Source organism: Panicum virgatum, chromosome 1K (assembly GCF_016808335.1).
Source record: "Panicum virgatum strain AP13 chromosome 1K, P.virgatum_v5, whole genome shotgun sequence".
In the NCBI taxonomy this organism is placed as follows: Eukaryota; Viridiplantae; Streptophyta; class Magnoliopsida; order Poales; family Poaceae; genus Panicum; species Panicum virgatum.
The window spans coordinates 54,632,993-54,769,215 of record NC_053136.1 but is presented as its reverse complement, the minus strand read 5'-3'; the positions used below and the strand labels follow the sequence as shown (position 1 = coordinate 54,769,215).

The 136,223-nt window shown below is 47.2% G+C and overlaps 18 protein-coding genes, 1 non-coding gene and 1 pseudogene across 29 annotated transcripts in view; 7 read left to right on the top strand and 13 right to left on the bottom strand.

The window, feature by feature from the left end:
• LOC120645301 overlaps positions 1-1,118 on the bottom strand; it is a 2,691-nt gene extending 1,573 nt beyond the window's left edge. The window contains exons 1-2 of the mRNA XM_039922105.1: positions 148-1,118; positions 1-24 (exon numbers count right to left, since the gene is read on the bottom strand). The exon at positions 1-24 is cut by the window's left edge and continues 88 nt beyond it. Of these exons, the coding sequence (XP_039778039.1) occupies positions 1-24; positions 148-1,056 (933 nt within the window). The 5' untranslated portion in view covers positions 1,057-1,118. The remainder of the gene's footprint in view (positions 25-147) is intronic.
• Positions 1,119-16,286: 15,168 nt separating this feature from the next.
• Positions 16,287-20,192, bottom strand: LOC120645267 (probable monogalactosyldiacylglycerol synthase 3, chloroplastic). 2 transcript variants are annotated; one of them, XM_039922078.1, is made up of 8 exons: positions 19,639-20,192; positions 19,340-19,512; positions 18,397-18,558; positions 18,177-18,318; positions 17,679-17,903; positions 17,504-17,566; positions 17,330-17,404; positions 16,287-16,880 (listed from the first exon to the last, which is right to left on the bottom strand). In XM_039922078.1, the coding sequence occupies exons 1-8, from the start codon at positions 20,014-20,016 to the stop codon at positions 16,593-16,595; spliced, it is 1,506 nt and encodes a 501-aa protein (XP_039778012.1). In that variant the 5' UTR covers positions 20,017-20,192; the 3' UTR covers positions 16,287-16,592. The 2 variants fall into 2 exon arrangements, with proteins under 2 accessions (XP_039778012.1, XP_039778018.1); XM_039922084.1 differs by having other exon boundaries at positions 16,480-16,880; positions 17,679-17,888; positions 19,639-20,166.
• A 3,482-nt stretch (positions 20,193-23,674) lies between these two features.
• On the top strand, positions 23,675-26,963 carry LOC120645252 (pyrophosphate-energized vacuolar membrane proton pump-like). Its single transcript, XM_039922060.1, has 6 exons — positions 23,675-24,060; positions 24,158-24,732; positions 24,860-25,239; positions 25,414-25,500; positions 25,602-25,932; positions 26,026-26,963. Exons 1-6 carry the CDS (start codon positions 23,823-23,825, stop codon positions 26,701-26,703), a joined length of 2,289 nt encoding a protein of 762 aa, XP_039777994.1. The 5' UTR covers positions 23,675-23,822; the 3' UTR covers positions 26,704-26,963.
• A 640-nt stretch (positions 26,964-27,603) lies between these two features.
• On the top strand, positions 27,604-30,442 carry LOC120645257 (calcineurin subunit B-like). Its single transcript, XM_039922069.1, has 6 exons — positions 27,604-27,888; positions 28,008-28,132; positions 28,640-28,736; positions 28,881-28,990; positions 29,666-29,740; positions 30,211-30,442. The coding sequence occupies exons 1-6, from the start codon at positions 27,819-27,821 to the stop codon at positions 30,259-30,261; spliced, it is 528 nt and encodes a 175-aa protein (XP_039778003.1). The 5' UTR covers positions 27,604-27,818; the 3' UTR covers positions 30,262-30,442.
• Positions 30,443-31,880: 1,438 nt separating this feature from the next.
• LOC120645233 (heparanase-like protein 3) lies at positions 31,881-35,971 on the bottom strand. Of its 4 annotated transcripts, none has more exons than XM_039922036.1 (9): positions 35,490-35,971; positions 34,502-34,538; positions 34,076-34,259; positions 33,808-33,956; positions 33,286-33,519; positions 33,010-33,199; positions 32,772-32,897; positions 32,568-32,667; positions 31,881-32,469 (listed from the first exon to the last, which is right to left on the bottom strand). In XM_039922036.1, the coding sequence occupies exons 1-9, from the start codon at positions 35,727-35,729 to the stop codon at positions 32,113-32,115; spliced, it is 1,617 nt and encodes a 538-aa protein (XP_039777970.1). In that variant the 5' UTR covers positions 35,730-35,971; the 3' UTR covers positions 31,881-32,112. The 4 variants fall into 4 exon arrangements, with proteins under 4 accessions (XP_039777970.1, XP_039777982.1, XP_039777989.1 ...); XM_039922048.1 differs by having other exon boundaries at positions 34,131-34,259; positions 35,490-35,969; XM_039922055.1 differs by lacking the exon at positions 35,490-35,971 and adding an exon at positions 34,672-35,476 and having other exon boundaries at positions 34,131-34,259.
• Positions 35,972-42,666: 6,695 nt separating this feature from the next.
• On the bottom strand, positions 42,667-45,486 carry LOC120645223 (cyclin-B1-2-like). Its single transcript, XM_039922026.1, has 4 exons — positions 45,291-45,486; positions 45,105-45,205; positions 43,977-44,074; positions 42,667-43,057 (listed from the first exon to the last, which is right to left on the bottom strand). The coding sequence occupies exons 1-4, from the start codon at positions 45,411-45,413 to the stop codon at positions 42,957-42,959; spliced, it is 423 nt and encodes a 140-aa protein (XP_039777960.1). The 5' UTR covers positions 45,414-45,486; the 3' UTR covers positions 42,667-42,956.
• A 183-nt stretch (positions 45,487-45,669) lies between these two features.
• Positions 45,670-50,211, bottom strand: LOC120645216 (P-loop guanosine triphosphatase YjiA-like). Of its 2 annotated transcripts, none has more exons than XM_039922005.1 (10): positions 49,825-50,211; positions 49,307-49,372; positions 48,876-49,056; positions 48,477-48,673; positions 48,318-48,368; positions 48,144-48,235; positions 47,357-47,490; positions 46,873-46,967; positions 46,629-46,733; positions 45,670-46,188 (listed from the first exon to the last, which is right to left on the bottom strand). In XM_039922005.1, the coding sequence occupies exons 1-10, from the start codon at positions 50,113-50,115 to the stop codon at positions 46,045-46,047; spliced, it is 1,356 nt and encodes a 451-aa protein (XP_039777939.1). In that variant the 5' UTR covers positions 50,116-50,211; the 3' UTR covers positions 45,670-46,044. The 2 variants fall into 2 exon arrangements, with proteins under 2 accessions (XP_039777939.1, XP_039777949.1); XM_039922015.1 differs by having other exon boundaries at positions 46,885-46,967; positions 49,825-50,201.
• Positions 50,212-55,871: 5,660 nt separating this feature from the next.
• LOC120645211 lies at positions 55,872-56,791 on the top strand. Its single transcript, XM_039921993.1, has one exon. The coding sequence runs from the start codon at positions 55,955-55,957 to the stop codon at positions 56,504-56,506; it is 552 nt and encodes a 183-aa protein (XP_039777927.1). The 5' UTR covers positions 55,872-55,954; the 3' UTR covers positions 56,507-56,791.
• Positions 56,792-60,342: 3,551 nt separating this feature from the next.
• On the top strand, positions 60,343-60,897 carry LOC120656491 (translation initiation factor IF-2-like). The gene has a single exon (XM_039934597.1). It carries the CDS (start codon positions 60,343-60,345, stop codon positions 60,895-60,897), a length of 555 nt encoding a protein of 184 aa, XP_039790531.1.
• A 2,821-nt stretch (positions 60,898-63,718) lies between these two features.
• LOC120656483 lies at positions 63,719-64,057 on the bottom strand. The gene has a single exon (XM_039934584.1). The coding sequence runs from the start codon at positions 64,055-64,057 to the stop codon at positions 63,719-63,721; it is 339 nt and encodes a 112-aa protein (XP_039790518.1).
• Positions 64,058-73,628: 9,571 nt separating this feature from the next.
• On the bottom strand, positions 73,629-78,386 carry LOC120645203. Its single transcript, XM_039921980.1, has 9 exons — positions 77,886-78,386; positions 76,769-76,941; positions 76,483-76,664; positions 76,104-76,388; positions 75,947-76,005; positions 75,819-75,855; positions 75,671-75,742; positions 74,418-74,751; positions 73,629-74,312 (listed from the first exon to the last, which is right to left on the bottom strand). Exons 1-9 carry the CDS (start codon positions 78,040-78,042, stop codon positions 73,908-73,910), a joined length of 1,704 nt encoding a protein of 567 aa, XP_039777914.1. The 5' UTR covers positions 78,043-78,386; the 3' UTR covers positions 73,629-73,907.
• Positions 78,387-80,598: 2,212 nt separating this feature from the next.
• On the bottom strand, positions 80,599-81,384 carry LOC120658010. The gene is made up of 2 exons (XM_039936211.1): positions 81,127-81,384; positions 80,599-81,021 (listed from the first exon to the last, which is right to left on the bottom strand). The coding sequence occupies exons 1-2, from the start codon at positions 81,256-81,258 to the stop codon at positions 80,848-80,850; spliced, it is 306 nt and encodes a 101-aa protein (XP_039792145.1). The 5' UTR covers positions 81,259-81,384; the 3' UTR covers positions 80,599-80,847.
• A 1,185-nt stretch (positions 81,385-82,569) lies between these two features.
• LOC120645194 (probable protein phosphatase 2C 27) lies at positions 82,570-87,131 on the bottom strand. The gene is made up of 4 exons (XM_039921970.1): positions 86,675-87,131; positions 84,350-84,538; positions 83,869-84,080; positions 82,570-83,470 (listed from the first exon to the last, which is right to left on the bottom strand). The coding sequence occupies exons 1-4, from the start codon at positions 86,741-86,743 to the stop codon at positions 82,900-82,902; spliced, it is 1,041 nt and encodes a 346-aa protein (XP_039777904.1). The 5' UTR covers positions 86,744-87,131; the 3' UTR covers positions 82,570-82,899.
• An 11,796-nt stretch (positions 87,132-98,927) lies between these two features.
• On the top strand, positions 98,928-100,608 carry LOC120645185 (annotated as a pseudogene). The gene has a single exon (XR_005664177.1). The product of XR_005664177.1 is annotated as an F-box/LRR-repeat protein 14-like (transcript).
• A 394-nt stretch (positions 100,609-101,002) lies between these two features.
• LOC120645164 (F-box/LRR-repeat protein 14-like) lies at positions 101,003-103,535 on the top strand. The gene is made up of 2 exons (XM_039921938.1): positions 101,003-101,268; positions 101,859-103,535. Exon 2 carries the CDS (start codon positions 101,878-101,880, stop codon positions 103,384-103,386), a length of 1,509 nt encoding a protein of 502 aa, XP_039777872.1. The 5' UTR covers positions 101,003-101,268; positions 101,859-101,877; the 3' UTR covers positions 103,387-103,535.
• A 958-nt stretch (positions 103,536-104,493) lies between these two features.
• On the bottom strand, positions 104,494-112,288 carry LOC120645170. 3 transcript variants are annotated; one of them, XR_005664164.1, is made up of 18 exons: positions 111,865-112,226; positions 111,612-111,768; positions 111,240-111,376; positions 110,811-110,914; positions 110,617-110,712; positions 110,388-110,478; positions 108,672-108,792; positions 108,391-108,587; positions 107,638-107,738; positions 107,508-107,563; positions 107,018-107,107; positions 106,828-106,927; positions 106,283-106,378; positions 106,136-106,205; positions 105,451-105,605; positions 105,283-105,337; positions 105,028-105,189; positions 104,554-104,940 (listed from the first exon to the last, which is right to left on the bottom strand). XR_005664164.1 is itself a non-coding variant. In XM_039921947.1 (17 exons), the coding sequence occupies exons 1-17, from the start codon at positions 112,043-112,045 to the stop codon at positions 105,122-105,124; spliced, it is 1,875 nt and encodes a 624-aa protein (XP_039777881.1). In that variant the 5' UTR covers positions 112,046-112,263; the 3' UTR covers positions 104,494-105,121. The 3 variants fall into 3 exon arrangements, 1 of the variants encoding a protein (XP_039777881.1); XR_005664168.1 differs by having other exon boundaries at positions 104,646-104,950; positions 111,865-112,288; XM_039921947.1 differs by having other exon boundaries at positions 104,494-105,189; positions 111,865-112,263.
• Positions 112,289-117,570: 5,282 nt separating this feature from the next.
• LOC120645137 lies at positions 117,571-121,323 on the top strand. Of its 2 annotated transcripts, none has more exons than XM_039921901.1 (6): positions 117,571-117,887; positions 118,417-119,325; positions 119,418-119,594; positions 119,946-120,088; positions 120,790-120,900; positions 120,975-121,323. In XM_039921901.1, exons 1-6 carry the CDS (start codon positions 117,732-117,734, stop codon positions 121,018-121,020), a joined length of 1,542 nt encoding a protein of 513 aa, XP_039777835.1. In that variant the 5' UTR covers positions 117,571-117,731; the 3' UTR covers positions 121,021-121,323. The 2 variants fall into 2 exon arrangements, with proteins under 2 accessions (XP_039777835.1, XP_039777842.1); XM_039921908.1 differs by having other exon boundaries at positions 117,637-117,887; positions 118,417-119,301.
• A 1,025-nt stretch (positions 121,324-122,348) lies between these two features.
• On the bottom strand, positions 122,349-122,509 carry LOC120658105. The gene has a single exon (XR_005668517.1). It is a non-coding gene; the product is annotated as a U1 spliceosomal RNA (small nuclear RNA).
• Positions 122,510-123,469: 960 nt separating this feature from the next.
• On the bottom strand, positions 123,470-125,820 carry LOC120645151 (E3 ubiquitin-protein ligase AIP2-like). 2 transcript variants are annotated; one of them, XM_039921924.1, is made up of 3 exons: positions 125,204-125,820; positions 124,936-125,063; positions 123,470-124,366 (listed from the first exon to the last, which is right to left on the bottom strand). In XM_039921924.1, exons 1-3 carry the CDS (start codon positions 125,378-125,380, stop codon positions 123,916-123,918), a joined length of 756 nt encoding a protein of 251 aa, XP_039777858.1. In that variant the 5' UTR covers positions 125,381-125,820; the 3' UTR covers positions 123,470-123,915. The 2 variants fall into 2 exon arrangements, with proteins under 2 accessions (XP_039777858.1, XP_039777852.1); XM_039921918.1 differs by having other exon boundaries at positions 123,470-124,359.
• Positions 125,821-132,835: 7,015 nt separating this feature from the next.
• Positions 132,836-134,711, bottom strand: LOC120645127 (alpha-1,6-mannosyl-glycoprotein 2-beta-N-acetylglucosaminyltransferase-like). The gene has a single exon (XM_039921892.1). The coding sequence runs from the start codon at positions 134,516-134,518 to the stop codon at positions 133,190-133,192; it is 1,329 nt and encodes a 442-aa protein (XP_039777826.1). The 5' UTR covers positions 134,519-134,711; the 3' UTR covers positions 132,836-133,189.
• Positions 134,712-136,223: the final 1,512 nt, after the last annotated feature.

Here is a 136,223-nt window from a genome sequence, read left to right as displayed (position 1 = left end):
TGACATATGGTCTGGGTGGAAATACTGAAGAAAACAGCATACATTAGCAGCAGTTGATCACATCCTAATCCTAAGACCTAAACAAGCTGTTGAATCATTTAATGAGCCGGAAAAGAAAAAAGATGGGAAAGTAAAGGGCAATCTCACCCTCTCGACCAACTCCTCCTGCGGAGGCAGTCTCGTATAATCCGGTGTCAACTGTGCCCCAAGGCCCAGTATTGTTTGCATGGGTAACCTCTGAGCTGGTTTTCCTTGTTTGGCGAGATTATAGATGTTCATCCGGATTTCAGCATACTGCCCACCAAGCCGGTCCACCTGCTTCTCCAGCTCCACAAGCTTGGCGATCCGCCCCTGCAGCTCCTCGAGCGAGAAGCCCTCCTTACCGTCCTTGACCGCACCGGCTGGCCGCAGTTCCCCTAGCCTTTTCCCAAGCTCCTCGTAGCTGTAGGACCTCGTAAGCGTAGTGCCAGAATCCTTGTCCTCTTCCTTTCCAGCCTTGACGTTTCCCTCTCGCTCGTTGTTGAAGATGTTGTGCGACGATTGGGGCATAAACTGCGTTGACCAACGAGGCTGCCTCTGCTGCGGTGGCGAGGAGCGCTTGAGGCTCTCTTGGATGGAACGGAAGCCCGGAAGCCCCTGCCCAGCATTGGGAATCTGGTTCTTGAGCATGTCCGAGAAGGAGGGGGCGGCCCCGGGAGTGGAGGAGGGGGAGGAGGTCGGGCCGCCGGATCTGAAGTTCTCGAGGGTCCGGCGGACATCTTCGAGACTCTGTTGAGGCGCGGAGTTGTGGCGGGGCGAGTTCATGGGGACCCGACGCGGAGGTGGCGGCGTGGGCGACGTGCGGAGGCGCTCTCGGATACCCTGGAAGAGTGAGGCCACCGTGTCCCGCGGAGCGCCGGGGTTTTGGTGCGGAGAGGAGGAGGGGGGGTGGGCGGCGTCGGGGCCAGGGTCGTTGGCTGGCGGCGGGGGCGGAGGGAAGGGCGGGTTCGAGGAGAAGAAGGCACGCGGGACAGGGAGGATGGGTCTCCTCCGGGGGTTGATGCGGCGGAGCGCCATGGCGGCGGCGGACGGACGGAGGTGGGGGATCGAGGAGGCCAACCTCTCCGCTCGTGCGCGGCAGCGGCCGGCAGACTGAACAAGGCCTTGCTGGGCCGCGACGAATGGGTAACCGAACTGGGCCGAACCCTGAGAGTCTCAGCCTGTTGCCTGTAGGCCGCGTCTTTTTTATTTTTATATTTTTGAAAAACATTTTTTACAGAAATATATTTTCAATTTCATAATTTACAGTTTTATACCCCTACCGCCCGGCAGGGGGCGGCAGAGACTTATATGTAAATAAAAAAAATTATTTGCGCGGAGGCCCTTGGCGGGAGCCTGCCGCCCGGCAAGGGGGCGGCAGGCTCCCCCTCCCCGCACAATGGGCCATTAGATGTGGTTTTAGATATTTTGGATACAAATAAAAAACATTAGTAAATATATGAATATGAAAGCACAATGGGCCATTAGTAAACTATTATTGGTCTCAGCAGCATTATCCAGGTAGGTGAGGATACTTACTAACTTCCTACTTTGAAGCCAACAATTAATTCTCAGTCTATACAGGTGATGCACACCCACCTTATCAACCTCACGGAGGGACTCAGTTTAGTACCATGGCACCAGCTGCAGGGATGTCATTTCAACCAACACAGGCACCACCACGACCTTTTGGTAGACATATAGTCAATATCTTAATTTCAATTAATTGTGGTATGAAGTCTAATTCCTTTTTTATTTACATATAGGATCACAACAGTTATATGATGCCGGACCTTCTTCGTATTACCCTACGGCGACAGCAGAAGGAACGCAAGGTAAATACCTAATCTGTAGCCCGAATTTATCATGTGCTTCTTATTTCTATGAATATTTTAAAAAATTTGAACGGTTTACAGGATCGCACCACCAGCTTCCTGATATGGGTCATTCTTCGTATTCACCACCACCAGGTACGTATGATGAATATGTACCCAAGTATATGATTTATAAGACGATGATTAAGATATCTTAATTGCTAGTGTATAGGGCCCACACAGGATATCTTTGAGGCAAACTTCGAATATTGGAGTCGGTTATTTTCTACACCTAACCAGCAGGCCGATCCTACCTTCCAGACACCTATGGCCACCGGACGTCCAGGTAGAGACGTAGGGCCTCTAGAGCGGCACACCTACTCTACAGACCACGTCCACGCTCAGCGTAAAAGAGGTCGACATGGCCGGGGTGGCCGGGGTGGTTAGGAGGTGCTTCTAGCTGTTTCCGTATTTTTGTTATGGACATGTCGTCATGTTATACTTATTTCGTTCTCATGCATCACCTATTTCGTTCTCATTTGCGTATGTGTATGAATTGCTAACTTATACTTTTCATATTCATATACTTTACTAATACTTTTTATTTGTATCCAAAATATCTAAAACCACATCTAATGGCCCATTGTGCTTTCATATTCATATACTTTACTAATGCTTTTTATTTGTATCCAAAATATCTAAAACCACATCTAATGGCCCATTGTGCGGGGAGGGGGAGCCTGCCGCCCCCCCTGCCGGGCGGCAGACCCCCTGCCGCCCAGTGGAGTGGCGGTAGGGGGCCTGCCGCCCGGCAGGGGGGGCGGCAGGCTCCCGCCAAGGGCCTCCGTACAAATAAATTTTTTTATTTACATATAAGTCCCTGTCGCCCCCCTGCCGGGGCGGCCGCCCCCCTGCCGGGCGGTAGGGGTATAAAACTGTAAATTGTGAAATTGAAAATATATTTCTGTAAAAAATGTTTTTCAAAAATATAAAAATAAAAAAGACGCCCTGTAGGCCTGCCTCATGGCCCATCTCATGATCGCCGGCAGCGGTTTGCCCGATGATAATCGGATTGGCGATGGCCCCAGCTGCATTTGTCAAAGCCCGAGGCACAAAGCTAGGACATATTCCGTGATTCCGTCGATCCATCGCTGGGTTGGAGATCCGGATATACCATGGAACGTAGTACTGTACACGGGTGGCACTTTTTTTTAACGAACCAGACAGGAGAGCTGCCGATTATATTAAAAAAGAAGATGAAAGTCCAGATTAGACAATACAACAATAGAGAAATAAAACAACCACCCTGCATCAAGCAACTCGACAACCACATGACGCATCACTCAAGACAAACCACATGACCCATCACTCAAATACTCAAAGCAACAAACCACCACTCCAACACTCAGCTACCTCAAACTCCACTACTCAAATATCTCTGTCTGTGGCCGCTTAACTGTTACATCAATGGTATGGGTAGCATGAGCTTAGATCAGCACAGGCCTCAAACAGCTTCATGTGCCACCACCTCTAGTAATTCATCGATGCCCTCTCCAACCATGCCGATTAGGGCATTTTCCATCGCTTCGGCCCCATCATCATTGAGGTTGAACATCTCATTCAGAGCATCACTCACATCTAGTGGTAGGGGGCCATTGAACATGCCAATATACTCATGGAGTGCGGCTTCAATTGGCTCAGGCACGTCATTATGAAGCCCCAAGCTTGCGACAAAGGTTACGTTGCGCTTGCTGCATTTGAGTCATCGGACGTCTGGTGGAGAGACGTGCATTGCGCCATACTGATGACATGTCGAAAGTGCGTCGCCGGCGTTGGCGAGGAGCTGGTGTTGGTGCTAGAGCTCTCTGTGGTGCTGGGGGCTGAAGCACTGGCTGTGGCGGGGTGGTGAAGAGGCTAGCCACACCCAAAGCATCATGATGGCTTGCCAACTCGTCAGCAGGTACTGCCGCCACACCATCCAATTGATTGTTGTTGTTGTTAGCATTCTGGAGCAGCATGTTAATTGGTGTTGGTGTCCTTGGTAGAGAAGGTGGCTGCAGCACCGGAAGAGGTGGAGTGGCGTAGAGGCTTGCAGTCCCCGACGTGGTCAGGCTGCACTCGAAGTTGCCATCAGTTGAAACAATTGTGACTGAATTTTCAGCGGTGTGGACGGTCGATGTTGGCATGTTGATGTCAGTTGGCTCGTCATGTTTTGGCTTCCCACCCTATGAACTCGTAAACGCAAAAAAAAAGCATCACATCGAATATTTCGACACATGCACGAAGTACTAAATGAAGTCTATTTACAAAACTTTTTGTATGGATGGGTTGTAAATCGCGAGAAGAATCTAATGAGCCTACTTAATACATGATTTGCAACAGTGATGCTACAGTAACTATCTGCTAATTATTAATTCGTCATGAATTAATTAGCATCATTATATTAGTCTCGCGATTTATAACCCATCTGTGCAAAAAAATTTGTAAATAGACTTCATTTAGTACTTCAAATTAGTAGGATTCCAACGCAAAAAAATTTTGCGCCGGAACTAAACACGGTCTTAGACTCCGCACTAGTGAGCACTGCATCACTAGTGGCCACGACATGTTGTCCATTAGCTCTTTAGTGGAATGTGGCATCAGCCTGCTAGTGTTGTCCTGCTCGATGGTTGCAGCCACGCCGCCCTTGGCATAGATATTAGTAACCATCTCAATCCTCTAAAGCGCGTCCTCCACGTCTTGGTGAGAGATGGGGCTTGAAGAGAAGTTTGTTTCAGCCGATGGCATGTCCTGTAGCAGTCTGTTGAACACCTGATGAACCGGCACCGCAGGTAGAAGGCCAGACGCCGCTTGGCTGATGTCGACCACATCATGCTCTCGCGAGAATCGTTCACTCTCTCGAAAAGCTGCACAAGTGCCATGAATCTCACGCTGCTCAGGTTGGAGTTCACGGTCAAGGACGTAGTTCTCGGTGTTCTTCAACCAATCATGAATTTTGTTCTGTAGTTCAGACAATCGAGCATGGAGAGGCAAGGTGGCACTAGCAACAATCTGTTGTATTTCATCACGGAGACTCGGAGAGTGGCAACTTGCGTTACAAAGAATGCTTGTAGACTCAATAACTCCTTGGACTTGATTATCTCTGATAGTGGAGAAACCGGTGGAGGTTCTTGATTCTCGGTGTTGCGTCTGACAAGTGTGAGGAATGACGGGCGGTGGCTTCGCGGCCACAATCACGGGCCCGGTGGCCGGAGTGGAAGCAGTTGAAGCAACGAACAGGTTCATGGCAGGTTGCGTCGCGATGGTCGTAGGCGAGGCAAACGAAGCAGCGTCCTTTGGTTTTGTCACGGAAGGCACGAAGTCCCGGCGAGATGTACTGCTGGTATTGCGGACGAGATGTCGACGAGGCACGTCCGGAACTGCATTTTCCTTCTCCACACAGTTTTGAGTAGCGGTCTCGTCGACATCGTGGACTGGGTGATATGAGATGTCTTGATTGCGTTCTGCGCCCCCGATTGCTCTCTGACTGTCGCGGCACCGGGATCGGTTGCACGCGGTGTGCCTGCCTCTGCGCAATTGGATCATTCTTAGCATTAGGCGGTGCGGGAGGCGTGTCCAGGTTGAAGCAGCTCTCCTGGTTCTTGGAAGGTGCAGGCTCCCCTGACGAAACGAAGAGGTTTGGGAAGAGCTGACGAAGAAGCATGGGCGACGCCAACTGGGGAGGTTGCGCCGGCGGAGTTGGGAGGGGGGGCGGCGGGGGGGGGGGGCGGTATAGGAGAGGATGGAGCAGGGGAGGTCGCCGGAGCTGAGCCCGCATCCTGGGCTGGCCTGGTGAGTGGAGGAGGTGGATCCACCATCAGCACTTCATCAACATCCTCGTCGTCGGAGTCAATCTCGAGAGCGTTGCTGGGGGTACGGAGGAGCGTGGGGGCTGGAGCGAGGGGCGGCGACGGGTCGGCCATCTCCATCAAAGCAGCATCTGCTGGGAAGGAGCAGCAATGGTCGACAACGCAGCATCCCGAGAGTCGCCGGCTGCCGCTGCAGGCGGCTGCAGGCGACGGCCCGCGCGACGGACGACCCCCTGCTCACATGGAGGCGGAGGAAGCCAAGCCGAGGAGATGCAGTGGAGTGGAGGGCCTCGACTGATCACGCGCGGCAAGGCTGAACCTGTGGGATGCGATGGTGAAGGTTGGGTAGTGGCTGATGGCGGGGGTGACCGGCGGACGGAGCTTGTAGTAGCAACGGTGAAGTCCTCCCTGATCTCCTCACACGTGCAACCAGAGTAGCTGCAGGTGGGATGCAAGGAGAGAGCAGGTGGAGGAGTTCGACGATCTGTGACTAGATGAGGCAGAGGAGGCTGGAGCTGGGAGATCAAAGCGGCGGCGGCGCTGGAGGTCTGGCGGCGGCGGCTCTCTCTCTCTCTCCTCAAGTCCGGGTGGCACCTTTGACACTGACTTGTCCGCACCATCCAAAATATATCGCCCTCTAGCCGTCAGTCGACATCCCGCTCGCTGGCTGGCCAAGTATCTTAGTCAACAAAAAGAAAACACTTAGTTTAACCAAACTTAAGTGCATCTCCAGCAGTTTGACAAATCGAGTTGCCATCTTTGTTTTTTGTCAAAAACGTTAAAAATACTCTTCCAATAGTTTGGCAAAAGACTTGGCAATTTTTGGCAACTTAGAAAAAACCAGTCTCAGTGCGCAAATATACGCGCGCGGCGCACGGTTGTCATCGTGGTTTCTAGTCAGGTGAGAGGGTGAAAAAAGAAATAAATAATAGAGAAGGGTTCCTGATTTAAGTTTTCAAAAAGATGGAAGGACATAAATATAATTTTGTTTCACTCTCAGAGTTCCTGATGTAAGTTAGATCTGGATTTGGCAAGGTTTGGCAAGTGAATTATGGCAAATTCTTGGAGATAAGCTTTTTTTTATTTGGTATATTTTTTTAGAAGTTGGCAAAACACAAAATATGCCAAATAAAATATGGCAAACTCTCGAAGATGCTCTAACTTGGTTTAAAACAAAAGGGAACCCGGCACGGCAAACCGGTTGGAAGTTTCTGGCTTCGAAACTCCGGCCTAGAGTATTCCGAGAAAATTATACGTGCGCGAATGGGGCAGGGATGAGTGCCAAACCAATCGTCAGATTGCATAGTCGTATCAAACTATACAAGCACATAGGTCCTGTTTGTTTTGACGCGCAATCAAGCAATGCGTTTTCGCGAACGCGGCACGCAGGTCCTGGTTGTTTTCACGACACACAATCGCGCGATATGCACTTTCGCGAACGCGGCTCAGAGGTCGTTTTTTTGGAATCACGGGTGGACAGTTCATTTATTCAAACTTCACACCGCGGGCGACTGACAGTGGCAGCTAGAGAAACGTGAGAATAGCGCCCAGGCAAAATGCTACAGGAAGAGAAGGCCTGCACATTGAATACCAAGAAGAAGAGCATGCAGCTCGCCCAGGAGCACTGAAGACACTCTTGTTGCTACACCGATCTGAACACAGCCACCATGGCGAGTTGTCCTGAGAGATCCAGGCAAACTCCCAAACCTGCAAACCAGGTTGCGCTATTCCAAATGGAGGAACACATCCTTACAGCTATTCAAACTTGTGTTATATATAAAAATGCAAACTCAACTAAACTATTTTAAACCGGAATTTCCACTGGATGGCCGATCCGATTTTCGGGATTTTACTTGTAACACCACTTTTAATTACTATATACAGACCAGGCTCATTTAAGGCACGTGGATGCATAGAAAACGTGCGATCAAGGCAAAACACCCACAGCACCGCCGCACCAGCGATCACGCTAGAAGCTCCGGTTCCCTGCCGCGCGCGGGGAATTTACATATTTACCATTATAAGAAAGGTCACTCGCTGGATTAGCACTCTTAAACGGGCTCCTACAGATTTAGCACTACTGTAGCTGGAAATCTTACATTTTTACCACTTTTGCCTACGTGGCGGGACACGGCGACAGGCCACGTTGACGCCCGGTCAGCAAGGCGAGGCGAAATGTCCTTTGTGCCCCGCCTTTGTTCATGTGCCCGTGACACCCCGTCCAGCCCGTTGACCGCCCCTTTGTCGAATTCAAGCGAAGATTCAGTAATTTTTAATTCCCAATCTGCTCCACGGAGAAGAAAGCATGGGAGCCCCGCTGCCTTCTCTGCTCCCCTTGTCGCTCTGCTCTGCTCTGTGTAACAGATAATGAACAATCTAGTAACAGATATAGATCTTGATGGTTAACACTAAAACTAGAAATAACGAAAATGACTGAACTGCATCAAAGCAAAACAAGCGGAGAAAAGTTAGAACGTGAGTAGTAGCTCAATTACTAATCTCGAAGTTCAATGATGGTTCAGTAATTCCAATCACCAATTTGCTGGTTCAGTAATTTCAATCACCAATTCTCCACGAGACCAAAATTAGAACAAAATTAGATGGGGGTAGAGAGCTGTGGGAGATCAGAGAACTGAATTACTGAGGCAAAATATCAATTACTTCATAATCAAAACAAAATCAGAGAGATTAGGTGAATGGCGGAGAGCTGCTTGATTCGTAGCACACATCTTTTTTTTCTTGTAATTTTGATCCTCGTCGCAGCAGCATGGGCGGCCGCGCTGGCCTTGTACGGCCAGCCGGCCACGTCCCCCGTGCAGCAGCAGCCTGGCAGGTAGCCTCCGCCGCCGGCATGCTCCTAGCACGCGCCCGCGCCGTGCGGCCACAAACCCTGCGAAGCAGCACCCCCGCCCCGTGCCTGCACCTCGCACGCGCGAGCCTGGCCTGTGCGGCCACCTCCGACGCGGCGCGGTACACGCCGCCTACCTGCTTCTCGCGCGGGACGCCGCCGGCCCATGCGGCTGCCTCCCCTGCTCCGAAGCACCCACGCGCCGCCGCCGTCTCCGGCCCCCCGCAACCAAGCCCCGCGCTCTGCCGCCCTCGCGCGGCCTTGCGCCCCGCCGCTCTCGCTGCCCTCGCCGGCCTTGCGCGCCGCCGCTCTCGCTGCCCCTACACGCCGTCGATCCGGAGAGGTGCGCCCTTGGGGCTTGCTGCGCCGCTGGCCTGCTGGCCCCGTGCGCCGCCTCTCCCGCCGGCCTGCATGCCGTCGATCCGCGGAGGCCTCGCGCGCAGCCGCGGATTCCGCTCCCTTCGGCCATCACTAGCGCCGCGGCCTCCGGCCCCGCCGCAGCCTCTGGCCCCTGCTCGCTCGCTCAACCCCGGATAGCGATAGCGAGAGGGGGTGAGGAGAGTGGGAGCGGTCAACGGGCTGGACGGGGTCACGGGCACATGAACAAAGAGGCAACAAAGAGGGCATAAAGGACATTTCGCCTCGCCTTGCGGACCGGGCGCCAACGTGGCCTGCCGCCGTGTCCTGCCACGTAGGCAAAAGTGGTAAAAACGTAAGATTTACGACTACAGTTGTGCTAAATCTGTAGGAGCCCGTTTAAGAGTGCTAATCCAGCGAGTGACCTTTCCTTGTAATGTTAAATATGTAAATATGCCGCCGCGCGCCATTGGCCGGCGACCGGTAAAACGAAAGGATTCTGACCTCGCGACCTGGGTGGTGTAAGCACAGTGGTTTACTGTGCCCGTCGGCAGTCGAGACAAGGCGGGATAAAACGAAGCCTCGCGTGCCCTGCCTCCCCCCCTTCTCCTCCATCTCCATGGAGGAGGGGGAGGGCTTCCTCAATGTTCTGCGAGCGCTGCGCGACGCCGCTCGGAGGGTGGAGGCCGGCGACGGCCGCGGGCCGGCGCTGCAGGCGCTCCTCGCGCTCGAGGCAGGCGCCGACGACCTCCTCGCCGGTGACCCCAATCTCTCCGCGCTGCGCCGGCTCCTCTACCGGCTCAGAGCCCTCTCGTGCTCCGTTGACCTGTGCGGGACCGGGGAGGAGGGGAGCGGGGTGATTGGGTCCCTGCGCGCGCGGTGCCGCCGGTGCGGAGCGCGGAGGGGGATCGCGCGGGTGGCCGGCGCCGTCGCCGGGGAGATCCAGGCGTGGATCGACCGCGAGACCATCGCGCGCCTCGTGGCCGCGCTGCGGCAGCCCGACGGCGGCGGGGCGGGCGCCGCCCGCGCGCTCCTCGGAGAGCTCGAGGCGCGGCTGCTGTCCGTCGGCAGGTTCGACCCGCGGCTCCAGCGCGCGCTGCTGCAGCACGGCGTGTTCTCCGCCGTCGAGGCGAAGCTCGGGGACCCGGACGTGGGCGACGGCTGCGCGGCCGCGGTGCTCGCGCTGGTGCGCTTCAACAAGGACGTGTTCGTGGGGCCGGTCCTGATGGGCCCAGCCGTCGGCGCGCTGGTGGCGTCCGCGTCCGACTCGCCCGCGCCGCTGCGCGCGCTCAACGGGCTCGTGGCCACCATCCGCAGCCCGCTGGTGGACGAGCTCCACGCGCGCGGCGAGCTCCCGCGGCTCGTCGCGCTGCTCTGCGTGCCCGACCCCCGCGTCCGCATCCTCGCGCTCGAGTTCGCGCTCCGCGTCGGCTACTACGGCCGCAAGGAGGTCGTGGACGCGCTGCTCGCCGAGGGCCTCGTCAAGCGCCTCCTCTGCCTGCAGCGCTCCGACGACCTCGGCGGCTCGCTCGCGGACATAAACGACTCCTACTGCTTCCTAGAAGAGAAGCCCGACGCCAAAGGCATCTCTCTCCTGGCCTGCCTCCTGGGGTGGCGCTGCGAGGACGACGGCGCCGCGGCGCTGGCCTCGGAGCGGCCGTTCGCGAGCGCGGTGGCGCGGTTCGCGGTGCAGGTGGAGGTGGGCGAGGGGCTGAGCCCGCGGGAGAAGCGCGAGGCGAAGCTGGCGATCCTGCGGCGGGCGCGGGAGGCGGCCGTGTCACAGGCGGAGGAGGCCACCGTGCTCACCGAGGTGCTCTGGGGCGCCACGCCGTAGCCGAGATCTCCTGCCTTGACCGCTGACCTGCGGGCCCGCGTGCCGCGTACGCTGAGTCGCTGACGACTCGCGGTTGGTGTGCGCCTTTTTCTTAGTTTTTTTTTTTCGTTTTGTTTTTGTTCAAAAATCTTGTTGTGAAAACTGAATAGTAGATCTTCCTGTGTACATAGGACTCGTTAGTAGAGACGACTCCGATCCATGTACGTATGGATGCTGTACAGGAGAGTCAAGAGGTGACAATTTTTTAACCCGTGGAAAGAAACTGTAGAAATGATTAGCGATGCAATGACAGTGATAGACTGTACTGTAATCCGCTGTCCTTTTAAGACACTGGAGCAGTTGAAGTTGGTGCAGGTAACCGAACTAAAAAGCAGTGATCTGAACATTCTGGGGTATACTAGTTGTATTCAGTAACAAACATTTCCAGACGGTGTTGCTGCATTTGTCGCGAGTCAAGTGGTCGCGAGCGGAGTTGGGATAAGACGTGAAGCTGACCTGGCACAATTCAATTTGGATACGCCAGATGTTGTGACGGTGTTGCTGCATTCGTCGCGTGGATGTGGCAGTTTCCAGAGGCTGCCAGATGTCCAGGGAGGCGTGGAGCACCGGAACCTGGCACCGCTACTTGCAACTACAAGCTCTCGTAGGCTCGTGGCGACCACTAGCACCCATGTGACTCATTTGGCTGATCTAATTCTCTCTATTCTACTGCGTCTTGAGTCAGATCCACATCTAGACAGAGGACTAGGCGCGGACTAGCCAAGCCAAGCGGAGCGCATCTGATCCTCGCTCGTGTACAGTGGCCGCAACGCATCTGCGGCTTGCTGCGACGTTCTTTCTGCTCGGGAAGGAGACAAGCAATTGCGACGGAGCAGACTGGTGGTGGATCGGTGAAGCCGTGCCTGACGATGGCGCCATGCTGAACGGCCGAAGTGCGGAGGAGAAGAACGCACCCGCAATCTTTAAAAAGAAAAAAAGAAAAAAAGAATACTCCCGCTCCCGCGCGGCCATCCAATCCAAGTGATGCAATCGCCCTTGGCATCATCATCCATGGCCTTTTTGTCTTTTAAAGGGTGGGCTTCATCATTGTCTGGACGAACCCCGGCTGCCCATCGCACTCACGCTGGTCGCCCGCCCTGGACCTGAAACCTATCTTCTCTACCTACGATATTTGGCCAATTCTGAGAATTTTTATTGCGCCACGTCACGCAAAATCCATACCATCAATCCGGCGACCAATGGCCGGCGATTGGCCAAGCCCCCTTCCCCGCGGCCCGCTCCTCGCGGCCGCTGGCCAAGGCCACCGCTCGCCAGATCCTCGCGCCGCCGAGCCATCCGGAGATGAACGGCCATCCGAGCGGCCCCTGCGACCGGCTCGTTGCAGCGGCGGCCGAGGGTCCTCACGCCCAAAAACCGCACCCCGGCCCCAGTCGCCGGCCACCACTAGGCATGGAGGGGAGGGGGAGGGGGAGGGGGAGGCGGTGGCGTCGGCCAACCGCGCCAGCGCACGGAAGGGAGGGGACGAACCGGGCCGCCAGCGCGCCACGGAGGGGAGGGACGGAGCAGCGCACGCCGAGTCGAACCCCTAGCCCCGGCGGCCAAGCCATGGAGTCCAAAGAGCCGGCCGCCGCCAGTCCAAAGAGCCGGCCACCGCCACTCCACGGAAGGGAGGGGGAGGAGGGCGCGCGTGCCGGGCCACACCCCCGGCCCCGGCCGCCGGCCATCCCCGCGTCACGGAGAGGGGGAGGGGGGCCAGCCCTGCCAGCGCACCGAGGGAAGGGGAGGGACCGGGCCGCTGCCGCGCCACGCCCGCCGGGGAATGCAGCCAACGGCGGCCGCGAGCTCCTCCCTTGGGGCCAGCGGCGGAGGTGGCCCCAGGCTTCTCGCGCACGCGCCCGCCTGGGGAAGGAGCCGTCGGCGGCCGTGAGCCCCGCCGCAGCCTGCTCCCGCATGCGCCCACTGCTCTTCGGACTTGCGGCGCTCGCCGTTTCGTCCGCCGCCAAGTGCCTTGGTCAGAGCCTCGCTGCTCCCCTACCCTGCTGCGTTTCCTCGCCGCTTCCCCGCATGCGCGTGCGAAAGTCACCTCTATTCCTGCAGCCCGTGAGCTCCCTCACACGGAGCCACATGCTCCTCGGTCCTCACAGAGGACGCCACCAATTTGATGGATTTGGAAAAGAAAGAGAAACGGGAGACACGGGAAAAAACAGAAGCAAAGGCCGTGTTTAAAGAATCTTACCAATTTTAAGTACTAAATGAAGTCTATTTAAAAAACTTTTTGCACAGATGGGTTGTAAATCGCGAGACGAATCTAATGATGCTAATTAATAATTAGCGGATGGTTACTGTAGCACCACTATTGCAAAATCATGGATTAAGTGGGCTCATTAGATTCGTCTCGCGATTTATAGCCCACCCATGCAAAAAGTTTTGTAAATAAACTTCATTTAGTACTTCAAATTAGCAAGATTCTTTCACAAAATTTTGCGTTTTTGCGTTTACGGGGTGGGAACTAAACATGGCCAAAATGGTATGGGCTCTGTTCACTTCCCCTAAACTCCTCCAAACTTTCCATTACATCGAAATCACATCGAAACATTAAATATAGCAAATGACCCATGCATGTAGTACTAAATGTAAGTAAATAAAAAAATTAATTGCATAGTTTTGATGTACGTTGCGAGACGAATCTTTTGAGCCTAGTTAGCCTATAATAGAACAATATTTATCACAAACAAACGAAATGTGCTACAATGTACTACAGTGTCCGATGTGACCCTTTCTACCAGATTTTCGTGGATCTAAACACACCCATGCTGGTGATAAGGTTGAGCGGGCCCCTCCTGTGCGGATGAAAAAAGAGCGAAGCTTCCAGGCTTCTTCAGGCAAATAATAAAATTTCTTGAGAGTACATAGTAGTATTGGTTAACACAGAGCAAACAACCTCAAATTTCTTGAGGTACAAAAGCCCAAGGTTATCAGTATCAAGTAGTATTGTTTTATTTTTTGCCTGGGAACATTGTAGTATCGGAATTTTATCGTAGTATCAGAATACTATTAAAATTTTAGATGGATATTTAATATAGCATTCGCGATCTGTTGTACAAATTAATGCAAACAGCATTGATTATGATAAGTTTAAGTAACATTTTTGAAAATTTGAGTCAACTTATTCATACTATTTTCAATCCACCTTATTTTAAATAAGATCTTCATAACATCGTAGTATGGAGAGACTATGATTCATCCAATAGAATTGTATAGAAGTAAACAGTAGGATGAAGACACTACCAAAATTAAAATACTATGTGCGATCGGTATCATTTTGGCTTGGTAGGATCGTACTATCGTAATATAGTAAGATACATATTGATATACTGACAACCTTGCAAAAGTATCGTTGCGGCATGGCGACCGGATCCAGCCAACCATGCGTCGGCCAGGGACCACGCGCCGCTCCCTCGCCAACCCCCCCCCCCCAACCGGTGCGCTGAAGTAGCAGCGCCACCGCCAGTTGGGCACGTCTCGCCGGGCCACATCAATATGTGTGGATGGGGAGTCTAAGACGGACCTGTGGAACGAAGAATGGAGAGGATCTTTACGAAACGAAGGTTGGATACCCGATGGGGGAGGGGGGTAGGGACGAGAACGAGATAAGGAAGAGAGAGAGGTGCTCCAGCGCTACTGCCCGCACTTTTGTGAAATCAACTCGTATCCTGAACTCCTCAGATGTTATGAAAATTACTACGCAATTTGGACCTCTGGTAACTTTTCCTACAACCCCTTGATCTTCGTTGAAATTAATCCGCGCTCCACCCAATAACCTCTTAGTTAATTTCGCAAAAAAAAGAATTTTACCAAATTCAATCCACGATCCAGCCTTTCTCTCATCCATTTTTACAAAAGCAATCTGAAAGTGTCCTAAAATCTAGGCCCACCATATTACATCAATTATTTCATATAAGATGTGTTAAACTTCCAATTCAAACACACAAACGTCTTGAAACTCAAAAAGTGTACAATGTAAAAGTTCTTCAACATTTCAAAACCTACAACTTTGTTACATATCAAATTTTAAAATTCAAAACACTTTTGTAATTTCTTTGTACAAATGTGTACATTTTAACAAAAGATACACTTGAAAAAAAAGTTGCTCAATAATTCAAAATCTAAAACATTTTTATAGAGAAAAATTCAAATTTAAGGTACTTTTACAGTTTGTTTACAAAAGTATTTATATGATCGCATGAGGAAAAAACACGTTACTACAAAATTATCCAATGTATGGTTAGTAGTCTACAAGTTTATGTGCCTTTTAAATTGAATTTTGTACAACATATCCTGTTCATGCCGATCATCATAAAGGCTATCAAAAAAACTTCTCTATCTATGCTTTTGTTCCTATCGAATACCACTGGTGCATCAACTGGCCAACCGCAGCAACGCTGCGGCGTTTTCTAGTTTTTGCCATGGTTGGTCCTATGACGGCACCAAGAATAATGGTTCATGCTCCAGCCGCAGTCGGTACGAAAGAGGCGAAGCAGGAGCATCAGGGCCTTGTTTGGGAATGCTAGTTTTCTAGCACGCACATTTCCCGAAAAAAGAATCTCATATGCATGAAGCACTAAATAAAGTCAAATTGCAAAACCCTTTTAGAGATGAGTGTAACTTTTCGCGACGAATCTAATGACGGTAATTAATCGATGATTTGCTACAGTGATACTACAGTAACCATCCTCTAATCGCGCGGTCAAAGGCCTCATTAGATTCTTCAGGGTCACTAGCACGGGGGTTCTGAAGTTGGTTTTGTAAACTGACTTTGTTTGACACCATAATTAACAGTCAAAATTGTTTACTATTCATTGGTGCTAGAAATCTAGCACCAACCAAACAAGGCCCAGAAAACGCCACCAACTACTAGTAGCTCCCAAATACTGAAACAAGTGCCTCTCAGGAAGTCAGGATCAGGAGAATTCCTGAACATCAAACTCGTCTACCAACAGAAGCAGTGACCCTGTGGCGCCCGGGGGCTCATTTTAATTCCCCCCCTGTGGTAGTTATCCGACGCCACATGTCAGAGCACAGCAGTCAGTAGAAAGGAGCACAGCAGTCACCCGTGACACCTCATATATCTCCGCAGACAAAATTTCCGCTCAAACAATCTGTCATCATATCTTACATGAACGGATCACATGGGTTAGCACATGACAAAGTTGACTTTTCCATGCACAAAACTGAGGCCATGTTTAGTTCCCACCCGTAAACGCAAAATTTTACGAAAAAATCTTGCTAATTTGAAATACTAAATAAAGTCTATTTACAAAACTTTTTTCATAGATAGCCGTAAATCGCGAAACGAATCTAATGAGCCTACTTAATCCATGATTTGTAACAGTGATGCTACAGTAGCCATCCACTAATTATTGATTAATCATAGATTAATTAGCATCATTAGATTCGTCTCACGATTTACAACACATCTGTGCAAAAAAGTTTTATAAATAAAATTCATTTAGTACTTCAAATTAGCAAGATTCCGTCGCAAAAAAAATTTGTGTTTACACGCCAGGGAACTAAACACGGCCTGAGTGTATCTTACAAGCCGCCACCACCACCAAATCTCCCCCCCATTGATGATGAAGGGAGCAAACATGATATGAATGAATGATTTCTGCAAAGTTAACATGAAGCCAACAATAGACACGACCTTTTAGTCAAACCAGCCCCGCCCATATCTACCACGGGAGCGCATGAACTGAAAAGTTGTGAAATGCAGTACAACATCTGGCTCCCTGAAGTTCCATTTCCATGTAGGGGGCAATGCCAAGTTCACAAGGTCAGAGATTGCAGTTCTAGCTATACACAGCTTGATGGCTTCAGATAAGTTGGAGAGGTGTGGTTTCAGGTGATGATATGAAGAAAGATGACGTCAAGGAACTAGAGATCTGTGACATCACGCCTTGCTCCCGAGAGAGCTCATGTATGTCTCTGACAATGTCAAAGACAGCTTCTGGCTGAGCCAATTTCAGTGCATTTTCTGACATTTTTTTCAATTCCTCCGAGTCTGGACCAAACCAACGGGCAACAAGACTAGCAATTTCCTTGGGGCTTTTGGAGAACACGCCTGCACCATTGTCCACAACATAAGGGACATTGCCAACTTCCTGTCATGTAAAGCGCAAGCGTATGTGAGAACATATTGATGAAAATAATTCCTTAGGGCTTCATTTTTAATATATTGCACTCAATCAAAATATAATTATTTCTATGAATAAACGCTTTATTAAGAAAGGTATGTGCAAGCCAATAAAGCCAGCAGGAGTGAAGACAAAGTTTATGTTTTCACAAGATTAAACTTTTCTTAAAATGTAGAAATGGCACATTGAAAAAAAAAGCTTTAGATGGAATGACCAGATAACAAAACAATACCCATAAAAAAAAGCAATCTTACACAGCATCAAAACAAGGTAGCATCCATGCAAGCTTGTAACAAGTAACAACACTGATTCAGACAAATTACGCAGGCTAGATCCTTTCTTAAGGAGATCGTAAATGCAGCATGCTCATTGTGACAATATAAATCCATGACTGCAGAAAGATAGTAGGCACAAACCTGTCCAGGAATGAAATCATTAAGGATTATAGGAAGACCCCTTATCAAGGCTTCAGCAATGGTACCTGGTCCAGCCTAAGGAACCAAACAACAGAAGGGAAGCAAAATAAGAAACAAACCAAAGTCTTCAAAGGGAACAATATTATAAGAATCCAGAACAGTAAGAAGATATACCTTTGTTATAATACAATCACAAGCACCCATCCACTTCTCCATTTGGGTCTCAAATCCTCTAATCTGTTGGTAAAAGAAACCGACAGTGCATGAAGAACACTGTTGTTCTCTGGGCTATGGACAAAACTATTTGGATCCTTCAGAAAGAAGAATAAAAAGAAGCTCTGAGATATACCTTTACTGGTATTTTCCATTCAAGTGCCTGTAGGGAGGAGCTTAGTGTTTTGTTCCGACCACAAATTACAATAAGCTGCCCAATTGGTTTTCCTTGTTCTTTGTCAAACAATGATTCTCCAAGAGCTTTTGCAGTCTTCTTGACAGGACCCATGCCCTCTCCACCTCCCATGAGCAGCACTGCAGGAAGCTCGGGATCCAATTCAAGTTCCTTTCTCAATTCATCCTGGTGAGTAATTGGTTTCACACACGCACACAAAAAGAAATCTTCTGAGTTTCAAAGAAAATTGATGACAACAAATATTTGTATCTAGACATGTCAATGCACAGACAAATATTGCTCTGTTTTCTTGAAACTTGAACAGTGATGCTTATTCATTAAACACAACAGGCCAGAACATTGTAAAATAGATTTTTCTCAGCCTTTTTGAAAGATTACATATGATTCCAATTAAAATGAGCCAGAATAGAAAAATTATAATTAGGGTGAACTAGATACCTTTACAAGAACTGCACGGCAAAATGATGGTCGAATCGGAAGACCGAACACACGGATTTGAGAAGGTTGTAGGTCATCCAATGCTGCCCTCTTGGCAACTTCTTCTGAGGGGCAGTAACATCTATTCACATTGGCATGGAACCTGTATTCTTTTTACTGTCATATCAGGTCAACAAAATGCTTAACAACTTCAGGTTTTCCTTATGATACCTGAACATACCATGTAGGGTGGCAAGTGTTGAGGTCTGTGATGACGGTTACAAAGACTACCCTGTTTTGCAGGCCTTGCCATTTGAGCACCCACAGAGGAATGTGTTGCATGAGGGGGTGGACACTAATTATGATGTCTGGCTTGTACTTCTTCAGTCCAGCCTCCACCTTCCTTCATCCATAAACAGGAAGCCATTCAGAAAAACAAAAGTATAAGCAACAGTACATTTGGCGAGCCATCAGATCATGGTAATACAAAAATGAAACAATTGTATACAAGATGGACAGTTCTGAAAGCACGTATGTTAAGTTAGTGTTGCACAAGGAATGGCAGAACTGCCATGAATTGCAAATTTACAGTAACCCCCAAGAACGAAAAAGTAACCACAGCCAATATGGTGCCAGAGTGGCCAATTTGGTGGCTTCATGCAGATGGCACCACTTGAATTTGTAGAGACCCTTCATGATACTGTCCTACACCCTGCCAAGTGCCAACTCATAGCACCAAGTTGCTAAATATCTCATCTCACTAGCAATTTATCTGTAACTGCATTTAAATTGCAAATTCCATACAATATATGGCAGTGACTTCAGCACCCATATTTTAGCATCTATAGACATGGTCCAACCTCGCAATTTGATGATTGCACTCAAGAGAGTGGACTGGGGACTATAAAATTACTGTCCCAGAATCACGCGTTTCGATCCGACATTATAATAGAAGCATGTGCGATAATGACAAAACTGTTGGGCCATTAGAAAAAAAAACAGTGTTTAGGTGTGCAATGTGCAGTATGCCACCAACAACAGCAACATGGATACAAACCAGAATTGATTTTATATATATACAATCCCGAAGCAGAGAGTGAAACAAGGAAAACGTTCCAAGCACGAATCAACCTCCCAAAAGCAAAGTTATTGGATTGTACAAGAGAGAGACAAAAAATCCTTACTTGGCATAGAATGAGGCGAGAGCAGCGAGGTAGAAGCAATGGACCCATCTAGGAGAGGTGCTGTGGAAGGCCACTTTCCAGAGCTGCACATGCTTCACCATGAACTTGTATGAGCTCTCCATGTTGTTGAGCGGCCAGCCGGCGTGATCCTTGCACAGATCCTGGACGAAGACCTGGCATGCACAAATAATTACAAAATCGTGAGTGCCAGTTGACAGATTCCAGCTCACCAAGTGGCGTATTATTTCAATTCGAAAATATTTACTGCGATGGAACTTGAAATTCTGCAAAGAGCGCACCCGGTACTCGTCGCCGAACTCGATCCGGAAGGCGTCCTTGATGGCCTCCGCGGATGCGCGGTGGCCGCCGCCGGTGTCGCTCATGAGGATGAGGACGTTCTTGGCGCGGTTGGCCCCGAGCTGGACGAGCTCGACGGTGCCCTCCTCCTCCTCCCAGAAGGGCTCGTCGTCGTCCTCGGCCCCGCAAAGCGAGGATACCGAGGCGGACGAGGAGGCGCCGTCCCCGCGTGGCCGGCCCGCGGAGGAGAGCTCGCCGGCGTAGGTGAGGCTCTTGCGCAGCTTGCGCCTCATCCGCTGCTGGTTGTGGTACGCCGCGACGGTCTCCAGCACCGCCTCCCGGATCGACCGCCCCCGCGGCGACGCCATGGACGCCGCCATCGCGGGACAGGAGAGGGGGAGCCGGGGCAGCGAGCCGTCCGGATTCGCTCGCGGCGTGGGAGGAGGTGGGGAGGGAGGGGGGCCGCAAGAGAGAGAAGAAGAAGAAGGGGGCGTTTAAAATTGGGGATCGGAGGGAGGCCTCGGCGGGGCGGGGAAGACAACTGGAATTGGAGGTTGGGGAGGGTGGTGGTTGCTGTCGCGTGTTTTATGTGAGGAGCTCGCCTGGCCTCCGCGTGCGCTTGTTTGTTGCTTGCTTGGGGGGAGGGGATCTCATGATTTGGAGATCGGGAATTTGAAGGAGCTACTGCGCCTCGTGATTGACCGAATTCGCGGGGTTCTACGTGAAAAGAAAGTAGCCTATTAGTTGTAGAACGCACCGGGTTCGGTCAGAAAAAAAAAATGGTTTGGATATATGTATAAAAGTCAGCCTCTAGTAGAAAAATTAGCGGTTCAAGCATCGGCAGAAAATTAGCCTACAGTAAGTACATGCTGACCATGGATTGGTTGAGCAAACATGTGTTTTCAGACTGACCACAATTAAAGTCATGTTTGTGATCTCAACTCAACATCTGTACAGGCAGACCAATCGCGACACAATTCCCTGGCGACTGATTCTCCAAGCCCAAGGTGCGCGCACAAGGCAAGCAATTATGCCAACGAACAAGCCAATTATGCGCATCAAAACACAACGAGATCTTTCAATTGTGCGATCCACGCCCACGCTACCGCGTCACTACCGTCATTTGCTTCCGTCCCTTTTTTTTTTGATTTAGGGCACCCTTACTTTCAGATAAAAGGAGCCGTCATCTTCTCCCTTTGAAGACGTCAATTCCGAAAAAGAAAAAAAAAAGAAACCGGAAGAACTGATGCCGCCACTGGCCTGTTCAACGGAGGTGCGGAAAATAGCTGATGGTGACCGGGTGCAAATACTGGTATTCTCGAGGGCGTCCGTGCGAAAGCAGCCGAATCGTGGCGGCATCAGGAAAAGATCCGGCGGGACGGGAACGTGGTGGGGTGCCATTGCCCTGGATGGCTGCGCGTCCGGATTCCGGAATAATTCCACCCCACCCAGACAGCTGTGTGCCCCCGTGCGCGGCTGTGAGACGAGACGACGCTGTCCCGCTACGTCCGTGCCGCGGGCAATTTTGGGCACGCCGTTTTCCGGCGGAACAGAACAGAACAGGGGCCAAGGAAAACCAAACGGGGTTGAGTTGAGTCGGGTCCAAGTAAGTCTTGCCCAACATAACATAGATGGGGGGCAGTGGCGGACCTAGGATTTCTAAGTAGGGTATTCCTTAAAAAAAAAGACCAGCTACAATGGTCTAAATGAAGTATTTTGGTTCAAGCGTACTGAGTATACATATCAAATTATCTATACATATATTTAATTTGTTTTTCTGGCAGCAGGGTATTCTTAGGAATATAGGGGCATCAATACTAGGTCCGCCCCTGATGGGGGGTGTTGACGGGACGGCCTCTGCTCTGCTTGGATCGGATGGATTACGTGCAAGACTGGTGCCTGGTGCGCTCGAGGCATAACATGGCTTGGAAGCTTGGAGAACGTTCCTCCTCTCGGTGTTCATTCCCGTTGCCGTTTGAAAGGGTCCGTTCATGGCTTGCTTGACGCTTGAGCCATTCAGATTCAGCCATCGCAAAACGAGCTGAAAAGGGTAAAAAGACAAGGAAATGAGGTGACAACTCTTTTCTTGCCTTCGGACGTCATGGAATGTTTTGCCTTATCCCTCTCCGCAGATCTTAAACCGATCCCTCATCGACGTCGTCAGTGTCGGCAAAGAGCCGGTTCCGTGAAGTTTCGAACAGACCTGCCGGAACCGAATTGGCCGATCGGTACGCGGAATAGTTTTTCTGTCGCACGCTGCAGTGTTATCCGTTGTTGTCGCGCGGTCAATCAGCGTCACGTCACACAGCGACTCCTGAGCGCTTAATTTTGTTTTGCCAGACTGATTGACTGGTGTAATCAGGGCGGGGGAGTGTGGAGATCAAGCCGAGGACGTACAACTATCACCACGAGACACCCTCAGCCCGATTCTGACACGGGCCTCATGGGTCTCCCTACTGAACTCTAGAGATCTTCGGCAGGATACGGGCCTCTGGGCCTCATCGACTTTTGTATCCGTGGTCGGTCCGTGTTGTATGGCGCAGCGCACATGCAAAAATGTAACCCTTTGCAGGTGTTTCCGCAAGTGTTTCCGGAACTCGGCCCCTGGATTAGCAATTATCAGATACTTAAAAAATGGGGTGCCTTTTCGTATGATATTGAATCGTCAACCTTATACAATGGCGTGTCACCCTTTGCAGGTCCAGGATGATGACATGGGTCGTCCTAGGGCCAACAGTTTTTCACGAAACATGGAGCAGCAATTCATACAATTCTCCTGCAGAATTTAAAAACAGTTCAGATCATAGAAAGAGATCTTGATGTTGTAGAGAGCTGTTGCGAGGCCGCATCAGTTTTTTGTGTTTCTTGTTCGTTAATAGAGCCATTACTACTCTACTGGTGCGGGGGCATGCATTGGCTTCGTTGAGTCGTCGGTGCAGTTCAGAGTGGAGCGAAGATTCAGTTCAAGTGTTCCTCAGTTTTGAATTTTGATTACCATGGAGATCATAGGAAAAGAACCGAAGCATTGGTCCTCAGTCCAATTCAGCCGTGTCTTTTTCTCGAACACGAATACATGTAGCTGTACAGTAGGATCAAGTTAGCTGCATTGCACTTAAACACTGTCAGACCTTCTTCAGCAAGCGCACAGCCAAGTAACTACCAAGGTGCGAAGCAGCCGCTCCGCACTTCAAGCCCCAGTGCAGTGCACACTTCGACGTCTGATGTTCAATTTCAATCACTCTGACGGTAACGCTGTCGTCTGTCGATCGGCCGGCCCCTGCGCTGAAACAACAAACTGCTGTGGCCGCGGGAACGGAAACAGCTGACGCCGAGTGCAGTGACCTCTGCCTGCGCTGCGACCCCGGCCGCGAAGGCGCCGCCTCAGTTTAGTTAATTTACCCGGCGCGCAGAGGCGAAAACGGCTACCGCTCCTGCCGTCGCCGGTCGCCGTCGGAGGAAAACCGGTGGCGTCGCCGAGGATTCAACGCGACACCGGCGGCGCCGCGCTATCCGTCTGCTGCTGACCGCAGGCAGGCCGGAGGAAAACTACAGGCGACGGATAAGGACGGCCGCTATCCAAGAAACCGCGAGCACGCGACGTCAGCCCCCGCGGCCTTGTCTTTCCACAAATTTCACCCTTCCCACTTGGCATTCCCGTTGGACCAATCCTCCTGGACCTGGTTTTCTTTCATTTTTTTTCTTTGGCGCGATGGGACTGGATCACAAGTTCACAACCATCTTAGCTTGGATTTTTTTTTGAAAAAAAAAATATCTTACCTTGGTGACGACAATCAACACAGCTTGATTACGTGACAATGCTGTCTCAAAAATATAATAATAATGAGGAATGAGCGCACTCAGCAGCGAAGGCAAAACCAAAATCCAATTCATTTTCCTTTTGAAAATTTTAAATTCAATTCACTTTTATTGCCCTCAATTTGCTCCATTCGGGTGTCACCTGCTGCCCTCCGTGCACACCAGAGACCCGACAGCTCCGACGCAGCTATATAAACTCGGCACCTCCGATCCGAAGACCGCCAGAAAGAAAGAAAGAGTACACTGCACCACCGCACACAGCGCACCAGAGGCACACGCTGACACGCATCATATCTGCACAAGCTCCAGCTTCCTTCCGGCTCCTCAAGTGCTAAGCGCGCTTCGATCGGCCGCGGCGTTTCGTTCGACAATGGCGATCCTGTCGGACGCCGCCACCCAGGTGCTCGTCCCGCTCGCCGCGGTCGTCGGCATCGCCTTCGCCGTCGCGCAGTGGGTGCTCGTCTCGCGCGTCAAACTCTCGCCGTCCGCGCGCGGCGGCGCCAGGGACAAGGACGTGCTCGGCGAGTCGCTCATCGAGGAGGAGGAGGGCCTCAACGACCACAACGTCGTCGTCAGGTGCGCCGAGATCCAGAACGCCATCGCCCAAGGTGAGCGCGCGCGCTGCCGGTGCCGGCCTCAATTGATCATCATCCGAGACTTGCTTGCTTCACACGTGCGCCGCCTGACGTCTCTGATGGTGCGCAGGAGCCACATCGTTCCTCTTCACCGAGTACCAATACGTCGGCATCTTCATGTCCATCTTCGCCGTCGTCATCTTCGTCTTCCTCGGCTCCGTCGAGGGGTTCAGCACGAGGGGCCACCCCTGCACGTACAGCAAGGACAGGGAGTGCAAGCCCGCTCTCTTCAACGCCCTCTTCAGCACCGTCTCCTTCCTGCTCGGGGCCGTCACCTCCGTGGTGTCTGGCTTCCTCGGGATGAAGATCGCCACGTACGCCAACGCCCGGACCACTCTGGAGGCCAGGAAAGGCGTCGGCAAGGCCTTCATCACCGCGTTCCGCTCCGGCGCGGTGATGGGGTTCTTGCTGGCGTCGAACGGCCTCCTGGTGCTCTACATCGCCATTAACCTGTTTAAGCTGTATTACGGCGACGATTGGGAGGGTCTGTTCGAGTCCATCACCGGGTATGGCCTTGGTGGATCTTCGATGGCGCTGTTTGGAAGGGTGGGAGGCGGGATCTACACCAAGGCGGCCGACGTGGGCGCTGATCTTGTTGGCAAAGTTGAGAGGAACATTCCTGAAGATGATCCCAGGAACCCCGCAGTAAGTTTCTTGATTTTGTCTACCTACTAATAATGCATCTCTTCATCGATTTGATCTGATTGATGCACAGCTTTTTCATTTTTCATCGTTCCTTTTACTTGCTGAACTTGCAACTTCTGTTTCTCAGGTGATTGCTGACAACGTCGGAGATAACGTTGGTGACATCGCTGGAATGGGCTCGGATCTGTTTGGGTCATATGCTGAATCTTCCTGCGCTGCCCTTGTCGTGGCATCCATTTCCTCGTTCGGGGTCAACCACGATTTCACTGGGATGTGCTACCCGCTGCTAGTCAGCTCCGTTGGCATCATTGTCTGCCTGATCACCACGCTCTTTGCAACCGACATCTTTGAGATAAAGGCTGTAAAAGAGATTGAGCCTGCACTGAAGAAGCAGCTCATCATTTCGACAGCCCTGATGACTGTCGGCATCGCGCTGATCAGTTGGTTGGCACTCCCAGCTAAATTCACAATCTTCAATTTTGGTGAACAGAAAGAAGTTAGCAACTGGTAAGACATACAGTAGTTTGATGATTGGGGAGTTGGCAAACAACAAGTTTTGAGGAGAAAATATTAGAAACTCTTGGAGATGCTCTTAGTGATGCTTGTTTGTTACTCCCATCCCAGCTAGTTTGATGAAATGCGCTGTCTTCTTCTGATAATTGCAACGGCACCACTTTGCAGGGGCTTGTTCTTATGTGTTGCAATTGGTCTCTGGGCTGGCTTGATCATTGGCTATGTGACAGAATACTATACTAGCAATGCATACAGGCAAGAAATTCTGCAGTTCATTTATTTATAGAAAAAAAATTCATCAGTAAGATGGTAGTGTTCTAATCCATGGTGCTAACTGCTCACTTGCTACGCTGCAGTCCTGTGCAAGATGTCGCCGATGCCTGCAGAACTGGTGCCGCCACCAATGTCATATTCGGCCTTGCTCTGGGCTACAAATCCGTCATAATCCCCATCTTCGCCATTGCTGTTGGCATCTACGTCAGTTTCACCATTGCCGCGATGTACGGAATTGCCATGGCTGCTCTCGGCATGCTGAGCACAATTGCGACGGGTCTTTCCATCGATGCTTACGGTCCTATCAGTGACAATGCCGGTGGCATTGCTGAGATGGCAGGGATGAGCCACAGGATTCGTGAGAGGACTGATGCGCTCGACGCTGCTGGGAACACGACTGCTGCCATTGGAAAGGTAATTCAGATGGATGTATTTCAGCTACTACCCGTTTGTTCCAAGAACAATTATAATGTTTGGGAGGGAAAAAAAATGATTTTTCCGTTGCAGGGATTCGCCATCGGATCAGCTGCTCTGGTATCGCTGGCCCTGTTCGGGGCGTTCGTGAGCAGGGCCGGGGTGAAGGTGGTGGACGTGCTGTCCCCGAAGGTGATCATCGGCCTGGTGGTGGGCGCCATGCTCCCCTACTGGTTCTCGGCCATGACGATGAAGAGCGTGGGCAAGGCGGCGCTGGAGATGGTGGAGGAGGTCCGGCGGCAGTTCAACACCATCCCGGGGCTGATGGAGGGCACGGCCAAGCCGGACTACGCCAACTGCGTCAAGATCTCCACCGACGCCTCCATCAGGCAGATGATCCCGCCGGGGGCGCTGGTGATGCTGACGCCCCTGGTGGTGGGCACCTTGTTCGGCGTGCAGACGCTCTCCGGCGTCCTCGCCGGCGCCCTGGTCTCCGGCGTGCAGGTGGCCATCTCCGCCTCCAACACCGGCGGCGCCTGGGACAACGCGAAGAAGTACATCGAGGCGGGGGCGAGCGAGCACGCGCGGGCGCTGGGGCCCAAGGGCTCCGACTGCCACAAGGCGGCGGTGATCGGGGACACCATCGGGGACCCGCTCAAGGACACGTCCGGCCCCTCGCTCAACATCCTCATCAAGCTCATGGCCGTCGAGTCCCTCGTCTTCGCGCCCTTCTTCGCCACCCACGGCGGCATCCTCTTCAAGCTCTTCTAGCAGCAGCAGAGCTCAGCTACCTATACCGCGGATGATTTTGGTTTTGGATTACTCTGATTCTGATCCGGCGCGTGTCAATAAAGCCAACCCCTGCAGCAGAGGACGACGGTGCTAGTAGTTGGTCTCCTTGTATAGAAAATAGTAGCTCAAAGTTTGCCGTGTGTGTGTCGTGTCAACCTTTCTACCTGCGGGTGTTGGAATGTAGCATACTAACATGTGTGTGTGCATATTTTGCTTGGTGAATGTAACATTGATCAGAATCTTCTGAAGAAAAAGAAAGAACAGGGACCCCTCCCAAAGTAGGATATCGACTTGGGTTGGGCCTGATACAAGGCATCCTCAGTCTGGCCCAGTCCATCCAATAAAGCCGCGAGGTCCATGACACGTAGGCTCATCAATGCTCGGTCCCTCAAAAAAAAAAATCAATGCTCGGTCGCATTGGCTCTCGGGCAATCAGAATTTCGGCACCACCTGGAGCAGCAGCAGAGCCGCCGGGGCGGGACCAGAATATGCGGGCGATGGCCTTGTTTGGCAACGCTAGGATTCTAGCGCGCACAAATCCCGAAAAAAAAATTTCGCATGCATGAAGCACTAAATGAAGTCTATTTGCAAAATCTTTTTAGGGATGGGTGTAACTTTTCGCGACAAATCTAATGATGGTAATTAATCGATGATTTGCTACAGTGGTGCTACAGTAACCATCCTCTAACCGCGCGGTCAAAGACCTCATTAGATTCTTCAGGGTCACTAGCGCGGGGGTTCTGAAGTTGGTTTTGTAAACTGACTTTATTTGACACTATAATTAACAATCAAAGTGACACTATTCACTAGCGCTAGAATCCTAGCGCGCATCCAAACAAGGCCGATATACTCCTACCTGGCGTCGTCGCCTGGTGCGATCGCGCGGCTCCTCCCAGGCTCTCCTGCTGCTAACGGGCGCGGCCTGCCTGGCCCACTTCTCGTCTCCATCGACGCCGCCGCCCATTTCATTTCAGAGCGATAGGGAGGATCAGGTTAAATAACCGACCCATCCGCCGGGGAGCGCTCTTCCTTCGGTTCCAATTCCAACGGCAACAACAGCGGCGGGAAAGGAGGAGAGGGCAAGGGGAGGAGCCATGGGTAACGCGTCGTCGATGCTGACCCAGTACGACATCGAGGAGGTCCAGGAGCACTGCAACTACCTCTGTGAGCAGCCTTCTGTCTCCCCGGATTTGATGCCCTTTCTTCTACTGTTGTACTGTTTGGTTCGGTGATTGCGGTTTTTTTTTGTGATGATGAAACGACGCTGATGGGTTCTTCAACAGTCTCTCAGCAGGAGATCGTGTCCCTGTACGAGCGGTTCTGCCAGCTCGACCGCAGCGCCAAGGGCTTCATCTCCGAGGACGAGTTCCTCTCCATCCCCGAGTTCTCCCTCAACCCGCTCTCCAAGGTCCGATCCACTTCCTTTCTCCTGGCCCCACCTGTTTCGTCCCGAATAAGTTTCATGTCATCAATATTTGCAGTCCTATTTTTGCAATTATTTCCAAGAGAGGAATGTTGTGATTTTGTCCCATTCTTTTTCGTGGCAAATCCGTCAATTGGGCTGTACTGCAGATTTGCTGAAGAACATTTTCAGCTATGCTCACAAGAGCAACTTCACCGAGAGGATGCACAGCTAGAGCACTATACATAAAACCTGAGTGTACGTCTAAGCTTTTGTGGCAGAGTATGCCATCACACTCTGAATTAGTACCGTGCAATGTAAAGAAGTCACTTCCAACAAGAAGTTAACTAGCTCGAGATTTAAAAAATAGATACTTCAGTTTCCCTTTTGCTACTCTACTAATTTGTGGATATAAAAAGTTAGATGACAAAGTTCAACCAGGACAAACACTGTACTGATTCGAATTATGTTGCTCTCGATTGCCATTTTGAGTTTCTCTTTATTTGTTTTCAGAGGTTGCTACGTATGGTTGATGGATTGAACTTTAAGGATTTTGTTGCCTTTCTTTCTACTTTCAGTGCAAAGGCCAGTCTTCGGCAGAAGATCGAACGTAATCCCTAACTATCATGTTTGTATTTCGTTATTTCCTTTCCGTTTGAGTATTTGATCTTTAATTAAAAGCAACGGGATCTTGAACGAGGAAGTCCTCAGTCCTAGTGATCATTCACTCAAATTTTCCTTTTCCGTGAAGCAGTAATATTTAAGGTTTACGACATCGATGGCAAGGGAAAAGTAACCTTCAAGGACCTGCTAGAAGTTTTACTTGACCTAACAGGGTCGTTCATGTCTGATGAACAAAGAGAGGTACTCACATGTCATTTCACAAAATTTTGTATTTTGTTACCGATGTAAAGAAACACTGACATTAAACTGCAGGTTTTTTTAGAGTCGCATAAAGTGGAAATAACATGGTTTGCAGTCCATTTATGTGCACTGTATAAAGATAGTTTGCACATATTTTGGAATGTGATTAAAATAAGAGTTTACGAGGCCATATTGTATTCCTAAGAGATGAAAATCCAGAAATATACTCTTTCTATGCATTCTTAACCTGCAACAAGTATTCTCTCTTGCCATTTTCCTAGTAAACAGAGGAGTCATTTTGATATTTCCCCCATTCTTATCCAATTTTTGTTCAGAAGAGTACATCTTCGATGGCTTCTTTATTTAAAATGTTAGTAAGACATGGTACTCAATTAAATTGTGTTTGCATATAGCATACCTTTTGTATTTTCTTCAAAGGTGTTTATGTGTTCGGAACTGACTAGCATACTAGCTCAAATTTTCTTTTCACGAAAAGATAAAAGAGGTACCGCTAGGTATATGAATTGTGAGGTACCAAAATTTCGTACCTAATGTACCTAATTAATATTTTTTGGTACATTTTCAAGGACCGTAAAAAGGCTATTGTGTGTTTTTTTTTGAATATATGGAAGTAGAATATCAATGTGAGACAAATCATATTATGATGCCTTGCAGCAAGTAGTAACTAAGGTACTAGAAGAAGCGGGGTACACCAAGGATTGCTCATTTTCAGTAGAAGACTTTATCCAGGTACAGGAACCCTTTTCTGTCTCCTCAGCATAGCTTCTATATATCTACTATTCTCCAATATGCTTACTATACTACTGTGCTCTGTAAATTTTGTGACCTTGTTATATACTCGCAGGTACTCCCTCCGTTCCAAATTATAAGTCATTCCAAGAATTTTGGAGAGTCAAACCATCTGAAAGTTTGACCAAAATTATAGAGAGAAATATAAAGATTTATGGCATCAAATAGGTGCACTATGAAAATATAGCTAACAAAGAATCTAATGATACTTAATTGATATCATAAATATTATTATCTTGTCATATAAATTTGGTCAGACTTGAAAAACTTTGACTCTCCAAGATTCTTGGAATGACTTATAATTTGAAACGGAGGGAGTAGCACTTATCAGAATATATCTTTTTGGTCAATAAGTCTTTTGTATGTACTTCTAGACCTTGTCTGAAAACATCTTGGTGCTGCTGTTTCAGATTATCGACCATCCTGGGCTAAAGATGGAGGTGGAAGTGCCAATTGATTAGTGAAAACACTGCAGATTTCAGAAAATTAGTTTAATCTGCAAGGACATAGTGTCCATACTCGATGACATGTAACAGGATAATGGCACCAGCATTAGTTGTCCTATTTGTGACCAGTTCACGTGCCTAAATTTTCGTTTACTCTGATGAAACAACTAGCTTTCGTCTTTGTTTAGCCCTTGTAGATGCAGTAATCCTTGTTTAAGCAATCTACCCTCACGGGTATAGCTAATTTCATGCATAGCATAGCAGGCCCATGGGAGGCTTCGGCACGATAACCATTGGGCCGGGAAACGCGGGTTCCCTAGTCGATTTAGCCATTGGGCCGTTTCAATGTAGCGCGGCTTGCGCCGGAGGCGGTTCGTGCGAACGGCGAAAGATGAGCTGGTTGGTGTATCTGAGTCGTCTGTTCGCAATGGTGCTAGGGCTTCGAGGCCATATCAGTAGAGGCTGCGAACATCTCGCCCAAAAGTCCGCCCTCGCGCCGACATCGCCGAGATCTCGAGAGCTCATTAGCCGAGCGACGCGACGATGTCTGGGGGTGGGGGTGAGAAGGTGAAGCAGTCGGTCATGAGAGAGGAAAGGGGTGAGAAGGTGAAGCAGTCGGTCATGAGAGAGGAAAGGCTCCTAAGCTGTACATGCCTGCCTGCAATTGCTCAGCCCTTGTCTGCTTCGACTGCCGTGAACAAGTGAACATTTATCACTGTTATGCACATCACCGTTTTGAGAAATTTCCTCTCTTGGGTCTTTGTGTGGCTATTCCGGGTTTTAAATTGGACTCTCGAGAGCTTTGCTAAGTTGTTGATGTTGCGACTTGAGAATTGAGTTTTGAATTGCTTAGTTCAGAATGGGGGCTTTTTGCTTCATGTCAGAAACACAATTCCTTTGCTGTGGGGAGCATAACTTTTGCTTGGCCAAGCACTGTGATCGCCTATGCCGTGCCGAGGTGCGCAGCTCGTGACCTTAATCTTTGTAGGTACGCCTATGAATTGGCGATGTGCAGATAGTACAATTGAAGTGCAGAATTCTGAACTGCTTGCAGTTGCAGAGCCGACGACCTCCATTTTTTTTTCTTTTTGAAAAGGACATGAACTTCATTGGCAAACAATGGTCAGACCGTCAGAGTTGGAGATCATGGGGGACGATGCTTGGTTGATGTCGGCTGTCGGCAATAATTGGCGCCTCCAAAATTTTGGCGCAAAACAATCAGACCTTAAATACCGCAGGATCGATGGGCAGTCACCGAGGACCCCGGTGTCTGCACAAGTTGGGCCGAAAGCGAATTAGAGCTCGCTGTCGGTGAGGGACAGGGTCGACATGGACTCCCCCATACCAGCAAGAGTTCTTCTGTAGTTACTACAGTGACAAATAGTGCTAGCAATGAAGCAATGGATACGTGAAGAAATTCTAAAATATCTCACCCTCTTTTCCCCATGTTGAAGATAATAAAAACACAACTTTGTTTGCAGAGAAGAAACAACTTTCTGGGATTCGCCAATCGCCTCAAACAAGTGTGTTTGGTCTTTTCTCTCATATTCCTTTCCTGTCTCTTCCAACCGTGACATGATTCCTAGCCCAACTTGTCGCCTTTTAATGATTTCTCAAACAAAATGAGAGATATGGACCAAAACTGAAAATCTTCTCTTTTACTTTATTTATTATCATTTTCCTTTCCTTTTGCTCAACCATTATCTGGACAATTCTTTTCTTAAATGAATGACAAATCACAAATCTTTCAGCCTTACAGCTTACTTCATGTGCAGGTGAACAGGCTTCGCCGATCACCCAGACATCATCTAATCTATGACAATAGCAGCATTCACACCGAGAAGGTGAAAAAATCATATAAAATATCTACCTACAGGCAGGAGCATAGAAGCTGGGGATGTGAGCAAACACAATGGAGTAAGGACCCACGGTTATGGGCTTTGTTCCCTCCACTTGCATTGGCTCCAGCTTTGGGATGTCTCCATTGGCGTCAGTTGCCAACACTTTGCCATTCAGTAACACTTGTTGGCTCTGCAAGTTCCCGTCTTTCGGAGTGAGATGGTACTCTTCTCTTGTAAGTTCGGCTGCTTCACCAAGACCAGGAATGTGACTAAACCTTCTGCCCTCCTTCCTTGCACTCTGGGTCTGGGCGCCATTGCTCGTCACGTAAATGCTGTTTGTATTGTTGCCACTGAGATTGATCAGGAGCAGAGTAATCCCTTCCTGAAAATTTGAAGGAAATAAGTTAAGCATGGTCCAGATGGTTGTTATGAGGTGCTGCCCGAAAGAAGCAAAATCTTGAATTGTGTGTGGACCCCTACCGAATTTTTCGCGCAATGTGCATAAGTACGGATCTTATTTGTGCCATTGAATGTCGCCGAGAGGACCGTGGTTCCCATGAGGCGATGCCATAATAATGCACTGCAGACAAAACAGAAAAATGCTAATTAAGATGGTGGGATTCACAGCTTGTTTGGTTTTACTCCTACATTTACTGAAGCTTTAGAAAAGTTATGTATGTCTACCTGTAATAGTCAGGATTTGGTTCAAATGTAGTTGTGTTGAGCAGGCCATAGTTCCCACCAACCAAGGTCTGTCTACAGTAACTTTTTGTGTCATACTTTGATGACATCCCAAGCTGATCCAGATACCTGAACAGTGAACATCATCAGTTGAAAGTCAATAAATACTTCTTCAGATGGCACCTTCAAATTCAATTGCAGAGCATGGCTGTGTGCTACTTCAAACGTGATCTTGGCTTACCAGAAGCTGAACACAAATGCATCAGTTACAAGGTGGTGACCACTGTTGTAAGCCCCTCCAGCTTCGCCAACCCAGGCAACAGTGGACGTCCCTGCAGACTTCAGTATCCCCTGAAGATTGCTGAATGTGCTTGCCTCGCCATCAAGGTAAGATGGATTGAGAATCTTCTCAATAAGATGGTCATCAACACCTGATACGTTCAGCATTATATCCAGTTTTGCAGATGCCATGTCTCCAACTCATGTATTGAATTGATGGTAAGTAAGGAGAGCATACCAGGGCCTAAATTATAGATATGATGAGTGATCACATCCATTTGACCTGCCCTTGTTTTGCTGACGAGTTCAGTGAACCAGGCTGCGTCAAAGAAGCCTCCTGGTGCAAGTACTAGAGGCTTTGATGGGTTGCCTTGGTAGGTGCTGTCAATGATGTGTTTCAGATTGATCACGTCTGCTGCATATTGGTCCGCATCAATCCGGGCTCCAACTCCACTACCACTGAGTTCATTTCCTACAAGAACACTGTATTTCTTAAACAAAACTAGTGTACAATGAAAGTATGCCTTTTGTACATTGACGTGTGAAAAGACACAGAAAGCATCATCTATGAACTTTCCCTTAGCTCGTTAGTGATAACTTAACCAATTATCTACTCCTATCTAAACGATGTTGACATAATTGTCCAGATTCCTTTCCTACATACTTATCAGAACTCTCTAAATAAAGTGGCTTAAAAACTTGATCATAGGAAGATAACGTGATGCCCTCCACACAACCCACAAGATTACATAGAACATACCGAGCTCCCATCCATGGATATCGTAGCCTTTGTTGACGGTGCAGCGAATAAAAGAAGCTGCGTTCGTGTAATTCCATGGCCCCCCTAAAGAACCATCAGGCATTGGGACCCGGCCATTCAGAGCATTCAACCCAAAAATAATTTTTGCCCTGCAAAGTCAAACAGAATGTTAGGCAATCAAGTCCAAAGTGAATGCAGTTTCTGAGACTGTCTTTATGTAGTAAATGAGTAGACCAATCTACCCAGAGTCCCAGAATAACGAAAATACCCAGATTTTTGGAAGAAAGCATTTAGCTCATCCCATCTATGCAACGGTAGGCAACCTTGCGAGAAACCGAACATCGCAGACGTGTTCTTCACGAATGGAGTGCATGGTTGCCCAGAGTCACCGGTGTCATATATCAACATATCTTGCAAGGAGCCGCCCAGCCGGAGCTTCAGAGGGGAGAATGCTGCAAATTTGATCAGATTGTTATGTCAAAGCACCAGTTCCATGGATTTAATCTTACGAAAAGAATATGCCATGCCACGGTTTTCAGAGTACTACTGCTGAAAGAATTTTGCTACAGTTGTTTTGTTACCATCACATCAAAACTGGTAATATATTTCAAGGAAGACAATTGATTTCTTGATTGGACAGTGGGACAGATTTTCTTATGAAAGCGAAAGGGGCGGTGATCATGTGTTAGCTTACCTTTGACGGCATTCAGCAGGATTTTGTTAGAGAGATTCTGCAGGGAGGAAAATATTAAAGACCTGTGTCAATCATGGTTTGATTTGCACAAACTTCAGCCAAGGAATTGAAAACTAGAAAAGGCACAGTTGAGGATGCAGCACCAAGATAGTAAATTGCCCTAACCTGACCTCTGTTCTTTTGATGCCGACGTTCTCTAATCACGAGCATTAGAATATGGCCAAGTAGCCAGTAGTTTTGGTAGGCTTTACATTTGCACATGATTGGTAAGAAAAGGTACTACTACTGTAAATGCAAACAGCCCGGCATGATTGGTAAGAAAAGGTACTACTACTGTAAATGAAGAACAAGGATAACTAAACCAAAAAATAGTTCCCATCCGACGACACGCCAGAGGGCACAATGCAAACCGGCCAGACGCCGCCGCCAAACGAGGCCCCTGGCCCCAAGCAAGCGGAGGCGGAGGCCATTGCATTCAGGCCAGTAGAATGAGCTGATCGGAGTTGGCTGATGGTGAAGAACAGCGGAGCCGGCTGTGTAGTGGGCTAGCTCAAGCGCGGCGGGAGGCAGGAAGGAACCCTGCTGAGCAGAACGAGAACAAGCCCCACTCCATCCTGTAATGTAACCCGTGGCAGCTCCACGGCCGTCCGAGGCCACCCCCGTCCAGGAGTACGTCTCCACCCGGCGGCGAGCGGTGTCCCTCACTGGTCACCGTTGCTGGCCACCGCGCGCGAGCGACGCTCCGGCGATCTCCGGACGAGCTGCAGTCACCGACGGTGCGTGAAACCTGACGGAGGCCAGCGCCGGACTCCTGGAGGCTGGGCTAGCACCGGCGGCTTGCGGGGCCTCGCCGGCGGCCATGTGGGCGGCGCGCGATTCATGGCGGGCATGGCAGCAACGACCGCTCCCCGGACAAGCAACCATGTCGCTCTGCCGACCAAAAAAAAAAGAGGAAAAGTAGAAGAGGGTGGTGTGAAGCTGAGCTGACCAGGTTGAGGAGGGTGGCGCGACCCCAGCTGCAGGTGCCGTAGTCGCACTTGTCCGGCGGCCACCAGTCCAATGTGGCGCAGACGAAGTCGTCGTCCGTCGCCGCGACGGCGGACCGGGCGTCCACGACCACCGCGTCGCCGCCGGCGAGGGCCGTGGTGCTCACGGTGGCAGTGCCGCCGAGCCAGAAGAGGGCCCAGACGCAGAACCCGACCACCTTGAGCAGCAGGCCCGCCGCCATTCCTCCAAAGAAGCAAGAACAAGAAGAGCTTTGAAACCAGAGGGGAAATGCAGGGGAAGGGGCAATGCCCTCCCTTAAGGAAAGCGAGCCCCTTTGCGCCGAGGAGGGAAGGTTCTTGCCGGCTACAGCATGTAAAGAATCTCAAGAAGGAGAGCCTCTGGTGTGGTCGGGGATGGACTGATGCTTAGGCAAAGCAGAGAGAGAGAGAGAGAGAGAGAGAGAGAGAGAGGGTGTCAGGTCAGATGGATGAGCTGCGGGCCTTCGGGCTTTTATGGTGGTAGGCTTGGTGGGGGAAGCTTGGAATTCTTACCATCTTGAAAACCACATCACATTTGCATTCCCATAAAAAGCCCTCTCATCAAGAGCTGGAGACAGCAGATCACTTGTAGTGAACTCCTGTGTTGCAAAGGAAATTTGGATGGATTGCTCTTGCATTACCGATCAGCAACTCTACACTCTTCAAGACCGGATCCGGAGACAGCAGCCAAAGGAAAAGAGGAAGGGGGCTGGACATCTTGTTCATGCTAATTGTGTAGCTTATGTGGAAGGAGCGCAATGGTAGGCTTTTCGATCCCACTCAGCTTTGGAGGTGGTGGAAAGTTCGAGGTTCAACTTTGTATTCAAGCTGGAGCCGTCAAATTAGGATGTCTAAAATCTATGTAATTTTTCTAAACTTCAATATCATTGGTCGTTGTCTGTCGGAGCCATTAGTTCCAGTGTTGGCTTATGTTGGAGTGGCAGTTTGTAAGATTTTTGTACACTTCTCTTTCTTCTTAATATAAAGATGTACAATTTCTCTATGCAGTCGAGAAAGAAAAATAAAAGCCCGCTCTACCTCTGTACCGTATAAATTTATCTAGTTGTTAATATATAGAATACGGGTATCTTGAAAAGGGTCTATAGTGTATACATCGACGATTGTAACTATGTCAGCATGTAGTTTTTAACGGCATGAGAGCAAGTGTACTGCTAGCAGGATGCATTTTTTTTTTGAAAGGAACTATAGCAGGATGCCTATGAACTTCTGTTTCAGAAGTTTGTTACTATTTACTAGTGCCAGGCTGCCAGTAAGTGGTTAGGGAGTAAAAAAATGTCAAAATGACACACTCACATGGTGTTCTTTGGACGAAAAAAAAACAGATCTTGCCTTTGCAGAGCTGGAAAGTTCATCTTTGGCAGCTGCAAGGACAGGCAGATGGAGTAAAAAGTCCCTCGAGAATCCATCCAGCATCCGCCACCAGCTTGTCCCAGTTGCACCACCTTTCACTCTTTGGACGGTGCACCTTACGTTCTTTTATTTGCACAGTGATAACAATACATCAATACCGTGTGCCTCTCTGGCCAGGAACAGGAAGGAATATTTTGGTAAAAAAATTAAAACAAAACAAAAACAGCTGGTCCACCGACCCAACAGTGAGAATGTGAAATGAACCGGTTCATTAGCAATTTTAATTTGGATAATTTGCTTATTACGAATGTCTTATATTTAAAAATAAAAGAAGTACATTTTGTCACAGAGTTGACTGGTAATGTTAGATGTATGGATCAAAGTGATCAAGGTCAGAACCCATTTAGGGTACGATTGTGGTCTCTGTTCATCCCGTACAAGTGGGCAAATTCATCTTCCATCATTTTATTTAAGAAAATTTTTACAATGTTTGGAGAGGTGTTGGGAGGCGTTTCATGTGTCTATGATTCGTGGACCCAATATGAGAAAAGGCATTGAGAAGCGTCAATGAGGAGACGTTACACGTGACTATGGTCGGTGGGCCTAAATGTGTCGTAATGCCTTCTAATACCTCCAAAGTATAGAGGATTAGGAATCTATGGTAATTTCTTTTTCGTAGTTATTTTTCTAATCAAGGGTAAAAGGATAATTCCCTATCGTGCCGCGTCAGTTCCTCTCGCTCCTGTGCGCCTGCCCCGCAACCACGAGCCGGCCATCCGCAAGCTGCACTGCACCGCCGGCACGGCCTTGTCCTCACGCTCCGCTTCCTCTCCCAGCGCCCTGCCATCTTCGTCTCCGGCAACTCTGCCTGGCTGGTCTGGTACTCTGGTCTCCGACCTCAGGCGCCGGTGCAAGGAGAGCGGAGGCGAGGTGACCCTGGGTGGCCGTCGTGGAGTGCCTCCAACTCGCGATCGTGAGGAAAAAAAATTTGCAGTGCTCAAGCTTGTCGTCGTGATCATCTAGACAAGCAGAGGGTGTCGGCTTCGCTCATTCCCAATCCTAGCAACCCATCACAACGCATGCATAAAACGAAATCAATCTCCAATTGCTCCGGAGAGTGCCTCGATCGATCAGAAGGCAAACACTCTTGCGGCCGGCGACGGCAGCAACGCGGGCGGCCAGCACGGCAGCACCCCGAGGTCGGTGCCAGGCGGGCAGGGGAGCTCGAGCTTGGGCTCGGTCATCATGGCGGCGGTGGGCGCGTCGTCGTCGTCTTCCATGGAGTCATTGCTGGAGGCCGGCGTGTCGCCATCGAAGGAGCCCAGTGGGGTGCGGCGTCTGCGCAACGGGGGTCAGGATGGTTGGCTTGGCGTCGCCGGCCGCCGGCGGACATGACGGCAGCCAGGGCCGCGATGACCGCCGTGGTGAGGAAGAGCAGCAGCTCCCGATGAGCGGCCATGGTCCGGAGCGGAGATGTGGCACGATCGAGCAGGACATTGAAGAGCCGCAGACATAGGGAAGAAGACGATGGAGGTTGAAGAAGGGTATCCCAATTACTATTCTATCCTTCAATAATTAAAATTAATTAAAAATAATATTATGGGTAAGCGTTGGGAGGCATTAGAAAGCGGTAGGAAGTATTTCCAAGCATTGTAAAAGGGCTCTTTATTTAAATGGCACCTAATGCGCTCTACAAGTTGCAGCAGATTCATCATCCTAAAGCAAGCGCATATGGTGGCCGTGCGTGTGACTAAGAGGTACGAGGGTTGTCACCTCATTTGCTACACCGTTAAGTCCGTAACCCTGAATAGATCCAGCTTGTTGCAAGACGGAACGAGGCAATCTTGTTGCGGCGGAAAGGCTATCTATTAGACCTTATCGTTCTGAATGAAATCAGTAAAAACAAAAGTTCATTTGGCTCCATTCTTATCCTATTGGTTAAAAAAAATGGGCAAAAAGGTCTTTTAATTTTTTACCCCAAAAATGGACAAAAGATGATCCGCTGCCTATGGATACAGTAAAACACTACTAATTCTTATCCATGATCATGCATGCACAGGCATCTCGAATCAGTGGATCGGAAGGCTTTATTTGCTCTCGGATCGATTTCTAGATCGCCGCGAGCTTTTTAGGGCCTGCTTCTTTTCTGGGGGGAATGTCTGGCGTCTGCTCTGCGCAGCAACTCCAAGCTGAGATGTCTGCGGCGCAACCAGTTACGTAGCCTCCGATCCGTTCCCTGCTCTCAGCTTGCTTGCAGTTGCGGTCACCACCAAATACTACCTGCTCGCCTGCCCTAGCAGACACCATTGTTGGTTTACCATAAAATAATCGATCATTTCGTCACTGTTTTTTTTGTCGGCCGGACCAATTTGTTCTCGTCCCTGTCTCAAGGGGGAGGAGAGGATGATTGGCCAATGATGGCCGTGCTAATTTGGGTTCCGATCCGATGAATAAGGTTGTGAGAGGACACAGAGTAAAACACGAGTGCTGGCCTGGGAACACTGATGAAACTAGCTAGCTGGGGAAGCAGAGCCGACAGAGTAGAGAGGCGGCTAATTGCTCGTGACCGTTCATGACAAACAGCATAGGCCCGTTCAGTACTTTACCCGCCAGAGGGTCATGTCTCATGCGAGACGCGCCACGCGCGTGATTTGATCAGAATGAACGGACGGTCTCTACATCGGTTGTGACTTGTGACAAAACAGCCGTCTCGTTTCAAAAAGAAAAACAAAACAGCCGTCGTATTTTGGAGTGTATTTGTCTTCAGTTATACTCTCCACTCAGGTTGGTTGTTATCAGTCATTATTCAGATCATGCGTCAAATAATTCAGTGCTACCGTCAGAACTCAGAAGACTGAACCTTTGACCACAATGAGTTCAGATTCAGCGAGCTCAGGAAACACACATGTCATCCGGCCCTGCCCCTGTTGAGAATGATGGAGAATTTGAGCATTCCATTCCACCGCCAATAATGGATTGCACATGCAGCGTGCACACATCGGCGCCCATCACCTCACGTTGATGCATGTTACGTCCTGCGAATTATTGGGGGACACTAGCTAGCTATAGGTACCTGCTAGTACAGGCAGCAGCTAGCCTGCCTAGTGCAACCAACCATGCAGAGCTGCTAGCTCCCTCCTGCTCCTAAACAGGTGAAGGGACATGCCATCTGCTACTGGCATCTCCCAGAGGAGACCAGAGATCTCCTTTTGTTTCTGCAATCCATTGCATGAAGATTGCAATCTGAATATGCCTTTTTCTGACTTTGTCATAGTGTCATGGCTTGCTTTAATCTGCTTTGCTTGTGGGTGAGACCAGCCAGCCAAGCCAGCTGCCGGGCATGACCGGTCGGCGAGATAGGGTTTGGTAATTGGTTGGAGAACGCGCTGAAGGAGATGGACGTCGCACCTAACCGAACCCATGGATGGCATCAGGTGTCAGCTGAGGGAGGTCCATGGCTGGACTACCTGACAGAGTAGCAGCATAAACATAGGCATCACCCATCAACACCCAGCGCACCCAAGATGTATGCACACGCAATTGCATCGGATCTTTACCGATCCTCTTCACTTGTTTTGCTTGCACGTACTGGATAACCTTGACTCTATACATCCCTGTCCGTTTGTTGCTATGCTATGCAGAGAGGTAGCTATTTTACCAAGGAAGAGTAGCGGCCATGGCAAGCAAAGAAGAGAGGGACTTCATGGATGTACAAAACAGGCACCGGTACTTGTCCATTAGATTAGGACATTAGGTGTACCAGATGGGACAGAATTAGAGAGCCTGTGATGCATCTATGTATAGGCCCTGTTTAGTTCCCACCTCATAAGCCCCGTAAACACAAAAAAAACGTCACATCGAATGTTTCGACACATGCATGAGGTACTAAATGAAGTCTATTTATAAAACTATTTGCATGGATGGGCTGTAAATCGCGAGACGAATCTAATGAGCCTACTTAATCCATGATTTGCAACAGTGATGCTACAGTACTATCAGCTAATTATTAATTAATCATGAATTAATTAGCATCATTAGATTCGTCTCGCGATTTACAACCCATCTGTGCAAAAAATTTTGTAAATAGACTTCATTTAGTACTTCAAATTAGCAAGATTCCAACGCAAAAAAAATTTACGCTGGAACTAAACACAGCCATAATCTGCTTGTGTTGCCATGCCGGTAGTTCAGCTAGATTAGCGCTGTGTTGACGTAAACCTTCAACTGAATGACCGGCATAACTACGGGGAGAAACAGTTATCCCCGATCTTTCGGAAAAAGAAACAGTTATCTCAGCAAGATTCAGATCGATATATATAATTGTGCCTGACGTGTCAACTACGGGATCAAAAGGTTTGAAATTCTAGAAAAGAAGGTTCATATCCTAATATTGGACCACAATGCAATGAGAATGAACAAGCGTTGCATCATTGTTGAATGATGATCATTCCCATTACATTCTTGTACCAAAGCCCAGTTATTATTTCGGATGGGAAACTCTGGGTAATTTGTTGCTCTGCTCTGACCTTTGCTTGCATATGGAAAGGAGACGAGGACGAGAGGAAAAAAAAACTAAAAATGCTTGTACCACAATTATCAATAAATTGTCTAGCTTATGCCATGGGATTAGACAACTAAGAACAGAACATTGGATGACCTCCTTTTCAAGAAAACAAAAGTAAGCCATTTAACTTATGGAAAAACAAGTTAGACCAAATTAACCTAGGAGTTGGTGTGATTACTTCCCCATTATGTCAAAAAGATGAGAGAATAATTCAAAAAAAAAGAAGAAGAGAGAGAAGGCTTAGACTCTACAACAATAGCATCCTTAACCAATTGATTCTTTTAAACAAAAGAAGTGGATTGCTGCTCCATGCAACAGCTACATCTCGAGCCCCTCTTTCCGTTTCAAAGCATGTAATCATCATTTAGAAGTAGGAGAGCAACACCTAATGCGACTAGCACCTTTTGGTTAGACTAATCCACAAGAGGCAGCAGGGACCAAGCCCAGGGCCAGGGGCCTGGTCTTGTCGTGTTCTCCATGCTGTGACCGCTTTCCGGTGGCAACTGCCAAATCTTCTGCAGTGCGACCTTATTATTGAAATAAGTGTTCCGGAAACGAAGCGGTTACGCAGCACTATCAGAGCACTGCTGTTCTGTTTGCCACTGGAAATGGGATAAGAGGAAAGATGCTTTCTTTCCAAGTGACAGTGATGGATTTAATGCGTGTTTTGCCGGGTCAGTCTCATCTAGGATCCTTTTTTCACTTGAAAAAGAGTATAATCAAGCCTGCAACAAAATGTTGTTCTCTTGGGAGGAATGTAATGCCATGGTTTTATGTTTGGCTGAATATAATCCAAAACGGCAGGATCACCTGATCATACTTGCATATTTTTAGTTTGGTTGTTTAATTTGTTCAACTAATAAACATACTACTTAGGAAAAAGATGTATTATTCGAGCAATACATGGAGTAGACCAAAGCCCTGAAACAAGAAACCAGGACCGCGAGCGTCTCTCTATGCAGCAGCTTTCCGTAGCGTAACCCATTCACGAGCTTAGCCCACTATGCACAGCGGCAACAACCCTGGCCTGATAAGCCTGGTATTGTGACATCTCAAAGAAACCATTGGCACAGAGGCAGAGCGTTCGGTTTCTGCCCAAACCAACCTACCTAAAATTTATCTAGAACTTCTGTCCCTTGATTAGACTAAATAGCCAAAATTTTGGCAAGCCCATGCCTTGGATAACCAAACTAGTTGGACTTCTATTTTTGGTCAAATTTGGGTGTAGCCAACATGAACATAGATCAAATAAGTGGAGTACAAGCTGTGAAATTTTGTCGACAAGCCGAAACACGTAGATTCAGAGGCAGACCAACCATCAAATGTAAGTTCAAATAGGATAAGAACTAAATTCGGCGTTGACTGAAACATTACACTGAACACTGAACAGGTGGCAAGGCTCATCGGTTTTCACTTTTCACCATGGTAATATGGTCTATTGACCGATGTACTGGACTGTGTGGTGCACAACGTACTGCAGAACTACATGGATGGATCAATTGAAGCTAGGGCAGATAGGTCCCTTGGACAAGCCAAGGCGAACTTCCATTCCATGGTGCATGTCAGGTTGACGGAAACTGTCAGAATCTTGAGGCACTGCAAGCCAAGGGTAGAAAATTAGCAAAATTTGAAAAAAAAAATATATGGTGGTACAAAGAAAGCCCAACAGGAAAGGTTTCAGTGCAGAACTTTGAGAATGTGAAGCTGAAACCAATACATGGATTGATGGAAGTGCTAAGCACAAATAAAATGCATGGCTGCACACATTATGACAACTAAGAGATATTAAGCCTAGTAGAGCAGTTCGAACTGAAAAAGTGAAAAGACATGAGCTCAGACCATTTACTGTCACAAGTATGCATCACTTTTCTAGTAAACTAAATTACAACAATCCAGGTATATATAATAACACATTATATAAATGCAACCCTATTCAGGCCTATTAAACTGATGACCTCTACAAGATATCCAACAACTTAAAGTAGCTGGAACTAGGGCTGGAAAAAAAGCTCGTTAAGCTGGCTCGGTGGCTCGTTTCAAAATTGCTCCGATTACGTTCGTTCTTTTTTTAAAATAAAGATTAGTTTATTTGGAACAAAAGTCAATTTTGGCTGGCTCGGCTCGGCTCGGCTCGGCTCGTTATGCTCGATTTGAAGTTGCATATCAAACAACGCGGGAGACTATAATAAATACGAATATATTGATTTCGAAGAAAGCTCGAAAAAAATCGAGGCTCGGCTCGATTCCACCCCTAGCTGGAACCATGAAACATTTTGGTAACTCTTGATTTTTCAGCAACTCCTAATTTCCAACCAAATCACATCAATTAGCATTGTCTGAGAGAGTTTTCCTAAGAACAAAGAAACTACTGCTACTAGCCTACTATCAAGATTAAAAAACATAAAATATACCAGCGTTCCCCAAATCTGGCTAAGAATACTAACAAAGTGGTCGTAGGCTATTGCAAAATGCTTGAATGAACATGCGAAACAACAGGAAGGATAGAAAGTCTTACTGTTAAGATAATCTTCAAATCCAAAATCATCCAAGGAACCTGTCAGTGCCTCATATCCAAGCATAGATGATGGCAAAGCACCAGGGGGCCTTTGGAACCTGTCATCAAAGATGTCCATCAGCGCATGCTAATCATAAAAAAAATTAAGATAAAAAAACTAAAGATATGCATAATGTCATTGGAAGGACACTGCATAAAAAAAGGTCTCCTCCTATCTCATGTTTCATTCCTTTTTTGTCCATGAATCATTAGTGTTAGAAGGGACAGATGAGAAAAATGTTTAAATGTGATTGCCCAATTAAGATAGAAAGGTCCAGGTCCAGACATTCCGAATGATTCATTCAGAGACAGATAGCAAACTAAATGTGATATCAGAATCGTGCGTGTTTTATTTGTTAAAGCACTCGTACCAAACTAAGTCTATCAGAAAGCCTCAACATTGATATACAAATTATAACCTTACATTAATACAATAAGGCATTTAGATGCACAGGAAAAACCAATTTTAGACGATGGCAAGCATGCAGTAAAACAAGTTCTGCAATACAAGCAGCCAAGCAGTGAAGCAAGGAAAACAAAAGAAAATTGCTAATCAGCTGTTTGCAGGATGGAGCTTCAACACTGACAAACACGACATCCACACTGCCACTATAATAAAATTTTTAAAACCATTCCACTAGTGACTGATATATACACAAACAACCAAATCTTAGGTACAGTCAACCCTGCCAGTAGCATCAAGGATACAGCACCCAACAAGGGCAATGGAATCACTGATATGCAAAATGTTAACAGCCTTCAAGCCAGAATGTCAAAACCATGTAGACAAGCCTAAATTGATAAAACAGGAACCTCGGCACTAACTCAATTGATGAGATGGCTCGTAAATCCTGATCCAGTGCAGAGATGAACAGAGCACCGCGTACTCGAGGAAAGTAAGAGAAGTTTAAGGAAGCCACCCAAACTTCCATTGGCACTATTAATTCTAGCAAACAGACTCGAAACCACTATAGATTTTTCTAATACTCGCATCGCATACACCAACTACCTACTACAAACTCGAAGCTCGAACGAATTGATGGAGGTAACAACAAATTTCGGGGGGAATTGCCAGGGGCAGTGAAGGACCTGGAGAGGATTTGGGCATCGAGATCCTTGCGGATGTTGAAGGCGGATCCGTAGATAGCCTCCGTCCCGAACCTCTTCTTGTCCACCCAGAACTTGGCCTCCTGCGCGGGAGCGCGTGCCCCAAACACCGAGATTCAGCGTTAGGGTTTCGATAGCACGGAAAACAGAGGAGAGGTGGGTTCGTACCGATTGGATGGTGGACTGGAGAGGATGCGGCGGCGCGAGGTCGGCCTTGACGCCGGCGTTGATGCCGAAGCGGAGGGCGTCGTGGGTCTCGCTGATCTCCCTCTTCATGCCGCCGCTCGCCATCGTCGCTGCTGCTGCTCGTTTCTTTCTTTGCGGGGAAGAAAGGCTTAGGCCTTGCGCCCTTGAGTCTGGGCTTGATATATATAGCTCTTGCTTCTGACTATTCTAACCCTTGTTGGACCGGCCCAACTATTACATCTGTTCGATTTGGTGCAAGTGTAATCAGATTCCAGCTCGAATCCAAATTCAATTTCTACATAAAATTATATCGCAACGGTAAAGTGGTAGAAGTATTTATTTCCCCAATCAGATCAGAACAGAGATAAAGATGCTTTAAATTTGAACATCTCCCAGTTAATAATACATAGTACTACAGTAGTAATATTCCATGAAGTATTGCAAATGTGCTTATGTGATTTCCTCGGACCACACTGAAAGTTTTACTCTATCTCTAGATCTAGAGGTTACAGTTCAACTCCGTGCAACGATATTGTGATATAAATGGCTACTGCACTGCTGTTGTTGTGAGAAGGATGCAAGGTTGCAATAAAGCTATCCATTCTATACAATCTCACACATCACGTCAGTTCGATACTTTGGTTTCTGAAGGATAAGTTCTGCAGCCGCAAAGCTCAAAATCATGAAGCTGGAGATCCATCCAATATGTTGGAAAATCATAGAAGCTAGACTCGGTCTATTTCTTCAGCAGGCAATCCTTGAAGCCCTTCTCCAGCTCTTCTTTGTTGAGGTTCCTGCCGATGAAGACAATCTTGTTGATGCGTGGCTCATTTGGCTCCCACATCCTCTCAGGAGATCCCTGGAAAATGTCGTGCACTCCCTGACCATGCAAAAATACACAAGCAAACGAGGTTCATACAGCTCATTAATGCAAGCCTTTGATAAATTTTGGTAAAGATTTTACAAACAAAAGATATCTAGCAGGGACATAGAAGAACTAAATCATCTAGCAAATGCTAGCATATATGGCGGATGGTCCATAGATTAGATGCGGAGTCACAAAACACCAGCAAGAGCGGAATGGAGTGATGAAAGATGCTAGAAATGACATTGTGGATACGACAGGAAAGAAAAGTTTTCTTTCCAAAATAAAAATATATCCTTGCTACCAGCAATAATACTACAATTATATTGATAGATTATCCAGCACTATGCATTTTCAATACTACACACATCAATTGATTTCAATGTTTTAGATGCCAAAATTGCAGCAGTATCAAGAAATAACAGGATAAATTTGAGGCATTAGTTAACACAAACCTGAAACACGAATCGTTGAGGCATTCCACTGACAGAAAGCAGTCCTTTCATCCTATATATATCTTCACTGTGTTCCAGCAGTAGATTCCCCAACCACATGTCAGCCTGCATGAGTGAGTGTAAAATAGATGCCAATATCAATACAAATAACTCCATATCCAAGGTTATGATAGGATTGTGGCGTTTAGATGTCTCAATATTCATAGTATGAGTTGAGAAAATAGAGCGACAGATGAGTAATAACTTCAAGACTGGCCTTTTCAAGATCCATCTCCCCTTCACAAACAATGCTCACAGAAGAAACACCGGGATCATGGGTGTGATCATGTGCATGATGGTCTACAAAAAACAGGAAGCAAAGAGTTTACATATTTTCATACTTAGTTTTTTAAAAAAAAATCGGTAACAAGAAGGTCCATAGAACTCAGGAACCCTCAATTCACAAGAAATAAGTTCTCCATCAAATATATTTTGATTTAAGGCATAGCAAGCTTTTGCATACTAAATTACAGATAAGACAACCTTTCAGTTAAGGCATAGATACTCATTTAATCAGGATAATCTGTGTCAACAACTCAACATGTTAGTTTATATTTTTTCTCAAGTCAATGAAGGTTTTGCACATTTCCTTACTACTTCATTGTATTTGTGACCACTTCTGTTCACAGGTATCAACAGACCATGTCAGTTTGGCCATGCCATAATAACGTTCCAAGATCTAGGCTCACCGTGTCCGTGGTCGTGGTCATGATGGTGATGATGGTCATGGTCATGATGATGGTCGTGGTCATGCTCATGCTCATGATGATGGTCATGTTCCGCGAGGTCTTCGTGTGATTTTTCAGAGACAGCACTCTCAATCCTGTAAAGTATAAAGAAAATCCAACTCTTAATTGCCATTATCCTCACCTCCATAAAATTATTAACTCGGAAAAGTTCTTTAAATGTAAAGACTGGCAGAAGACAAACTTTTATTTATTTATCTTAAAATAAACTCATAATGAGATATTTCAAAATGAGTGCACTACATCACTAAGTATTTGAGCAGGCATCAGAGTTAGAGATGGTACTGACTATATGGCTATATGCACCCAAGAAAAATGGTTCAACAAATAGCAAGACCATATTGGGTTAATCAACTAGAAATTCAAGTGCAGGTAATATAGGATAGGTCAAAATCTACTCTATCAAATTTCATTTCATTGCATCACCTAAGTTCACATTTTAGCCTATCTAGTCATTGGGTACAACAACAATTAAATAGCTTTGCTCTCCTAATGCTAGAAGGATCATACTCCATATTACTGCAACTACATTCACGCTTTAAGCTACAGCGTATCATTATGCTTGAGCAACTCACATTATTTCATTATGCTCTCTATCTCTATTAATTGTCTCTTTTCCTTCTAAAGTAAATGACTGGTACGGGACTCCAGAGGCACATACTCATTCAATATGTTATTTGCAATATACAAATAAAATTAAAAGTAAAAAAACAAGATGAAAGAAAGGAACCTCTCCAGATCAAATCCTCCAATTCCAAGAACATAATCTAAATCAACTTTGCCATACTCAGCTCGTTTCAAATTAGCCATGCGATTAATACCCTGTATTCAGCAAAGGAGGATATTACAAACAAACGTATGCTAATGAACTAACGAAATAACAGGATGAATAAGAGACACTAACCCTAATACGCTCAACCAAGGAAGAAACTTCAGGTTCATTTACAAGATCAATCTGCAAGTGAAGTAACAAGAGTTGGAACTTCTGTGTTACCAACATGCACCCAAATTATAGAAAAAATGGTGCACTTAAGTCAGCAAATATTGTTTAGAGGACCATCACCTTGTTAACTATAATCCTGTCAGCATAGGCAATTTGCTGAACTGCTTCATTGACTATACCCATGGGCTTTACTTCATCCAAATGCAATCTAGCATGCTTTGCATCAACTAAAGTTACCACACCATCCAGCTTGACATCATTAAAAACTACATCCTCTGCATAGAACGTCTGTATAATTGGCGCTGGATTAGCCAAACCTAAAAATACAGACAAATAGAAGTGAGAACTTCAACATATTATGGAACCAATGGATAATCAAGAAAAGCAATTTTTCATGGTTTGCATTGATTAATTTTTCTGGTTAATTACAACTTATACAGACCAAAATGGTTTTCTTTTCCCTGAATATGGTGTCAACGTCAACATACAGTTCCTACAATAACCTAATGAATTGTTCACCTGTCGTTTCAATAACAATATGATCAAACTTCCCCTTCTTCTTGTTGACCAATTCACCAATCATACGGACTAAATCACCACGCACAGTGCAGCAAAGGCAGCCATTATTTAGCATCATTATGTCCTCAGCTCCAGCAGTTTGTGCAGCAACTAGTGAGCCATCGATGTCTACTTCTCCAAACTGCAAGTGAACAACGACAGTAAAAAGTATACGTGGATCAGCTTTTCAGCTTGCGTATTTTAGCTGGGTCCTCATAAGTGATAGTTTGGCAATGACCTAAGTAAATTACGATTATTTGTGTACTTCGCAAAGGTATGCATGTGTTCATGAATAAATGAAATAACAGCTGGTCAGGCACCGACACAACTAGTATTAATGAATTAATGGACTAAGGTCTATCGGGCTAATAAAAATATTCATATGGGCATACCTCATTTTCTATAACAGCAATTCGCTTTCCATGGTGAGCAGTCAAGATGTGATTCAGTAAAGTTGTCTGCAAACAGGAAAGAAAAGGTGTTGAATGTACTAGAGACGTCAGATTTGTGCCAAGAAAAAATCATCCACCTGAAGTAAGCAAGGCAACGTTCTGTGCATCAGTGCTGGTTCTCAATATACTCATAAAGTCACAGTGTTAAAGGGTCTTGAAGCTACGGGGTTAGTCATAATGTAATTCAATCCATGTAGTAAAACCTCAGCAAGTCAACTAAACTTGTACAGGTTGAATAGAACCATAATATATTTTAAGTTTGCCGTCCCACTTGACCAAAAGGAAAATTAGGCACCCCTTACTAGCATCCAAACTGAGCCATCATCTAGCAGCGCTAAATGATAATTTAGCTAATCATTTCCAGTTTAATTTTTGCACACAACCAATCGCATAACCGTCAAACCGTCTGCATCAATGGAAGGCTCGTTCGCATCGAAGACAGGGTTTAGGGTCCTGACCTTGCCGGAACCGAGGAAGCCGGTGATGATGGTGGCTGGGATGCGATTGTCGGGTGGGATCATCGTATCTACTCCAGAAGACTCCTCTGTCGTGGAAGCCGCCGACGCCGCGAATCTCCGCCGCGCTCGCCACGCCGCCGCCGCCGCCGCCGCCCGCGGTTCTGCTGCTGCGGAGTAGGAGCGCGCGGCGGCGCGCAGGCGCAGGCGGAGGAGGGAAGCGACCCGGCGCGCGGGAAGTCCGAGAGATGCCACCGTGGAGATGGCCGGGGAGGCGGAGCAGAGTGCCGCCATGGTGTGCGAGGGTGCGAGAGAGAGGGGAACTGGGCAAGTGGATATCGCGGCACCTCTACGGAGGAAGAGACGCTTCTTGTCCGCTTGGAGTTGGAGTAGTCAGTAGTGTGCGCCTGAAATTATCTCTGCACTGCGCACGCGCGAGTGGCATCGGTTGGGCCGGGCTGTGTTAGGGTACAGATCCTGCCGCCTTTCACTTTCGTGTGTGGGACTGAATTGCCAGCGATGCCATCCAGTGGGCTAAGATGCTTGTAAAGTATTTCTCCGTTCTCATTCTGGGCTACACGAGTGGGCCTCCAACACTATCATGTAGCAGGCAGGCCTGAAGCTGGACTTTCTGAGATTTGCATTATTTTGTTTGGTGTATATTTGTAAATGATGCATATGATAACCTCAAAATTCCAACTAGGTGATGCATTGGAAAAAAAAAGGAAAAACATCATGACGATTTAAATATTTTCGACCGAATTTCCCGGTGGAGGTAATTGTGTACTCACTTCGCAAAAAAAATGTAGTCACTGTTGGGTGTTGGCTGACCAACTCCAGTATATAAAATCGGGAGCAGACAGAGGGTCAGACTGTCAGTGATTGCAGTGCTTGTTTTACAATTACCTGCCTTCGTGATCTACGATATCCGAGGTTAATTTTACATCTCTGTCGCCGGCAGGTTATAATCTGTGCCACTTGGTGACCTCGCTTTGGACGAAATTAATTTACACGTCCTCAGGGCAGATATTGTAATCCCAGTGACAGCAACCGCGATGTTTCCTCGCACCCAGCCATGTCGCTAGCTTAGCAGCTTGTGCTACGGATGTCACCATCTGTAAATTACCCCTTTCTTTTCTTTTTATTTTACTATTAAACCTTGTTGTTTCTACCGCGTACGTACGTGGACATCAAGGTTGAAAGAGAGATCAGGTTGAAGCAGCTGTCACCTTCGTCTTATCTGGAGCAAAGACTGCAAAGTGAATTTCATACTAGCTAGCAGCGATACACGTAGTAAATAATTATATCATCACGGTGAAACCCAATGCCTGAGAAAAGCCGGCGCGACGAGCGGGGTATAAACGGAGATGACTATACGTGCCGTTGCTCCTCGGCCAGCTTCACACAATGAGCCCATCCATGCACAGATTAAGCCACAAAGACAACCTGCAGAAAGTTACGTAAATGAAACGGATAAAGGCAACTTGGCTGAGATCTACGGAGATACTCCCTCCGTTCAAAAAGAATGTAAATCTCGTTCTCCTAGTTTGGAATTTGGACGACGCGTGCGCTGTTTAATTAGCCTGGACGCGCGCGACCTCGGCTACGGTGTTAGCCCAAGTCGGGCCGCCCGCGCCCGCCCCGGCGCGGGGGACAATGCGCGACGACTAGGGATGAAAGTGGTAATTTGAACTCTTAGAATAAATTTAATATTTTAAAATAGATATGTATAAAATTTGATGGTGATCATTTCTTATATTATCAAGCATATTATTACAAATAAGAATAAAATTTTGCATAAATTATTTTATGCATTATTTGCTCCCTACAACAAAAAAAGGTGAAAAAAATACCGAATTTGTTTCCGAATCCATACCGAATTTTATATCTATCATTTGAGAAAATATAGGATGAATTTAAGGTTTACCTTTTATGAATCTTTACAAGCTCAATGCTCAAAACAAGAATACAAATTTGTATACAAGATTCTATATCCTATTTATTCGCAATCAAAGAAAAACGACCAAAAAACTGATTACCGAATAATTACCGTTTCCGACCGTTTTCATCCCTAGCGACGACCCTTGCTCGCGCGCGGTGGAAACTTCCGGCCGCGCGCCACGTACTGGGCCGGGGGGCGGGGGGTACGCGTGGGCGTGGCGCTGCTGGATGAGCCGAGCTGTGCTTCTCACTGCGATTCGCCGTGTCACCAACGGGTCCGTTTGTGGAAGCTACAAGGATCGACGCATGTGCTATAATTAGGCTAGAGCATCCATTCCCGTCAATTCTTTCTTCCGTATGAATAATGCGTCCAAATTTGTAGATGCACCGTACCCCCGGGTTCACGTAATCTCCTCCTTACGATGGTTGATGACCAACGTATCCTGTTCATGTTCACAATCAATCAATCAAACATCTAGTTTAGCTGCTATACGATGGCATGATCGGCACGGCTAGCTGCCACGTACGTACAATGCAAAATCCACAAGATACCACTGGCCGCTAGGCTCTAGCTGGCTGATACGGTTCCCACACACATCGATCGCGGCTAGTTTTGTTTGTAGGCGCACATTCTGACATCCAGCTTAGCACAATTACTAGCTAGCTAGAGTCGGCTAGGAAATTAATTTTTTTTGTTTGCAGCTTAGTGCAATTATCCAGCTTAGCACAATAAACTCTACCCACGAGCTGATGAGCACAATCATTTGACCAACCCAAGCTTTAAGTTCTGTCCCCTGTTCTACGCACACCAATACACAATACCACGAATTCACGTTCGGACAGAGCACCGTATGATTGCGCGCGGATCCACAGCTAGCCTGTGCAAAATCAAACCAGCCGGCTGAGTCGGTCACCGATTAGATATATAATGCATACTACTAATTAAACCCTAATAAAATTATAGTATAGGCTAGGTTTAGTGCTTAACAATAGGCCATGATCAACTGTCCACAAAGGCAGGTGCAGGTGCAGCAGCTAATGATAGATGCGTGGGGCACGAGCGGTGTCCCAAATCTAAACGGCACGCAGCTGCGGGAGAGCAGTAAAATAACGGCGCCCATGCGCTGTCCCCGCCGGCCTTGTCCCCCACGGGCCACGGCCTCCGGCCTCCTCCGCTCCGCCCCGCCGCCCAGGGATGCTGGCATGCGCTACGCCAACGGGCGCCCGCCACGCAGCCCCCCGGGCGCGGCGCCGCTCGTCCCGCTCCGCCACGCGCACGCCACGCCACGATGCGCAGCCGTTGCGCGCCGCGCCGCGCTCTGGTTTGGATGAGGCGATGAGCCTGGGCCAGCACCCCGCATGATGGGCGCACGTGCTCTCCGTCGTCGTCTCGCGCGTGCCGTGGCTCGCCCTGCGCCCGACACCACGGCTAGCCGAGCGACGCTTCATGTCCATCGGGAGGCGTGAAAACATTTCTGCCATGACGGGCATGTTCTGCTGTTCACTGCGAATTTCCAGGCCCGTATCTAAGCCCGTGCGGGCCGTGCGACCGCACAGGGCCTCCGAATTTGAAGGGCCCCCAAAATATTAGATATAGTCATGTAAATACTTTAATTTAGTTAATTATTGATCCAATTTGTAGCAAAATATGGCCCAAATTGCTCCTAAAAGATAAATCATTGTAGGCGTATCACTTCCTTTTACATGGGTGCTACTCGGGGTCAGGTGTGTGATCTCGAGTGGACCTATCACAGCACCACAACCTCTCCAGGATTCCATATTTTGAACCTAAAATTGGCCTAATAAACCAGGCCCCTCAATGCTTTGTTGCTAAAACAAACTTTTTTTGGAAAAAAATTTTGTTGCTCAAACAATAACAATTGTCCCAGCAATAAAAGAAATTATTCCCGAACAAAAAAATAGTTATTAGACCTTTTGTGATGATTTAACTGCCAGTCACACGCGTGACTTCTAACATTTGTGCTTTCACACAGCACATTGCGCTTATCGCGCTTGCCGGCTGCTATCGCTTGGTATTCGCGATCCTGCACTAAGCCACTAAGGCCCAGTCCATTGTTTCGCACAGGGCCCTCGAATTTGCCGGTACGGCCCTGCGAATTTCCCGTGGTGCCGGTGAGGACCATTGGATCAGCAGAGACCTGCATTGCATGCATGTAACTGAAGCCCTGTTCTTCTGTTACGGTCGGCAGAAACAGGCCATGTAAGCAAAAGATGAGGAAAAAAAAAGAAGACAGAGACGGCCATGATGCTCGATCTTAGCCAAATACAAGCCATCATATCGGCTGGTGCTGTGTCTGCGACGAGACTGTGACTGTGTACGTGTACAGAGCCAGCCAGCCATCCAGGGCTGATCATGCGATGCTTGTCACCGAAAGCGAGCGCCATGCTTTCTTCACGCGGACTCCACACAAACCTGAAGCGGATAAAGCAACGTCTCACCTTTCTCTAACCAAAAGCTCCGGCTCCGAGTGGGGATTCAATCGCCGTCGATCATGGCGATAGCAAAAGGCATTGCCCGAGGCCAGTGGGCGGTCCTGTGCGATACCAATGTTCCGGTCACACAAGCGGAAAGGATCAACAATTCTGTGGGCGGCCTCCGGCTCGATCGGCTGACGGGCTTCTACCGGCCGCCTCCTGGTCGTTTGTTCGCGCGTCACGTCACCGGCCTGCCAACCTGGCTGCCTGCCCATGCCGACGCTCTCGGTTTCGTTCGGGACAAGAAGATCTCATCGTTTTTCTGTGTGCTCTGTCTCTATACCGGGCGACAGGGAGTGTAACTTGCGCTGGAGTGAGCAACCGGTGGGCTGTGCACACCGGAATGGAGACGGGGAAGAGTGAAATCCAGCTGAATCCACACATGGGCACCGATAAATAATCCCAAGTATGGTTTTCAGTAATCTTTCAAAAAAAAGGTATGGTTTTCAGTGGACGCTACAAAGAAAACTTCAGGCATTAGCATTTAATTTTTTCTCAAGAATATGACCGAGCGTTATTTCATTAAAACGAGGAGCATTAGCTACAAATAAATTGACAACATTTGTTCATTTTGGAAGACAAAAGGTGACATTTTTCCCATGAGTTTTTTTAATACTGCAAAATCTATTTTTTTTAAACACTCAGAACCACTAGGGAGTCATGTAAGATTTTTAGATGCTCACGCTGACCGGACTCAATACAGACGAGACTGCCCGAGTAGTCTCGGAACGCGCCCATCGAGCAGACTCACGCACACACTCACAGTCACACCCACACACACCCCTCCTGCTCAGCCCTGGTGCGACACCCAAATTGGTTCCCGGTGGGAATCGAACCTGGGTCGGTAGCACTCTACTGAGTGATTCTACCACTGAGGTGTTGTTTGTTTACATGGACTTTTTAAGTCCCTATCACATTAAAAGAAATCTTACTATTTCGGAGTATCAAATAAAATTTGTTTATAAAATTTGTTTGACAGTCGAGTGTTAATTCGCTAGACGAATCTAATGAGTCTAATTAATCCATAATTTGCTACAATAATGCTACAGTAACCATCCGCTAAACATAAATTACTATATTTTATTAGATTCGCCTCGCAGTTTAGCCTTAGAGTTCTGCAGTTAGTTTTATAATTAACATTTATTTAATATTTTTAAAGAATAATATTTTTTTGATGTGACATAGACTAAAATTTAACCCTCGACATTAAAAAACCCTGGCTGCAAAATCTATCAAACCGCAGGAAACCACACAAGAATCTGCGAGAGAAAAGGTGTGGTTCCGTCTTTCTCTCCAAATGCAGCCGGAGATTTGATTCGAGACACTCACTAGACACAGCTTCGCATGAAATCCTAGAATCTCGCATGGGGGCCCCACCCGTAGTGGTCGTTACCCTACCTCGATCGAATCCGGGACCAGCAGCAAAGCTTTCCGGTGTGCTGCCGGCGGGCCCCGCGAGCGAGCTGCCCCCGTGGCGCCCACCGCTTTCAGCTGCTAACCACAGTTAGCTCAACCTAACCAAGCTTAGAGCTCACACCCAGACCACCACCGCGAGAGTTACCGAAATGCCCCTGCCCTGCCCAGCTAACCCTATAAATAACCCCTAAACCGCTCGCCCCTCAGTTTGCCCAAACCACCAGCTAGAGACCACTCTCTCCGCACCCAATTCGGAGCTCCAATTTGCTTGCGATCTCTCATGGCGACGGCGGCGGCGACCACGAGGAGGCCCAGCGGGCCGGTTCTCTCAGCCGCGCACTACCGCTCCGCCTCGCCCACGCGGATCAAGCTCGCCGGCACTGGCACTCGGTCACCGGCCGGCCAGTCTGTCAGCGTTTCCACTTCTTCCTCTTCGTCTGCCGGCGGCGCACGGAGCCGGAGGACCTGCATGTGCTCGCCGACGAACCACCCGGGCTCGTTCCGCTGTAGCCTCCACAAGGAACGCAAGGCGCCCCACGCCGGACACGGACACGAACACAAGCCGACCTCCCCGCCGTCCCCGGGCAGCTCGAGCCCGACGAGCTGCCGGCTGGGCGCGAGCGCGAGCCGCCGGGTGGGCAGCGCGCTGGTGCGGATCGGCGCCGTGGAGGGCGGCGAGTGGGCGCGCCGGGCGCTCGCGGCGACGGTTCGCCCCTCGCCCGCCGCACAGCAGTCGCAGCACAGGAGGCGCGTGGGCGGATTCCGGCCGCGCCCGAGCCGGCTCTCCGCCGTGTCCATGGCCGGCGACCGCGCCGGCGACAACGACCAATAGACGCGCCGACATGTCATAGCCATAGTAGACATAGTACCAGTATAGCACTAGTAAATAGGAATCTTCTGTAGTATAACATTTCCTTCTTGCTGTAACGCTGAGAAGCCAGTGGAACTTGGAGAGACAGTGGATTAGGAGTTTTGGATCCTGATCCATGAGATCTTTCTTGTGTACATACTGTACAACTGTTGCCTCAGCGAGCTGATGAGCTGAAGGAGGCCGTTGGTTATGGTTTGGATGGATAAACATGAGCGAGGATTGGAGACATCTGAATTAGCCCCAAGAGTGGAGGCCACTGATGGTTCTGTCCAGATCAACCCCGTGTCCTTTCTGTTCCTTCCACGGCCTCATCTTCTCAAGTGGTTGGGCATCTCTGGATAAGCTTGGCCTTCGTTCTTGAGTGCAGGTGACGCCTCTGCAGCCGTCGCGCCAGCCGTCATGCCGGTCTTGCCGTCATGCGGCCCCCGTGCCAGGCAAGTCGGCGGGCACAGGTTGGGAGGAGCCTTCCATAGTTCCATTCCACCTCGTGGGCTCGACGCTCTTCCACGGGAACTCGGTGGGCGGCGAGGCTAGCCTCGCGTCACCCGCCTTGTAGGCAAACAACTCTGTTCCGTCTGTTCGTTACCAGAAATCAGTTTAATGTTCGTGCATAACAATATTAGTAATGCAGTTGAGATTTTTTTTACGAGAAAAATACAGTCGAGAATTTGTACTGCTCGTCATCACTCATCAGCTGGCCTTGGCAAGGTCGCCTGTGTTTAGTTTTTGGTAGGAGGTGATGTAACCTGAATTGCAAGGTCCGAAGTCAATCCCCTGCAAATCTTGAATGGAAAAACCGGCAACCCATGCAGGACTGCAGGACTAGCACGTACTGCTACTTGGTCAGACATACAAGACTACAAAATTCAAACCTGTACTATCCAGATAACAAAAAGAAACCAGCAGTACAACAAACCAGTGCTGGTACGTGGTGGAGCAGCAGCAGACTACTAGCAGTGGTACTAGCTGCCACCAATAGACTAAACCCGTGTACGTACTCCCTTTACTCCGTCCCAAAAAAAATGTAAATTTCGTTTTTTAAAAGTCAAACAATTTTAATTTTGACCAAATTGATACAAAAAAATTATTAATATTTGTATCTCAAAATAGATGTAGTATAAAAATATATTACATGACTAATCTAAAAATATTTATGTTATAACACAAATATTAATACACAAATATTAATATCTAACGCTGAAGAATTCTGACACGTCCGCGTCGATGCAGGCGCGCGGGAGACTCCGAATTCAACGCTTGACCCGTCCGAGTAGCCTGATCGCGAACCCGCCCGGGTTCCCGTCTCGCACTTGGACCCGATCGTGCGGGCGCAGAGATGGACGACTCGGTACCTGCCGCTAAGTTCATGCCACGGAACAGTACCTGCGCATACACACGTAAAGAAACCACGGGCTTGCCGGGCTACGAGGGCAGGGCAGGTCCAACCAACGCCCACCGACTCGTTCTCTGACTTGATCCGTTCCGAGTCAGGCACGGAGCTGCTGTGACTCTCCAGGATCTTGGGACACGAACGGGCATGATTCGTGCAGGGCCAGCCGAGACCGAGACGCGAGCGCGACCGGTCGAGCCGGCGAAGGAGGGAAAAGATGGCAAAAACGCTTCCGCGTAAACGGCCTGCGACGGAGGCAACCGGTCGGTCCGTTCCCGCGGACACGTGCGGCGCCGCCGCCGCGCGCGCGTGGCGTCGGGGACCTTGGGCGCACGGCCGGCCGCCATGTGCGCGCCGGGGACTAGCTGCTAGGATGGTAAGAGGCGTGGTCGTTCGCTCGCCGCCGTGCCGTGATGAACTGATGATAGTTTTGGTAGCTAGTGAGTTTAAAAAGTTGGGTGACCCAAACGTATGGGCAAGCCTTTTCTTCAGAATACATACGTATCAGGTGTTGGAAGGCTTTGCAGATCGTGGATTGGAGACGATCATGTATCGTTGATCGCCGTCAGAATGTGAATGTTCATGCCACCATAAGATCTCAACGGCATTTGGTTTCCCTGCACCTCGGGCTCGGATGGAGAGCAGGGACTCGGCGCTGCAACAACAAAAAAAAGTCCATTCCCCTCAGCCTCAGGCTGAGGTCGAAGACTTAGAAAAGGCAGCAGTATTATCAGGGTTGACCTGCTCAACAACGTATGGGTGGTTAGTTTGTTGCCCCTCCAGGCAGGGTAGTAAATGCCGAAATGCGTTTACTCACATTTTGGTCTAATCTTCCGGCTTCAAACGCCTAGAGGGAGAGAAAAAAACTCTGCTGAGATTCAAACAGATTCGAGAACCGTGGAACATGAACTCACATTGAGAGTGACAAACTGCAACTATTTCATTTTCTTCTTGTTGTTGTTTTTTTTTTCAAAAACCCCGTCACTCTAAATGCAATGTCGCTACCAGTGCTGGTATATTCTGGAGCACAGAAGACAGCTACTACTCGCTCCGCAATTTACTAACTCGAGAGGAATGGACGACGATACACAGTTGAATCAGGCCTTTCCATTTTCGATCCGACGATGTTCAGGGTTTGTAGCGCCCTGAAAATCTGAACTTCCCCCCCCGAAGCATCAGACTTGATGTGTTTCTTTTGACAGACATCAGACTTGATGTTTGGTGCAGGGCCTTGGATGGTAAATCTGTTAACGAGATTAAGCTAAACCCACTTAAAATAACTACTAACTATACATGAGTGGTGATCCAATCTCTAACCACTGTTGCCGTAAATACGTGCGCAGAGATCTCTCACAAGTCACACCCGCGTAAAAAAGGACAAGAAAGGTGATCAAATCAAACAGTTGTGTACGACCAGACTCTGCAGCAGGCGGTGCAGGGTCGTTCAGATCTTGGATCTCGTCCCCGTCCTCACTCAAGATGTCATCGCAAACTTGTGAGCTCTGCTAGTGCGGCTCGAGCTGTTTCCCCGATCCCGGAGCGGTCGCACGTAAGCAGATTCGATCCCGTCCCGTCCTGCCGTTTTGGGATAAGTCTATTTTACAACTTCGAATTAGTCAAGAAGTCCGTTTTTCAAACTACTACTATAAAACCGGGTAACCTAGGCCCTCGAACTGGCAAAACCGTCCGAATCACCCCCTCGAGCACTGTAGCAAGTGGTTTTTGAGGGTGGTTTTGCACACGTGGCACAGGAGGCCCACAAGTCAGTCCACGTCATCACCTCAACCTTTTCTTCCCTCTCAATGATAGGTGGGCCCCACTTCTACTCTCCCACCGCCGCCGCCTCCTCTCCCACTGCCGCCACCGCCTAATGCCTCACGCTGGCCCGCCTGGCCGTCGACGCCCCTCCCCATCTCCGCCTCGCGCCGGCCGCTGCGGCCTCCCGTGCTGGCGTCGGGCCCATCCTCCTCGCCAGCCCCGGCCCCGGCTCGCAGCCAGAGGCGTGCGCAGACGGGCGGCCCAAGGCTCGGCTTGGCGGCGGACACGGCTCGCGAGCTCCGCGGCGATGAAAGGACGCGGCCGCCGGAGGCACGCATGAGCTCCGCGGCAGCCGGAGGCGCACGCGATGCGGTGGCCAGAGGCGCGCACAGACGCGGCGGCCCGAGGCTCAGCTCGGCGGCGGAGGCGGCGCATGAGCTCCGCGGCGACGAAGGCGCGCGCGAGCTCTGCCGGTGTCCTAGCCCCTCGACTCTTGCCTCCTAGATAGGCGCCTCGGCGTGGCAGCCAGAGGCCCACGTCGACGCGGCGGCCTGAGGCACGGGCAGACGCGGTGGCCTGAGGCTCAGCTCGGCGGCGGACGCGGCGCCCAAGCTCCACGGCGACGACAGCCACGACGCCGGCAGGGGAAATGGATCCCATGGAGAGAGATGACAAGTGGGTCCCCACGCCCGCAAGCTCGCTCGTGCCGCTACCATCGGCCGTCGGGAGGCGGAGCGGTCGCGGGGACGAGGCGCCGCCGGACGGAGGCGGAGAGGGCGTGGGAGCGAGGACGCCTACCGGAGGCAGAGGCGAGGCCGCCGGCCGGAGCAGGAGCGGGGTCAAGGCGCAGCCGGCGCGAGGCGGAGCGGCCGGCCGCGGGGTTGAGGCGCGCCGTCGGGAGGTGGAGCGGCCATGGGGACGAGGCGCCGCCGGCCGGAGCAGGAGCGGCGGGTCAAGGCGCAGCCGGCGGGAGGCGGAGCGGCCGGCCGCGGGGTTGAGGCGCGCCGTCGGGAGGTGGAGCGGCCATGGGGACGAGGCGCCGTCGTCCGGAGCGGAGCGGTGGGAGGACGGCAAGGACGACAACGACCGCACGGGGTGGGAGGCCGGCGTCGCCGCGGAGGAACGCGGCGCGCAGGCAGGAGGAGAGAGAGGTGACAAGTGGGCCCCATATGTCATTGAGGGAATGAGCAGTGACGTGGACTGACATGTGGGCCCCGCGTGCCACGTCGGCGAAACCGCTCTTGAAACCGCTTGCTACAGTACTCAAGGGGGTAATTTGGACGGTTTTGACAGTACGAGGACACAGAGTGTCCGGTTTCGTAATTCGAGGTTGAAATCCGGACTAACGTGACTGTTAGAGGTTGAAAAATAGACTTTTCCCTAGCGTTTTCCCCCAACGTCTTTGCCACTCCGGAACTGACAAGAACACCGCGTTCCCTCCTCGCGATCCCCACGCGTCCCAACGCTTGATCAAGCTTTGGTTTATCGGATGGAAGCAATATTTTGTCACCAAGGTGCCGGGTTTTTTTTTAAAGGATTCCATCGTTTCTTCGTGAAAAAGGATGCTTGGGAAGGCATTGCAGAGCAAGGCGGTTTGTGGAAGAGAAGGCAGCGAGGCGATTCTGTCGAGGAAGACGCAGAGAAAGTTTACCCGCGGTGACAAGAACAGGAATTGAAGCTGGTGGGTAAGATCGTCTCGAAACTTCATGGGGGATCGAATGGCTGTAGTACTAGACTAGTAAACTCACATCACATGCGCGAGATCGCACACACAGATTACACATAAAGAACGTTGCTGTCGGAGGGGTCTCTCATGGGCGTCCTGTGAACATGCACGTCCACACCGGAGCTAGGGAAAGCACCGGAGCCGGGGAAAGCGATCGGGTGCTCTAGTCTAAAAGGGGAGGAGGTGAATCAGGCACTCTAAAAATTTTAATCTATACCTCCAACTAGTTTGCACAAAACTTAAACTAAATTAAACTATCTAGATGTGCAACTACGGTTCACCTGAGTGTGAAATTCTCATCCCAAAAGAATTTTGCAACCTATAACCAATCCTAACAAGATACTACACTAAAAAAGTAAAGGCACACAAGTTGCAATATGAAATATGAAAGGTTAAAGAGAGGGATGAGAGGAAGCGAACTCTCGACACGAGGATTTATCCCGTGGTTCGAATTGCCACAAAGGCGCCCCTACATCCACGTTGTTGAAGCACTCACGAAGAGTATCGCTTCCCGGCAATCAAGTCTCTTCCGTGAACACAATCACGGTCACCTTGATTCTGATCTTCACTAAGGGAGATTGCCCATGAAGGAGGGGTCTCCGTCCCCCGCACAATGTCATCGACGCCGCTCCACACTAAGCCAGAGGGTCGTAGACTTGCCGGCGAGCCACCAAAGCTCCAAGGAGGCCGGCGCACCGGGATACACTTTTGGTTCACTCTAGAACCAGCCACAAGGATCTAAACCTTGCTTGTACACTCACTCAAGAGCTAATCTAACACTAACACTCACAAAGCTTGTGCTAAGGACTAAGAATTTGACCTTTATGCTCTTAGATGGCTTGGAGGTGTTCTTGGATGAGTATGAGATGTCTTGGGACTCCAGCAAAATCAAAATGGCCGGGGGAGCTCATATATATATAGGCCTCCAAGTCGAACTAGCCGTTTGTAGCCGTTAGCAGCTTTTCTCCGATGCTTCTGCATCGGTTCTTCCTGTCACTCACAAGCTGAAACTAGCCGTTGGCTTCTCTGACGCTTCTGCAACTGAGTTGGCAGCCATCGGTTGAACCGATGCTATGGTGTCGGTTCAACCGGTGACCCTTGATCATCTTGTAGCCGTTGCCCTTGCTGACATCATTGCTCCGACGCACCACCGGTTCAACTGGTGCTGAAGACTTCGCTCCTGCTCGCTTGATATCGTCTCTGGAACATGGTACGTTGAATGCACCGATGTCTATCTTGAAACCGTCGGTTCAACCGGTGCTTCACTTCTTTCTTCACTTGATCTCCAGAGGCTCTTAGTCCTGCACCAATGCCAGGGCGTCGGATCTTCCGACAACCATCGGATGCACCGATGCTATGGGTATCGATTCTTCCGGTGCTACTGATTTCAGTAGAACTCGTCCAATTCAGCGTTTCTTTGAGTTATTTCTTCGTGTTTTGTTTTGTATTGCCTTTTTACTTCATCCCTGGGATCTAGAAATGTTCACTTAATAAAACCATTAGTCTCATTGATTGTGTTGTCATACAATCACCAAGATAACTCGAAATATCATAAATGATGCTATGTTCGTTACACTAAGCAATCCACGCACGCACCCAAGAAAAGGAAAAGGAAACAAAAAGAAAAAGGAGACGCTTATCTCTTTGAAAAATATTAACGAAAATTATACCGATCTCAATTCTAAATTGCAGGCCAAGAACAGCGCGTAGATATACATCAGCTACTACATGGATTATTCCTCTATAAAAAAACAAGGAGTACAGAGTAACATGGAGGAATCTTCAGTTCGTCATCCTCACGAGTACACACTATTCCAATACAGCACTAGTTTTTTTCTTCTTCTTTATCCCTGTCTAATGTCGACGCGTGCGCACGATCACCGCTCGCCGGAGAACCTACGAGTAGCATCTCATCTCATGGGCATCCTGTGAACATGCACGTCCACACCGTAGCTAAGCAATCCACGCACGCACCCAAGAAAAGTAAAAGGAAAAGGAAACAAAAAGGAAAGGAGACGCTTATCTCTATGAAAAATATTAAACGAAAATTATGGCGATCTCAATTCTAAATCGCAGACCAAGAACAGCGCGTGGATATACATGTCCTCTCTAAAAAAAGGAGCACAGAGTACGGTACACATGGAGGAATCTTCAGTTCGTCATCCTCGCGATTACACACAGCACTAGTTTTTTTTTTCTTTATTGCTGTCTAGTGTCGATGCGTGCGCGCGAAATAGTGGCGCACGATCACCGCTCGCCGGAGAACCTACTAGTAGCGCAGCGGGCGGCGGCGGCGGCGTCACATGTTCATGAGGCGCAGCCGGGAGGGGCGCGGCTGGAATTCTCCGCTCCGGCGGCGCTGGCGCTGCCGGTCGCGGTCGGACGGGCAGCTGATCCTCTGCAGCAGCAGCGCGCGCACGGACCGCCCCATCGCCGGCCGGCCCCTTGGCCCCGCCTCGCCGCCGCTGGGCGCCGCCGACCCGCGCGGGCCGTTCCGGTGGCGGCTGCAGCGGAAGGACCCCGGATGGTTCGTCGGCGAGCAGAGGCACGTCAGCTTCTTGCTGCTGCCGGGAACGGCGGCGGATCTCGGCGCTCTGGCAGCGGCGGCGGGGGAAGGAGAGCAGGGTGCCGAGGCCATGTCTTGTTGCTGTGCTGTGTACTGCGCACGATGCGGGCACGGGCGGCGGCGTCCGTCGTCGGGGCCGCGGGCGGCTGCTTTTATACGCGAGGCTTACTGCTCTGTGCTCGGCGGTCTGGACGCCTAGTGCGCGTGAGCGTGTCAGGGAAACTTGTTAACCGTGGGGGCACAAGGGTAAAAAGGTAGGGCACGGCCGGCCACGGAACGCCGTCGTGCGAATCCGTTTCGCTGCTCGTTAACTCTGTGGAACTTAAGCGTGTCGTTGCGAGATCGGAGCAGCACTCTAGTCTGAACTGAAGAATTAAACTATTAGAACAAAAGATTGCAGAGTATATATGTGGGCTGATGCGCGATCGAATCATCAGCACGTAGTGGAACCAGAACCGAAAAGTTCTTGATATGGTTCTTTCCATTTATTTTTCGTCTCTGAACGCTTCGTTCTTTTCTTTCTTTCTTTCTTTCTTTCTTTTTTTCTTTCTTTCTTTCTCGTAGCTGTTCTTTCCTGTCAGTAAGCACCGTCTCCTCTTTTTCCGAAAGCGACATGATCTGATGATCATGTACGTACCAAAACTGGAAAAAAATTTAAACAATTTGCACATTGCTCTTGCCTTCCTTCATCAGTGGAGCGCATAAGTGACTTGGCGTGGGCGGCTGCATCGGCCGTGACTCAGAACGGCTTCCTTTCGTGTAGGAGTTGGGGGCGTCGTGCGCCTAACCATTTGGTGTTTTGCGCCAGTGCACGCTCACCATTACGTGGAGTCCCTCATCTTCTGATCGTCCTGCTCCCACAAAATAAAATGCGCGATGATTGCGTCGCGTCGTCGCCATCCTGCATCCCAGAGACGACGCGCACATGCCATGCGAGGAATCATTGGACACACTCCGCTGATTCCATCACCATCATGAAATGTTGATAACTAGTACTTTTTTGTTCCAAATTATAATTTATTTGATTTTTAAATCCAAATTTGATCCCTCATTTGAAGAACTTTTATTAATAAAGTAAGTCATGATAAAAGATGTGATGTTTTGCACAAATTTTTTTAATAAAACGAAAAGTCAAACGATTTTTTTTCGAACAGTACGGTGGGAGATCCCCACCTAAGTCAAACCAATTATAATTGTAACGGAGGGAGTAGTAGCTTTAATTTTATTTCTATTCTAGGAATAATAAGTTATTAATTGGTGACTTATCCTCACGCTCTTCTGCACCTGCATGCCTCTACTTTTCTTTTTTCTTTTTTTTTTTGGCGAAAGGGGGAAAGGGGGACTGTATTATCTAGATAGCATAGTACAACCATGGAATTTTACAGAAAATACCCTGGAAATACTGTAAATTACAACCAACACCCCAGCGTCGAGATCCTCGAGAGTTCCGGCCACCGGCAAGACTCGCTGGAACCGAAGCCGAAACAGCTCCACCTTTCCCCTCCGCCGCCGACTCCAAACTTTGGATCTGCCGCATGAGCCTGGAACTACCTCCAGCACACATCATAAACATTGAAAGAAAATCGGCCCCCGGCAGGCACAGGGAAGAAGGGGAGAAGTTTACCGCCGCCGCCAACACCGTCGACGAACACCGGAAACAAAGTCCAGCGCCGCTGCCCACCACAGCAACGCAGACAAGTACTTTTCATTCTGCTTATGTCGATATTCTCGATACGTAATTCTCAGAAAGTATATTTCGTTTTTCCGTCGATACAACTTGTTTATTAGACGCCTGGACGTATAGGTAGAGTGCAGAGCACAATTCCGCGGGCTTGATTTATTTAAATACTAGTAGATGTACCACCGTGTTCGGCTGGTCTCCAGCCTTCCAGCCCTACAGTATTTCTCTCTCACACCACTCCAGCTCCATCCTCCAGCCACCAGCCAGGTAATAGTATTTTTCTCTCACACCACTCCAGCTCCAGCCTCCAGCTCCAGCCTGCCGAACACGGTGGTTAACTGTAATCTCGGAAACTTAATGTCAGAACTCAGAACACACTTCCATGACAATGACATGTGGTTTACTTAGTACCGGTACTATAATGTCTAGTTTGATGCTAGGGAGAGAAACTTAATCGAATAGTCGCAAGTCAAACTTCTCTTGCTCTAGCATGATAGAGCAAGAGACTGGATCATCAACCAACCGTCTCATCTGCTTGCTTGGTTGGTTTGACAATAGAAATGGCACCTGACACATACTTGTTTCTTCACAAGGTAGCTGCTTGGTCGATCAAATTATTAACCTTTGCATCAAACCATAGCAACCTAGTTAATAACCATCTTGACAAGGGAGAATATTACACTAGTTTTGCTTTTGCATTGCATGCCATTTGTTAGGTCACCATCTTTCATCCTCAACATGAACAACCTAAACCAAACTTTTTTCCTCTCAATTGTCCACTGCTGAAGAAGGTAGTACTGGAAGCACCTTTCGTCGATACAACAGTTTAATTGCATGAGGCTTATCCAAAACAATGTTTTTTTCCCTTTCTTTTCTCTCTCTCTCCTGAATATCCAAAACCAAGGTGATAATGATGACATGGACGATATGCAGGACCACCATATTAGTGGTCCTAATGGTCAGCTAATCGCTTTCCAGAGACTTTGCTGCTTAGCTGATGAGCCGGCCAAGCCACGCTTTCAGGTGAAGCCAAAATGCCAAATTACCCTGATGGTAACATCTAACATCTTAGCCTAGAGGAGGAAGCAGCCAAGCATCAGTGGACGGTGACGCTAACAACTTCCTTGACATTTTCTCCAGGCACAGCTGTGGGAAAATAACTTACAGGGATCTTCTGTGCCAGTATGTAACCTGATCGCCAAACAGAAGCAAAAGCTAACAGAAATTTACTACTCGTATGGTAAGATCTTTTTTACATGATGGTTAATTTATGCTGTCACTGACAGGGGAACCACCTGCATCCTTATCTGGTGTCTGGTCGATGTTTGTGAAAGATGGCAACAATTTTGCAAAACAATTGATCTTTCGTAAACATGGCACTAACAGTGCAGAATGCTAAACTAATCAGTAGCTTTCGGCAGGTTTGAAACATCACGCACGGATTCTTTTTCCTTAATTGAGAGGGATATTTACAAGGGAAGGAAGAATCAGTCAAATTGCTCGAAAGCTAGCCTTTAGATACATCAAAAGATAACCCCGTTTGGCCTCTAAGGGCCACTTTCTATTTTCTATAACATGAATCGCTATCAGAAGAACTCTAGACAAAGATATTGTCTTTGTAGTTTCTGTTCCAGTGTTGCAGTTTACGCAATACAAGCTGTATACCTAGATATCTTAAATTCTTCATAAACGGGACGAGTAATCCAAAGAAGAAATGGGTAAACATCCTGCAGAACAGATCATCTTGAAAGGATTAATTGCTACCTGATATAGAGCTTCCCTACGTGTGATCAAGCAAATACCGATAGGAATTCACCGTGTACCAGATTTGAACACTCAGCTTTTATAAATGCTAATCGATGCCAGATTGTTTTCAGAAAGGTGCCACGAAAATATGCAGAAATATCTGCTCCTTGCTCGTTGAGATTCCACACGGTTTTGTAATCGTTCATCATGAGCAGTAACATCAGCTCAAAAGCGGCTCAGATACTTCAATCTCAATCCTGCTTTGCTCTAACCATTTCCATCCTGCTGCTGCCTTTCGCATTACCTTTACCACCAAGCCTTGATATTATTAGATTGATTCGATCAAGTGCCTAACTCTGAACTGGCGATTAAAGCCGTTGCTTTTCAGTGGAGCCCGTGTTCGGCTGGTGTACCAGCCTCCAGCCCTACAGTATTTCCCTTTTACACCGCTCCAGCACCAGTCTCTAACCACTAGTCAGACAACAGTGTTTTTCTCTCACACCACTCCAGCTCCAGCATGCCGAATAGAGGCTAACTGGTCAGGATACAGTGCATCCCTCCTGTTCCTGTAGAAAAAAGACTGAGCGAGATCGAACACGGAGCATCTGCATCATGTGTTCAATGCAGAAGCGAGCTCACAGGATCTTGCCAGACCGGCTACAGTCAGCCGCCAGTGACACGGCGGTGATGAGGAGAGATGGCAGCTCTAAACTCTGGAGCCCGAGCAGTGCACGACTCCTGCATACCCGTGAGCTCCATACCGTCCACGAACCATTCTTCTTCTGCAGCGCCATCGATCTCGCGAGATCTGCGGTGAAGTATCCGGGACATTGATCTGTGCTACTCTACCTTGTGCGAGTTTCTCACGGCTGACATGAACGTGAGGCCTTGTTTAGATGGAACGCAAAAAAATTTTGCGATGGAATCTTGCTAATTTGAAGTACTAAATGAAGTCTATTTACAAAACTTTTTGCACAGATGGGTTGTAAATCGCGAGACGAATCTAATGATGCTAATTAATCCATAATTAATAGATGGTTACTGTAGCATCACAACTGCAAATCATGGATTAAGTAGACTCATTAGATTCGTCTCGCGATTTACAGCCCATCCATACAAAAAAATTTGTAACTAGACTTCATTTAGTACTCCATGTATGTGTTCAAACATTCGATGTGATATTTTTTTTTTGTGTTTACGGGATTTACGGGTTGTGATCTAAACAGGGCCTGAGAAGAGAAGAGAATGTCGTCCCAACCTCTGAACTCTGACGGGCATCTGGCGACGGCGACGCCGGACCCCACGACAGGCGCAGCTCTGGAAACGCATTCACTCACAGTCACAACGGTTAGGTTAGTTGCCGTTGCCGACCCATCGAGACGCAGATGCCGATGGAACTTAAATGGGTACTGTAACATCCCTAAACTAATTAGGAGGTTAATCATGTCATTATAAGCATCATCAAGCATTAACCATGATTAGATTACACTTAGGAGTGATAAAATTCTGAGGCTAAGCCCTCTAAAATTTATAAGGGCGGACGGTCTCCCCCTATAGGGCGGACCGTCCTCAGTTCATCAGCACAGCTCACTCTAGTCAACGACGACCAAGTCAAGTCTTTGCCACGTCAACCCCCGGACGGTCCGCGCCCCACTCGCGGACGGTCCACCAATGCACATCCGTGCGTGTCCAACGCGCAGAAACTTAGCGCCACGTACCCCCACTCCAGCCCCACGCGTCAGCCCGAGCTTCCCTTCCATCAGAGCACCCGTTGCTCTATCTCTCCCTCCCCATTCACTCAAACCTCACTCTCTCTCTACCAAAGCCATGAAGGAGCTCCACCACCCTTTCCTCCACCATTGAAGCCTCTTCACCTCGCCGGAGCATCGCTGGAGGACGCTGGAGATCGACGCCGACGAGCTGCACCACCTCTACTTCATCTTCTTCCTTGGAGCTAGGAGCTTCCCCAAGCTTTTCCCTCCATCTCCTTCCTCTTCCTCAAGATTCAAGCAAGGAGAACGAGCTCGAGTTTCACCAAGCCCTCTACCCCATCTTCAAGCTCGTGCCGCTGTTCCTCTTGTCGCCGGTAAGCTCATCTCCTTCCCAATCCATCCCCATTGCCCTAGGTTTGGAACCCACGAAGCCCTCCTAGAACACTTTCACCATTGATGACCTAGAGCTTTGAGATATTAATGCATGTATGGTTTAGCTACCAAAAATGAACTCCCTACACTCCCAGAAACCTTTAGAAACAAACTCCATCCCAAACCGTGGCCGGAGTCGCCGGCGGCAAACTCGCCGGTGAGCCTCGGCCGGGGTGCGGACGGTCTCCCCATCATGGGCGGACAGTCCGCTAGTCACCCGACCCGACCCATAGCGTTTCTGGACACTTTTTAGCCTTCCAAAAATTTGTGAGGCGGACGGTCTCCCCCCTAGGGGCGGACGGTCCGCAGATCATTTTTCAGCCTTACTCAGAAACACCCAGAAACCATGTTTTTGACCCAGAACGGTCCGCGGTTGGCCGGCGAACGGTCCGCCAAATGGTCCGCCGTTTAGAGCCGGACTGTCCGCTTCCTCTAAGCCGGATGGTCCGCATTTAGTGGTCTATCACCCCTACACTTAGCTATGATTAATCCACCTATGTATTACCTATCTAATCTCTTTTATCATAGTTTTGCAATGTTAAATCATACCTTCTCATACCGTTTGCATACCATGTCAATCATTCATGGCATATTTATTTATTATGCATCATTGCACTAGTGTAGAGACCGCGACGCCGGAGCAAGAGGAGCTTGAACCGGAGATCGTTGGAGACTCCACTTCCGTTGAGACTCAAGGCAGGCACCTAAACATTTCTTACACCCTATTTTGGATCAATGAAGTATATGTGTCTTGTTTGCGCATGAGTTACTATATATATATATATCATTGATTTCTTAGAACCTATTTGATGCATTAGCAACCTTGATTAGGATATCATCCTTAGATGAGTATGCTTGAATAGGTGTCATAAACTATATGCTTAGCCATGCTTAGCTACGGTACAAGACAAGAGGTGGCAAGGTCACCACCACTCGCGAGCTATAGGATGTTTGATTAATTTACATGATTAGTCAAGAATGGATAAAAATTGAGCAAATATGAAATATGATTCGGACTTGGGCAAGTATGATAGGGTCATATTGGGATGGAGCTCACGTGGTTAGTCTTGCTTGAGTTGATTAAGGACCGATGCGTAATCGCTTTGATACTTGAGCACCTTTCCGTACAAACCACATACTTTATAATAGGACGGTAAGCCAATTAGCACGAGTCACACCTTGCCTTGATCGGATTCGGTGCGAGTTGTGGAGTGTGATCGGCGGGTCCGGTGCACTTGTCCTTCCCGACCGTTCGCTCATAGCCGGTTGTGTTTGTGTGAAAGGTTGATGCATAAATCAACACTTATCCTTTGCCGTGGGTATGGTCGTTGGTCTTGTTCTCGTATGGGAAAAGTTGTACACCCCTGCAGGGTTTTTGATCTATTGCAATAGCCGCGCTCTCGGTCATTGAGCACGCTTTTGTACTTTGACTTTAACATAGAGTTACCGAGGAAGTTCATGGAAGGTTGAGCTTATGATGTATGAGCACTTTACTTATGCAATTGTTTGATGCATGCTTTAGAGATCATAGATGTTATGTCTTTTGCTTATTACAACTTGATCAAAGTTAGATACTTTTATGCAAAAGTTAAATACCTTACCATATCCTTATTACTAACTAAATGCATTCTCCTTGAGGTCGGGCTAGTATATACCCATATTGGATAAGCCCTGCGAGTACCCTTTGTACTCATGGTGCTATCGTTAAAGTTGTTGCAGGTGATCCGCAGTCGGAGGCCGTCTTTGGGTACTTCTACCCCGCGGACGGAGGTGCGGGTGAGGAGTAGATGGCCGGTGGCTATTAGAAGGCCACTATCGGCATATAGTGTTGACCTTCTTATTTTGTACTATGTATGGAATGAAGCGACGTAGAATTATCCGCTGCAAAACTCTGAAACATGATGTCCTTGTACTTGAACCTCTTTTATGTAATTTAAACTCTATATACAGTTGTGCTTGTGCGATGATGTTCACATGTTGTGTGAGTGGAATGTGTTTAAATCTTGGGCGGTGCTCATGACACATTCTAAAGACTACCGAGTTGGTACTTTTTAATCTAGTTGATCAATGGACGATGACTTGATTAAACAAGATTAACTTGGGCTGGTTCCTCTCACATGTACGACCGGCACGCCGAAGCACGAAGAGCGAGCAGATAAATCATCAAACTCTGCACAGCTGTTGGTGAATGAAACAACACTGCACTTTGCGAACGGGAAAAGGCAAAAGTTGCTGAAAACTTTAAATACGCCCTGGTCAGTCGGGATCGTGGCAACGCAGAGCCCGGATTATCACCGAGACACATCAGACAATCAGACGCGAAGCAAGTCCAGGTCAGGTCGCCATTAGCCGAGGCCGTGCCTTTTCGTCTCGATCAGCTCAGCATTGCCCTGTGCGCCTAGTCACCACGACGCGGACATGTGCAGGTGTGCATCAAGCCTGGAGTCCTGGACGACGGGCAAGGCGCCAGTCACAGGTCAGGACTGGCTGCCGAGAAGAAGGATTCGCCCTATTGTCCTGCAGGTGCAAGTCTGCGCTGCCCTCTGTGTATGCATGCTTGGAACCGGTCATTAATCTTGCGTGGTTACCAGTTGACTCTGGGGCAGGCACAGCATTTGCACTTATTAGCAATGGTGCGGATGCCGCGGCCGCCGGGAAGCCGGAAGCTGCGGGTCTCGCTGCGGCACATGCTCCAGCCTCCAGGCACGAGGTAGGTCCCGTTTGGTAGGGCTTCGGCTCTTCCAAAAACAGTTACGGCTCTGGTTCCTCAGATGGAGCGGCTTTTCTGGTGGAGTTGGAGCCGTTTTAGAAAATGTTTGGCAAAACAGCTTCACTTGTTAGATTGATGTGTAAGCCGCGTGAAGCCACGATTTCATGGCTTCATCTTGCCTGTGTAAGCCGCCGACGGCTTCAAAACCGGCTTCACACGTGAAGCCGGTCCTGAAACAAACGTTTGGGAGGACTTCACCTGAAGCCGCTCGTGAAGCCGCCGGTGAAGCCCTCCCAAACGGGACCCTAGTGTCGCTCGCGGCGGCTACCAACCAGGGCAAGTGGAGACGTCCAGGCTGCAGGAAAACTGCAGGTGCGGTGAACCTAATCCTATCCCCACTGGGTGGCGAGGCTAGTTGACTCTGGGGCGCTGGAGACTGTTGGATCGGAAGGGGATCAAATCCTCTAGCATTGGGTTTGCGGTCTGCCGGCGAGCTTGCCTTCTTCCCTGGCCCCCGGTTTGCCGCAAACGGGGTGGGGCTGCCGGCAGAGTGGCATACGGGGGCTCCTATGTATCTCTGAAAAGATGGTCAAATAACTCACCCATGAAACTAACCAAGGTCTGGTCCATTCAATATTTTATTGAGAATATGCAGAATTTTGAAAATGTTGACCCAGAATTTTGAAAAATATTAAACCAATATTTTGAATGTATTGAATCTCAATATTTTTTCCACCTTCCCCGGCACGGCGGCACCGGAGCTCCGGCAGGCCCGCGGAGGGAGGCTACGCAGAGGTGGTGGATGGCGGTGCGAGGCCCGCGGTGGCGAGCGCCGAGAGAGAGCGGAAGGCTGTAGGGAGAGGAAACTATGGTTTGAATATGGATCCAACAGCTATGGTTGTTTGCAAGAATCTCAGAAAGGTTGAAAAAGAAATTGTGCAAGATATAAAGGATTCTCGCCTTCCCGGTGGTATACTGGCATCACAGTCGCATATGGAGCTTTGATGGGCCCCATACGAGCAGTCAACGTATGTATGCCTCCTGCCAGCCCATCTTTTTTTCTAAAGAATGCCGGCCCATCTCATCATGAGGCCTTACCTGGAATCGGGACCCTCTGGCCCACCGCCGGTCCTCAACTTGAGAGGCATAAGCGACGTGGCAGGTTCCTGTAGCATGCTGAAATAGTAATATTCCCGGTGGCCGGTGCAATGCTGCGTATACACATTGATTATACATTGACGGCCTGACCACCTGACAATCCCAACATCGTGCGGCGATGAGAAATTGAGAACCTCAGCTAGAACCAACGAATGGATAATTGGAAATGACACGGCAACAGCAATGCTGCGTATACACATGCAGGAAAGAGAAGCAAACTGACGACCATGCAGCTCTTCCAGATCATGACTGTATGTACAGTACACCACCAATGACCAATCCCAACACAACCAACCGAAACACGTTCAGACCAAGTCTGTCTGACCTCTGCAAATTCGAGCCACAAATGCAGCTACCGTCAATACGAAAATGCACATAAACCTCGGCTACGAAAATCAGCAAGCAACCAACAATCAAGGGTCCTGCGATCTACATTACGAAAACCACTAGCAAGGAGTATGCACAGGCATGGGAACGCGGTCATCAAGCGTGCGGTGCGGTAGGGGCCGGCTTGTCTTCCACCGGGTATGGCTGGTGCTGGGCGATGAACTGCTTGTTGTACACGCGGTGGCGCCGCTCCCTCGCGTAGATCACCCAGAAGATCAGGGACAGCATCACTGCTGCCGAGACCATCACCAGGCCGATGTACACCCACTTGCTGTACCGCTGCAGGCCAGGGCAGTAGTCCTGATTGATGGCGGTGAATGTGTCGCGGACGAAGGTGCAGTCCTCCAGCTGAATGAGGAAAGGGCCATACTGGTACAGCCCCTGGCTCACAGTCACACCCGCCGCCATCTGGCCATAGATCCTGGGGGTGACACGGCCCACCGTGGTGCAAATCTCGGCTCCTGAGACAGTGGTGGTCTGGCATTCAAAGCTCCTATAAACCTGCAGTTTATGCAGGCCGTCAAGGCATGAATCAATGTTATTGGGTGCTCACCAAAATGTTGCGATTACACTGTGCAGTGGAGAAAAAGATTAACCTGGTTTTACCTGTGTTGCATTGTCCAAGGTAACCTCTCCTCTGGTGCAGGTGCGGTTGCTCAGATCAGGTGTGAATGGGTTGCAGAGCAGCGGCATCAATGGCCCCGATTGATTGTAGTAGAAAGGCGTTGCTACCGGAGGAGGAGAAGGAAAGTTCTGATTCGACACGTTGGTGATCACCTGGTTCACCAGATTCACTAGCTGGAAAGTGACTTGCCTGCTTCTATACAGGGTCTCATTTGCTGTGGCAGGTTCAACGCAAGGGATAATCTCATCCAGGGCAGTGTGTTCGGTAGGATGAGCAACCCACTCCTCCATTGCAACACAGGTATCTGACGTGACACTGTTTTCACAGAAAAGATAGATGTTGAAATAAAAAATGGGACTTGTTTATTTAATCATAAAGGTCACCATTAAGAGGGTAGACATTTCCCCAAAAGTAGAAATCCCATGAAAATTATATGCAGAGGTTCCAGCATCTCCAGCTTTGTTTTGCAACTTTACTACTGACAGACAAATCTTACATGTCAATATACAATCGTGTACCAGTTTCGCTAGCAAAAAGCATTAACTTGGAAATAAAATGCATAATTTGTTCCCACACAAATGATGTTTACAACAGAACATACTTTGCTGTCTACAACTGAAAGATAAAGGTGCTGTACATGATTTGACACAAAGCTTCCTAGCGCAACGCGATGTAACATATAATCAAAACGGTAGCTACAATTCATTTACAAACTAAGCCCTTACAAGTGATTGAGAGCATGAAAGATGTATAGGGTTAAAACAACAGTAAACAATTCAAGTAATAGGGAAATTGGATCAGAGGCATCATAACAGACAACAAGGCCTAGAGTGATGCAGTGATGCAGCCCAAGTCCAAGATGACACTGGATAGGCAATTGCAAACAAATTGGTACCAGGCTGTACGTGCAGTCTAGAAACATGGGCTGTTGATCACTTGATGCAAGTGCTAGATCATTGGCATGCCACTGTGCTCCAAACAAGATCAGATTTTAATTTAAAAGGCCTAAGCCTAAAACCAAATGCGCCGATCTTTTGTATATTCTTGGCTGTATATTATAAGGTAGTTATTTACAGGTTTGTTTGTATAAAATAGGGATAACTTAATTGGGCTTGGGGCTGCAAGTCTGCAACTCAGTGAAAAAACACTTATAGCAACACATCAACCTAATTGTCCCTGCACATATTAACAGTGCAGGTTTGGAACATAGGGTGATGTGACATTGAATACTTACTTGTGCAGCAGAAGGAAGACACCACACAGGATAAATGTTCCAGTAACTAGTATCCATCCAATAACCACCAAGCTGCAAAAATATCGGGAAAAGTGAACGATATCCATGGTTTGTTAAAATAGGATAAAAAACAAAGACAACAACTTACACGGAGACAAGGAATTCCAGCCCAAAGATGGATAACACTGATGAAGTCAAGAGTTACCTATGTTAGCATATGTGTTTACAGAACTACAACCAATTTCTGGCCAGTATGAAAAAATAGAGAGTACTTACAGAAGCCAATAAAAGCCAGAAGAAGCATTACAGCCGCAATGACAATTAAAGCCATCCGCCTGAAATAAAATTGGTTAACCACGTGCACGATATCCATTCTCTTATCAGTTGCATCACTTAGATAGTACCTCAATGAGAAGGGGTGAAAAACACTTACACTTGGTTTAGCAATTTTTTAATCTTTGCAGCATTATCTGTTGTTTTAACTGCAAGATCATTAGCTGATGAATCCAACTTTCCTTGAATTTCGTTGATTTGATTTTGCACATTAGGAGGCAGTAAGAATCGCCCAATGTCAACCTTCTTTGCAGCAGACAAACTATCAGATAGGTTCCTAAGGTTGTCAACGGTATAATTTGCCTGGCTAACAACAAATTTCAGAGTAGTTGTTGTGCTTTTATGGAATTTGCCCTGGCCATCATATAACATAACACATCCAACACTGGTAGCATCGAGTGAAACTTGATCAGTATATACAACTCAAAATATATGCAAGGACCCATGAAAATGCCACAATATAGAAGAATTGAACTTACATTGCAGCACAAGTGAACAATATTAGAAGTATCAGTGACAAGGCATATGCTGTTCTAGAATACTTGTAACTGCGATGTGGACAACAGCAATGATGGCAGCAAATCCCAAGCATAACCAGAAAAAAGAACACAAACCACACCAGGGCAATCGCAAACAGGGGAATGGCTGTATATCCAACAGACTACAAACCAAGGTAAGAAAACATTAGAGCAGCGAATATCAAATAATGCAAGCAACAAATGTAAGCAGATGATAGAGATGCAACTTCAGAAACAAAAGACTTACAGCAAAATAGTGCACTTCACTGATATTCCAGCCACCTGGATATTTCCTGAAACCATTCAAGGGGTCCCTGCGGTACGTCCTATCTGCTGCCAAGACAAAGGAGCTATTCGTAGTGATGTTTATGTCAGCAGGAGCTTCAGCAATTGATCTCCTTGCCACCAAGCCAAATCCATCTGCTTTGACAGTTAGAACTCTTTGTCACACACAGACAATCACCAGCAACCAAAAAAACAATCTTTCAACCGGAGAATACAAGAAATAGGCATTTTTTACTGGTGGTTTAATACAACTATAACTATGTTTTCGCTAGTCTGTTTATGACATTTTCGGCAGAATCAGTAAGGCACTGATCAAGAGGCTAACTTGAACACAGCCATATTCCTCATGTACTCTTTAAATTAAAATTCTGGTATGTAAAGGCTAGATGTCTGCTGGTAAGTAAAAACTCAATTATTGTAAATTTAAACGAGAAACGGTCACACAATCTCTTACAGACCATTAAAACACTTAGTACCGAAAGCAACAAAGCAGTATAAAACTGAAGGAACTGCAGATGCAGTATAAGGGGTAAATTTGAAACAGTATAAGTTGAAACCGAGGTGTCCATAGAAAAAAACGATTTGCTATAGGCAAAACTAAGAGTGAAATAAGCAATGCAGTGGCACGACAATAAGAAAAAGGTTTAAGTAATTTGCATAAGCAAGATACAGTATCATTTTTATGTTAAAGAGATGGGCACAGATTTGATAGACAACAGCGCACATAACCGAGAACCAAAATTTGGCAGTGTCAAACATAGGATTCTTTTGGAGAAAGAACCTAAGGAGCAAAAGAAAAGGACAAGAAACAGATGAATAAAAATCTGAGGACCACAGCACACTAGAAAAATCTGTGGACCGTTCCACGTGAAGAATTCGATCTTTTATTGCATCTTACAGTAGTAAACAAAAGATTTAATGTTCTTTTTAAGAATTGTTGAAAACAAGAGGCATACTGTGTGATGTAACGAAATCAACGCAAAACCGCACTGAATCAAAAAGAACAAGCAAGTCTTTTTGTCTGCAACGAACCAGGTGAAAGTAAAAACAAGCCACGCGAGAAGGGGAGGGACAAGAACCTGAGTCGAGCGCGGGCCTCTGGAACTCGCGATGAGTATGGAAGCCCGGACCGGGATGCGCCGCGCAGAATGGCAGGGCGACGAGCAGCAGCAGCGTCAGGCGGACGAAGGGAACGGGCAATGCCATGGCGGCGGAGCACCTCTCCGGCGCCCCCATCTCCCCCCCCCCCCCCCCCCGTGAACCCAACAAGATCGCACCGCCTGTCGCCCCCCCACCCCGAGAAGATGAGAACGGAGGAAAGCTTGAGGCGGAAGAGGGGGGTAGGAGCACGAAAGAGATGGATTCTTTTCAGCTTTTCGTTCGTCCCTCCGCCTCCTCTCTTGTGACCCCTGCCCTGGGCTGTTCGTCGCCTCCGGGGAATGCCCTGGGGTTAACGGGATTTTCGCCTCCCCTTTGGGATTAGAGGTGTCCAACAAATAATGGGATTTGGTTTTGGTGCCACGACAGGGACAGAGATCTGGGATTCTGGGGGGCGGCGCGGGGCATTTGTGTTGGTTAGTGCTCGCTGTCAGCGCGCGTGTTCTCCCCAAACTGCCCGCCCAGAGAGAGGGAGAACTGTTAACTGCTGTCCGGAAATTACTACCCTACCCTCTACCAAATGGGGAAACATAGCGGCGTGTGTCAGGATTGAGTGCTTCAGCATTCACATCTCAGAAGGGCAGAACGGGTAGAAATGCAATGATTTCCATCCAACGCTTACCACCTCTACTTGAGCGTAACGCCCAGGAGGCCTAATATATATATATATATATATATATATATATATATATATATATATATATATATATAAACGCCCAAGAGGCCAGGAGGAGCACGAGTCTATAGCTTCTTGGGTTCAGAGGAACGCACCACGTGCAGCCACGTCCGTGGTCCGCCCGAACATTCCGCCACAGCTGTGCTGTAGCTAGCCTAGACGAGTCGAAACCAACATATGCGTGTTGCCCCCGTGGTGCAACACTAGTATTGTACAGTAGCTGTTGGGGACGCGGTGGGTTGGCAACGGCTATGCCAATGGCAACGGGGAGTTGGTTGGGCAGGCAGCGAGGAGGAACTCAACACAACCACCGCGTTCGGCAGGCTGAAATTAGAGACTGGAGCTGCAGTGGTGTGAGAAAAAAACACTGTTACTTGATTGGTGGCTGGATGCTGAAGTTGGAGTGGTATGAGAAAAAATTACTGTAGGTCTGGAGGCCTACCCACCAGCCAAACACGGTGAACAGCGCCATGTGTGGGTTCTCCGCTCGCTACTCCTGTGACAGCTTTTATGTTCCTTGTTTAGTATTTAAACAAGGGCTTGGTATAGGACCGCAGGCCGGTAGGGTGTTTGCCTCCTTTGCTCCGTCGGCTGGGCTGGGTAAGCCTGGGCTGGGCACAACGTGTCGGACAGGGACGGGGGCCGTACGTCGCAGTCCGCCTGCCTCACACCGCGTGTGTGCTGTATCAACGTCGTGAGAGAGGTGGGGCGGATGATGGATGGTTTACATTACGTACCGGGACGGGAAGCAAATAAAGCGACCGCCAGAACAAATCAGGAGGAGAGGACGAAGCGGACACCCGGGCCAAACTGCCGACGACGGCGACCGGCGACTGGGACTCCGGCTACTTGGGCGCGCTGGCTTTGAGACAGTGCATCCGAACAGGGCCGAGAACCCGCCCACCTCAGTGCTGTTGGCCCCGCGTCGTGGAAACAAGGCCTCCCGCGGAACAGGCCCAACATAACCCACGACGCCGCAAGACTGGGCCGTGGCCCGTGGGCTGGCATTCACCCTTTACCACAAAAAGAAGCTTCGCACAATCCCTTCATATATATACTGCTTGATTTATACTCATCTTACTCACACACGTATTGCTCAGTGATTGCTCATCTTACTCACGAAACCAATCCTCATTGGTACTACTAGCACAGTAAAACGCATATTTGTTCAGTATTTTTTTTCTCAGCCCTTACTTTACCCAGCTAAATAATTCATGCTCACCCATGCAATGTAGGGCACACAATTCTTTCTCTAACCTTCCTTTTTTTGGCCTTTGAGAACGTCATGTACCACATCCTCTGCTCTGCAGCCCCCAATTATCAGATGATAGATAGTATAATTAATTAGGCATGTGACGGAACCAGGCGAATACTCTAGTCCGGCCCGGACAGAAAGGACATCCCCGGCGAAGAACACTGCAGCTTATCCGGCGGTGGCGCGGCGGCCTCAAACCACGGCTCCGCCTGTGTGGAGTTGGTGTCGTCGCCTACTGGCGCGCGCGCGCGCGCGCGCGCACACACACCCCTTGGCCTGAGGGCATTACCAGCAGAGTGCGCGTCGGTAGCGCGCGCCAATTTACAACCGCCGACCAATTGCCGACGATCACAGCTCACCACTTCACTCAGCAGCCAGCAGGCCACAAAAAACATTTCGGCCTGGAAAGCATGTATGTGTCAACAACAACAAGGAAAGAGTCCGTACGGCTTGCTTGTTGTCTGCTGCTATCTGTTCTGCTCAGCGAATTTCTATTGCTATGGATGAATGAATTCCTGGCCTTACAGAAGTTACTGGAACTCTGCTTAAAAATCATCACATCTGGTGTTATCTGCAGTGCCAACATGCATGCTAATCGCATTGGCCGCATCTTGCGATTTTCAGTAGTGCATGCACAAGCTTTTGCTCACAGCTATCCAACGTTATCTGCTGCAGTAACATGACAGTGTGGACATGGACAAGCTAGCTTTGACAGCATCTTGATTCTTGAGTTCTTTTTGGCTTTGCCAAGCATTAGCGCATCAAAACTGTTACATTTCCCTTCAAGAGATGAAGAGGAGAAAAAAAAAAAGGATTGTCGCTCGCTAATCAAGCTCAGAATAAAGTAGCTATGGCAGCCTGCTACGGCTGCTGACTAATCTAGTACCTATCCTATTTCCTCTTTGCACAAAGGGAACAAACAAACTGATCGAGCGGCCAAAGACTGCGTCGCTCAGTGGTGCCTAGGTTCATGAACACTGGCGCCGTAGTAGTCTTCGTGGAACTCAGGCAGCTTGTGTGCTGTTGCCCTGACCTGCTCCTGTCCAGCGATGCTTTTCTTCGTCTCGCTCTCGCCTGCTGAGGTTTTAACGGGAGCGTCCTTTTGCGCCAAGTTCTCGCCTGGTTTCTGATAAATCACAGGAAGGCAAGCACGTCAGCATCCATTCCAAACGGCCAATGCACGAACATATTCATTCAGAGATTCAGACACTGAAGAATCAGGATGACTTACATTGACATTTTGCTGCTGCTTGCTGACCACGGCCCGGCTCTCCGCGTCCAATCTGATGGCTTCAGCCTCCATGCTCGCCAGCAACAGAAGCAAGAAGACGGCGGCGGCAGCCAATGGCAAGGAAGTCCTCATCTTTGTGCGGTGGAGAGAGTGCAAAGACACTTCAGAGACCGAGTGCTGTCGCTTTACTCCTCAGCTCAGTTGGGAACAGGCAAAGTGGTTTGAACTGAACTGAAGTACTGAACCCATCTGACCTACGACATGCCCTACTTATACACCTCCCTCCAGAACACCACCATGGCCCCATCCCAGTGATTGCTGTACTCATGTCTATCAGGATTCAGGAGTGGGCTGTCCAGACCTACAGCATAGAAAAACAAGCTGTGCTGTCTGTACCAACCAGTGTCGTCAACTGACGCATCCATGCGAGACGCTAACTTAGTTTATGCCACCCCTGTCGCCCTTTACGGAAGGCCGCACGCACGAAATTTGGGCCGTGTTTAGGCCACTGGTCCCTGGATTAGGTACACTGATGCTGAACCTGCAAGCACTAAGCTCCCAGCGGTTCTCTGTCCAGTCTCGCCATCCCCTGGAATGTTGCGCGCCTGTCTTGCGGCTCATCGGCAGAGGCTGCGTATTTGTTCGCGTGTCCCTTGAGAAAAGCTCGCACGGGGAGGGGAGAAGAGACGAGCGCGCGCGCCTGGTAAGCCGGGCTGGCTCGTCTGGACGGAGCGTCTAGCTGTTTCTGAATTCTGAATGCGCGTGGCCAGACAGCAAATGTCTCGAGGGGGAGGGGAAGATAAAGAATGCAGCCTGCTGCAGGTGAGAGCATGAGCAGAAAGGAGGCATTGACCTGGGTCAGGGAACCATGTCGCCGGTAAGCGAGTGCAGCAGTTTGGGGATAAGTGTCAGTGAGCAGACATTAGGAGCTAATGCTAGGTTAGGGGATAGATCGAGAGAAGATCTATTGAAGATTAGTAGCTGCAAAGCTGGCATCAAAAGGTGTGTCGGCGCACGGGCAGCGATCACGGTTGACCGGGCTCACGACGTTCACAATCACGCGCAGGTACAGAGCAGCATCGGTAGCCTGTCGGATCTGAACTCAAATCGAACAGTAATCATGATTCATGAAGAGTAACTGTGGCATCGGTAACCGATTGATTTTGACGATTTGCTTTGGCCTACCGGACGGTACCATGTGAAATCAATCAAATCTTGTCGAGCTCCCACTGTCAGATCTTGTTCAGGTTGTTTGGTTCAGTTGCTATCAGTACAGGTACAGCATCGCAAATCCTTGGTTAAGGATGATCATTATTTCATAATGGAATTTTTCAGTTCGAGAAGAGTCTGTTTGATAAACTTATACCACCGACAAAAGTTGCCAGAGCTATAACAAAATTTACCACCAGTAACATGAACCGCATATATCAGGGGGCGCACGCATTGCATAAGAGAACATTACTTCGATTACATTGATACTCCCAGCAAGGTTTTATTTACAAAAGGTCAGGGGAAAACATCGCATAATGAGCCACGAAAGCCCCCTGGATGCACACTGCTAACTCGTCCTTACCTAGCTCCAACTTTTATTATTCACAGCGCCTCACAATCAGCTAGTGAGATCTCAGATTCATTGGTTTATTCTCAGACAAGAATAGTCACTCTGGCATGTCGACAGACAGTTGCTGAACAGCACCAAGATACTGAAAATCACTACTTACAATTAACACTCAGCAATGTAGCACAACATCAGGGCTGGCGGCAATGGCGCCGTCACTGGCCTTCCAGGAGCACTCTGAGGTTGTGAAGCCCTTCAGCTGATATGCTACGTGCAACCCTGCCGGTCCTGTTCACTCTGGTCTGGGGAGGGGCCTCCTGGTGGAACGAAACCATCACTGCTGTTAGGTTGTCGCTGGCTCCCCGCCTTATTGCCTCATCGACGATCTCCCTGCAGCACAGCCTCAAGTCATTGTGGTCTTGTTGGAGCTTCCGTCGTGCGAAATCCACAGCATTTTGGTTTGAGAAGAAGTCCCAGATGCCATCACTGCCTATTATCAAGAACTCATCGTCCTTCGTCAATGTGATCATTTTCAGCTCTGGCTCAGCGCTCAAGGGCCCTCCAGGTTCACCCATCTCTTTCATGCCGTCGAGATGCCAGTCACCCAGTGCCCTAGTGACTGCCAGCTGACCGTTCAAATAACCATCATCGACATAGCCACCAAGCGACTCTACACGCTTTCTTTCATTGATGCAGCATGGCCTGTGGTCCTTGGACATTTCAATGGCAGTGCCACGCCGGGAAAGGACCGCTCGGCAGTCACCAGCATTAGCCACCAGAAGAGACCTGCACAAGATATGCTAGCAATAAGCATTGGCAATAACTTAAAAAGATTTTTTTTTAAGGAAGACGAGTTCTGTCCACTCTAGCTCACAGCAAAGCAGGAACCTGTAACATTGTGCATAGCTAAGATTGAGGATAAAATACTAACATAGGAGAAAATTTTCAGATGTGATGACCTAAGTTTCGACCGTTGATGAAAACTTTTATGCCTTTCAAGTGTTTTGACAGGAAGACAACTCCAATAATCCCAGATATTCATGCACCGAAAACTGGTAGAAACCTACAGTGAACTGAATCTCTACCATAAGCTTTAATTTTTTTTATCGGACTCGCATCTCCGATCATATGGGTTAGTGGATGACACCATAACTAGAGAGTTCGAGTTGAATGTGAAGCAATACCTTCCAAAAATCATCGCTGTAAGTGCTGTAGTTCCAGAAGAAAGGCCCTTGTGATGAGAAAATGTCTCTGCAAACTTACTATCAGTTTCCACAAATGACCTCTTGACCACCTTTTCAAGCTCAAGAGGAAAATCAGCATCTTCTACAATGATCCGTGGCAAGTTATCGCGGACATAATGGGCTGCATCTTTGCCACCATGTCCATCAAAGACCTGTGAATAGCAGATAAAGTGAGTCAGAGAACAGAAACAAAATATATTTCATTATTCCTGCAATTATGAAACATTGGGGAAGCAACTCTCTAATGGTACTGCTAGAAGGGGTTAGCGCAAACAGTAACCAAAATTTTCGCGATGCTGCAGGCACATTTTAGCATGGGTTCATTAAAATATACAAAAGGAAGATTGCTTCAGAATAACTCAAAGCCATATAATTTCCTTGTCGAGGTAGGAATGGAATATAAGAATGAATAGATAATTACCCCATAAAAGGAAATTACTTCATCATCCGCTGCTTTATAGCCAAAATTCTTTGCCATGTCAGAGATGCAGACATGGGCATCTTCCATGTAATCACGACCTCCGATATCAGACCACTCCCCTGACCGGATGAACGGGACAAAGTTCTGCTTGAAATCAACAGACACTGTGTTCTCACAAACTCTCTCCATCTGCGCATCATCCAAAAAAGGGTTAGAACACGGTGAAAGAAATACAAATAATAAAAAGCTACATGATATTCGATATAGAAACCAAGAAAACAAAGAGGCTAACTCCAAGGCAGATGAAATAAAAATTCTACCCCTGAATGTCCCCCCTGGCCAACAACTGGAAATCCCTAGAGATACTTGTTACCATCACAAAGAAAACACAATACTTATAGTAAGTAGCAATACAGCTAGTTGAAAGGGACATAGGAACGGAAGTCCAATTGTGCAAAGTTAGTAACAGAAGGCAGATCATTATTGGACAGAAAGGCTTCAAGTAACCATTTCTAGAGAGGGCAATCATAAACAAAACACCCAAGAATGCACGTACGCACTAGTTTGCAGCCTGTCTGTCTTTCAAATAAAAGTATTATAGCATCATATAAACTTGACAAAGGAGCAAACAGCTGTGACAATATGATAGGACAGCAGATGCTCCAGTAGTTCCACACAGTTCAGCTAATTAGCAGAGCCATGTAAAGTCTACAGGTGTGCATTCTTGGGCACCACTCCATAGTCCACTTCCTGTTTGCAACATCACTACCAAGTAAAGAGACAAAGCTACCCCATTAAGGTCAAATAGGTACCACGGGTCATCAGATGGCATTATGTACTTGAGAGCTATAGAGAAGAACATGGATCACTAAAGAGTTGTCCACAAAGTGCCCAATCAGGCGAGTGAACAACATGAGCCTCCTTTAAAACCCCTTTTTTGTTGAATTGACGAAGAAGTAAAGTGCTAACCGAACTTTGCCAGTACTGATTATTCTACCTGTACATGCTAAACATCATATCAGATGGCGGATTATCAGTAATTAATCAGTAATAATAGCATCTAAGCCACTCTTTTTTGGCATTTGACTTTGATCTGAGGTAAATCAAGTTAAGCAGTACAGTGTGAATTTTGGAGTACTGAATCTGAATGTTTCTGCTCGGTCAAATTGATAAATTCGTCACAGAATCAAAAGTACAAGGGGAACAGCGCAATGCAGAAACCAACAATTCGTCGGCAAGCGGGCATCCAAAAAGACATTATTTTTACGCAACCTGAACTTGTACTAGAAACTTCTCCCCGTTGAACAATTCAGAGCATCTTCCCTGTCACACCCAGGGTTTTATTTCCCAACCGGAAACCGGTTACCGCCGCCCTCCGGTACCGGTTTACCGGACCGGTTAGGCCGGTAACCGGTGGAAACCGGTTGAATTCAAATCCAAATTCAAATAAATTCAAATTTTCCCGTGCAACCGGTTCCGACCGGTTTACCGGCCGGTTTGACCGGTTTACCGGCCGGTTTTACCGGTTTACCGGCCGGTTTTACCGGTTTACCGGTCGGTTCGACCGGTTTGAAATTCAAACGCTCCCGTGCAACCGGTTTACCGGCCGGTTTTACCGGTTTACCGGCCGGTTTGACCGGTTTACCGGCCGGTTTGACCGGTTTGATCGGTGGGCCTTCATGGGCCGGCCCATTTTTTTTCTTTTTCTTTTTTGATTTAACTTTAAATTCTCACAAACTATACTAAATGAATGAATTTTTGAGAAAATTTGACACCATTAAATTCATCACACCTTGAAGTATTTTTAGGAATTTTTTGGGAATTTTTCATTTTTTGAATTCAAATTTAAAATTTGAATTTTGGCCGGTTGGGTACCGGCCGGAACCGGACCGGACCGGTTTGACCGGTAACCGGTCAAACCGGACCGGTTCCCACCGGTTAGGTTAACCTTGGTCACACCTAGTGCGTGTGAGAGGAAAGTACTGCTAAAATATACAGGAGTTCTTTAATTCCATTGGTGCTCCAATAAATAACTAACCTCTCCTATCTCCACTCTTGGGGTCCGGATTTTCAGAGAAAGCGAAAGAAAAGAGAAAGCATTTCAACATGAAAAGAACGACCCGGAAGCAACCACCACAGCGAAATTTGGTTTCGTATCCTCAATCGATTGAGGGATCCCGCCCCGACCGACGGAAACCCGCACGAATCGCCTACCAAAGAAAAGCATGAAATCCGGCAAGCGAGACCCGCAATAGATCACGAGGACTGCAAGCAACGAAGTCCTAGAAAAGTGGGGGGTGAGGAGCGGAGCAGGGCTATACGCACCGCGAAACCGGCGTGCTTGTCGATGTCCTGGTCTAGCCTCCCTGCGTCCTCCAGTCCCTCCACGCACATGTCGGGGGCGCCGCGCGATCCGGAACGAAAGGCACGCTCTCCTCGACGCGACGCAAAGAGCAAGAACTGCGGAGAGAGAGAGTCCCGGGCGGACAGGAGAAGCAGGAAGAAAAAGGCGGCGGCAGGAGCAGGATAAGAGGGGTGGCGCGGCGGTCGAATCCGAGGCGGAGGAGAGGAGGACGGCCGAGAGGGAGACGGAGACGGAGAAAGCGAGCAGGAATCCGAGTGTGAGGGAGGGAGCGCAATGGGAGGAGCGGAAGAGAAGATTCTTGGGAATATCGCGGATTTGGAAGGGGATTAACGGGCGATTACTGCTGGCGTGAAGAATCGTATGTGGGGGAGGGAGGTTGGAGAGAGGAACGACGGAAGAGATGAAGTGGAGGGCAAAGGGGGTATTTATGGAAGGGCGGTGAGAGCAGAAAAGCACGGGGTGGACACGGCGCCAGATAGTTTTTTATGCTTGCTCTTTCGGCTTTTTTCTTTTCTTTTCTTTTCTCCTCGGCTTGGGTGGGTCCCCGTCAAGGGGCTACTTAAATGGATTTTTCGTTTCACACGGGTTAGTGTTACTCCCTCCTTCCCCGTTTATAAGGCATGGTGGAACATGACACGGTCTTCTAAACAACACTTTGACCATTTATTTATCATATATTATATCACTTTTGATTATAAACTTATAATCATTGTAAAATATATTTGATTATGAATCCAATTATATGAAATTTGCATTATAAAAATAAAAATTTAATAGTCAAATTATTGGTCAAAGATGACAAGGTTTGAATCTTGATATACGTGTATGCCTTATAAACAGGGAAGGAGGGAGTATTTTTTTGATAAGATTTCCACGCGTTAGTTGAGAGAAAATCAAACATAGGCAGAGCAGAGCAAACCAACCCATCCGCTAAAGAAAATGTTAGCGTCTACTAGCCTGTTTTAACATTGTTTTGGTGGATACTTTTTCACAGCTGAGACGACCATGCATGTGTGTAAAAATAGCATGCCTTTCTTTGCTACTAGCAGTAAATCATGCGGAATCAGTTGATCATATGTAGGAGTACTTTTTGTAGGAGCGGCATGGTACACTTATTACGTGCTTTTTGAGAGCAAACGCGACGGCGACATGGAACACCAATAACGAACGTGAGGCTGGTATTCGTTGGATCTTAGTTGGTTACAGCGAGACCCACGACCTCATCAGCACATGGTTGCAGTTTTCTCTCCCTCCCTGGACGGCTGGACCATGCAATATTCATTGCATTCGGCAGGCTGGAGCTGGAATGGTGTGAGAAAAAAATACTGCTGGACTGGCTGTAGCTGGAACTGGTGGCTGGAGTGGTGTGAGAGGAAAATACTGTTGGGCTGGAGCTGGAGCTAGCTGCCGAACGCAGTGATTTTTCTGTTTCGGAGAGAGCACGAAAATATCCGTGCCGCTGCTGATGTACTGTCGAGAGTTGCAGTTTCCGCATGCTACTTCCCGTCAAGAAATACAAAGGAAATTAAAGGGTGGTTATTGTTGCCGTTGAATGCGAGTGACAGTGATCATATCATATCTAAGTGAATGCATGCAATTCCGAGAAGCCTTGACGTCTGCTACATATATCTGCCGCCATGGTGATGTTCCTTCTAGAACAATGACTAAGTAGTATATTTTTAGGCCGAGAGAAGCTTAATTATATTAGGCACTGCAGGTAGGTAAAAGGCAGTAGAAGATTGATCGGGAGAGGCAGCCAGGCAAGTTAGCGGGGTCGCCCGATAGGAGCCCAGCCCTAACAAAAGGCCCGGCCAAGCTAGCTAGTCCTGCCAGCAGGAACGCATCAGGAATAATCACTCCACCTAACGCACGCACGCACGCACGCGTGCCACAATCCGCAACTCCCGTGTGACTCTCGAGGCGGACACGCGTTCGAAGCAGGGCCGGCGAAAGTTCTTTTGGGGTGGACACGTATGCTTCTTGACCTCCGGGTGTCGCCGTGCCCGGCTGACACGACACTCGCGCGCACAGAAACCGGCAAATTTTGTTTGTTCCCCTGCGTGTTTACTCGTCACGTCAGCCGTCGATCCAAGGCCCCGTTTGGTTCTTCGCAACCGGTGCTACGAGAGAATCTTATATGTATAAAGTACTAAACGAAATTTATTTACAAAATCTTTTCACGGATAGATGTAATTTTTTGTGAGAATCTAATGACGGTAATTAATCTATGATTGGCTGCAGTAATACTACAGTAATCATCCTCTAATCATGCGATCAAATGTCTCATTAGATTCGTCTCGCGAAGTAGCACAAAGTTCTCAAGGTGATTTTGTAATTAGATTTTATTAATACTCGTAATTAATGGTCAAAATAGTACTATCATTAGCACAAATCAAACCAAACAGGCTCGAGAGGCGTCAGACCACCACACCCGGCTGCCGAGAGCCGAGAGCTCGGCTCGATAAGATCAAAGACAATACAAGCAGCTCGATCATGTCCGCACGTGCGAGCGAGGATATGGAAACATCTTTGGTTGTGTTTGGATCCAAACAACCAGTCGGAATAAATTACCCTGTAGTAATTCTGCAATTCACCGCCATTACATCACTAATCCTCTGCATGAGACTATTTATGAAACTGCATATATATAGCAATGTACTTGCTCTTAGCTAGAAAAATTATGACGACCGACACACGATTTTTATCCTGCAAAAAGTAGCAGGGAAGGGGGCGACGGCTCCCTTTCGAAATTAATAATCGCTGCGCGTGTCAAACCAAACTTATAAAACCGTCAACCACCGATGCATTATCCTTAGCAATTAATTAAAGTGATCTGGCTAATTATTAAGCGGTTGCGTTGACGATTTCTTTTTAGTTTGTCATAAAAAAAAACACTCCAAGTAAGAACTCCTAACCAACAGATTTTTTTTTTGAAAAAAAAAACACCAAGAAAGAGTTGCACAACAATTATTATTAGTATGCGTTGCTGTTTGGATTTGAGCTAAAGTTGCGTGTTACATTTTAGCACTCATTAGCACTTATATTTTTACTAAATTTTTTTAGTCTTAACTAATGTTTAGCTCACCATATTAGCACTCCTGTTTGGATACTATAATGCTAAACTTTAGCACTTTGAATCATTTAGCATTTGGATCCAAACATCAAATTAGCCGCCGCCGCAAAGACCCCATGTGTTTCATGAGCTTGGATGCGACTGAAATACGAGATGGCAGAGACGGGGCTGCAAATCTCTCCCCTCGAGCGTCCTCTACGCGCCCCGACCACCTGCAAGCTAGAATTGATAGATAGCGCCGGCGGCCGATGGCGACCGTGGCTAAGCTCCATCTCCATGCGCCGTGAATGAATGCACGATGGATGGATCCGATCGGTCACTGGCCGTCGATGAATGAATTTGCTTAGTTGGTTCGGTGGCACGTCCGATCCGGAAGAAGATTGTGGCTACGGCGCCGGTGCATGGATGGGCAACCGTGTTTGTGTTTCGCATCAGTGTCTGTCTGAATAGTTGAAGGTCAATAGGTCATGGCCGCTGAAACAAGAACCGGAAACAGTTCCAACCAAGTGGCGTTAGGTCTATTAATTAGTCATCCTTAATTAATAACAAATCTACGCCAGAAAGTGATTTAATTGCCAGCCTAAATTTTGCAGTAGACGTCTTCAAAAACCTTTAATTTTTGGAGGGCACAGCGACATGTTCCAGCAGACACACTTGATGGATCATGGGCAAGCCGCAAGCTTCTGGCCGAAGAAACTTGCAACGCATATAGATCTTTGCCCATTCTTGCAAGATACTAAAGCTCGATCGGTGACTTTTCCAAGCCAGTAGTGGAAGATAGCACTACAGATGCATGCATGTGGCCTTTTCTTTTTTTCTTTTTCCTTCAGATATACTATGTGGGCGTGCCACTACTCGTCCCAGGTCCTAACCTGACCTTTGCTATGATGTATTGCCCTTATCTCCATCTGCATGCCTCCCAGGCAACATCAAGCAACTTTTTTTACACAACCGGCTCGGCCGTGTGGAGTAGTGGAGACTTGTGGTCCAAGGAACTGTGGTATCTTTTGCCTCTTCTTTTGACAGATACCAAGCTTCATGCAGGTGCTATGCCCTTCGATCGTTCTCAGGTCAATGGAAGACTGCTACTCCCAACCTAATAAGAGCTACGCCACATTATTGCCACTAGCTTATCTCCATCTGCAGTGCACAACTTCACTGCACCATTCGTTGCCACGACAAGTCATTTTGTCTTGCCTTGGGATCATTCCTCCGTCGTGTCTACCTTGCAGGAACGTACTAGCTAGAGCATTCAAACTCACAAGACTTCGTGACAAGAGAGAAAAACCCTTAAGCCATTGTCAGGAAGGCAGGCAATACGTACGTACTGTAAGAAGAAACGAACAAAAAGGTACCTGTCGAAGATCGATCGGTGATGATCCGCCGGTCGATGTCGCATCGATCATGGGAGCAGAACAGATGATTGTATTTTCTGCAGGACATGACTATTCCAATCCAACAAATGAAGGACGACGATTCCTTTCCAACAAATGAATAATCGAATTGAGAAACAGGCATGGGATTGCAGCCGCACGTTCAGCTTTTCAGCAGATTCTTAGACTGCCCCGGTTCACACCTGCCGTCGCCATCAACGCCCAGAAAAACTATGTCTACTGCTGTGTAGGCTAGGATTCTCCACAGCTGATTTACACCCAGGATACGAGTAGAAAGCCACAAGCACACACCCGCTTGTGAGCATTTTTTTTTCAATTCAATCTTGACCACCAGAACAATCAGTGATAACTAGCTAGCTGCAATTAAGTTGGTAGCCATCGATCCATGAACGAATGATATCTTGTCAGACCGACCTTCAAAAAAAAAAACTTGTCAGACCCTCTTTTTGAGATGCAAATAAAGGATCTTGGTGCTCGTAGCGCTCACGCAGTCGCGCGGCCCCTGGAGATCGATGCAGTGCCGTGTGGGTCCTGATCAGCGAAAGGCCTCTCCTTACAAAAGCTGGTGATCGCAATGGATAGGATTGGGACGGCATAAAATCAGAGCACGAAAAGAGGAGGAAAGATCATAGGCTCGTACTACTGTTTATGTTAAGTGATCTTTCGTTCTAGCTACTAGGGGTAGCTTTCGCCCTTAACAATGGCGTGGGTTCTGATTCACCAAGCATCAGCTCCCTGTCCCTTCATGTTCGTTGGTGGATGGCACAAGACTGGGCTAGTGCCTAGTGATGAGCTGAGCTGATGCAATGTTGGCATCTCCTTTAACCTTTTTTTCCTGAACAAAAGAAAAAAAAAGGGTGTGATCTTAAAACCGAAATGCTCCAAGAGCCACTCCCTTTCCTGACTTTGTCCTGTGTGGAAGATAGATATATACAGTATTCGATTTGAAACAGGAAAATGCCACACTTTTGGGTCACTTTCATGTCACAGGCTCAAACTATTGTTCGCATAGTTTGTTGCCTTGCTTTCTTCACATCCACACAATATAAAATAAGCCAATCTTTGGTGATAAAGAAGAAACCAGTTTCAGGGATCTATGTCGGCACGTATGAGCATTTTCACAGAAAGTATGTGCAGCGCAATATATTTGCAAGACAAGATTGCTGAAGTAGTCCAATCATTCCCAATTAACTTCAGACCTGTATCTGAATGTGTGAGTTTGCAAAACTGCAGAGAAACCCAACAGATTGATGATCAGATGATGACTTTGCACATGGAATGTCTCAAAAACATTGTCGAAGAAGAAGCACAACTGGTCTCTCAGTCCGCTGATGTTAATGCGTGCTCCATTGGCAACTGCCATGCTGCTGCTGTTGCTCACTTGCTCTGTATCTCACCCATGGGCTCGCGGCTCAGCCGTTTTTTCTTTTTTATATTTTTAAAAAATAAAAATTTCAAAAATATATGTCTGTTCTGAAATATTTCAAAAATACCCCCGGTCGCCCGCATAGGGCGACATGCCCTAAGTGTAATTTTTTTCTTCAAATTTGCAACGAGGTCCCTGGAAAAAAAATGGCATGTCGCCCCCCTCGGGCGACCGCTGGGCCCAGCCCACGGGCGCGGCAGGGGGGCCTATCGCCCCCCCCTCGGGCGACCGGGGTAGACCCCCTTATATAAGGATCCACCCCCCATTCCCTCCTCATTTGAGCCCAAAAATTCCACCAAAAATCTAGAAAAAAGAGAGGGGTGAGGAGAAGGGAAGCGGCGAAGCCCTGCCGGATTCAGCACTTGTGATCTGCAGGTTAGTACATTTAGTTTATATATTTTTCCATTTAAGTACTACGCATTTAAGTAGGAGTAATTTAAGTAGGGGTGAGTAATTTAATTTAATTAGTGCTATAGTAGAACAATTTAAGTAGGAGTTTAATGATACTTTAGTTTTTAGTTACGTAGTAGTAAATTAGTTTAGAAAATTAGTACTACGCATTTATTATTACAATTACAGTACTATTAGAGACGTGTTTATAAATTAATTATGATTTAGAATAGAATTTGGCATATGCAGTATAGAATTTGAGTGTCATCACATAGTTATGAATACTTATACGTTGTAGTTGAATTTCATACTTAGTTTTTACGGATTATTGAATAAGGTAGTGAAGTAAAGAGTATAACTCGATAAGTATTATGTGATATACAGATATGTCGAGCAAGATGCAGTTTCAAGTATTTTATGGTGACTACAATATTTTGTATGGGCCAAATGGAGTAGATCTTTCTACCTTTAAGTGCACATCTAGCGTCATAGATAAACTTCTGGAAAGGAGTTTTGGTTCCATATGTAAGTGGCTGCAGCGTGGGTTCCGTGTTGATCCGTTGACACATGTGATCACCGTCCAGTCTCTTGTTAATTGGGAGGTAGAAAGTGAATTATGGGAATTGATGATGATACACAGCACTGATGACTGGCAGAAGTACATGCAAGCAGCTCTAGAGCGTGGGTGGCCTCTGGCCATTCTTGTTCAAATTCGGGAGAAGACACAAAATGAAATCCAACATTGTGCAGATCAAGGAACTCCGAGTATTCAAAAAGACATCAATTATGTTGAGCAAGATGAGTCAGAAGAGACAGAGAACCAAAACATGGGACCACAGGGCCTTGCTGATGAGGGAGAGAGGATACATAACATTGTGGACGAGATGGAGGCAGAAGACCAAACCGCAATAGAGATGGAAGAATATGAGGGCTCATTAGATGACGAGCAGTACTCATTGCCAAAAGAATGGAGCATAGATTTGAGGTTCTATGCAAGGATAGAAGTGGTCGTGGTATCCGTAGAGATAGGGTGGCACAGGAGAGTTTGATTACAGTAGATGGCAAAGCCTTCTGCTCCTGCATGAAGCCTAAGTTATTGCATTTGCCATGCTCCTATCTCATTGCGGCATGTGCAGAGTCTGGGTTGCAGCCAGGAGTATTTGTTTCACCTTACTTCAGCAAGGAAGCAGCTGTATCCACCTGGGGACATGAGGTATACGGGATTGGAATTGTGGGGCCTTTCACACAGGATAATGAGAATAATATGTTTATTCCTGATCCAGCCACTAAGAAAGTCAAAGGCCGTCGTCAGACACGTCGTATTCGGAATGGTATGGACGAGTCAGAAGCAAGCAAGGCACAAAAATGTTGCAGCCAATGTGGAGCATTGGGTCACAACTACAAGAAGTGCCTCAGAATGCACTTCACGATGATGCTGACGTCGGTCCTTCCGGAAATCCCAGAGATGGAGCACCTCCTATGTTCAGACGAGCATCGGCGAGAATTGCTCGTGGAAGGCATTCGGTGTCATGATCCACAATTGTATTTCATTATTTGTAATATGTAGTAATGAAATATTGCAGGTACGTAATGAAGTATTATTGTACCTATGTGTCCAGTTTGTATGAAGTATATATTTACCTATGTGTTCTCATATATTTTTGAATGCAGGTATGGAGATGGACTCCTTGCTAGACCCAGTTATCGACTCGAGCCACATGTCTTACTTTGCAGCTGTTGAGCACCGAGCCCTAGAGGTGCTACGTCCTCGTCCACCCGTGGAGGCGATCTCTATACACCACGATTGGTGTGACCGGTGTGTAATGAAATATTATTGTTTATCACTTATGTATTCGTCGGTATTCCTTTGTTTCGACAATTTTGTTTTTTTGCAGGTTACGTGAGGCCGGTCTACTGACTCTGAGCCGTCTTGTCGAGGTTGGGCCTATTCAGCTCGACCGATCCCTCCTGACGGCGCTCGTTGACAGATGGAGGCAGGAGACACACACGTTCCACCTCCCGTGTGGGGAGATGACTCCTACGCTGTAGGACGTGGCCAACCTTCTCGGCCTCCCTAACGTCGGGGAGGCTGTAGGTCTGCGTGTGGTGGCGGCCTCGTGGAAGGATGACCTGAAGGCCCGTTTTGCCCTGGTTGACCGCGTGGAAGAAGCAGGTCCGATCAACCCGCACCCGCGAGCAGCAGGTCCTTCGAAGACCTGGTTCCTACAGTTTACAGTACGTATTCATTCCATATATAAATTTAATTGTTACAATTCACATTTTACATTGACAGTTGAAACCATTAATCTTAATTGTTTATGCAGCCTGCCCTGTTGGCTGCGGATGCCGACGAGTACAGTGTGACCAGATCGCTGGAGGCGTACCTACTTTGGTTGTTTGGTTACATCATGTTCAACAACACTCTTGTCAACTCGGTCGATAGGATTCTCCTTCCGTATGCACGGGAGATTGCGGAAGGGGACGAGGACGTACCGCCCTACAGCTGGGGTGAGACGGTACTTGCAGCCACTTACCGTGGACTCTGCGACGGCTGCATGAAGACACATGGGAACGCTATCCTGGCAGGGTGCCCACTACTGCTACAGCTTTGGTCGTACGAGAGGCTAGCCGTTGGTCGGCCCATAGTCAGCCACGAGCCTTACCACGGGGGCATGTACGGCGACGAGGAGGACGAGAGGCTCACTATGGGAACTATCTGGATCTGGCTTCAGGTACGTTCGCAACAAATCTAATTTTGTTATTCATTGTTACATGATGTATTAGCGCACTTTTAATTTTACTTATTCGGAATGCAGAGGTCCTGGGCGCATGCGCAGGTTAGACGCGCATATCCTGAGTTTGTTTTGGAACTCGACATGCTGACGCCCGAGGACGTTGTCTGGGAGCCTTACAGCCCAGAGGCTGTGGCTACCCGTGCACCAGCAGGCCTGTCTTCGCACTGCTCCGCGAATGCGAGCCTGTGGCTTACTACTGCCGTCCTGGTTTATGACATCGCGGTTGAGGCATATTGCCCCTGGAGAGTCAGGAGACAGTTTGGGCAGCGCCAGGAGTTTCCGGTGCCCACCGCGTTGGAGCGTGTCAGTCGCCAGGACCACAGGTAATTATGAATGAACTTGGCTCATACATTCGTGTCGAATCTAACGATTCTTCGTGGTCCACTTTTGTAGGTTGTCAAGGAGTGGCTTGCCGTGCTCTGATGATTGGCTCACCAAGATGCACCCGTGGGTGGACCAATGGGAACAGGCAGACGAGCACTTGGTCCATCCAACATGACCACACACAGACAACTCCTTTAGGGCTTACCTCACCTGGTACTTACCCCGGACTCGGGCTCGTCTGGTTTATGTTGACACTCACCCGCAGCCACACCAGGCGAGGCTCAGGATGGCTATGCCCGGCACCACGTGGAGGCACTAGCTGGCGCGGTGAGTCTCTTGATCATATTTGCATATACATATATTCATATTCGTAAGATAATTTATGTGTTTCTAACTGTACTTTTACTGAATGGATGCAGTTTCGCCTTTGCAACATGATTGAGACGGACTGCTCGACTTACCTGACGAGGGTACGTGCCGGATCCCCAATGACCCAGTTTGAGCAGACAGAGGCATGGTCGAGGCAGCGTGATCAGTTGCGTCAGGTAGTGCACAACTTGGGAAGCCGTGTGCAGTACGAAGACAGCCATGGGTCGTCCCAGGCCTCGTCGTCGTTCCCGTGTCCGTCGACCGTGCACGGGCCGACGTCGCAGTTCTTCCCAAGTGCAGGTAACATACATATCTCTTTAAAATTCGATCAAGTGTTCTTACATATTTACTAATATCACATACAGGATACGATTCAGCTACTGCATTCGGCCATACTGGAATGTTTAGAGGGACAACACCAGTTGGCGGACCGTATCCGGGGATGGTACCGGAGCCACAGATACCGGTCTACACAGGTTAGTGCAGGTGGTGCAACATGACTTGACGAACCTCTTGCCTTTCCCTTTGTCTCCTTTCTGATTCTAGGTTCATGTACAGGGGGAGGAACATCATGTGTTGGAGGCCATGGTTTGGGGGCATGAAGTCATCCATGTCGTCATCCCAGTTAACACAAGTTGGTGGTTGAGGTGCTGAAGCATGACTCGACGAACCTCCGGGCATCTGTTCTTGCGCAGGCCAAGTACTATCACCCGAAGATCTTATCCGCCTCCTTCGTCTAGTTTGCGGCATAAGTCCACTGAAGATACATACCAATTTACGGAAATTTGGTATCATTTTGTTAATCAACTCCGTGTCCTCGGGGTAATCCTAGCATATAATTAAAAAACAATGTTTGTTTTATAAATATGGATTCGAAATGACGGACGGGATTACAACTGAATGAGAGTTACCTTAATGTGCATCTCATACACCTCTGGCCGTATCCATATCTTACAAGAACTTTGTAAGAATCCAATGATATTAGGATGATTCGCTAGTTCACATACTCTCATGTGTATCTTCCGACGTTCTAGCAGGTGTCCCTTTACATCTCGCGTCGTAATACCTCGAAATAATGTGAAATCTTTAAACTCTACTACTTTAGACAACACCATCTCTATCGTACCATCCGCTAACGGATCAAACTTCTTACTGATAACAAGATGTGTCATGATATCAAGTATTATACTAGATTTTTCTTCGGTCCATGAAAATCCTCCACAATTGGAGGCAGCCATTGCCTTATGCTGCAATATCAATAATGTACTTTCATAATTCTATTCTAATTCATAATTAATTTAAAAACAAGTCTGTAATAGTACTGAAATTGTAATACTAAACGAGTGTTCTAAAGCACCAAATCTAATTCAGCTAATCCACTAATTAAATTAAATTTTTATACAATATTAATGGATTCATACGGAAGAAAAAAAATTACACTTAGGGCCTGTCGCCCTATGGAGGGGCGACCGGGGGTATTTTTGAAATATTTCAAAACGGACATATATTTTTGAAATTTTTAATTTTTAAAAATATAAAAAAGAAAAAAAGCGCCGCGGCTCACTTGCTCTGTATTCGGCCCATGTTACATACGCGGCGGCCCAGACCAACTTCTGATCGGGACCACAAGCAGATATTTCTCCTCCCACTCAAAAAAAAAAGCAGATATTTCTCCTTCTGCTCGGGACGAGAAAAGAGAAGAAAAGACCTCGCTGACGCCGCCACGGTGTAGGGCAGGGGAGGTCGCCGCCGCGCCGATTCCTGTCCAATTCTTCTCTTCCTGCCATGTTTCGCAGCTTTCTGATCCCGTCCATAGATGCCGATCCCAGCTTTCTGATCTTCAGTTCCTGTGAGGTATGATTCCGTTTTGGGGGTTTCCTTATCAAATTGAGCTGGGAATTCTTTTTTTTTTGCGCGTATTTATGGTTTGAGATTATGGAATAGGAAACTAGCATCTAGGTGATCTCGATTCTTCACTTATCCTGTTAAATTTGATGTCTGGGCCTCTAAGCTGTAGCGTGTGGAAATGGTTTTTATTTGCCTGGTACATCAGCCCGTTGCTCAGTTCAGTTCAGGAACCCCTAGGGTTCGTTACTCGTTACTTGCTGTTCAGTCGCAAGTTTCACTTGATTAGCAATTGCGCCCTTTCATATGTTAGCATATAGACCTGTACTTCTAATTCGTCGATTTGCTGCAGGTTCCCTTGCTACTCGTTGCAGAAAATTTTCAGATGCATAGGGTTTTTGCCTGCTCGGTTGTTTAGAAATACATAGGGCGCCACCTCTGTTCATGCAATTTTTTAGTGAAAACAAACAAAGTAGCTCTATAGTAAAAGGTTCAGAGATTCACCGTTGATGATTATTCCTGTTGTCATTTGATTTATATTGCATTCAAATGTTTTGTTCTGATTGCCTTAATTTCAATCCAGCACTCTGAATGCCTGCTCAACCCTGAAACTACTGAAGTAGTTTATCCGCATTAACTGATGGAGGGTCTCTCGGAGCCACTGCTTGCAGAGATCATCAAGAGGATTACAAGGACAAGAATTCTCTTTCCCTTGTGTCAAAACAGCTCTATAATGCTGAGGCAGAGGAAAGGGGTACTATCCATGTTGGCTGCAGTCTTCACCCTGCAACAGAAATCTTGTCCTCACTGTGCTTCCGGTTTCCCAACTTGCGGAAAGTAGAGATCAATTACTCTGGTTGGACGTCCAAACAAGGGAAACAGTTGGACAACCAAGGGATTCTTGTGCTTTCGTCACAGTGCCCTTTGCTGACGGATCTCACCCTAAGCTTCTGCTCCTACGTTAATGACACAGGCATTGGTTATCTAGCATATTGCAAGAAGCTCATGGCCCTCAGGTTGAACTTTGCCCCAGCTATAAGTTCCAGTGGGCTCCTCTCAGTAGCGGTTGGGTGCAAGAGTTTATCTGCTTTACATCTTGTTGACTGCATGAAAGTAAGCAGTGTGGAGTGGCTGGAGTACCTTAGCAGGGCTGGATCAGTGGTGGAACTTGTGGTGAAGGATTGCAAGGGAATCAGCCAGTATGACCTCCTAAAGTTTGGTCCAGGATGGATGAAGCTTGAAAAGTTTGAGTTTGAGATCAATGGCAATTATTGGTTAAGAGGGCCTCCCCCTGATCCTTCTTATGATGCTCACTACCTGTACAAATATGATATCTGTTGTGAAAATTTGAAGGAATTGAGGTTGGCGCATATTATAACTGTGCCAGAGATTGGACTTCGTTTTCTCCTAGGAAAGTGCAAAGCATTGGTGAAACTTTGCCTAGACTATGTTATTGGTTTAGATGATAGCGAGATGATTGCACTGTTCCAGAACTGCAGCAACCTTAGAAGTCTCTCACTTCGCCTCATGCCTCTGCGCTGTGGACCGGATATGGATTTCAGGACGCCATTGACTGATGAAAGCCTTAAGGCCCTAGGTCTGAGCTGCCCTATGCTTGAGTTTGTTGAGCTCATCTTTACATTTTATTCCAGTAGTTATCCATCAGTAATAGGCTTCACACAGGAGGGTATGGTAATGCTGGTTCAGTCTTGTCCTATTCGTGTTATCATGCTTAATGGCGCTAACAATTTTGACGATGAGGGAATGAAGGGCTTCTCGTCTGCACAATTCCTGGAGACACTTGAGCTTGTGGATTGCGAAAGGATAACTGATGCTGGGATGAGTTTCATAACATCTATGCCATCGTTGAGCAGTCTTACCCTCCGACGATGCAATAAAGTTACTGATAATGGAATGGCCGAGCTGGCACGTTCACAGAAATTGGAGTCTTTGACCGTTGTGGGCTGCCGTCGGATCTCTATGAAAGCTGTGCAAGGGGCTGCTAGATCAGTTCACTATTCCAAGGAGTCTGAAAGCTTCGCCAGTCTAAAAGGAATGAAAAAGCTGGAAACAAATACGCTGTTCCGCCAAATATTTCGATGAAAGGACCATCTCGCCAATTCTGAAGGCTTGGACGGTACAAGACAAATGGAGTGATCTTTGGGTGTTATCTTTGGCTGTTATGTCCCCTTTCCTATGTATCAATGGAAGTCAAGTCATGGAAAAGAAACGGTCTTTGGATTATCATTGTTTGTTGTATATATGTTTCTTTCCGTTTCTTCTCTTATATAATAGGGTCAGTTGGATCCATGCCACTCCAATTTCTTGAAATTGGATCTCATGTTGAAATCCATGCCATTAAGTGGCATGATTTTCAACATGACACCCAATTTCACGGAGTTGTGGTGGCATGAATCGAATTTTCCCTATATAATAATACCACTAGGTACAAAACTGTGATGTTATGCTGCCGTGACCAGGATCAGCACTCCATGCTGTGCTTTGAGTCTCAACATGTATGGCAGTCGTCAGACTTCTACATGGTGTGGCTCCTAATGGGTAATGACAGTCTTGTACGAGTGCAACCCCAAAAACGAGATGACCAGGCTCAAAAAAAAAACGAGATGACCGAAAGCACACCCTCAAGGCCCAGCGTGCAAGCCACGGCCCAAGCCCGTTGTTCGTTAGCGAGAAACCCCACACCCGAAAGGCTCGTTCCGCTGGAGAGGAGAGCGGAGCCACCCACGAGGCCGCGGGGCGCCCCGTTGATCGATCCCCGTCGAAACAGAGTGGGGATCCTCCGCCGCCTAGTCCCGGATCGCGTCGCCACCGTTCCTTCGCCTCTACGTTCGCCCGCCCCGTCTGCGCTGAAGGCGCCGCCTTTTTCTCTGTTCCGACTCAAGAATCCCCCCCCCCCCCCCGTTGCTGATCGTTTGAGGTATGATTTTTGGGTACTGTTTACTTGTGCTAAGTTTGCCCTTTGTCTTTCTCGCGGTATTTGGTTCAATTAGGCATAAGGAAGGAGAGGTAAGGCCACATGGGAGGAGAAAACTAGTACTGGTAGTATCTATGTAGATTCGATTCCTGTAATTATTTCTGACAAGTTTCTGTTGGTTTATGATGTATGCAATGCAACTCGAGGTAAAATGGCATGCTAGAGTATGTTTTGAACTTTCTTAGTGCAATTGGCCTAGAAGCCGGTAGCCACGGTCACATGCTGCGATTTCTCATGTGTTTAGTTGAGTGCTTGCTAGCATCTGTCACTCTGTCTGTATGCTCTTCCCATTTCAGTGTTTTGGCGATCTTAGATACATTGGCTATTAGTTTAGTTCAATATTGCTTACAGGTCCTTTGTTCACTTAGCAATTTTGCGATAAATAGATCCCCGCCTTGATGCTCTTCGTGAAGATAATCTTTAAATTGAAAATAGGTCAATGCTTGATCAGTATCTGCGTCTTGGTGGGCTTCACTACCATGATTTTATCATCTTCATATACTTCATTCTGATTTCATCAATTTTCATTCCAGCACTCCGAGAACCTGCTCGATGGAGGATCTCTCAGAACCACTTCTTGCAGAGATCATCACGAGGATTACCAGAACAAGTGATCTTAATTCTCTTTCCCTTGTATCAAAGTGGTTCTACACTGTCGAGGCAGAGGAAAGGGCCACACTTCGTGTTGGATGCGGCCTTCAGCCTGCGACAGAAGCCTTGTTATCGCTCTGCTCCCGATTCCCCAACTTGCAGAGAGTAGAGATCAATTACTCTTGTTGGACATCCAGCCAAGGGGAGCAGTTGGACAACCAGGGCCTCCTTGTGCTCTCATCTTGCTGCCTTTCGCTTACAGATCTCACCTTAAGGTTCTGCTCGTTCATTGATGACTCTGGTCTTGGTTATCTAGCATATTGCAAGAAGCTCATGGCCCTCAGGCTGGATGCCATCCCAGCAATAACCTCAAGTGGGCTTTTCTTAGTGGCGGTTGGGTGCAAGAGTCTATCTACTTTCCATCTTGCCGACTGTATGAAAGTAGGCAGTGTGGAAGCAGTGTCACCCCAACATGAGTGCGAGCAGTTCAGGTATGGGAGTTCCACTCAGCAGCAAAATATGGGAATCAAGTGTCCGGGTGACACTGGCATGGAATGGCTGGAGTATCTTGGCAGGGCCGGATTGTTGGTAGAACTTGTGGTGAAGAATTGCAAGGGAATCAGCCAGTATGACCTGCTAAAGTTTGGTCCAGGATGGAGAAAGCTTCAGAAATTTGAGTTTGTGATCAATGACCATGATCCCTCATACAATGTTGACTACCCATATAACTACTACATCTGTTGTGAGAATATGAAGGATTTGAGGTTGGCCAAAATTGCAACACGGCCAAAAATTGGACCTCGCTTTCTCTCGTGGAAGTGCAGAGCACTGGAGAAACTATGTCTGCACTATGTTGTTGGTCTAAATGAGAGTGAGATGATCGCACTGTTCCAGAACTGCGGGAACCTTAGAAGTATCTCACTTCGGCTCATGCCTTTGCGCTGTGGTATTTCTTTCAGGACGCCACTGACTGATGATAGCCTGAAGGTTCTATCTCTCTGCTGCCCTATGCTTGAGGTTGTGGAGCTCCCCTTTACATTTTGTTCCACTAGTAGGCCAACAGAAATAGGCTTCACACAGAAGGGTATCGTAACTCTCATTCAGACCTGTTCAATTCGTGTCTTCGTACTAAATGGTGCAAGCATTTTCAAGGACGAAGGGATGAAGGACATCTCGTCTGCACTGTTATTGGAGACACTCGAGCTCGTGGATTGCAAAGGGATAACGGATGTTGGGATCAGTTACCTAGCGCATGCCCCATGCTTGACTAGTCTCACTCTCCGGAAATGCAAAAATGTGACCAGTGTTGGAATGGCCAAACTTGTACACTTTCAGAAATTAGAGTCTTTGGCTGTTGTAGGCTGTCGTCTGATCTCTGAGGAAGCTGTGCAGGGGTTAGCCAGATCAGTTCACTACTCTGCCGAGTTCGAAGGCTACGGCAGTCTCAAAGGAATGGAAAATTGGTCATAGATTTATCTTTGGTTGTGAACTTACGTCTCTTATATATTAGTAGCACAATTTGAAACTGGACCCTGCTATGTTACCCTGATCTGAGTTCATACTTCGCATGTTTTGTTCCGTTTAACATCTTAAGGTTTTTGGTGAAGCTTCTACTGTCAGTGTTTATGCTATTCCTTGTGGGTAACATAAGACTATGTTTAGAGGGTCTTTATATTGCTTCTGAATTGAGAAAAAAAAGGGGGCAAGGCAGAGGGCATGTGTTGCATGAAATTTAGACTTGCAGCTGCTTGTTGCTGTTGGTGCTGAGATTTCCAAGGATTAGCAGGTTGGGTGGTGAGTGCAATGCATTTTGATGCCCCCGTCCCTATTTAGAGGATGAAAAATTTGTCCTTGCCAGACCGCCACCAAGTATTCGATGACGACGAGGGTGGTTTGCCCATGTATAGCTGTGAGCTGTCTTTTTTTCTCAAATACGCGCGCAGCGTATCATTGTATTAAGACGAAGAAGAAATTGGTACAGTATTCGGTTACAATCTAAATGGAACGGACTCCATATGAACACAAGCTGGCAAGCCAGCTGAATACAACTCGAAAATAAACTCTCACATGAACTACTCACATCTCGCACAACCTAAACGATGGGCTTTAAGCGTAGCCCTCAGTCAATGCTCCATCCCACGAAGAGAGAGATCTTGCTCTTGTTCTTCAACATCGGAAACAAGTCCTACAATGCGTCCATGTGGTGCGGCGGAGGTTCGCGAAAGAAATTCTCCACCGCTTGCTCTGCCGAAGCCGTCAAGGGCAGAGGCCCGCCAACCTCACCGAGTCGGCGCATCAGGAGCACCACCCCTCGCTTAGCCGGCTTGACGGCCGAGAGAGGGTCCAAGACTTGACGATGGCTTCGCCTGGGGCCAGACGCCTCAGACGAAGGCAGCTGAGGCGGCGTGGACAAGGACAGGGTCTAACTCGACGGGAGGCGGCGGAATACTGTGAGCTGTCTTTGAACGAACGGTGCCAATTTATCCCGTACCCATTCCTGATGGGAATGAATAGGGGCTGAAGCACCTACCCAAATGAGTAATTCTGTTAACACTCGTGGTAGCTTTTTCATCAAGGTGAATACATAATGAATTATCCACCAGATATATCGATAACGGTAGCTTTTTCAGACCATTCTGGACGGGTTAGGACTGGCGTTTGCAACTAATACAAACTCGTGACATGCGCACAACAGTTCATGGCGTAGGGGCAAACGAAGAGCCTTTTTCTGATCTTACAAAACCTTCCTTCCGAGTGCACTGCGCTCTGAAATCTGAGCTTAGTATTGTTACATCAGTTCTGTACAGAATGATCGAGTACACGGAAATGGTGAAAGAGACGACATTAAATCTTTGTGGCCTCACCACTTTCTTCTTTTGCATAAGCATTCTAGTGTCCACTTGCTTTGCTAATGAGGATTACCTGTATACGCAATACCCTCTCTCCGATCCATATTGGTGCCCATTTGAGCTGTCCAGTAGAATTACCCTAACCTCAAATTCCCCATTGGAGAATTATTGCAACCTAAAATCCCCTAACCAAAAGCACATCAGCAACACATCACATGTAAATACAGGGTAAAGGGAATGGTTCGTAAACCTAATGACCCACCTAAGATGAAACTGATGCACGGGCATATCTGCGCTTTTATATTCCAATTTGCAGATTTTCATTCATGGAGAACAGCTCTTAGGGAAACGGATGATCACATTGATACATGCTTATCCACTACATTTTTAACATGTGGAAATCGATCAGCCCATTGCCGATAACCTGCACCGGATACTCCAAAAATGGGGAAGTTAGATTTTTGTTCGTGCACATTGAACGAGCTTACTTTTAGGTCAACAGATTAGCATGTGTTACCTGATACAATGACCTGCTTCTGGTTGAATTGCTCCCCATCGTCATCAGGGACATCCTATAGGACATTACACCATATTATCAGCACATTAAGTGCCATGGAAAAACTTCATTACAGCGAACAACCACCCGAAACAAAATAATCTCAATTATGGAATAAGGACTAATTACCTGCTGCAAACTTCTGACAATGAGCTCAGACAAACTCCCAAGGGTCTTGGCGTCAAAATCAGAGCAGCTCAATAGAAACTCTTCTGATGTCAAGTCTATCAGCATCGCACATAAGCAGGATGCTGTCATGGTAACTGATGAGGCATTTGAGGTTCCTACAAATAACAAATAGTGACCCATTCAGCGCATGAGTAACACAAAAAAAAGAGATTGCAACAGTATTTGCTGTCAACTAGGTATGTTAACGGGCGTCCAGTTTATTTGTGCCAAAATCTCATAGAAGACTCACATGCCATTGCCAACTACAATATCATTACAGCACCCATACAGGGAAAGATGCCAGGCATCTCAGGTCACAACAAATGTCAAAACATGCAGTGATCAAAGCACATCAATTTCTTGATATGATGTTCAATCGGTATGAGCCAACAAATGAAATAATTTATGAAGTCTGCCTTGTTCCAGTTATAATGTTGGTGCATATCTTAGATGCTGACAAGAAGAAATAGTCATCCATTAATCATATCTGGAAATGCGGTCAAGATGTTTTTCTACAGTTTAACCTAAATAATGAACTTGCCAGAACCAAGTGCTAAATGATTATAGCAACCACCCACATATTGCTATCATATATGACGCGCAAAAGGACGCATGTTTAAGCTAATGAACAGAAGTTAGAGCATACCAGCCCATGTAATAAGTGCTTTTAGGAGGCGAATGAAACAAGAATCCACTGGAATATGGGCACTTTTCCTCTGCAAAATACCAACATGTTATTAATTTTTCTCATGGTATATGCAGAATTGAACTTTCAGACAATAAAGTCACTTACATTAGACATGAAGTTTATGATGGTATCACATGCCAAAAACATGCTACCATTGTCGATTCCATCCTGCTTAGTCATTTCAACAAGGCAATCTATAACCTGCAGAGACAAACACAGACAATCACAGTTGTCATATCTCAGCAAAAAAAAAGAGTACTAACTATACTGAATAAGATGTCTCTGTTAATCTTGATGAAGTTAATCAATATCTCATGTGTTCATCTCAATCAATAAACATCACATCAAAATTGACTGCCTTTATAAAGCTATGAGCCTCTAGAATACGAATTTCATGACATTCCATAACATAATAGGAATCCTTCTAATCACTATATATTGGCTCTGGAGATCTCCAGCCCATGTTCATCTTGAAATAGAGGTGGCAGAACTGATAGTCGCATGCTAGCAAGAACAGAGAAAACGCCAGTTTACCAAGGAACATGAAAAACAAACTAGGCTAAATAGGAAGATAAAATAATTTGAGGATAAATAGAAAAGGAATCAATAATCAAGTTCCAGAAAGTTGAAAATGATATAATCCTACTTACTGCCTTATAGCCGCCAAATGATGCCAAAGTTCTACATCCATCAGTCTCCATTGTTATTTGGGATAGCATTGGAAGCATGAAGCAAATAGAATAGAAGGGCCTGTTGCAAGAATTGAGCTTTATACCATCAGTACTTTGCATCATGTAAGAAGATATATATACCTGCGGCACAAAATCAAGAAGAAGCAACCTTGATTCATCTTGACCTTCTATAGAAAAGATAAATTCCAATAGGTTTTTAGTTTTCTCCTTGCAGGCATATGGTGCCTCTGCCAGGTAACTGCAACAGAGTAAAGTATAGGTGTTATTTTGAATTGACGAAAAATACGTGGTACAGAAGCTTGATCTGGGTGCTTCGCTATTGAAGATACACTAGGTTAACAGTTTATGTGCATTGTGTGTACAGAGAAATATCAAGTGGCCAAATTGTACAGACATATGTTCTAAAGGATGAAAACTAACTTCTAGTTCTATAGGAAAACCAACTTTGTTAATAATGTCAAAACAAATATAAAATTCATCATGACAAGTGATACAAGCTGATGGAGGACCTAGTATTTATTTAGTCATGACTAAAGGAAACTGACTTATTAATAATGTTAAGGAATAATTATGTATTAAAGAAGGAAGATAATGATCCATAAAATCTGCTAGAATAATAAGATGAGCAAGCAGCACACCTTCCTACTATTCTTGCAGCTGCCAAAAGATCATCACCTTTCTGTTGCCCATGATCCTGTCAAGTGTTCATCTTCAGGGTGTATTATCTGACAATAATAATGATCATATTTGGTTGATAAGAATATGTACCTTTGCATCCTGCAGAAAGTCTAAAACTAAACTAATTGTCTCATTTAATCCTGTGATGGCCTGCATTATGGTACTTTCACAGATAGTCTGACTTGGTGCACCTGCATACAGTATAGAATCTCTTTTGAAAGGAGAATGACTGCTAGAAGCACAGTTATCTTAGTAGGCTTTCTATGAGCCATTGCCATGACTACCAACTTTGATAGAAAGATAAGAGAAACAGAATGCTCAACGTAATGAATTAGGAAATAATATAAAGGAAATGGTAAGATTTCACCCCAAAAGCTTATGATGCTACCAATACCAAAAGTTAGTGCCATTGTATTCTAGAAATTTGGCAATTCAGAAATCAGAAGCATCACTGAATTTCTCTAAATTGCATAATACAGCGCTGAAGTTGATACCACTAAAAATAATTGGAGCTCGGATTAGATGATATAAGTCAGTGAACTATTGACTGTTTTGAAGTGTTCTGTTAAATTGGAGTGCCTGGCGTGCAGTGGTATCTACCATTTTTGCCAAAATATTTTGCACTTCAAGGAAATGCTCTCCCAATGTTTGGATTTCATTAAGAGTGTCTGCATCAGGATATGTGCACATGCTGATGCATGTTTTGTAACTGCTGGGACATACATAGATGGAAGGGCATTAATGAATACTGGTGTTGCAGAAATGGAGAATTGTCATCGCGTGATTGCAAAATACAGAGGCTCTAAAGAGGAACCAAAAACAGACAATAGGATGGAAACATACCTTCACCGCTACTGGCATTTGATATCATTTTGATTATTCTTTCTATTAATGAAAATAGTATAGCGAGGTTTCTCTGTTTCTGACTGACGGCTTCATGTGTCTGAGAAGTTTTTGAAGACTCGTACTTCAAATAAGCAAGCTCATTTAGAAAGACTGCCACTTCAATTCTGGCGGACTCTAGGACAAGCAATACAAATCTGCAGAAAAAACAAAATGTTATAGAAAATTAAAGGAAAATCCCACAGAGTATACAGGAGATAATTACATAATGTGAAACTTACTTGTCAACAGGCAACACATTCTGGGTATCCTGGATTTTACAATCGTCTGACAACCAATCCTCACCTAGTATGGACATCATGCACTCCGCCAAAAGGAGAGCATGCAGCTTTTCAGTGGATACTGAACAGCAACAAAACATTTAACAGCATGAGCATCTCGAAAGGGGAAAAAATACTAGCATGGTTACATGTCACCTTCTATCCTGCAGTACTCTATACATTTCTTGTAAAATGGTAATTAGCCAAATAAACATAAGAAAATAAGGGGCTATTGCGTTCTTACCCCTGTTTTCAACCGAAATTGTGATTTTACCCTCATTTTCTTTCATTTTGCATTTTTACCCTTACTGTTTGAAAACGAAGCCTCACTTTATCCCTACTCCGTGAACAGCACATAACGGTGTTAAAGAAGACAATTTTGCCCTTGCAAATATACCCCTACTTTTTTTTAGAATTTTTTGAATATACTCTTATTTGTCATTATATTTCAACCACATTTCATTAAGAATATGAGATAATCAGTGTGGGTTGACCAAGCTAGTAGCTAGTAACAAACAGTCTTCTCTTTCATTTTTTCACAGACAAATCGAATCTCTAACTCTTTAGTACTATTGTCTATTGGCCGCAACGCAACACATATATGTAAACCCAAGCATATTTGCTTAATTGAATATAATGCTGCTGCTGAAGAGGAAGAAGAAGAACTAAACTGTTGCAGAGGACTTTTCTCTCTGAATATAATCCAGCCCGCACCTCCCTGGCCTCTAGCTAGCTAAGATGTAAATTAAATAACCAAAGAAATCCGCAAAAAAGGAGGAAGAAGAACACGAAGCATCGGCAGTAGACACTGCCTTCCCTTGGTCCATCCACCCGGCGGGCTGCAGGTTCACGAGGCCGCGGCCGTGTACATCCTTAGGTACCGGAGGAGCTCCGCTCGGGGGCTTGCCTCCCCCTGAACAGCGCCCTTTTCTACGTGCAGGTGCTCCGCTTCCGCACGTACCCCTCCACGCGCCTACGCTTCCGCTCGCGCGTGACCACAGCCGTAGCCGCCGCCGCCCCTGCATGCGCTCGTGTGGCCGCAGGCTGTAGCCGGCCGCCGCCGCCCCTCCGAGCGCACGCGTGAGCTGCAGCCTGCCGCCGCCGCCGCCCCTCCCGCTCCGCGCCGTGCGCCGCGCGCCGCCCGCAGCTCTTGCCCGCCGCCGCTCGCTAGGGTTCGACAGGGAGTAGAGTCTAAGGGGAGGGGATAGAAGAGATAAGGGGTAGTTTTGTCTTTCCACTCTATTATGAAAGGTTTTTTTATTTTTTAAATTCGTGAAATCTTGGCTGCAGCTAACGGGGTGAATTCCAAGGGTAAACGGAGGCTTCACAGCGAAACAGTAGGGTAAAAATGCAAAGTCAACCATTCAAAAAAAAAGCAAAGTCAAAAAAAGTGAGGGTAAATTCGCAATTGGAGTTTAAAACAGGGGCAAGAACACAATAAACCCATAAAATAATTCAAGATATCCAATGGGTAACTAAGAATAGATCAAGCTGCAGTGCTATTGAAACAAAGTGGCACGTATTAATATTATTGCTTTCATCCATGAAGAATGCATCTGATTAGCATACCTATAATGTTAAGGCTGTCTATTTCATCAATCTGACCAAATAATTTCAACTTTCACAATATTTTAGCAACAAACTTCTGTCATTTATGAATATGAAGCCCAGACATACCAAAACGATTTTGGAGGATGGCAGTGATTCCAACTCGGATGTGAGATTCCCAAATTGATGCTGGCATTGATCTCAAAAGATCATGAAGTGGCTTTAGCATTCCAACAACAAAACAAAACATTAAGGAATAAGGATTAAAAATCATTTGGAAGAACTTATCAAATATCATGCATAACAAAACAATTCACATGCTTCAAATAAAACAAGAGAGGTAAAGGGTCACCCTTACAGATTCTTTTTGGGACAGCAGGGTGGTAAGCATGTGCAGGGCATCAAATTTAACTGCAGTATGAAGAACAGCAAAAAGCCTGGCAAGGCAAGCCACCTGAATTGCATTGAAATTGTAGATCAGATCTATTTAGGAATGGTGAAACAAGAAATACAGAAATGTTCGTGTAAAATATTCTGGCATGCCGATCATACCATGCTTGTCATTCCTTGCAGTTTTTCCACACTCATGTTGTCAACTTTGAGTTTATGAACAAGTAATTGCATTAGATTAATGGCAAGTTCTATGCACTTTGAACCTACAAACAATATTAATCGATAAAACCATAAGCATTCGGACCATATTAAACACCAATGAACCAAACATTATGATATATTTTTCAAAATCCATGATCCCACAGTGCTGACTGCTAAGGACTAACAAGGACAGAATTAAATAGGCTAAGTCCACATTTCAAAAGCAGATTAACAAAAGCTCCCTTCCGGATGCACAAATTGAAAATGCAGCAGCTGTGATCTCCATCTAAAAGATCAGTACTAACACCCCTTGGTTTAGAGATGATTTTTTTTAGAGTAGTTTAGTTATGAAATTAACAAGAAGGTACAGGCAACAAAATGTAATACCATCCGGTAAGCTTGAGACTTGAAGGTAGATCATGTCAATTACACCAGGCTCACAAAACTTGTATGCCCCATCTTCTGAGGCTATTGCAATAAGTGATAGAAGTTCAAAGCACTCCTCAGTGATTGCTGGATCAGCCCTGCAGCACATGATTTAGCTACAGTCATAAGCAAATGTGTATCACATGCAAGCATCAAAAGTAGATACCGATAGCAAAACAGTTGGCTTTTCAGCTCCAAACAGATTCAAAACGGGATATCATCTGTATATCCAAATGGTGAGGATTGCAAAATAATTATAAATCATGTGTATTGATCCATTTACACTAGCATGTATATGGAGTATCAGAAGGTCACAGAGAGCAAATTTCTTACGATTTGGAGACAACCTCGGCGACTAGGGGCACAGTGGAGACGACCCCCTCGTCGGCCGCAACCTCTGGAGAGCGCGCGAGCCCGGCGAGCACCGTCAGGGCGAGGCGCAGGTACGCCTCCCGCTCCTCCTCCTTCCCGCCTTCCACTTTCCCCAGCCCTGCGCCCACGAACCAAAAACCCAGTGACCCAAAGCTCAGCAGTCCCCCACAGGTTAACCAAACAGGTTCACATTTCATGCGTATGGCTTGTTTACCGGTGTTGAGGAGGCGTCGAAGGAAGCGGGGCCCGACGGCGTCGTAGACCTTCCGGACGGCGTCGGCGTCGCCCGCGCGGCAGACGTTGGCGGCGACGAGGAGGCCCGCCAGCTTCTGCTCGTCGCGCTCGCCGCGGAGGAGGCGCAGGCAGTCGTCGAGCGGCGGGGCGGACGCCGCCATCGGCGCAGAGGAGGCGGCGGCGGCGGCGGCTGATGTCGGGGATGAATCCCGCAGGAAATTGTGAACGCGAGAGATGGCGAGAGGTGAGGGGAGTGGAGCACGGACGGAAGGGGGGAGCTAGGGTTCGAGAAGTGAGGAGAGAGAGCGCACCATGGATGCGCGCGAGGAGAGGGAGAGCGACGGCGCGGGGTGGGAAGCGACGAGCGAGCACTAGAAGCGCCGGCACTGGTGTCCTGCAGCCGGGGTACGGGGAGAAGTCCGCTACGCTAGCGGAAGCCTCCCCTTCCTCTATTTTCAGCGGGATGGAGGAGGTCCGCTACCCGGCCACGGAGGCAGTGGGCCCTTCAACATCAATGTACTCTTGCAACTCTGCGTTTCAACAAGTGTGGGTAAACTGATGCAGTCATGTATATTGATGAAACAAGATCTAATGTTCCAGATGGTTGTCTGGACAAAATGCTCGGTCTAGCTCCTTGTAGATTCAAAGCAAAAGTGCAAAACGGGTGTGCTGACCGTGATGGAATGATCCTTCATCCTTGCCATGCTCTTTCTGAACGCACAAGGAATCACAATCCGGTAATGATTTCTCAGCTCTTTCTGAACGCACAAGGATACTGAGTAGTGAGTACTACCAGAGGGCAAGCAGGTAGGAATTGGCAAAGATGCAGCTTGTAAACTGCAAGTGTGCAGATGCTCGGCTCCAGGTAGTATGTGACTCTGCCGTTACTTGTGATGACATCGACATGGATCCTGATTCTATGCGATTGCGCATTACAGACTCAATTCTCAAGGGGCCGCTTTGTTAACAGAGGGCAGATAACTGAAAGCTCAGTTCATCCTAGAAAGAAACTGCAAGTTCAGTTTAGTGGCGCCGGTGGTGACCCGGGCTTCACCATGGTCGTCATGCCGTTGGGGTTGGGCGAGGGAGGCTGCTTCACCGGCAGCCTCTGCCCCAGACGCCGGCTCGCTCTCGCGGCCGCAGCCGTAGCTTGCAGGCGCCGCCCCTCCCGACCCTGCCGTGCCCAGGCAGCAACACGCATATGCAGAGCAGGCTGAACCGTCAGAAAAAAAAATGAAGGATCACTAGTCGCCACTCTTCATGAAGCTGAAAGAAGACGTCGCGGCCTACCTGGGCGAGGAGGATGCGACCAACGGGACGCCGAGAACGAGAGCGCGCACGAAGCCATCACCACCAGCAGCAGCAGGAGGAGGAAGAGGACGCTGCTGATCTTGCGATGCCTCATCGTATCGTCTGAACTAGAGTCCTGCGCTCAGGTTCACTCCAGGCACACTGCTCAAGTAGCCGTGAGCGCTTGGCCATTTGCTGCTGAGACGCGAGTGCGGCGATGCACTCTGGTTTTTGGCTGCACTCTCGGATCCGTTTGACCTGAATGCGTCCGTGTGCCCGGCTGGCTCTTTTGGCTGCTTCGTCCCAGCAGGCCCCCCGTGGTGCATGCGACGCGACGACCTCGCCGGCGTCAACCCTCCGTGGACATGGCTGGGCCTTGGATCCCTACCTAGCGAAGGGAAGGAGACAAGATACTATCACCACGCGCTGAGATTAGGCCGAAACGCACATTGACCGCTTGAGCCCAGCACCCATACATTAACAAATACTATTTCGAACAGATAATTATTATCATCGCCGCATGAATAATGAAGGGTAAATACACGAACATGCCAGGGATGAGAATTTCTGCAACGAAACGGCGCTGATTTCCTGTACTAGCTCTTGCGTTCAAGCAAGGTACGGTGCGCGATTTGTTAGTTTGCTCATCGCTGTCCAAACGATCTATCTGACATTCTATCCATGTTTTTTTTTAAAGCATTCACTCCATCCCAAATTACAATTCGTTTGGCTTTTTTAGATAAATAATTTTTGCTATATATCTAGATGTAGTATACATCTAGATGAATAGCAAAATATATGTATATAGAAAAGCTAAAACAAATTGTAATCGGATCGGACGTACTAATCAACAACTTTTTATATATAGTGATCCATCATCATCAGCGAGGAATCCGCAGAGGTCAAAATCCCAGCGGCGCTGCCACATCACATGCTGATTGCGGAACCGGTAAGCCAGGCCAAGATTAGACGGTCGCTAGCTTCTTTGTTGCATTGGTATCCCGCACGCAACGTTGCAACACGTAGAGGGGAAAGGATTAAAAAACCTTCGTATATTAACGAACTTACACCTACTCTTGATTAGGAGCCAAGTAAGGTGATCAAGACAGTCGCACCAACGTTGGCTTCATGGCGGCCACACTCTCTCTCTCTCTCTCTCTCTCTCTCTCTCTCTCTCTCTCTCTCTCTCTCTCTCTCTCTCTCTCTCTCTCTCTCTCGGGGGGGGGGTGTACTCTTCATGGCGGCCATTCTCTAGGATGCGCTTTGTGCATACGTTGTGAGTTTATACAAAATGCATGCTCATCTCAACAAACAACGTTGTATGAATATTGACATTGTTTTCTAGTTTCAGTCCTTCATCCTCATCCCAAAAGAACGCATGAACATTTGGCTCTGTTCAAAGCTGGAATGGTCAGTGTCGACTGCCAAATTAGTGGCCACTACCGGACATTCGCCACCAATAAGCATGCATCCTCGGCGCCCCTGATATGATGGGTAAAGCGTACCGACCCATTAATTCCATTGTCCCTGGATTTAATTTGCTTGTTTACATTTATTCTAGATAGTCTGGTACCCCATGCTCATAATTGAAACTTCCGACCGATTCCAGTATTAAGGGCAAGATTAAGATGTTGGTTATCCGGTCAATTTAGCTTCCAGTACTGTTTGCTGTGGTCACTGTCTTTGTTTTAAAGAAATCTCTCATCGGACGTTTGGATAGATATGACTACAAGTGTATCATAAGTGTGCACAATTTGGTGATTGCTTGGTAAAGATTTGAGATCGAAAAGAAAAAGGGTGCTACTTTTCAGTCTTCTGTGATGTGCCTTTTCCCCAATTTTTTAGATAGATGACCTCCTTGCTCGTCTTTGAAAATTGGATTGAGCCCTTTTTTCTGCTCTTCTGTCTTTTAAAAAAAGTCATTTATGAGTTTATTTCCGGGTTCAGCCAAACAACTCATCATATTTAATATGGATGACATGACCCTTACGTCTATCACTGAATTCTGCATAGTCCAACGATAGCACACTGTGCTCGTGACGGCAGTTTCTCTGCAATTACCTAACTGACAAACCATGATCAGACCAACTGCACCAGGGTTATTGTGCAGGCCCGGCCTGTCTGCCATGGCTTTGTGTCCCCTTGCTGAAACGGAGATGCTCTTTTGCAGCGTTGTCTAAATCCTAGAGCCTATCCCTGAACAAAAGAAGAGACCAAATCATAGCACAACATGGCCTTTCAAAAAGAAAATCATACTAGCTAGCAGGACATGAACTGCAACAGAACCGAACCGAGCCGAGCCAAAAGAACGAGGTGTATTCTGGGACTGGTACACCAAATGATGAAAGGTTTGGCACTGTTGGAGGCCGTACGTAAAGATTGGTGCGGGATTTGGGCGCGTTTAGTTCCCAAAATTTTTTGGGAAAGTACTGTAGCACTTGAAGATTAGGAGGCCTAAACGTGATTTAATTATAAAACTAATCACATGGATGGACGGGAAATCGCGAGACGAATCTATTAAGCCTAATTACTCCGTCATTAGAGGTTGGTACTGTAGCATAACATTGTATAATCATTGCATAATTAGGCTCATTAGATTCGTCTCACGATTTTACCGGGGGTTGTGGAATGGGTTTTTGCGAATTATCCACATCTAATGCTCCAAATTAGTAGTCAAGCGTTATAAAATACTGTAGCAATCGAAAAATTTTGGGAACTAAACGGGCTCAAAATCAAAGATGCTCTGCTGGGCTGCTTGGACAGGACGAGACATGGTCGGCCGAGCAGTCACCGATTCAGCATGCAGTCTGGTGCGCTGAACTGACTTACTGGTCTTTAATAAAAGAGTTAAATATATTAGCGCCCATGAACTTGTCCTCAGATACCACTTAGGACTACCAACTCGCAAAATCGAAATCTGACACTCCGAAATTATTAAGTTGTGCCACTTAGGTCTATAACCCTTCAAGGGGTATGAATACATACAAAAAAGTCCTCAAATTCTATCATCTTCTATATCTACATCCCTCTCATCTCTTTCACCTCTCTCTCACCGCCGGCGGCCACTACGGCACCCGCGTCCACAGCTGTCCGTCCCGGAGGTCGCCGACGTGCACCTCCCCCGCGCTCCAGGGACAGCGCCCAGATCCGCCCTGCCACGTCGATACCGCCGCGGCCGCGGCTCGACCGCGCCGCCCGGCCACCGCCACAGAGCGGAGCAGAGCCGAGGCGCGAGGTCGAGCTCTCCGCCGGGCTTGAGGACGAGGCCCAAGATCCCGCCGCCACCATGCCATGTAAACTAAACCACGTGGCGTCATATATTGGAGGGTTTTTTTGCATATATTGATGCCACGTGGCGTCATGTCAAGAGGTATGGACTTAAGTGGCACAACTTAACAAGTTTAGGGTGTCAGATTTCAATTTTGCGAGTTCGTGGACCTAAGTGGCACATAGAGACAAGTTCGAGAGGCGTCGGTGTATTTAACTCTTAATAAAAAGGCCGTGGTAACCTAACTGAATTATGTATCTTTTGAAATGATCTAACTGAAATATTCCGGTGCTTTGAATCGGGCAGAAGGGACAAAAAAAAACAAACAAGCAATGCAACTGCATCATGGGAAAAAATTTGAGAGATCATCTGATACCCATCTGGTCTGGGATAAGTAAGCAACGTTTGTTAAGCCTATGAATTATCCACCTTGCTTGCGCGCATGAAACGGTGTGGTGTGGTTAGGGCATCAGTAGTGTGCAAAATTCACTGGCCTTAAGTTTCTTGAGACCGACCTCATACATTAGAGGATAGGTCTTAAGGTAGGTCTTAAGCCTAGAAAAGGTATGGCCGGGTCTTATGCTTGAGGCCCGACCTTAAGAAATAAACAAAGCGAATAGGAATAAAATAGATGCTTGGTGTACTCTGCTGTATGGATTGTAGCACCAGATAGCAGTAAGAAAGAGAGATGTCTGAAATCTTTTATTTCAATGAGGACCCCGCCTTTGTGGGTGCATCCGTGCATGTCGACCTCAAACACTACAGACCGAGACCTTATAATATGCGGGACTCAGCTTAAGGGCTGTGTAGGCCTCATACACTACTGATGCCCTTACGAGTAGAGACTACACATTGAAAACAAGTAGAGAGTATGGCTTTTTTTTTCATAGATGAGATATGATAAATTCTCGAAAAAAAGATGAGATATGATAAATTGATAATATACGTTGACACGTGGTTGTTGTAGGCAAAAGGACAAAGCTTTGCATTCTTCTCTCGATGCCATTTCGCTTGGACAGACCATGCCAAAGTCAATGGCTTTGGCTTGTTGATATGTTTAATCACCAGAGCTTATTATTGTCCACAAGGCAATTAATCCCCAACTAGCAGAGTCACCAGTCAGGAGATAAATACTGGTAATTTTCAAACCAAGCAAAATATAAAAAAGCGACGCGACCCCCGCACTCACGGCACTTCCGAGCAATTTCCTCGTCATTTCTGTAATCCCCACCTCGGCTCTCATCTTTCTCTCACTCGGAGAAGAGGGAGGGGGGAAAAGCGCAAGCGAGATGGGCGCCGGGAGCAGCCGCGCCGATGCGCCGTCGCGCCGCCGGGCGCGCCTCGGCCTCGGCGGGTGCTTCGGAGCGGGATCCTCCGCCGCCGCAGCCGCTCGTGACGGCGGGAGCTTCGCCGCGGACGCGCCCTCGTCCTCGCGCGCTAACGAGGTAGTTCCAGTACCGCGTCGCGCCGTCGCCTGGCCCGGGATGCCGGAGCGCGGGGTAGTTCCAGCACCGCTTAGTCTCTTCTGAGGTGCGGATTCGCCGCGAGAATAGATAGTATCTGTATGAAGGGCGATTCAGAAATTTGACCTGTTTTTGGAGCTCAGAGCTATTATTACTTGCTTAAGTATATGATTATGATAAGTTTGTAGCAGTTGGCTAATGGGCTTGAAAAAAAATTGTGGTCCTTCCACCTTCACTACATATCTGCTACTTGCAAGCATGAATAATTGCCTCTGGTTGCGCCCTTTCATAATGCACATGACTGACGAGTGAATATCTCAGTTTTTCTGTGTCTGTGCACGTTAAACGGGCTGGACCTCCACATGACAAATTGAAGGAAATTTATGAAATTTAGAACATTTTCTGTCTTTAAGCGTTTTTTGTTTACTACTTTCTATTAGTGATAGACTACATTCAATATCTGTAAATTGTTTTTATGCCGGTTTCTGATGTAAGGAGGTGCTGTCTACAGGTACAATCTCAGCAATCAGGGCGATCAGTGAATGGAGTGAATTTTCATGCTTCTCTAGCTGCTAAGGATCTCCAGGTCTCCAGTGAGTCAAATCCAAGACTGCATTCGTCTTCAAGCACCATAAGCCATCATCTCAGATTCAATCACCTCAATTGTCATGAAAACAAGGAAGATAGCCTGGGGACTGAAAACGCTGAAACAAGTGGCCTTGAAAGCTCATCCAGAAAAGCTGTCATGGTTACGGGAAGTTTCAGTAGTGAAGCTGTTAATGTTGACATAGCATCGAGAGCAGGAATAGGTTCTATAGGATCAGAGCTCGGAAATGTTGCTAATACAGTCCCCACTGATGAAATTGGTGGTTCAATTTCTGAATCTGATATGCACCCCTCGTTGATGACATCTGAAAGGATCCTGTCTGACTTAGAAGGAGAGATCGCTCCTCAAGCAACTTCGTCCACAACTGTTCTGACAAGTGAAGGATCTGATATATCTCAATCTAGCTTGACATCTATGTCCCCTAACTCCTCAACTGCATCATCCGGGATACGAGAACCAACACCAGATTCAATCCCTACCAGAGCAGATGTTCCCATATTCAGTGGACCACATGGTCAGACTGGTGGGAGTATATTACATGATGATATGATGAGCATTTTCTCAAATGATGGTCTAGGACGCTCTAGAGATTCAAGCAGCAGTGAAACAAGGAGGAGTCACAGAAGGGTTCTATGGGATACATTTTCCAGGCGCGGCTCTAGAGGTTATCCTGAATCTGATGCTGATGACCTGGGATTTTACAGCACATGGCTAGACCTTGGTGATGACCTTTTTGGAGAGTTGGAGGAGTCAAGATATTTTCATCGCAGACGCCATGGTTCAATAAGAGTAAGCCAGTATTCAAGATCCCGGGTAATTGTTATGCCTTTTTTTTTGCTGTTATGATTTTTGCTGATTCACCTCAGTAACACACCTTCTTTACTTGGGATTCTTCTCTGTTACAGATTAGGGAGCATCGTCGTGCTGTTTTTGATAGTGGCAATGAACAAAGCACTGCAGCTTGTCCTTTGGGGATTCATCAAGCTGGCCGATGCACCTGTGATTCTTTCTTGATTGCTGAAGAATCTAGTGCCCGAGCAAGTATATCAAGAATTGTCATGTTAACTGAGGCGTTATTTGAGGTTTGTCCTTCCCTTCGTACTCATTTGATTGTTTATCAGCAGTCTAGTTTTGTAAGTTGATGACATATAAGCGACAGTGGAGAATATAGGGCCAAAGTCTTTGACACTGTTGTTGTGTTTTTGGCAATGTTATGTCTTTTACATCTGTATATGTATTCTAACAGCTTTCAGGCATGTTTGAAGCTGTACAGCAAATATAAAATGTTCTTAAAAGTAAATTTGTACATAATTTAGTTAATTTGAGAGCAGATTGTTGGCTATGTGTGGACTGTGAACTCCATTGCTATTATTGCATTTTTCAGCACATTACTACTCTAGTTATGTTAAAATGGCCTGCGTGATTCTTTTCAGGTGTTGGATGAAATTCACCGTCAACCTGCGTCACTTTCACTTTCTATGGTCTCTGTTCAGGCTCCTGAATCTGTAGTTAATTCATTGCCATGTAAGAGCTACAAAAAGCTTGCGACACCCCAATGCAGTGATGACATGGAACAGTAAGCTTCTCATCATTCTAATATCTCAGTTTCCTAAGGCAAAAGTCTTGCATAATAATGAGAGTAGTTTCAGAAAGAAAGAAAGCCCAATGCTTTTAACAGTAATCAGTTTTTTCTTCCACACGAGTTCAGTTATACATACTGATAGTTCATGCAGGAAAAAAAAAAGATAATGAGACAATGAATGAGTATTCCTGTAATATGCACACATGGAATTGTAGCATCTTTGCAGCTTACAGTATCTTATGTAGTGGTATTTGCTGGATAATATTTTTTCTCTTCAAGGCATAACATATAATAGCTAGAAGTCAAAACTACTACGTAAAGTTTTATGATTCAGTTGTTTTTATTACAAATTTACTATCACTACTACTAGACAGTTTCATTCTTTGCATATACTAATTGGATAAATGGGGTAAGCAACACAGTGGTATCTGAAAGTTTAGATTCTTGGAGTTTAATGTTGGTTTTTATTGCCAAGATATTCTGTATAACCGTGAACCTTTGGGCTAAAGAATCAATTTGCCCTGCAAGGTTATGATATTTTGCTGTATTTGGTAATTGGTATGGCAACAGTTGCGATCACCACGTGTTAAGAAATGCCTGCTGGCTAGCCCTGTTTTCTGATATTTCATTTTCCTTATCATTGTTTTGGAGGTCCTAATGCTTAAAATCTAACATATCATTGGGTCTCTCATCAGGTGCCATATCTGCTTAACTGAATATGAGGATGGGGAACAGATAAGAACTCTTCCGTGCAAACACGAGTTTCACCTGCAGTGTGTTGACAAATGGCTGAAGGAAATACACAGGTATCCTTGTTCTGGTACGCACAACAATACTGGCGCTGCATTGAGGGATCTTCTAACATGTCCTTGTCCTTCAGGGTGTGCCCGTTGTGCCGTGGGGACGTCTGTGAAGTTGCCTCCTGAAGTCCTTGGCGCCGCCGTGCCTCCAGCCGCCACCACTGCTCCATGGTGGAAGGCTGGAGCCGGTTCAGTCATGCCACGGTGATCCCTGTCGCCTTTGACAGTTGACGCCGCAAGAGTCTCGCTGCCGAAGAGAATGGCCAGATCCTGCGTCTAATGCAGCATTTCCTGTCAAAGTTTTAAGATACCACCCCAAGACTTGTGTATAGCTTTTGTAGCCTCCCCGTGTACGACAACCTGTATATATGTGTAAATTCTAGATTCAATTTTATGCTCCTTGATGCTCGGTATCTCTCAAATAACCTAGGTAATTCCAGCACCAGTCAGTCTGTATCCAGCCTGGAAGCTACACAAATTCTGACAGTCGCACACTCGCACTAGAAAATATAAAAAGAAAATTTGTTAAATACGTTTGAACTATGCATGCGATTGAGGTTAGGCATTAACTGAAGCGAAAAAATTGCTCGAGGGGCTTGTTTATTACGCTATTCGTCGAGGGCCGCCCAAGAACACACCCGGGGTCCAAAATATATTTTCCGAGCTCGCTCATTCCTCCGTGACAGGGACCAAAATTTAATTTATCACTAGAAGATATAGGCATATAGCTCTTCTGGTATGTATGATAGGAGATATAGCGCGTAAGGCACGCCAAACGCCCATGAGCAGAACAACAGCATAGGAGATACAGTTGATTTGGATGCAGCATCAAGTATCCGAGATATTCAATCACGGTAAAGGCCTCCAGCAAACCCAGTTCAATCACATCATAACCTTCATTTCTTTTGGGAAGTCATCATAATCTTCATGGAGGGCTATGTTTGCGAGCATTACAGGTGCAGCACAGTATAATTTAGTTGCCCCCGTACATGACACTGAGCTTTCCAATTCATCATGGTCAAGTTCACCACTAGAAGCGGTGGTGTTTTACTCATGTTAAAAAAATTGGCTAATTTGTCTATGCTCAGCTTGCACTACCAATTTGCCGAGGGGCTTTTGAACGCCATGCAGAAGCTAAAATGAAAACAGCAGTTGTCTCGTCGTATATTAAGGCATTAAACGTTAAGAGCCAATGCAACTAGATGGCAAGACGTCATCGCAAAGAAAAAAAACAAAAGAACGACCTGCTCGCGGGGCTAAGGTCCAAAGCTAAATTTTACAAAGCTGGTAGAAGAGCAGCCAGGGACCAGAGTTCAATTGCCTAAATTTGCTGGGTTCCTACAGCTGGCCCGAGAACTGAACTAGCAGGGACCGACCCAGGGCCATACTGCAAAATCCTTCCCAGATTAACAACAGAGGCGAATCCAGGGACCAAGTTTAATTATTTAGAATTGGCGGGGGCCGCGCGAACGCGTACCCCCTCTACCACAAATTATGACGTCCACTCTCCCACTTGGGGAGATGGTAGACCAGCGCACCCACCAAGTGCAATGTGGGCCACTAATCTAGGCCATGGGCCTTCTTGATCGCCCATCGACCCCGTCCAGGTAAGTATGGAGCAATGGAGCACCACGGACGTCTTATGTAGCCAGCGCGCCCGCTCGGAGCTCTTTCATTCGACGAGGTGGGACTAAACAGCTTCTAGAAGAGAAACCACGACGCCGTGCTGCCGTTGGATCGTGGTGCTGTACTGGGCCGAAAAGACAGAGCACCAGATGGGCCGAGCCTAGTGCATTTTTGTTTTTTTGTCTTTTTTTTGACCGAACTAAACTTGATTTCTTTTTCGGTATCCAACATCGTCACCGTGAAGGCGTGGTTCGTTCAGGCTCGTAGGGATGGTAATCAGCTGCGTACATCCATTCCCATCGGCGAATCATCTTGTTTGGAAGTGCACCTCTTTTCCCCTTCCATGATGCGTCAGATTCATGCTTTTAATTCAGACTTCAGAGTGTGTGTGGGGCCATGAAAGGTGCGTCCAATTTCCTGTTTGATCGGGCACTGTATTTGTGTTGGTGCTGGCCTAATCAGCTCTCTTTGCGTAGGTGGCCTAATCACATGGCCATGGTATCATCCGTGCTGCCGTCCATCAACCAACAGATCGAATTCTGCTTGCTTCGTCCTTGACGCAAAAACGTAAAAAAGAGAGCGGTGAGAAGATCGATTTTTCCAGCCTGACCGTTGACCATGCCAGTGACCACACCCTTGGCTTGATCTTGATGCCGCCGTGCCGTGCCAGTACGTGGTGATCTCTGCATCGCGCCTATTGTATTTTTCCTAGTCTTGTGTGTCTCCCCCCCCCCCCCCCCCCCCCTTTTCACTCACAGGTCGCGATTATGTTCCGTGCGGAGAAAGTCCACCGCGCGGTGCTCTCTGAGAACAGACTAACAGCAGTAGTACAACACGGTACTAATCCACTAGCACTTACCACTGTACCACCTTTCATCGTACGGTAAGATCTCGGCTCTGAATTTTAGGCTGCAACGCAATGCGTCGTGCATCATGGATTAGTACATATGGACAATGGCCGTAACCGTAACCGACTTGGATAGGCAACCAGACGTTCTGAAATCTGAACACGGACCGTAACTAGACAGTTTTTTTTTTGAGATGAATACTACACAGATTTGGGATAACCAGCGTCGTGAGCAGCTGTGCAAAACTAATCAGCACATGGCTCCATGAAACTGATGCCCCGTGCGATCGCAGCGCTCCATGCGCTCATCGATTCAGTGCTCCGTCTCGCCGTGCACCATCATCCGACCCTGATCCAGTGATCCCCACCCCCACTCTGCGGTGTCCTCGACACGAGGCATCTCGCGCACGCACGGTCACCCGCAGCCTGCCTGCCAATGCCATCCGCCCGTGTCCATGGCCTGGGTCTGCCACGCACGGCGGCGCGGTCCCGCGTTGCTCCGTCCGGCCGAAGAAGAGAAGACTCCAAGCCATCCCGCGGCAGGTCGGTCAGTTGGGGGGAGGGCAGGAGGCGAGGTGGACCAGGGCGCGGCAGACGGGGCAGCGCGAGGCGGCCTGGACCCAGGGCACGCCACAGGACCAGTGGAAGCGGTGCGCGCAGGGCAGGTGCACCAGCACGTCCCCCGCCCGGAGCTCCTCCAGGCACACCGCGCACTCCGACGCCTCCGCCTCCGCCTCCGACGTCGCCGCCGGCCTGCGCCGCCCCAGCAGGCTCCAGCCGAACCGCCGCCGCCGGGCCGCGCCTCCCGCGTTCGTCGGCTTCGAGAACACCTCCCGCTGCAGCGCCCACGACGCCGCTGGCGTCGCGCCAGCCTCGGGTATGGCCGGCGCCGCCGTAGTAGCCGAGTGGTGGAGATTGCTGCTGCCGCTGCCGCTCGTGCTCGTTGCGTGTGGGTGTGGCTTCGCCGTCGGCGGTCGCACGGTGCCCGTGCTCTGATTCCTACAGCAAGTTTCAGGTATCAGAGATTCCATGCAGATGCTGGAAAAAAAAAAGACGAAAACTGAACGATCACGGGGCTTTTTTGGATCGAATTCTACTCCGCTCAATCATGCGCAAAAATTTTGTGTGAACTGCTTAGACTTGTTTGCAGAGCTTGTTTGCAGAGTATAAAGATGATGGGACCAGAGCAAGCACTCGAATTTCAGCGCTGAAACAGGACCCTGAATGGATACTCTGCATCTCAAACAGTAGTTCTCTAGGCATGGAACTAGATTCCCATACAAAGGTATCCAGCAGGCACGTTGCTGCAAAAGGAAATACCACTCAAGATTGGATGTTAACAATCTATCTTTCGTATTTCCTGAACCGAACAGCCTCTATATAGACTAGGAAATCATCATTGCTGCAAACTGCAAACTCAGGATAAACCAAGCAGGAGGGACCTATGGATTCTGAACCTCAGCTAGAACTAGAAGTGGAAATGCTGGGGCTCTGAAGAACCGTACAGCGAGCTACATCATAGATTCTCTCTGAAGGAAGCACAGACAAGAACTGCAGCAGCAACACACCTCTTGACCAGTGATTCTCTCTGCCCCCTGAGCTTCTGGTCCAGTCTCTCCTTCGCCTCCCGGGCGTTGGTGTCCAGCGTCCACGCGCGCGCCATCATCTCCTTGCACACGCTGCTGCTGCTCCTCTCCTGCAAACCAAGCTCACAGCAAGCTAATCAGAACAAACATCTCCTGTATACCACACGGATGAACAAGATCTAAAAAAAATTAGAATCGTCGTGAAAGTGAAACCAGAGATAATTAAATATAATTGAATGGAATGAGAGACCTTGGAGGCCGCCGCCGAGCCAAGGTGGGCGTGGTCGTGGCCGCCGGCGTACAGGCAGAAGGACGGCCGCCGCGTCCCGCACGGCGCCTCCGCCGCGCCGGACGACGACCCGCCCTGCCGGAGCCGCCGCCGCCGCGCGCACTCCACGCCGGGGAGCATCCCGGCCATGATGACCATCCGCCGTCGAACTCAAAGAGGCACCACAAACGTGACAGCTGCGATGCGAGCGATGACAACAAGACGCCGCCTGCAACGACCTCGCTCCCCACAAGCTATGTATGCTTGCTAGCTACCTAGCCCTGTGATTGTGTCGGGTGTCGCATGCACTGCTCGACGACCCCGAGACACGGGATTCGGAGGAGGCGCTAGGAGCGATTGGTGTATGTGGAAGCCCTCCATCCGGAGCAGGAAGAGGACGAGGACGAGGACGAAGCCGGCCATCTCCGACGACCAGTCATGAGCCTCATCTCCTTTGGACGGGGAGCAGCAGCTTTCTATCTATAGGGAGGAGGAGGAGGAACTTAGGAAGGAGGAGGAGAGCTCATGCTGATGGCGTGCCAAAATGCCAATGGCCCAACTACCTACCTCTACCTCTACCCGAAGTAGGGATGACTATGTATATATGTGAATGTAATCCCCCTGGTTAGTGGTTACCTGTGGAGCCTGACACGGAATTCCTAGCAACACTTATTTGGACACTTCTGAAGACAATAATTTATCGGGCGACAAAAAAAAAATTTCTTGCAAGGAGGGATAATTTGGTTGGCTCCCGTACTCTGCGCAAAGGTAAATGTGACAAATAGAATACCCCAGCACAAATTTAGCCAGCCTAGCAGTATGACGTGGTTGGTGACGCACTCCTTTTTTGTTGGATATGTATGGTTGCTTGCTTCCAATATTGTGAGCCTAATATAATAGGCAGTGATTTTATTTTATTTTTATTTTCGGCGTGCAGATTTTACTAAGAAGAGTTAGGAGGGAACTATCTTAATCTTAATTCATAGCAGCCGAGTTAGATTGAAGCTAATGAGCATCATCGTTTCAAATCAGTATAATCACAGTCATACAGTATCAATCCACATCCACATCACCGTTTCAAATCGAAGGGTACTAAAATGATCAATGCAATCCGCCGCCACAACCACACCTCCTCCCTCCTAGTCACCGCAATGACATCTCGCCAAAATAATGTACGCGCGTGCGCCTGAAAATAACGGGCCTTGAATTGGGCGACCTCGTCTCTGCCTCCCAGACTCAGGGAGAGAGGAAAGAAGAAGAAAACCAGTTCGATGGATCGTCCTGTTCCTGCAATCCGTCCGTCCGTCGCGGTTGCTGTCAGGAGAGGGAGAGCTTTCCCGTTGGGTGGCCATGGCGGACGGGGACGGGACGGGGCCGCCCACTCACGCTCGGTTCGGAGCGCGTGCGTGCGGGCAAGCCATTTTCCAGCATTATTTGTGGCGCCCACGCACCGGCAGATAAAAAGCCTACTAGCTTATTAGCTACAGTTGCTGAGCGTGATGACAACGCATCGCCCACCAGCAGCAAGCACTTGGTATTTTTTTTCTTTTCTTCCTTCCAAGATCCACAAGGAAAATCTAGACACTCCCAACTCTATCATGCATGGATGCGGTGCAATCCAAGAGCGAGAGAGCGATCGCGAAGTGGGCGCAAGGGGGGGGGGGGGGGGGGACACGGCGCCTCACCGTATTGCTCCTTTCAGCCCTCGCCGACGCGACGCGCAATGGTGGTCTGATCTGTCGCTGCTCTATCTGAATGAGACTGCAATGGAACAATGCGTGTACTAGATTGCAGTGCCATCGAAAGCATCTGCATATGTATTTGGGTCCACATGATTTATCTCAACCATTCATTCATCTCACATGATATTCATCCAACCGTTAAATTTCTCGTCTACCCATGATTCAATCTCACCATTGATTGCAAAATAAATGACATGAATAGATCATGTGGTTACAACTTACAAGTATATGTGAAAAATCTATGCTCACGATTGTTTTCAAAAACACGTAGAAAAGTTTGGCCAGGTAGCTAGAAACGGGGTACTCTCTCCGTCCCAAATTACTAGTCATTTTGACCAAAATAACCAATAATTTAAGAGGGAGGGAGTATAATACTCAAGAGACCAAAAAAAGCTAATTGCAGGGGAGGGGCCAGGGGTCTTTGGGCTGAGAGAGAGGGTCTTCCATTGGCAGCGGTTTAATAATGGATCAACTGTCCTAGGGCTGCATAAAGATAGGGTTAATCTTGCGTGTTCCAGATCACCTAAATGCCTTTGTTTTGGCTGGACGCTTTGAGTCCATGTCTGTTTCTGCACGAGGCGCAAAGGGATCGATCGCCACAAAGCCAGATCGAGAGTCGTGTGGGAGAATCTTGAGGAGGATGTGGATTCCACTACCTCGGATGTAAAGGCAAACGCGCCTATGCGTGGGGTAGTAGGATAGAAGCATTTCCACAGCTGGATTCACTTCTAACAAAAATCCACCTACCTTCTAATCACCTTTTTTTTCCCTGAGTCAAATTACCTTTTTGTACAACGATTCCATTCCCCTGTGCTCCCAGCAGAGACTAATCTGAGAATTCGCATCAAGACAGTTCCCAACTACATTTCCAACCCATCTGAGACTGAGATGTTTTCTGAAACCAATCCGAGACTGAGATGTTACCATAAGAATTGTTCGTTTCAGCGAGGCAGTGAGGTTGGCCAAAAGACATGCAGACAGTCAGGATCAGTCCAGACTGTCACCGCATGGTAAGTGATTTATCTAGACGGTAACGTGAGGCTGAATTATCCGGGCAATCGGCAGCACTGCTCACCTTGACTTGGATGCAGGAACACTGCCAGTCGAGGGCTGTAGTTCATCGCCATGTGATTGTTCTGCTGCTGATAGTAGCAAGTTGCATGGTTTCTTTGTGCTTGGTGGCCTGGTGGGGTCTGAGACAAATTGTTCAAGGACCACAGAACTAAGAGAACTGATTTTTTTTTCTGAAGAAAAAAAAAGCATGTGAAGAATGGAAATAAGACCAAAGACTCCCAGTCTCCTAGTATCTGACAGAAAACATGTAGGGGATGCAAGGTGCTCATATGTGTTCTGTAGTGTGAATCAGTACGTACTTTGCCTTGGTGTTTCCTCCTTTGTATTCAGTAATCAGTACGTGCTATGCAACTCAGGCAGCGAAATAGCAACTTAGACACAATATAATAAAATAATCCAATGCTTAACAGATATGCGCTCTTGGTTCCTTCAGAACTTTTAAATCTTCATTGCACCAAACAGAACCCAAATCAACACAGTTGAAACAGTTAAAATTGGCACAGTCATAGTAAAGCCGTAGCCTAGTAAAGTTGAAGAACTTACATTGCATCCACCTCATTTTAACTAGCAAGTGGCCCGCGCTAATAGCACGTAGTCCAAAGATATTTAGTTTTTTTAATTATTTATATTAAAAAAACGCAACTTGTAAGGGGTATGTTGTCTCTGAGTATTATTGTAAGAATCTGAGCATTAATATAAAAATAAAAAGACTTCACGTAGGTCGAGAAACCTTCAAACCTCTGCCCCACCCTTATCTAGGGGTGGGGTAACCCATGTCGTTACTTGTGTGAGAGCAGGCCGGGATCTATTCCATGGGCTTTGGCTTGTAGACAGGCGAGGATATTTTTTCACCTCAACCTAAAATTCGCTCTCACTGAGAGTTGAACCCATGACCTAAGGAGTGCTAGTGAGGCCAGGCCACCAAACCAATCCGGCTAGGCACCCGTTCGCAAATTTTTTTACCTCTCATCTGCTCTTGCTGAATACTACCTGCAGCTTTCTATGCATAGGAGTTCATACCAACCATCAATTTTTATGTTTGTTTATTCTATATTATAGTTACATATTTTATTACTTTAACCTGCAAAATCTAAATTTGAGGATTGAATTTTAATATTGGGTCACCTTGAATATGGATGCATATTGTATATGTTTGTATTTATACAAAGTTTTTTATAAGTAGTTATGAAATATATTTATATGTATGTGTTAGTGATGTTTTCTAACAGTCTGTAACTTAGATGTTGAAGTTCGATTTGTATCTTGTAATATTTTGATTATTATTTAGCAAAAATATATCTAGTGTAGTTGTTAGAGCACCTAAGTAGCATCTAGCAGATCTAGATCTGACTCATCATAGGAGCGAAATAAAAATGATCATGGATGAGACAAAAAAAAGTTATGCTAAAAAATAAGTTGGGGCCTCATGCTGACTTTAGTAAATAAATGTTAGGCAAAATTTATATATGTGTGTGCTATATGAATGCATATATGTTTTAAATCTTTTATTCAATCGAATCTATTATTATTTTTCCCAGTTTGGTCACTGTATAATTTTTTATTTGTTTTAGCCCATATGACTGCATAAATTGGCCTACTTTGGAGTTTTGCCATCCCAGTGATGGATAGTTCCATATATAACTTTGTTGTTGTTTCTAACTCTTCTTTTTTATCTTCCATTTTCTATAGCTATTTCTATTGATTTCTCTGTATTCCATTTTGTTCCTCTGTATAGTTGAAATCAATTAGTGTGTTTCACGTCCGATGCATCTAATGGAGAAGTTCCATGTTTAGTTCGACTTAGTTGCTGAGTTTAGATTGTGCCTCATGGCTTCTGTTTTTCTAAGCGAAGAGGACCAGCGACAACATTTGTTTGAATCATTTGTTCTGTACCGTAGGCAATCAACTTTGGGATAGATAAGCAGGGTTCTAGGCCTCTTTCTATGGCTAAAATAACTCTGGTTGTGGCTTTTCTGATGGAGCAGAGAGCGTCTTCTCTTATGGATATAGAGCCATTTTGAAAATTGTTCGGTAGAACAGGTTCTCCTATTTTTTCATGAATATATGAAAGATGTCAAATGTCCAACGTGTCCTGGCTATAATTTTATATTATCCCATAATGACTAATGATATTAATTAAAGACTAAACCAATAATTCCACTCTGTCCTTTTCTTTTCCCCTTATTTTCTCGTTTTTCCTACCTTCCTTTTCTACTCTCCTTTTTCTATTTTCCTTATCCGTTCAACTTTGCTGCTTCTTTATCCTTTTCTATTTCCTTTCTCTATACTTCTTTAGAGGTATAGATCACATTTGTGTTCTGTGCCTAGCATTTTTTTCATGTACTTATAAAATATTAGATGTGGATAATAATGTTATGAATTATTTATACTATTTGATTCCTCACACAATTAAGTCCGTGATTTTTCCCCATGCATCTATTTAGATTGGGCTAATAAATAGTCAAATTTATTTGTAGGTTTCGGTGCTTTACACTTTATCCCAGCGATTATTACTTGTATGGAACTATTTGTATACCCACAGAATTGTGAATCTCGTTGACCACCATCAGATTAGTTTGTATAACTGAAGTTGTTCAGGAATGCAACATTTATGATGATAATCTTTGTTTGGAGAAAGCAACTATGATCGCGCTGTCACGCTTATGCTACTGCCGTATTTTTGTTTTAAAATATTTGAGGAGGGTTAATGTGAGACATAGATGGAGACGCGATTTTTTTTATGTCATGTGGACTCTGTATTTAACTTTAATTGGATACATACACTTTTGAGTAGTTTAGAATATTATATTTATTAAATTAGACATAGACTCTTCTGGCCAATTTAGACCAATAGATCTTTATTAAATCCAATAGTGTAAATCCTATACATTAATACTATTTAGATCTTCATTAAATTAAACTTTATTTGACGTAGAATTCAAATTTGGTTTTATTATTGCATTTGACATATACTATTTGTTCAGCTATTTTTTTTAATATGCTTCTTAATCACTCTACACATCAACTATAATTTTTTTGTTTCTAGTTCTTGCATTTATCTATTTATTAGTCATATTCAATGCCAATTTTTTATCATTTTAATTTTAATTTTGCTATTTGGCTGATATGATGTTTTTTGCCGAGTGCTAATTCTATTTTTCTTAATTCTATAATTTCAAATTTACCTATTTAGTAATTGTATTCAAGATGGACTCTTTGTTGAGTTCTAATTTCTTTATTTTTAATTCCGAAATTAGCTATTTACTAATTTTATTCAGCATGGACTCTGTCGTATCCTAATTTTTTAATTCGAATTTAGCTATTTATTAATCATATTTGATATTGACTCTTGAGTTAGTTTGAACCGTTAGATCTTCATAAAATCCAACGGTGCAAATCATTCTCTTTTTTAGATTAATGTGGGAATTTCTAGACCCTATCGGCAAACGTGGTAGCTTCTTTTAACACTCCCTTAATAATATAATAGATATACGCTGGACCATGACATTCATTTCTGCAAATCTAAAAAGGTCTAGGACCAAACTATTAGATAAATTCGTTATAATAGTAACTGTGAATGATATAAAGTAGAGTTATGTTTCTTAAATTTAATTAAAGGTCCATTATCGATTTTTGTTAAATATTTTCCAAGCCATCAAATATACAGAAAGATTATATGTTCAGAATAAATAGATGGCCCCGAATGTCATTTATGTATGAACAATCAACTTTAAAGCCCAATCAATATTCATCAAACTTTTATCATATTAAGCAAGCTGCTGAGACTGAGAGCCACCCCAAGAAAGATCTGAGCCCAGCTAGCCCAAATAGTATCAAGCCCATCTTATTTCAAACCTAATCCAAGTTATCTTCATGAAAACCCGTATCTACCCTATCCATTCCAAACAACATTTGACTTGGCTGGTTTGACCCAATTGAATATACAAGAGCACTCATGAAAGCCTAGGGAATATAGGTTTTATGGCCCATCCCAACATTTGTTCGTGTAACTGCAACATGAAAAGGGGTAGAAGGTTAGAAATCTGTAATATATTATCTGTAGCTGCAGATAACACCAATACACCATTATGAATTTTGCCATGGTCTCAAAATCATTACTTTGATAACTTATTTAATTAACTATTTGTACTTTCAAACTATTATCAAAGTAGTTTTCGAGGCAAACATATTACTAGCACTGTATGGTGGGTCTCAAAATTGATGAAGATATGTCGGTTAAGCTACAACTAAGCCTGCAAAATCCTAAAAAAACACTAACTTTTGACCGGAAGGAGTCAATCTGATTACCTGAACAAATGAACTGTTTTGAACAACAATTTACATAGTTTAATCGTGGCTTCGCATTTTATGAACTGCTGATGACATGTTCCATGAACCCTATCTATGAACCTATGGTAAATAACAAAAGAAGATATATAATGCCCAAGTGATAAATTTTTAACTGGGCAAGTGAATACTCCTAATTATATATGGATCAGTGGATGCTAACAGTTAACAAGAATTATCAGGCACAGTGTAACAAACTGCAACAAAAAACACCCTACAAAAATCACAAGTTAACAAGTACTAGCTAAATCATTAGCTGGAAATGCTTAGGTAATCCGATAAGAGTAGAGAATTTGTATGACATACAAGAATCAGAACAGAGGAACCACACATGAACTGTAAAAAGCTGAAGAATACATAAAGGGGCATATGACCAAATAAAATCATATGGAAATAGAATTTAGGGAGTGGTAACAGAAATACAAATTCAGGGAAATTAATATGCTTGAAATGACAAGTCATTGATCAGCGTGCTCTAATTATAACTGAACATTAAAGATGTACACAGATTAATACATCAAGGCAAACATGATATGCCAGTTTCTTAGCAACAAGTGCTACAAACAAGTTTAAAAAAATAAGCCATATCCATATCATTGAGTAAATCATACAGTTTAGAAAAGGTTAACCCAAGTCTAGCAGCAATGTCTATCAGCAGACAAAAAAAACTAACTACTCTACAAAATTGTGATAAAGGGCCAAAGCTATTTATAGCACAAAACATGTATGAATCAAAGGGCGCATGCCAAACAATACTACAACAGCGGCATCGGTTATGCCCAAAATTGTGTGCCTATACCCCCCATCATGCAGGTGATGTGTCTTTAACATGGTACATGTATGCAAAACTCAAGCATAGCTCGCGGTCACGCCGATCACCCCAACCACCCCATCCTTTGAAACCAGCCTGATACCCCTCTTGCCTCTGGATGATGCGCACTGGCCAATCAGATTTGATGTTAGGGACCTTGTCAATCTCCTCTAATTCCACAGCTCCTGAACCATTATCCACACAGACATTGCTTGAACCTTGGCCTTGGTGCAGGCCGCATTTGCCGAAATGTGCGGCACTTCTCCTTGGTCCCCTGAGACTGTAAACAGGAGCTCCAAATGACGGGTACACGGTTGCCCACATGGTTATATCCCAATTGTACTCATCAAATGCGCAAAACTGCTTAGCCTTGGCATGAATCTTCCTCCACACTGTTCTATTGAAGGCGTAGCCAATGTTACCCATCTTCTCAGCAACCAAGCTCTCCCAACCTTCGCCTTTCGCCTTGACATCTGATGGCGCCAAATTGATAGCATAGCATCCAGGACACTTCTTCGGCTTCAAATCCACAAGCAGCTGCACATTGCGGTATGCGTTAGGGAAGATGTAGTGGTCCTCCTCTATGAAGAGAATGTGGCCATCGAAGTCCACGGTCTCCTCCAGCCCATCCCACACGGTGTTCATCATCCACCACCAATGGTGCTTGAGAGAGACGATTCTCGGTGACCGGTGGTTGCCGTATTGGTCCGGGTCGCCCTTGCACCCCTTCTCCTTGGCGTTGTCCTTGCTCTGGCAGTCCCCGGGGCTGACGCCGGGGAAGGTATCCGGGAAGAGGTGCGGCGAGTAGGGCGCGAAGATCTGCTTCACCTGGCAGAAGTCGATGCCCTGCACGATCCTGTCCATCTCCGGGAAGTAGCCGTCGTGGCTGACGATGAGCAGCGCCTCCCCGATGCCCTCGACGCGGGAGAGGCTGTCGACGACGAGGCGGAGGTAGCGGGGGCGGTTGTGCACGTAGAGCACGATTTTGAGGTGGCCGTCGGGGAGGGCCGGGAACCTGCCGGTGTTGCGGGGCGGCAGCGCGTTGCGCGCGGAGAGCGAGAGGGAGAGCGGGCTCTGGCGCGGCAGCCGCGGGGTGAAGGCCGGGTCGAGCAGGATCTTGCGCGGCGCGGCGCTGTGGTTGGCCTTGGCGGGGGAGGAGACGGCCCGGCGCGCGGAGGCGGTGAAGCCGCCGCGGCTGCTGGAGCGGAGGAGCTCGGTGACGACGAAGACGGCGAGGACGACGAGGAGGAGGAGCGGCGCGGTGCGGGAGCGGAGGCGGGTGCGGTAGTGGTGGGACGAGGAGGAGGAGGAGGCGGCGGGCATGGCGGCGCCTCCGAGATCCCGACCAGCGGCCGCGGGGGGATAGCCGGATCTCGCGCCGGCCGGTGGAGTTTGTTGGGTGCTGGAGCCTAGTAGCCAGAGGAGACCGCGTCCGCGTCGCGATTAGGCGGAGCTGAGAGAAGCAAGCAACTTTTCTTGGTGTGGTGTGGTGTGGTGTGGTGTCTGCTTTGCTTGATTGCCGTGGAGCACTTTGCTTGTTGTTCTGTTTTAACTGGTTTCCATATTTGTGTTTCCCTCTCTTTCATTATGCTTTCCATACTGCAAAATTAGCACTCCACAGTTCAGAATTTGAGTCTTTTTTAAAAAACAAACGTTTGAACTTATACAATTATAATGTGTAGTAACTAAATGTTGTATTACTCTGTCCCAACTAGGAATGCAATTATAGGTACGCACCTCGACATCGTTGTCTAGATACATAGTCAGAATTGCATTGTTTATTGGGACGGAGGGTGAATTTGTGCAGTAGTACCAGCTGCTTTCGAAACGGAGCAGATGACGATTTCGACCAACTTCGTTGCTCGTGCTAGGCGAGTAGAGTTGCTGGCGCCAATACTCCCTTCTGCTGCTGACAAACAACTGATGTATTTTTGTAGTTGTTCTAAACTAACACTTCCTATACAAAACTATTCTTCGATATATAGCTACTCTTCACTCGAAACATTTTTCTGCATACTGAAAACATTTTCTCCGTACTCAAACATGCTCCTCTGTTCTTGAATATAAGATATTGAAGGATTTTAAATTGTACCCAAATATAAGATAAGTTTTAGGTAAGTATTAAAGAAAGTTATTTAATTCTCCATGGCTCTTACCCGTATACTTTTTTTTATTCCTTTCCTCGCTGCTTAATCTTAGGAACAACTTTAATCATAACAGGAGCTCTTGGAGAGTATATACATCTTTTGTTCTCTCTCTTAATTTATCCTAGGATCGATAGGATGTCTTATATTATAGGATAGAGGGAGTAGAACATACTCGCTCCGTCCTATGAAAAAATTACCTGTGGTCAGATTTAATTTTCACTCAAAATTTAATCACATGTGGCAAATAAATAAGGATATGAGAGTTTTTCACACCACCACTAATCTGTCTGAAAAAACTAAAATTGCACTCGAAGGGATTAATTTTTAATTTAATTTTAATTTTGGGATAGTTAATTTAGGATAATATTAAAGTAGTGGTCAATGTTTTGTGGATACCATACCAATTGCAGGTGTGCAAAACGTCGTGTGGAAGTATAGTTAGATTAGCATGAAATCAAATAATCAATCGATCGCTCCATTGTTCCGTCCACTGTGTTATCCGGACGGTACCTGAAGTACTGTCCCCCACCCAGTCTGCCCTGACATCGCCGGCGCAACCACGCCCCCTGCCGTCACCTAGAGCCGGCCCGTCTGGGCCCCCGTGGACGCCAAGACGATCTACGACTCCGAGAAGAGGCAAGCTTGGCCTCCGGCGTCCCTCGTCACCAGCGGGCATGCCGCTGGCCTCCGGACGGAGGGCACTCCTCGGACAAACCTCGGTGGCATGACTGGCGTCCATGGGCGTGGTCGCGTGGGCTTACGCCAATCAGGGACTGTCCCTGTCGCGCGACCCCGGCCATGCGACTGGTGTGCGCAATGCACTGGTGGGATCGGAGGTGAATCCGCGCTTGAGCAGGACGAACGCCCCCCGCGTGCTCTGT

Bases quoted from the DNA above. Each gene is read 5' to 3' on its own strand.
- LOC120645252 (XM_039922060.1), top strand. From the start codon at position 23,823: ATGGCGATCCTGTCGGACGCCGCCACCCAGGTGCTCGTCCCGCTCGCC. The intron at 25,240-25,413 runs GTAAGACATACA...ACCACTTTGCAG, and splicing joins CAGAAAGAAGTTAGCAACTG to GGGCTTGTTCTTATGTGTTG. The intron at 25,933-26,025 runs GTAATTCAGATG...TTTCCGTTGCAG, and splicing joins CGACTGCTGCCATTGGAAAG to GGATTCGCCATCGGATCAGC.
- LOC120645170 (XM_039921947.1), bottom strand. From the start codon at position 112,045: ATGGCGGCGTCCGCCCCGCCGCTCGACGACTGCCTGCGCCTCCTCCGC. The intron at 107,564-107,637 runs GTACATATTCTT...AACACTTGACAG, and splicing joins ACTTTCTGCAGGATGCAAAG to GATCATGGGCAACAGAAAGG. The intron at 106,928-107,017 runs GTTGCTTCTTCT...TTCTTGCAACAG, and splicing joins GAAGGTCAAGATGAATCAAG to GCCCTTCTATTCTATTTGCT.
- LOC120645267 (XM_039922078.1), bottom strand. From the start codon at position 20,016: ATGGCGGCGTCCATGGCGTCGCCGCGGGGGCGGTCGATCCGGGAGGCG. The intron at 19,513-19,638 runs GTGCGCTCTTTG...TGTGCATGCCAG, and splicing joins AGTTCGGCGACGAGTACCGG to GTCTTCGTCCAGGATCTGTG. The intron at 18,319-18,396 runs GTATGTTCAGGT...AAAAGAATACAG, and splicing joins AACACTTGCCACCCTACATG to GTTCCATGCCAATGTGAATA.
- LOC120645203 (XM_039921980.1), bottom strand. From the start codon at position 78,042: ATGGGGGCGCCGGAGAGGTGCTCCGCCGCCATGGCATTGCCCGTTCCC. The intron at 76,389-76,482 runs GTAAGTTCAATT...CGATGCTACCAG, and splicing joins TTGTTCACTTGTGCTGCAAT to TGTTGGATGTGTTATGTTAT. The intron at 76,006-76,103 runs GTAAGTGTTTTT...ATTTTATTTCAG, and splicing joins AAAAAATTGCTAAACCAAGT to GCGGATGGCTTTAATTGTCA.
- LOC120645151 (XM_039921918.1), bottom strand. From the start codon at position 125,380: ATGGTCATCATGGCCGGGATGCTCCCCGGCGTGGAGTGCGCGCGGCGG. The intron at 125,064-125,203 runs GTCTCTCATTCC...CTTGGTTTGCAG, and splicing joins GCTCGGCGGCGGCCTCCAAG to GAGAGGAGCAGCAGCAGCGT. The intron at 124,360-124,935 runs GTGTGTTGCTGC...TGTAGGAATCAG, and splicing joins AGAGAATCACTGGTCAAGAG to AGCACGGGCACCGTGCGACC.
- LOC120645137 (XM_039921901.1), top strand. From the start codon at position 117,732: ATGGGCGCCGGGAGCAGCCGCGCCGATGCGCCGTCGCGCCGCCGGGCG. The intron at 117,888-118,416 runs GTAGTTCCAGTA...TGCTGTCTACAG, and splicing joins CGTCCTCGCGCGCTAACGAG to GTACAATCTCAGCAATCAGG. The intron at 119,595-119,945 runs GTTTGTCCTTCC...GATTCTTTTCAG, and splicing joins TAACTGAGGCGTTATTTGAG to GTGTTGGATGAAATTCACCG.
- LOC120645164 (XM_039921938.1), top strand. From the start codon at position 101,878: ATGGAGGATCTCTCAGAACCACTTCTTGCAGAGATCATCACGAGGATT.
- LOC120645233 (XM_039922036.1), bottom strand. From the start codon at position 35,729: ATGGCGGCGGGCCTGCTGCTCAAGGTGGTCGGGTTCTGCGTCTGGGCC. The intron at 34,539-35,489 runs GTCAGCTCAGCT...TCCTCCCTGCAG, and splicing joins GCGCCACCCTCCTCAACCTG to AATCTCTCTAACAAAATCCT. The intron at 33,520-33,807 runs GTATGTTCTATG...GTGTTCTTGTAG, and splicing joins TATCCATGGATGGGAGCTCG to GAAATGAACTCAGTGGTAGT.
- LOC120656483 (XM_039934584.1), bottom strand. From the start codon at position 64,057: ATGGCCTCGGCACCCTGCTCTCCTTCCCCCGCCGCCGCTGCCAGAGCG.
- LOC120658010 (XM_039936211.1), bottom strand. From the start codon at position 81,258: ATGAGGACTTCCTTGCCATTGGCTGCCGCCGCCGTCTTCTTGCTTCTG. The intron at 81,022-81,126 runs GTAAGTCATCCT...GTGATTTATCAG, and splicing joins AGCAGCAGCAAAATGTCAAT to AAACCAGGCGAGAACTTGGC.
- LOC120645216 (XM_039922005.1), bottom strand. From the start codon at position 50,115: ATGGCGGCACTCTGCTCCGCCTCCCCGGCCATCTCCACGGTGGCATCT. The intron at 46,734-46,872 runs GTTATTACTCAT...TCACTCATGCAG, and splicing joins TTGAAAAGGCCAGTCTTGAA to GCTGACATGTGGTTGGGGAA. The intron at 46,189-46,628 runs GTTTGTGTTAAC...TTGCATGGTCAG, and splicing joins CTCAACGATTCGTGTTTCAG to GGAGTGCACGACATTTTCCA.
- LOC120645257 (XM_039922069.1), top strand. From the start codon at position 27,819: ATGGGTAACGCGTCGTCGATGCTGACCCAGTACGACATCGAGGAGGTC. The intron at 27,889-28,007 runs GTGAGCAGCCTT...GTTCTTCAACAG, and splicing joins GGAGCACTGCAACTACCTCT to TCTCTCAGCAGGAGATCGTG. The intron at 28,991-29,665 runs GTACTCACATGT...GATGCCTTGCAG, and splicing joins TGTCTGATGAACAAAGAGAG to CAAGTAGTAACTAAGGTACT.
- LOC120645194 (XM_039921970.1), bottom strand. From the start codon at position 86,743: ATGTGCGTGGAGGGACTGGAGGACGCAGGGAGGCTAGACCAGGACATC. The intron at 84,081-84,349 runs GTAATTATCTAT...TGCTATTCACAG, and splicing joins AAGTAATTTCCTTTTATGGG to GTCTTTGATGGACATGGTGG. The intron at 83,471-83,868 runs GTATTGCTTCAC...TATCTTGTGCAG, and splicing joins ACAGCGATGATTTTTGGAAG to GTCTCTTCTGGTGGCTAATG.
- LOC120645223 (XM_039922026.1), bottom strand. From the start codon at position 45,413: ATGGCGAGCGGCGGCATGAAGAGGGAGATCAGCGAGACCCACGACGCC. The intron at 44,075-45,104 runs GTCCTTCACTGC...CTTTGATGACAG, and splicing joins GATGCCCAAATCCTCTCCAG to GTTCCAAAGGCCCCCTGGTG. The intron at 43,058-43,976 runs GTAAGACTTTCT...CTTGGCTTGCAG, and splicing joins ATTTGAAGATTATCTTAACA to TGCCTCAAGATTCTGACAGT.
- LOC120656491 (XM_039934597.1), top strand. From the start codon at position 60,343: ATGGATCCCATGGAGAGAGATGACAAGTGGGTCCCCACGCCCGCAAGC.
- LOC120645211 (XM_039921993.1), top strand. From the start codon at position 55,955: ATGGCGACGGCGGCGGCGACCACGAGGAGGCCCAGCGGGCCGGTTCTC.
- LOC120645127 (XM_039921892.1), bottom strand. From the start codon at position 134,518: ATGCCCGCCGCCTCCTCCTCCTCCTCGTCCCACCACTACCGCACCCGC.